The sequence below is a fragment of the Spea bombifrons genome, chromosome 1, assembly GCF_027358695.1.
Source record: "Spea bombifrons isolate aSpeBom1 chromosome 1, aSpeBom1.2.pri, whole genome shotgun sequence".
Classification (NCBI taxonomy): domain Eukaryota; kingdom Metazoa; phylum Chordata; class Amphibia; order Anura; family Pelobatidae; genus Spea; species Spea bombifrons.
In genome coordinates, this window is record NC_071087.1 from 85,442,406 (window position 1) to 85,586,584 (window position 144,179).

The window sequence follows — 144,179 nt, forward strand, 5'->3', positions numbered from 1 at the left end:
TTAAATAAGGCTTTGACAGAACTGGATTCAGACAGAAATACATTTGCAACCTGGTAGAGATGGTATGGTTAATTTGATTGTATAGGAATGTGATGCCAAGAGGTTATACAACATGAATTCCTATTTTAAAATTCCACTAGGGCTGCAATTTATGATTGTTTCCATAATCTATTAGTTGGCCGATTATTTTTTTCGATTAATTGGATAAAAAAACCAATATGCAAATGCTTTGTTTATGCAAACACATTTAATGACCAAACTGGGTGTTAAAACAAACAGCAGAATAAAAAAACTTTACATTAACGTGTCATTGTACAAAACACTTTTATCCCTTTATCACAGTGGCATTTCTCTAATCACCTTGTTGTTTTACTGACATAATAATAAAAGGTACAAGAACCCAAACACAATATTCCTCAAACTAGGTTTTATTATAAGACGACCCCCCAAAATCAAAATATTAATTTAGGAAAAAAAACAAAAAGCCTGAATATAAGACTACCCTATAGGAAAAAAGTTTTACTAGTAAATATTAATTCATGTAAACTAATTTTCATATTTAATAAAAGCTATGATTGAGAAAAATGTATTTTTTATTTCCTTTTATTTGCCCCCCAGAAATGCCTTATACCCCCCTATTTGCCCCCCTATTTGCCACTCTGCCCCATGATGTGCCTTTTAACCCTCTATATGCCACTCTGCCTCCAGAAATGTCTTATACCCTCCTATATGCCACTGTGCCCCATGATATGCCTTTTAACCCCCTATATGCCCCTCTGCCCCATGATATGCCTTATCCCCCTATATGCCACTCTGGCACATCATGGCGCTGAGTGGCATATAGGGGGTTAAAATGCATTTCTGGAGATATATATATCTATATATACTGCTAACAGCAATCACACTCCTATCAAGCCAAGGCAGCCAGTACATGCTGGAACCTGGGGGTGTTAGAAGTGTGATTACAGATTACAGCCTCCCTATGCCATGCTACCACCCCCACCCCTCTTACACATCCATGCTATCATACACAAACTCATTCACAAACATTTAAATACTCATTCATTCCATTAATCACACATACACACACGCTCAAACCCCCCACCCCCTTACCTGAACTGCAGATCTCCCACTCGCAGACTTCTGCAGGGGCCCGGCTGTGCGAGCAACTTCTCTGGCCCCGCCCCCAGAAGAAGGAGGGGGGAGGTAGAGTTATGTGAGGACTTTGCTACCTTCCTGTTCTCCTGCTGCTAATAGCAGAGACGCTGCTCGCGATCAAAGCCCGGTAGGGAGCACGGCCCCAGCAGAATGAGGTCTGATTAGAAGACGACCTCGATTATAAGACGAGGGGTATTTTTCAGGAAAAAACCTCGTCTTATAATCGAGCAAATGCGGTCTTAATTAATGTGTAAACAATTTTTTTGTATTTAATAAACTATGATTGAGAAAAATGTATTTCTTGTTTTTATTTCCAACCTGACCCCCCAGTTATGCACATCTAACCCCAGGTTTGCCGCTCTGCCCCCCAATATGCCACTCTGCCCCCCTGATATGCCTTATACTCTCCTATATGCCATTGTGCCCGCCTGGTATGCCTTATACCCCCTACATGCTACTCTGCCCCCTGATATGCCTTATACCCCACTCTGTACCCCCCTCCCCCAGACTTGCCCCTGTGCTCCGGACTGCGTGATGCGCACAGACAATCTCCGCTGCTGGCCGGTGCTTCTATGGTGGAGCACTGGGAAGGTCACGTCATGCTGGTGCTCCATCATAGAAGCCCCGGCGGAAGTGGAGGACAGTAGCGGAGGATGTCTGCGCGCATCGGCTGCACGCCGGCTGTCAGAGAGGTGGGTCCCGTTCCCCTGCAGCGCTGCGGGGAATCTGGATCTTAGTGTTCTAGTCCGACCTCTATTTGAGGTCTGATTATAAGACAAGGGTTATTTTTCATTGCATTTGCTCTGAAAAAACCCTCATCTTATATTCAATAAAATCGATTCAACGAATCGATAATGAAATTGGTTGGCAACGATTTTCATTATCGATTATTACCGATTAGTTGTTGCAGTCCTAGTTGGGACTCCAACCAGGGCCCTCTGCATGGTGTGATACGTTACAGATGTGTTGCCTCTAGCTTCCATGTCAACAGGCTGAGGAATCTACCATACGCCTGGATCCCCTCAAACCTAGTGGATTCTTTTGATATGCAATGCATACATTAACAATAACCCGCCGATTAATAACCAAGCCTTCTGTTGGACGTACAACGGATTTAAAGCTATATGTGGTTTTAATGAATTAGTTTAGTGACCCAATTAACTTAATGGCGTTATGCTAAAACTGACAAATTCTCTTTAATGTTTGGCTAAGGCAGATAACACAGAAATGTGTTAAATCCCTGAATCAAACAATGACATTTTCATATGGAGCCTTGTGAATAAAAGAAACTGTTGAATGAGCTCATTAGCACATCAAAGTGATGCTGTACTTTTTTCCGCCTGTTACAGGGTTGTCACATAGTAATAGAATACTTAATAGAATTTAAGTCTTTTGAGTCTTCAAGGGGAATCTACCATATTTTTGTATCCGTATGCTTTTGTTATTGTCCTATGGCTGTGCAGAATATGTATTTAATACCGTATTTGCTTGATTATAAGACAACCCCCTCAAATTTGAATATTCATTTAGAAAAAAAGAAAAGCCTGAATATAAGATGATCCTAGAATAAAAAAATGTTATTGGTATTTTTTTCATATTTAATAAAAACTATGATTGAGAAAAATGCATTTTTTTGTTTTTATTTCATTTTATTTGCCAACCTGCCCCCAGTTATGCACATCTGACCCCACGGCTACTCTGCCCCCCCCGATATGCCTTATACCCCATTGAATGCCACTCTGCCCTCAGATATGCCTTATACCCCCTATATGACACTTTGCCCCCCTTATATACCTTATACCCTCCTATATGCCACTCTGCCTACCTGATATGCCACTCTGTCCTCCATGATATGCCTTATACCCCCTAAATACCACTTTGCCCCCAGATATGCCTTATACCCCCCTATTTACCACCTTTGTATTTATTTTATTAGTTATTGGGAAAGGAAGAAACCATGACAATGAGGATGAAATAGTATGTAACAGTCCTAAGGGTTATTAGCACCACCATGGTCATTTCCTGGCCGGAAGCCAGAAGAAAAAAAAAAATATATATATATATATATATATATATATATATATTGTTAAGAATATTAAAAAATAAAATTTTATCAGTGGCAAGTAAAAAATTTGAAAATTTGGATTTTTAAGCATTTTTTATTTTAACATATTACTCTTACTAAATAATGTACTATACATAAGAAGATTGTAAAGTCCTATCTGGTCATCCTGTCCTATCTTGGATGGGAATATCTTTGGTCAAAAAAGGATTAAGTTGCATGGGGTACAAAATGAAAGAGAACTCCAAATAATATCATAACATTCTATACCCAAAATAAGAATGCAAAAAAAAACAATGTTGCAGAATCTTGTAATACCTTTTTTATTGGACTAACAGTATTTAAAATAATAGACGAGCTTTCAGGAGTCCTCCCTTTATCAAGTCAAAAGCTCATCTATTATTTTAAATACTGTTAGTCAAATAAAAAAGGTATTACGAGATTCTGCAACATTGTTTTTACTAATACGGCTACCCAAAACTACAATACCCAAAATAGGATTTGCGACAACAATGTTGATATCTCACTGATATCTATGCCCTTATTGTTTATTCTGTGGCAATTTAAATGTCATAAAAATAGATACTTCTTCACACTTCTTCTGTCCTCCCTTATCTCTCAATGAACTCCCAGACGTCTGACACCTTATTTTCTAATCTGTGACCTTAAACTTTCCATATCAGTTTAAATCTTTTCAGCCAATTCATCTGTCAGGATTTCTTTATGTTCAATGATATATAACATGTAAAACAATACTAGATGTATTTATATTCTTCCCTTAATCCCTTATGAAACAACACGAGTAAGGAATTTGTCTTTAAACCGTATTTATACATTTAAAATTACAGGAAAAACAAAAACACTTTATATGTTTTGTATATTTTTTACTTTTTTTTTTAGAGGTAACTGGAGAGTCTTGTAGGGCAGTGGAAAATGGAAATGTAATATCTCTTATACGGAATGTATGGCAGGGGATTTATTTTACCTACACACATATATATTTTATGATACACACATACACATGTTCTATATACAACTTTTGTCTACCTTTTTTGCTTTTTATTTGCATTTATTTTACTTTTTTTATACTGTTCTCTATCAGATAGCAGTGCAAAATGTATAGAGGTCCACTTTGGGGTCTTTTATGATCTCTTTTAGTACAGTGGAATCCCTATGATGTCACTAGTTGGGGGCCTCTGTACTGCAGAAGGTTCCCCTGTATAGAAATAAAGGAAATCCTATGGAGAGCCCTCTTCTGACAACTCTGAGCATACTGCTCAGCTCCTGTGATCGGTGAGTGAGAGACTGTTGGAGATGACCTGATGGGCATCTCTACGGACACCACAAGTCCTTGCTGCATCAATGATTATTCCCCAGTGAGGTTCTGATCAGGTACCTGTAATGGACAAGTAGAGTCAGGTTGACATCTTTATTAGTTGAGTAAGCTTTCAAGACCACTCACGTCTCTTTTGTAGGCATATTATACAAAATAAATGCATACTTCACATTAGGGAGCAGATTACATCAGTTCAGTCCAGGCCTAAATTCTTTGATCAGTCGATGGTGGTATAATTTAGATTACAGTCTTCCTCTGGAGGTGTCGGAAGGTGTTCACACTTCTAGTGGGGCCAGGTTGTCTGGAGCCCTGGTTTGCAGGCTGGTCTACAATGTAGAAAGAAGTTCCCTGATGTAAGCTTTTAAATTGGAGCATTAATTTAATTAGCTTAACTGCTATTTCCAAAATATAGGGATAGTGGCCTTAGCAGGTTTAAGATGCTTATATGTCGGATGGGGGGAGGGGTGTGATGGAGTAGAGCAGCTGAGGGAATAGCCTGCAACTTTAGGTCTCACATTGCTTTAATTATGTTGATTATTTTGTCACAAAAAAGGTCGAATACATAGGCATGACCACCAGATCAAGCCTTTATTGTGTTATCAGGAAGATTGTGTCCCAATCCCCATAAAAAGTATAAAGTAGGGTTGAGAATCACATTGGGTGAATATAAATTGTGTGTCTAGAAGTGATAAGAGGTATTTTTAGCTGAGGAATTCCCTCTGCAGATCAACTATGAAATGCTTAAGCTGGTAATAGAGGGAGAGGACCTGAAATGTCTGGGTAGTTTATCGTCATGCCTGACAATGGTTTCATTGTTGGTCCTTGATAAACATGATGGATGGGGTAAAAACTTCTATGGCCCCCTGTAGGTGCCTGTAATGAAATCTGGGTTATGTGCTAGATGTTCTTTGGAAAGTTGTTTTTTTCCAGACACGAAGGGTGAGGATTACACTTGGGTGGCATTAGCAGAATACCGCAGAGCCATGCAACAGTTGGCGAGGGGCCCGCTAAGTAACTTTCTTTGAGTTCGATCCAGTGTTTGCTAACAGAGGCAGACCATTCCACTATTAATCTCAGGTAGGAATTTATACGATAATGCTCTACATCAGGAACCCACAACTGTTGCGGGGTCTAATGAGGAGTATGAATCATAATATAGGGTGGCTACCACTCCAAATGTAATGAGTGATAAGTCCTCCGCATCAAGGAAATACCGTATTTGCTCGATTATAAGACGAGGTTTTTTCCAGAGCAAATGCTCTGAAAAATACCCCTCGTCTTATAATCGGGGTCGTCTTCTAATCAGACCCCAAAAAAATGCTGGCGCCATGCTGCTTACCGGTCGCGAGCAGCGTCTCTTCTGTTAGAAGCAGGGCAGGAAGCTTGCAGCGTCCTCACAGAACTCTATCTCCCCCCTCCCTCCTCTGAGGGCGGGGCCAGAGAAGTTGCTACAGCCGGTCCCCTGCAGAAGTCTGCGAGTGGGAGATCTGCAGTTCAGGTGAGGGGGTGGGGGAGGGTTTTTGAGTATGTGTGAAGTGTGTGTGATTAAGGGAATGAATGAGTATTTAAATGTTTGTGAATGAGTGTGAGTGTGTGTGTGATAGCATGGATGTGTAAGGGGGGTGGGGGTTGTAGCATGGCATATGGAGGCTGTAATCCCACTGCTATCATCCCCAGGTTCCAGCATGTACTGGCTGCCTTGGCTTGATAGGAGTGTGATTGCTGTTAGCAGTTTGATATATATATATATATCAAACTGCTAACAGCAATCACACTCCTATCAAGCCAAGGCAGCCAGTACATGCTGGGTTAAAAGGCATATCATGGGGCTGAGTGGCATATAGGGGGTTAAAATGCATTTCTGGACCTCCAGAAATGCATTTTAACCCCCTATATGCCACTCAGCCCCATGATATGCCTATATACCTCCAGAAATGCTTTATACCCCCCTATATGCCACTCAGCCCCATGATATGCCTTTTAACCCCCTATATGCCAGAGTGGCATACAGGGGTATAAGGCATATCATGGGGCAGAGTGGCAAATAGGGGGGTATAAAGCATTTCTGGGGGCAGAGTGGCATAACTGGGGGGGGCAGGTTGGAAAATAAAAGGAAATTTAAAAAATATATTTTTCTCAATCATAGCTTTTATTTAACATGAAAATAATTTACATTAATTAATATTTACTGGTAAAACTTTTTCCCTATAGGGTAGTCTTATATTCAGGCTTTTTGTTTTTTTCCTAAATTAATATTTTGATTTTGGGGGGTCGTCTTATAATCGGGGTCGTCTTATAATCGAGCAAATACGGTACATTGAGGGCAAGATATTCATTTTTACCACACTGATTCTACCGAACCATGTGATATGTCACAATATATATTGTGAGGCTGTAAACCCCAGAGAGATGATTAGCATGGCCTTTTGCACATGTGCTATGAAGATCATACATATGGGTCCCTGAGGTGGAGCAATTGGAGAGCAGGGAGGGCCAATGCTCCATCTCCCGTTCAGTGAAAAATCATTGCCAGCTTGTCAAAGAGTTTAGAGGTCTGCAGGATCCGGTCCAAGATTACTATGGGACCTGCATCAGGCCCAGGTGATGGGCATTAAAACCTCCTGGAGCCTGAGCTAAGAGAGACTGTTAGGGGAAGAGTACGTTTCCCTGTGCTCCCAGGCGAGGAGAGGCCCTGAAGAAGACCATCCCTGAGCCAAGTGAGGCAATACCTGCCTGGACATTTGTGTGCTGTTTGAGGGAGGTTTTCCAGAGCCTGGCTTAGCTGGGTCTGGCTGGGAGGTCAAGTTAGTGGGTGATTAGGCTGGTCAGTCTGGCCCAGTATAATTTAGTTAGAGAGGGCTCCAATTGGGAGCTAGGTTTTTCTCTTTATGATTTGGTTTTGGGGTTTGAGCAATTAAAAATAAAGCACTGTTTTTGCTGGTGTTCCTGACTCTGATTGCCCTAGAGGACTGTGCTTAAGACCACTAACTGTGGCATTTATGACCCTCCTGCTACAGGTTATATATACACACAGTATATAATGTGTATGTGTGTATATATATATATATATATATATATATATATGTTACTGTGAAAGACCGAAATTGGTGAATGTCGACTTTCACCGGTGAATGTCAACACATACCAAATACGTTGGTGAAAGATCGAATATTTCATTTCATGATATTATATTCGGACACTCACCGGTGAATGTCGACAATCACAGATATGCTCTGGTGGAGGTCGAAAAGAGTACATTCGGACCCTCACCGGTGTATGTCGGAGACAAATAGGCGACTGGCTGTCTCCCGCTGCTGTCAGTCCGTATGCCAAATCCTTTGTTCTGCTGTCAGTCCGTATGCAACTCCCGCCAAATCCTTTGCTCTGCTGTCAGTCCGTATGCCAAATCCTTTGTTCTGCTGTCAGTCCGTATGCAACTCCCGCCAAATCCTTTGTTCTGCTGTCAGTCCGTATGCCAAATCCTTTGTTCTGCTGTCAGTCCGTATGCAACGTTTGATGGTGCGAGTAACGTTTTCTACATTTTTTACGACACCCTTATTTATAATCAATGGATACCGCAGTGAATCGTGATCTTTTTATTGAAAAGTTAAATGCATTAATTGCGGAAAAACGAGAAGACAATTGTTTTTATTTTTCTCAAGAAAAGTACTCTAAAATACTTTCTGAAGTGGTTTCTGCTAAAACTAAGTGCAATACACCTTTGGATTACAGACGATTAAAACGTTTTGATGTTTTAAAAATTAATGATGAAGAGAAGTTAATTGTACCATTAAAACAAGGAGACACGAATATCCAGTATTATGTTACCAATGAGGAATTGTTCAGTATACTATATGAAACTCACACCAGAATAGGCCACGGAGGAAGAACACGTATGCTGAAAGAATTGCAAGTTAAATACAAAAATATTACGTATGAAGTTGTCATGTTGTATTTAAATTTATGCAAACAGTGTCAAATGAAACACAGTGCACCTAAGAAAGGTATTGTTGTGAAACCAATGGTCAGTTCTGAGTTAAACTCAAGATGTCAAGTTGATCTGATAGATCTACAGTCAAACAGCGATGGCGAATATAAATTCATAATGGTTTACCAAGATCATTTAACTAAGTTTGTCCAGCTACGACCTTTGAAAACTAAGAGAGCTGAAGAAGTAGCGCATCACGTTCTTTCAATATTTTTAACATTTGGTGCTCCAGCAATATTGCAATCAGATAATGGTAGAGAATTCAGTAATCAAGTCATATCCGAACTATGCGCTATGTGGAAAGATGTTAAGATAGTCCATGGAAAGCCTCGTCACAGTCAAACACAAGGCTCAGTTGAAAGGGCCAATCAAGATATACAGAATATGCTATCCGCATGGATGAACGATAACGATACAAATAAATGGTCAGATGGTTTACCCTTTGTACAATTTGCCAAGAACACTACATACCACGAAGGAATACGCCAAAGTCCTTATGAAGCCATGTTTGGCGTTAAGGCTAAAAGAGGCATAGCATCGTCTTTTTTGCCTAGCGAACTAATCGCAAATATTGAAACCGAAGAACAACTCAAAGAAATTGCCAATACTTGTGAAACCGAAAAACAGCATGAAGAAACTGTTGATACTTCTGAAAAAAATTTGTGCGGTGGTCTTTCGGAAAACCATATTTCAAGGAAAAATATTGAAGAGGACCTGCATTCTACTACGTTTCCACATCAAGCTCTAACTGGAAAACACGAGTTAATTTCAATAAAAAGAGCGGCCGCGAAAGAGAATCTTGTACTGCAAGCAAACAAAATGTTACGCACCTCACAAAAACAATTTCCTCCTGCTCAAATTGGCGATAGTGTACGAATACAAGTGCCTGATGTCGACCGTGGTCGTACAGATAGCCGAAATGTGTTAGCGGTTGTTGTTGGGATAGAAGACTCCGACTTCTATAAACTGGCAAATAAAAATGGTACCCTCAAGCAGCTTTACACACGTAACCAGTTCGTAATTTGTAAAGAAAAGTTACTTTCCATAAATGAGATTTCGGCTCAAGAAATTTCGCTGAGAGAAGCAGCTGCAGCTAATTCGAGAAGCGGCGGGCAAGGCTATACACGCTGTCATTGCAAAAGGAAGTGTTCCACAAATAAATGCAGTTGCAAAAGCAAGGGACTTCTGTGTAATTCAAGATGTCATAATAGTTTCAGTTGTTGCAATAAATAAGTTAATGTAGTTGCAAAAGCAAGGGACTTCTGTGTAATTCAAAATGTCATAATAGTTTCAGTTGTTGCAATAAATAAGTTTCTAATCACATAATTGAATCCTTTTATTATCACCCTTGTGATATTTTATCGCCGCTGAAATACGGAGAAGAAAATAGAAATCTCCGACATTCACCATTAGTACTTGGTGAATGTCGACATTGGCCGGTGTAAGTAAGAAATAAGGGTATTTAGCAATTATTTTGGACATACACCAAGCGACTATGTGAATGTTGTGACTTGATTACTGGACATACTGGACATACTGGACATACTGGACATACTGGACATACTGGATTACTGGACATACACCAAGCGACTATGTGAATGTTGTGACTTGATTACTGAATTAGATCTATCAGATCAACTTGACATCTTGAGTTTAACTCAGAACTGACCATTGGTTTCACAACAATACCTTTCTTAGGTGCACTGTGTTTCATTTGACACTGTTTGCATAAATTTAAATACAACATGACAACTTCATACGTAATATTTTTGTATTTAACTTGCAATTCTTTCAGCATACGTGTTCTTCCTCCGTGGCCTATTCTGGTGTGAGTTTCATATAGTATACTGAACAATTCCTCATTGGTAACATAATACTGGATATTCGTGTCTCCTTGTTTTAATGGTACAATTAACTTCTCTTCATCATTAATTTTTAAAACATCAAAACGTTTTAATCGTCTGTAATCCAAAGGTGTATTGCACTTAGTTTTAGCAGAAACCACTTCAGAAAGTATTTTAGAGTACTTTTCTTGAGAAAAATAAAAACAATTGTCTTCTCGTTTTTCCGCAATTAATGCATTTAACTTTTCAATAAAAAGATCACGATTCACTGCGGTATCCATTGATTATAAATAAGGGTGTCGTAAAAAATGTAGAAAACGTTACTCGCACCATCAAACGTTGCATACGGACTGACAGCAGAACAAAGGATTTGGCATACGGACTGACAGCAGAACAAAGGATTTGGCGGGAGTTGCATACGGACTGACAGCAGAACAAAGGATTTGGCATACGGACTGACAGCAGAGCAAAGGATTTGGCGGGAGTTGCATACGGACTGACAGCAGAACAAAGGATTTGGCATACGGACTGACAGCAGCGGGAGACAGCCAGTCGCCTATTTGTCTCCGACATACACCGGTGAGGGTCCGAATGTACTCTTTTCGACCTCCACCAGAGCATATCTGTGATTGTCGACATTCACCGGTGAGTGTCCGAATATAATATCATGAAATGAAATATTCGATCTTTCACCAACGTATTTGGTATGTGTTGACATTCACCGGTGAAAGTCGACATTCACCAATTTCGGTCTTTCACAGTAACATATATATATATATATATACATATAGCAAGTGTATTAATGTTGGGATTCTAGTATTATATGTGTTGTTTTATATCTGACATGCTTTAGTAAAGTTTGTCTTGCATTGTGGAGCCTTGGATATCCTGTTGTTGTTTTCAATATATATTTCACCTCACTCTGGGTGTTGAAAACCTAATATTAGCTACAGAACAAGTGTGTTAATTAATAAAGCCAGGAGATATTTTCCTTGTTGCTGAGTAGTGTTAAGTTGATTAAGACAGTTGCCCATTTATGCTATCAACCAAGACCAGTAAAACAACCTTGTTGGAAACTAAGTATTGTCTTGTTGGGAAACTAGATTATGGGCCTTCTAGCTGGGCTTACCCCCATCACAGAAGGGTGCCAACCCTCTCCTGACTTTACATGCTCCGCACATATCATTAGATTTACATGCCATGGATTTCAAAACATTTTATTGCATGAACGAGGCACCATCACAAATCTGTCTTTGAGTGCAAAGCTGGAGCACTGGAGGTTATGCTAAATACCAGCTTTATCAGTCGTCATTTCAGAAGGATCACCATTCTTGAAAAACGTACAACTTAATTTTTATGTGAAAGAGGCTGTGCCCAGATGTAAAAGGGTAAGGCTATGACTCATGAATGCAGATTTATCAAGGAGATATTGCTGGACAAACACATACACCCAATCTTTCAAGCAATATTGTTTGATAAGAATGTTTGTTTTTCCTTTGAATAGTGATGGAAGTTTGTATCGATGTGGCAAGGACCTCTTTTAGTCATGTCTTATATCTGCTGTGCCCCGATCAAAATGTCAAAAGTATTTCTTTAATGTTACCGTCAGTCTAGTAAAAAGTAACTTCACTTTATTTGATAAATATATTACTTAAAAGGAGAACTATTTCAGACTCTCTTCTACATACTCCAACTTTAAACACTAGAAACCCACCCATTTAGAGAAGCATACAACATACCACTTCCCTCAACCTGCATCCTGAAGATATTATCCATTCTACTCACCTTCAGAGGAATGTGATGATGCTATATGAGTCAATACATAAAACTTACTAATAAAAGCAGACAATAAGATGTGCTAAGATGAAACACCATGACCATTAAAAAAAAAAAAGAGTACAGGCCCAAATATAAAATTGTAGACCACAACCCTAGACTTTTAACAAATTTCGACTTAAAAAAATGTGCCTTTATGTTTTGATTTTAAGCTATATACTAGTAAGATTGAGAAAGTTGGACAAAAAAGAACATTTTATTCAAGCCAGTATAGTAAATCAAAGTAAATGTAGCTTACAGTTTGCTTATTACGTTATTTATGCTTTATAGCTTCAATAATTTAAGGGACAGTTGTGATCTAGAAACCGGAGCTTGTAGCCTAATTTGTAGCATAAAATGCTCAGTATAAAATGTTGTGAATAAACAAATACTGCTAGCACAGCATGACTTTTTTTTAAGCAATCAAATGGCAGCATTGGCTTATAACCACAGACTGTTCTATGGCAGAGACAGCTGAGCTCAGCTATTAAATGACAATGAACCATATGACAACAGATGCCACTAGCAAGGAAACAAGAACATGCGGAGAGATGTTGGATTATTGTTTTATGCGAACCTGCAGTCAAATCACATACTGGTGAGATTTATTCCTATTAATGCTTAAGGTCTTAATACACCCCCAAAAAAGAGCTGTTCTCATAAAACTGATTAAAAAAAGAGAAAAAAATCTGATTTATTTTGACCAGGAAACTTACTAGGGAAAATCTGATAAAAGTTACTATTTCATATACAAAAAAACCCACAAAACTAAAAGAGTGGCAATCTTAATATCAGTAGTAAGAGGGTACATATGTTGTCAAACTTAATTTGATGGTTGCCCCGCCCCTTTGTGGGCGGGATTACCATACCTCCTTTTTGGCCACGCCCCCAGGGAAATACTCGAGTAAGAGGGTATATATGTTGCCAAACTTAATTTGCCGGGTGCCATGCCATGCCCCTCTGTGGGCGGAGTTACCATGACTCCTTTTTGGCCACGCCCCCAGGGAAATACTCGAGTAAGAGGGTATATATGTTAACAAACTTAATTTGATGGGTGCCACGCCCTCTGTGGGCGGAGTTACCACACCACCTTTTTGGTTACGCCCCCAGAGAAATATCTCATCAAACTTGATTTGACAGGTATCCGTGTACACAAAAAGTGTGTAAAAGCTGTCTTTTATATCGGCGTACATGCGTCCTTTTATGTTGGTGTCGGTGCGATTATAATCAATACCAAGAATGCGCGTCAATCGATCACTGGCTATAAAGGTGTCTGTACCCTTAACTGACACTGTTCTTTCTAATTCATTGTAGTATACCTTCAAGTCCAGGGGTTGTTGTTTGTTGTTAGCAATTGCTTCATTAATATTTTTCAACAAACTTTTAACATCGTTATAATATCGGGATTTTATCTTGAGTTGTTTGAGGGGCCCTCCTGGACAACACCCTCGTGAGGTTCAAAAGTATTCCATTTCTCCTTTTAAGAACACCGGCTTGGAAAGTTTTGTTGTATAATTGGAAATCTCATTTTGAGGATACATTAAATAAGAGGCGTTACTTGGTAGAGTGATGTAAAATGCATTTTCTTCCATCGCTAGATATTTTAGATACTAGTTAGTTGATTTTTATCGATCCAGCTATTAAATGATGCTGGATATCCTAACCATTTAACGTAGTAGAATTTTTTTCCTCTTTCCGTCTTCTGCCTTAGAATTTTTTCAATTCTGTAAACACAATTAGCAGGGGAGGGCTGGCAGCCTAAGGCCTGGGGGGCAAGCCTAGTCAAGTGGCCCATTGCCCCACCAACGGCTGCGAGCGACATTGAAAGCGGCCGTCGTGCGGCAGTCACTCCACCGGCACCTAATGAAATTAAAGCGGCCGGCGTGCACGCACCACGTCGCCCAATTGCCTTGCCTCAGCTCTTCACCCCACCCCTTTTAGGACGTGGGACGAAGAGCTGAGGCATGGCCATTGGGCCTGACTGCCGCACGACGCAGGGGCGTACCTAGAGTATTTGGCACCTGTGGCAGATCCTGTATGTGGCACCCCCCCCACACACACACTTTAAAACTGCATAGTTTCTATGGTTAGGCAAACATTGACAGGGGTACAGCATAATTGTTATCATTATATACTGAGACACAGATTGACGGTGGTACAGCATTACTGCTATCAATATATACTTAGGGATTACACTGTACCACCGTCAATGTGTGCCTATACATTGAGCCAGACACTGACAATACTGCACTACAACCCCTATCACTATATACTAAGCCAAATGTGGTGTAGGCCTACCACGTTAGTGACTGGCTTAGTATGTAGTAGGGATGCGCCAAAATGAAAATTCTGGACCGAAACTGAAAATTCAGCATTCACTTGGCCAAAACCAAAGAAAAAAAAAAATAATAAAAAAAGCAACTTTAAAATACTTTCTTAAAAGTAACACACTAAAATTAGACAAAAAAAAATCAATAACACTATTAATATATATATATTTATATGATTGCAAACAGCAATCACACTCCTATCATGCTATATATGAATGAAATCAAGCGCGTATAAAAAAGGGCGTGGTTATTCGCCAAAAACGCATAGGGCGTGTCGAAAAAAGGAATGGTGGGTATCCCCGCCCCCAAGAGGGGTGTGACACATGTCAAATCAAGTTCGACACAATATTTCCCCGGGCGTGGCCAAAAAGGAGGTTCGTAACTCCGCCCATAAAGGGGCGTGGTACATGTCAGATTAAGTTTGACAACATATATCCCCTTTCTTCTACTAATATCAAAGAACATTATGTTAGAAATTATGCGTTAAATATGCGATTCAGAGGCCAGATTTATAATATTAATGTTAAGATTCTGAAATATACAGGTTAGTTAACATGTACGTCCCCAATACTTCCCCGGTGAGCCCCTGGATGAAATTTTAGCCAAAGTGAATACGGATACAAAGTGGCAAAGTGAATAAGAATATCAGCAAAATGATATTTTTTAAAAAAGTGAAATTATATGACAGCTGGAATATATTTCACCCTCAAGATGTAAATTTTAATATGAGGTCCCCCACTTTTGCAGCTGTAACAGCTTTCACACTTTTGGGAAGGCTTTCCACAAGATTATGGAGTGTTTCTGTGGGAATTTTTGCTCATTCATCAAGTAGGGTCAGGAGGTTCATCAAGTAAGGTGAGGAGCATTTGTAAGGTCAGGCACTGATGTTGGATGAGAAGGCCTGGCTCACAGTCTGCATTCCAAAGGTGTTCAGCAGGGTCGAGGTCAGGGCTCTGTGTGTGCCAGTCAAGTCTTCAACATCTTTATGGACCTTGCATTATATATAGGTATCTCTCAGAGGAACTATCGGAAGGACAAATTAATTCTCTAAGTATTTTTAAAAACCAGTTGAAACGAATGATCCAATGGTATTTGGCACCCACAAAGTAAATACTGGCAAGGAAAGAGGTGATAACATCATTTGACCAAGCACCTAGGTGAGCGTTAGCCTTGCTGAGGGTGACTGTTTTCTGCACTAAGTGTTTTTCTGTCATGCTTTATATGGATGTTTTTAAGGAGTCCATGGACCATGAATAAAGGTTTTTTGTATTTTTTCTAATTTTGATCTATTGCAATTTGTGAGTGCCGGCTGTAAACCTCATTTTTCTGCTATTTTCACATCATGTAATATATCGCTACAGAAAATAAAGGGAAACTATGAGTGGGATTTCTCCCCCTTTCCAACATAGAACCCCCTCTATTTGAAATGTAATTGCATTTAGGTATAGAATTAAAAATAGGGATAGCCCTACCATATAGGCTGGTAGGTCCACCATTAGCATAACTCAGGTCCAGTATCAACTGATAGCTTAGACTCCCACCCTGTCACAGCTCATGATATTAATGCCACATGGTGCTCCACCTCTCACCCCAGATTTCACAATGCTTAAAACGCTGTCTTTCCCCATGGTTTGATTAGGGAAAATCACCCACATATCTCATGACTGACAACAATGTCTACAGGTTTGCCAATAAGGAAGTTTATTGGAACAAAATGAAACAAAACCAAGTTTTCTTTGATGCTAAATTACATCACTGTATACAAAAAATACTTATTTTTCCATGGGGCTCGTTCTTTTAACAAAGCATTAGAATATTGCACAATTGTGTACACAATGCATGAATCCATGAACTAATGACTTTGTTTTTTAAAAAGTTTATGTCATGTAAATACACACCTTTCAAAGCCTTTCTCATATGGCAGCCTAGGTGTTCCAGTATTCAGGGAAGTGGTTCTTAAGTTAGTTTTCAATGACCACTCGTTGTCCATATATAATTAATATTCCTATGTTAACACATTGGAGTAGTCACTAATTCTTGGACCATTCATAATCCTTAAGAATTTAACTAACCATGCATGACTTAGTTATGAACCAATTCAGCTCAGCTTGGCACCTGAGTCTTTCATTAAAAGCTTCCATGAGTAGGAGAGGTCTAAAAGAACTTCTGGTTACACTGCACCAAGTCCAGGGTTCAGTTGACTTGAGTTTCTATTCATTTTGATGTGAAAATGTTGTTATATAAGAGGACTTTTTGAACTATTGATCTCTTTGCAGAGCTCCAGAGTTTAATCATAAAATAATGTTCTTCCTTCTTTTATTTCCACACATTTTATATCAATTGGTCCTTCCTGGTTGTTTCTCATATCAGCTTCCAACACCGAAGCATGGATAAGTCTGATTTGACTCACTATGTTCTTTGTGTCTTCATCACCCTGTTCTTTGACTTTCCTCTGTATAATCAGTCTAGGATTTTTCAGAAGTGTATAGTATAGCAGCCATCTTGTCCTGGCTCTAGTTGGTCTACGTGGCCCTGGAGAAAGAAAATGATAAACATGTAGAAAAATCATGACAATGGATAATCCCATTGAGACGTTTTATAACAGATACAAAGTACACACCTGTTGGGTTGGAAAAACTGTAGTAATCCTGGGATTCTCTGAGTCTTTTCTCTGCACTGTTTGTCAAGAGGATGTTGCAAAAACACAGCAGGGAAGGATTAGTGTGATAGTGATCCACATATATCATTCCAATCCAGGTGTTGTAACCTTAAACACAAATGTATTGCATTATAATGTATCTACATGGAAACATAATTATTACTTTTAGACTTGTGCATTTGTTTTGGCATGAACTTTATTTTTCATGTTTCATGCGTTCATACGAATCAATAAAAACAAATTTCGATCTCTGACAAAACTAACGTAAACAAATTGCAACAGTGACGAAAATTCATTTGGATTTGTTAATTTGTTGCCATGTGTAGCTGCTGCCATTACAAGCCACTGGATGAGGTAAAGTGGGATGGACTGTGTTTTGGAATGGATTGGAGAAGCTGTAGTGACTACTGTAGTGTATTACAGGGACTGCAGCATAAGTTTTTTCCCCTGTTCCTCTGTAGAGTTTAGTTGATTAACACAGTTGGTCATTTATGTTACTAGCCAAACTTGTAGTTTGTGGGCAAGTCAATTTCTTCATCATATCATCTCTTATTCTTCATTGATAAATAAATATTGGTGACAGAACCATGCATTATAATATATAATATTGGGTGAATTTGGTCCTGCTCCATGGGGCTGCATGTGCCTATGATGTGGCAGTGTCTGCCTGCCCAAGCCCAGGGAACCTTTATTTTTAAATATGTATAATGAAAGGTGAGTCCAGAGGGTTTCAGGGACCTCACACTTTTGGGAACACCCCCGGAATGTTGTTCCAATTCAAAAAAGACCTCTGAATTTGGTACAAAATGAACAGCCACAAAACTAAATTCGTTGCCCAAAAACAGGCGGGATTCAGTAGAAATTCATCTCACTGTCTCTGTAGGCAAAGTCGACAGTACATGTGCTAGCAGTGTCCATAAATATTTAATCACCTATAATAGTGATTGTGAACTCACTTTTAAAACAAGCAAGGATTGCTTACTTGTTTCCTTTTCATGTCTAGACTTTTCCCACCCTAGTTTTTTTGCCATTTTTATTTTGTCTTATCATGATCCCCCTTTTAGTTTTCCCCACAAATCATATAATTTCCCTACAGATCATATAAATTCTTTATATACTTATATAGAGAGAGTCCATCATTTAGTATGATTAATATGTTAAAAGATTTTTGCAATTTTACTTCAGATTTCTTCCACAGGTTAGGTGTCACTAATGAAAAATCCTGACTTATGTTCAGCAACACTCATACTCATTACTCAGTTTAATTTGTCTTTTTATCTCACTGCCACCTATTTGTGATCATGGTTTCCTGCTTTATTATTTTTCTTCTCATTTTCTTTTCATTTTCTTACCTCTTTCCTACTTCCTCTCATATCAAGCCCTTAGCAATCCACATGTTCTCCTATCAGCATGCCTCATACGAATTCCTCTACCTTCTTACAACCTTCTATACTACTAATCAAACTGATTTAAGGTAGTAGATCCCTGAAAATCCCACTTCCATCTCTTATCTATCTGCATCTATTTCCTTCTATGTTTGGGGGTCATTGAACCCAATCCCAGTCACCCTATTCCCACCTGCTAAGGTCATTGCACCATTTTAAGAACCCAATCAACCACAATGCCATCAACTTCATACGGGTGCATTGCAAAGAATACTCACTGCCCCCTTCTCCTTTGCCCTTTGGAAAGCATGCTTTCATATTGTCCTTTATCTGCTTTCCATTCACTGGTTCCCCATACCTTCACAAAATAAAATTCCTGATCTTTACCTACACAGCCCTTAACAACACTGTGCCCCCATATTTAGCTGTTCTGCCCTTTAAATTTATGATGAGGCCCTAGTCAAAATAAGCATATGTTGCATTATATCTGACACATAAAATACTGTACCCAGTGCTATGTTTTGGAACATATGGTGTAAAAGCTTACCCATGTCAGCTGATTCGTATCCTCTTTGCAGTATTGTTCTATCAATTCTTCCAATCAGCCAGCTTCCCAAAATCAAGCTACAGAATAGTCGCATTAAGCAGGCACTCAAACCCAGGATCACATTGTAGAAGAAGAAGAAATAGTTAAAGTTGTGGAATGCTTTTCTGGAATGACAAAAGGTATTCAGAAGTTTCAACAGGTGGCCACATGGAGTAGTAAACCCTTGAATTTAATATGGACTTTTTTTTATGTTTTATGCAACATTTTTTTTTTTATTCTGATTATAAACTTGAGAGCCTTGGTCTTCACAGAAAGTAATCAGTATACTTTATAATTAATCTCTATGTGAAATAAACCAGTATAATAAGAGCTGTGGTAAATGGAGAATTCTTAAAATTAAGGCGCGGTACCATTGAGTTCTTGGGTTAATTTATCAATGTCTTAGCAATACACTATGAAAGCCATCAATTTTGCAGATTCAAGTTACCGGTATATAAAGTAACACAATCCATACATACAGTACTGTTAAAACGTTTTAGGCAGGGGTGAAGAAATAATGTAAAATGTTTTCAAAAATAGACTTGTTAATAGATTATTTTTATGCAAAGTGAGTGAACAGAAGAACAATCTAAATGTCATCAATATTTGGTGTGACCACCCTTTGCCTTCAAAACAGCATCAATTCTTCTAGGTACACTTGCACACAGTTTTTTTAGGGAACTCAGCAGGTGCCTCACCATCACTTCCAGGACTCCTTTTTCTTTTCTACACTGTAGTTTTTAATGACTTTGGCTTCTGTTCACTCACTTTGCATTTTGTTAAATGATAAAAATGATAAAAATTAAAAAAAACGTCTGTTTTTTTTTTAATCATTCTTACTTTATAGCATTGTTGAAGCCTGCCTAAAACTTACTGCACATTACTGTATAAATATATCTCTCTAGTTGGTGCTATGACATGTAAAACAGACATTTTAATGAATATGCTTTTGTAGCAAGAATGGATATACAAATCTAAAAAAAATGTAATATAAATGCAGGTATATTGTACAAGAAAAAGCAACATTACATTTCTGGATTATTTTACAACTGACAAGCCCTACCACATATGGAAAGTAGGCACCAGGGATGAGGGTACAGCATCCTCCCAATATACTGTACAAACGCATAAAAATACACCCTTCAGTTAAGTTTTTTTTTATATATACCGAATAAAACATTTCTGGTCCCACTCACAGGTGCGTATTTCTCAGCACAGAAATAGGGAGATGGTGGTCTAGTGGATGTCTTTATCTTTGTTGGCTCTGACCTGCACACACCTTTCTCCCTGGCACTGCCCTCACCATATCCCTGTGTTCTTCCCTTTATTACTTCATGGGGCAGTTTGGTCCTGCTGCTTGCTTTGTAATAGCCCTGGATCACAAGGCACAAATTCTAGGTGGCTGTCTAGGATAAGCTTGTAGTGGACTCCATCATGAGGTTCCTTCCAATACATCCACGGGGAGAGCTATAGAAGGCTAAACCTGCCTAACAGAGTAGTGGAATTTCTTGAGTTCATGGAGTTTAAAACACGGTTTAACTGTTTGATGACTATTCTGGTTATAAAGTTGAGATCTACGGTAGATATGCCATACAACCCACTAGTTCCTGTTCAGATGTCAATGAAACAACAACAATCATAATGTTAACACACCTATTGTTCAGAGCCAATGGTTTCCCTTTATCTTCAGGATAAATCTTTTTCTGCAGGAAGAATGTTGTAGCCAAAATAACTTGTAGAACCATTAAGGCAATGACGATTGCAATTGTAAGACTAAAAACAAAAATATCTGATTATAAACAAAATAACAATGAAGACGAATAGCCTAGCATATTTTAAAATAAAAAAGGTCAAATAACAAGGCTTAGTATTTTCCATGTAAGGATTACATTAAATATCTCACTTTAAAATAGGACATACTTACATGGATAATCCCAAACCCTGCAACATCGCAATTCCTTTCCCATGTTTTACTGGGAAAACTAATGCATACACAAAAGCCAGTCCTAGAAATGTTTGCACTATATGCATTATCAGGTACCCTGTATGAAGAAAACACAAGCATATATATCAAAAAACACATCTTCATGCCCTTAAATCCATCAAAGATAAAAATAGAAACTTACCCCATAAAATATAAGCAACTTGCCAGCCAGAATATCTTGCAATTGCAGCCTGTGTTCATCAGAGAAAGACGAAACCAATTTACCAATTTTATCAATGCTATGATTTAGGGGCAGTCTGTAGACAACAGGAAGCCTTCCAGCAGACATTAAACTATAACTCATATAATTCTCTGTTTTGCCTTTGCCCGGTAGAATAGTGAACGAGGAAGACTATTTTAAACCATGTAGAACGTTACCTGTTAATTACCACTGTCCAAGATGGAGAACCATTATCAGCACTAACATCAAGTATATGTTAAATCTTACAATCACATCTCTCTGGCAGATGTTCCTTTTTGTTGATGATATTATATCCTGGTGCTCCTCAATGAGGATGGTAGCCATGGACGTGGCAGGTGGGGCAGCTGTCTCTGTCGGTAGGTCACAATGTCCCACAAAAAGTTACTAAAGCCCTTCTACCTTGACACAAAGGTAAATCAAAGGTGTATCTTCAGCCTTGTCAAACGTTAGAAGATATGATTTGTGACCTAATTTGGCTGTCAACATCACTAATATGTCAAGCATTATGCATTTGTATCACAACAGCCTTCGTGCGCAATAGCAGGGTATTTTATGTTATTGGAATAGGTAGGAGAAAAACACTGCACATACCACACTTTGTGAGGCTGAAGGTTTGTGATACTTTGCAGGTAGAAAGCTTTTTTCTCCAACCCAAAGGCGCTTCATGTGCTTTCTAAAGGAATAGAAGAGTGAGATAATCTATACTTGTATTGTATATTGATTTACAAAACACGTGTAAGGTGCAGTCATTTCTGTGCTGTAGTCAGGGGCAATGACCTCTTAATGACCTGGAAACCTGCATTTCTACCATTGGGTACAGACTTATATAGGCTAATTAGTCGAATATTTATACAATGAGATTAGATCAGGTGAGTGAGAGAACGTCAAAGTTTATTGATGACATTTTGGCATAAAACTGGAAAAAAGCCACACGTTGTCACTCCATTTAGAATACAGTAAGACAAACAACTTTGTCATGCAACAAAATAATGAATCCAAGTAATTGCGTGTTTTAAGACCTTGCTTTTAATAATACTGTATTAAATGTTAGTTTTGCATACAGGGACGCCATCAGAATTTTTGGGGGCCCTTACCGTACAAATCGTCAGGGTCCCCCTCCCCAGAAGACCCCCCCTACACACCACCAGTGTCTTCTACTCATGTTTTTGTGGCAAAGATGGAGCATTCAAGCTGTTTGGGCACAAAGATGGCGCAGGCAAGCCGTTTGAGTGCACAGACAAGCCATTTCGGTGCAAAGATGGCGCAGACAAGCCTTTTAAGTGCACTGTAATATATATTTATAATTCAAATAAAATTGTTCTTACCTGTAGCAGACCAATATGTGAAATATATATGACACAGTAATAAAGCCCGCCAAAAATGTTGTGAAAAACCAAACACCTACAAAGAAAATAGAGTCATTCAGTTCCATCTCATTAAATCTTGTCAAGTCAAATCTAGTAAAAAAAAATCCTAGGCATATTTATAAAAAAAAACAATTTTACTGCAAAGTTTTACAACTGCTAACCGTGGCGTTCTATTGGTTGCTACACAGGTGAGACCACTTTTTAAATATTTTGCCCTTTATAACTATTTGCTGGGTCATGTGTGATTTATATGTACTAAATCAAGTGTTCACTACAGTTGAGTGTTGTCTTTCCTAGCCAGACTTTGGACAACAAAGCACAGTAGTGAACTAACATCAAAAGTATCATAAATAAAGTCACAGATTTGCCTCAAATACAGGTGCATCTTTGCCATTTTTGAGGCAATACATGGCTAGTGTAAGGATGTTTGGTGCCATTCAGGTCTTTGGGACACAAATATTTGCATGATTATGTCCCACCCTGTGTCACATGTTTGATGTTTAGAAGGTTTAGAAAATGCTAGTTTCTCAAATAGCAGAGAATTACAGGTAGGAGAGTACTCATGTGACATGGTATGGTATACAACCATAGGACAATAACAAAGGAAAAGTATGGTGGGAGTTCGCCTTTAAAGAAGGGATAGTCACACAAGCATTGAAAAACAAAAACAGTGAAAGCGTTCTTCTCATTTAAGTGTACTTCCCTATTAAAAAAAACTTGATTTCATGGTTCTGGATGGAGTGATTTGTCTGATGCGATGAACGACAAGACACAGTTTATTTGATTTTGTTACGTTTAGCAATTCTGTGTAAATTTACCATTGGTTGGAATTTGCCTACAAAACACCCTGATTCACTCTGTGTCATTTGTATCATGTACAACATTTTCAGATATGGATGAGTAGGAATAGTTTGTGATATATATATATATCTAGTATTGTGTTGTGCAGATTTATTAACACACTTTACAACAAGGTGTGTTGCCTGGCCAGGGTTCACAACATAATAAAGTGATTTTTCGAAAAGATAATAAAATTATTACTTAATAGAGATGTTCTTACCCTCTAATGCTCCATTGAATTCTTTCATGGAGGCAACAGTTTGGTTATATCCTGACCATGTGACATCAGGTTCCAGCTGAGCCATATTCGCTTCTAAACTATTCAATGCTTGTACAACAAGGTGAAATGCACCAAATTCCAAGGTGATAAACTATGAACAAAAAGCACAAAAAAGGTAGGTCTTTTATATAAAATAGGTCGTTTTTTGTGTGTGTAGATTTGAGCTAAAACATTGACTTCCCTGCTCCAGTATAATATAAATCCCTTCATAAAGAAGGGATTTGTGTACTTCTGAGGAGTACCATTAGCTCTAACCTACAATCCGCAAATGGAAGTCCTACGCAGGATCTCGAGGAAACTACAAGCATTTTTTCACGCGGATCTGCACACATCCACTGCGCAGATAAAATCAATTCCAGGCTTACACTTGCACCACAAAGTCAATGGCTGCTTTTCGTGTAAATCATCCAGTGTCGTTAACTGACTTACTTCTGCTAACATTTGACACCTTCATGGATCTGGCATGTGTCAAACTTTATGACCCTTGTAACCAGGGAGTAGACTGATCAAAGATGCTCTGAAGGAACTGTATCTATTAGATCTCTGGATGCCTGGCTATTTTACTGCTGAGAAAATTCTCCAGAACCTCTGTGTTTATTTTCCTTTTTTTCTGAAGCTCTGCTTTTGTATTTAGGGAATTCAGTTTTAGCCTCACTGATGCCTGAGGAAGGAACCTACCAACTTGAAAGCTCGCGATCAAACTCTCAGTTGGCCAATAAGTGGCATTATTTTAACTTCACTCTTCTCATGTTTTTAGATCAAAAAACTCCAAAATCCTAAAAGCTGTGAGCATGTGAGCATATCACAAAATTGTTTTGCTTCTATATAACAGTACCAAATCAGCCGGATGATGAGCTGCTAAAGCCCTACCTATATGTCTCTGCATCTTTATACATTTATGATTGTTGTGGTTGATCTGTGGCACTACTGAGGGGATATAAAAGAAGGATGTGGCACAAAATATTTCCACATCGCTGCCAGATGCCATTACATCTTCATGGATCTTTATAAAAATTGTTAGGTGCTCTTTGACCATACCTTCAACTGTTAAGATAGCTTTGTGTATGGTACCCTCAGTGCGTGTTCAAACTTAAAAGTGTACAGCTAGTCGGATAAGGTGTTATTATGCATCTATAGCTGAGAATTAAAAAATAGAAGATACAGCATATGCACCGCATACAAAAGTTAAAAGAATAACCTAATTTGTTATATTCAACAATGAGCAGTCCAACATTTGATCCTATCCAATATTCCAGTAAGTGCTGAAATCCAAGGCTTTAGTCTGCCTGAGCCAGTGATCAAAGAAAAGCTTTGGTGACAGGATTCCTGGTGTAATGAGTGTGTGTCTTGGGAGGGGTAAATTTAGTCTCCAGTGGGGTTCAGCATTTATACCTTCTCTGCGCTTACAGTATAATTGTCTATACATTAATATATTGAATTAGACGCTCACTGAAATTCTAAAAACATAATATTTGTTGATTTTTTTTTGTATTTTGTTAATAAATTGTGTATTCTACTCAAGAGGTGCCTTATCACAACCCCCTGGTCCAGTTAACATGTGATTTATATATATATATATATATATATATATATATACTCAAAGTTTCACTGAATTTGACTTACAACGTAGAGACAGAACAAGGATAGGACAGTTGTGCCAATCATCCTACTTGGGAATTTAAAACATGGATCCGAGTCATAGATTTTTCTTTCAAACCAGGTTTTCTGCACCCTAAAATAACAAAAAAAAATATGCATGAATTGTGAAATTAAACAATTATAAGCAAACATATGTAACCTGGAACAAGAGGCTAATGCAAATATGTTACCAGGTATTTCCCAGGCAGAAAACCACTAGAAACACAGTTGAAACATGCATTAAAGGGACACCTATGCCTCATTTTCTTTTCAGAAATCATTTTATTCACTAAAGAGGGACTTGGCTGGTAGGTTTGCAGGAGGACTTCACTATACATTATGAAGGATCAACCCCAGTGAGCTTCTTTTCTGCAAAAGAAACATTTGGATGGCTGTGTATCCCTCTAGATTGTAAGCTCAGTTGAGCAGGTCCATCCTCACCTGTTGTTTCTGTACATCAAATCATTATGTCTTTTACTACTTGTTATGTCCCGTCTACCTATTGTACAGCGCTACAGAATATGACTGCTATCAGTCAGGCAGCAGCACCAGGTACATGTGCACATACATACATCAGCTGCATGGTACATGGAAGGAGGGAGTACTAAGGATTAGGGAAACTTGATGCTTTGCTAAGAAAAGGCTTCAATATTTTAATACTGTAATAGAAAATTGCAATAACAAAACATTAGGCTTGACTAGTCTTTCACAGTCCATATTGCTAAGGAGATAGAAATCGAGACAACTCATCGGGACTAATGAAATGAACGCATAAAATCACAACTATCGCAGACAACCTACAGAGACAGCGTCCAGGACACAATGGTAAGATAGTTAAGAATATGACGCAAGCTAGACAGTTAAACATCTTCAGAAGACAAAGAACCTCATTAAAAACACCAAAGAAATGTACGTAGAGTTTAGTTTAACACAGAAATATAAAGGAGCCATATTTAATAGAAGTAATTGATTATTTACAATAGAATTAGGCTTTTGTTACACATAGACTGACAAACAGCTTTCTTACTGTACAGGCTTTCTGAAGAGCCTTTTGACGTGTTCAGCTTGGTGTATTGGTAGAAATCGCTTTTCCTCCTTTATGTTTAAACAAAATATAATACAGTTATTCCCATTCGTAGTTCCTTCTTAAGAGACAACAATGAGATAAAACAGCGTTCTGGCACACCACACAGGGGGCTTACAAAGGGAGGTGTGATAATGAATGTATTTATCATAGGCATGAAATCTGTTATATAGCACTTACACAGGCGATATCTGCTCCCATCATGATTCTAATGGATTTTATAAATACATGGACAAATCTCCCCAACAGGAAACTGAGACACAGCAGGCATGGCCAATTAAAAATCACCTTGTCATAATCTCCTATCTTCTGCAGAAACAAAACAAGAACAAAAAATGTGTCACTTCAGGCAATACAATTGTTGAATTACGCTACATGTTAATATTTATTAGAGGTATCAATTACAAAATGATTTTATAGTAAACTACAAAAGAGGGGCCTGGATATCATTGAACTTTTGAGGTGGTAAATGTAATAATTAACAAGTCTGGCTTTCCGTAAAGTGCATGTGACCAAAAGTTGTCTATGTTTGTCAGTGAATGACTCTTGGAGCTGCCTGATAAGGCGACTCCACGGCCATTGTCCTATGCGCTGCCTATTAAGATCACCCAGTGACTGAGAACATCATGCTATGGAAGCTATGCTGACTAGGCACAGTCCTACATCCATAGTTTAAATGGGCTGGTTGTGGAGAGCAGAGATCTCTTTCAGGTTTTTTTTTGCCAAATAAAATTGAGTGAGCTGAGTATATTCTTATCATAGCCCTGGTTACTGCTCATAACCAAATGTCACCAGGAGCACAGATTTTAACCAGGCGACCACTTTCTGTTTTTATAGAGGAGGGTTCCAGTATTGCAAATAAATGTGCTGCTCAGAGGCATAACTAGAAACCACCGGGCCCTGGTGCGAAAAATTGCCCCGGACCCCCCAACTTTAACACCTAGTCTGTGCCATCATTGCGGTGCGGAAGGGCCCTTTCTAAACAGTTTTATACGAGGAGACAGGAACAGGAAGAAGGGGTCGCAGGGGTTTCACCGGGAAATTCAAGTGGAGCAAAATCCAGATTCTGTCAAATTATTGTATAAATATGCATCTTCAGTTTGGCATACTTACATCTCCATGAGGGCATGTCACAATGTCTACGAGTGTGACTATAAGCCTATAAAAGAAAGAGGAATCTCAAATAAATATATTCAGAATGATAAGAAAGGGGGAATACAACTTGGATGTATAGAAAAAAAATTCCATTTTCATTTTTTATTGTTATATTGAAATAATAATGCTTAAATTGATACAGACATTTTAATTCATTAAATTATATTCAAACTCACCAAGTAAGACTGTACAAAAATCCTGTAACCGATCCAATAATTTTATTATCTGTAGTGAGACATGCGAAAATTGGGTAGAAGGCCAGACCAACTTCTATGGCTCCGAGCAAAAGGCCGAGTGCTGCAAAGAACAATTAAAACAATTTCATTTAAATAAATCTATCTATCTATGATTACACAATAATGAAACGTGTGTTTAACCCACAGTAATGAAATGGTTAAACATAAGAGGTACAAATTATGTTTTTACATATTTTACAAGGGTTGATTAAAATAAGCCATAGTTTTCCGTTAATGACAGCACTTACTTTTATTTTACTTTTTTGAATGCAATCCTGATCTTTTCAGTTTTTATAGTTTTAAATTGTTTCACAATGAATTATAGGAAATGTACACAATTGCAGTGTTGTGTGGTGTATATATCACCTTTTTAAAATTGCTCAAAAAAGGTTCAATTTAGATTTGTCTGGTACAGTTATTTCCACCCACTGTATGGAGTAGTGATTTATTTTCTATGGGAATTTCCAGTTTTGAAGATTATATATATATATATATATATATATATATATATATATGTGTGTGTGTGTGTGTGTGTGTGTGTGTGTGTGATAGATAATGTATCTACGGCAACTGTTCTTTATTACAACATAACAGATCCTCTCCAAAAGCCAGAGATGCTCTAGTCATAATACCCTAAAATTACATGTGTAAATATTAACTCCAGTAAGAAGAAAAACATAAAAGTAAATCAAAATAACTAAAATGACACACACACCTCTTGCCCATGTAGGGACACCTGCAGGCAAATATTCCTCGGAAAAGAGGGACATCACCTTATTGGCTATAGCTCCAAAGGCAAAACCATAGGTCCATCTGTTATTAAATGTACCTATAAGATCTAGGGGTCTGATAATAAAATTCAATCAATTAGATGACCTTAGAATTATAACATATAATTTCAGAAATACATCACAATTTATAAATAACAGGCACATGATATTTGATTATATTACTTCATATTACCTTATTAAGTAATAATTAGTAAGTATATTCTATATCGGCGCTGTGACAGACCTTTGAAAGTGTTCTTTTTTTTCTTTATTATTTTATACATATAATAATTATTTCTGTAAAATATAAAAAGAGCTGTAATATATATATATTAAAAATGAAATAGAACAACTTTAATTGGACGAATGAAGACAAAACATTAGCTAATTCCTAAAAAAAATGAATAAAATATAATCTAGTAGTAGTTTAGAGAAGGTGTACAAAAAACCACAAAATTAAAAAATATGTAAAAATAACAATAATGTGAACACACATAGGGCATGCTGGCACAGATGATAAAGATGGTCTCGCCCTTCTAGGTTTACAATCTATTAGGTATTTGATGGGGGGATGAAACAAAGGTGAGGGACTATTTAGGTGAGTATGCCTTAATTGTGGTGAGGTCAATGGTGTGGAGAACTCAAAAGTTGGGCGGCAACCTCATTTATATATATGGTATGGCCTACATTGAACTAAAGTATGTTTAATATAAAGAAATTATTATTATTATGTCTTATTTATATAGCGCCAACAATTTACGCAGCGCCTCTTACAATACATATATTCAAGGGATATGACAAGACTAGAACTGACAGACTAAGACAAACCGATACATTAGGTGGTGAGAGCCCAGCTCGCGAGCTTACAATTTTGCATTCTCACAAAAAAATACATCTTTACAAAATATTATTAAAGTAAAAATAAATGATGAATCAGTTGGTGATAATTCACGATTATCTCAGTCACTCACATGACAAATCCAAATCGTCTGTCAAGGAGCTGTATTTTATCATCTATTGAGGTCTTCCTAGTGCGTTTTTCAAGAAAGGACAATGCTAAAATGATAAGAACCTAAAAAAACAGAAAATAATGTTTCATTGCATGTTATGGCACTATTTTAAAAGAAAAGATGGTTATCTACATCTGATATGCACATACCATTATTTGCTTAACAACAGCGGGCCCAACTGCACAAACTTGCTAATGAGACCTAAAAAATCTGTAGATGGCTTTCTACCAGTCTAATGGTCTGGGTGCATTCCCAAATCCTCTTTAGGAATGTTATAGGAACGTTATGTGCATGCACATTCGTTTTGGGATTATTTTAGTGTTACACATCACAAGCTAACCTTACTTTTCTTCTATACACATACCTGGGACCTTTCCATAATTTACCCAAGATCCAGAGCTGATCACAGGCCTCCTGGTCGGTAAATTGAATGCCTTGGTAGGGGAGTAAAATTTAGCCATCCAAGGACCCTCCCCCTTAAAGACATCATGCATGCTCAAAAACGAGCTTAGATATTCAGTGGAGAAGATGTTTTTCTCCTACCATTCTGTTCTATATGGACTTTCTCCAGGAACTTACACAATGGCGCCATTGATAAAGCCTGAAGCCTAATGTGTTGTGTTAAGGATGGTTTGTGGCCTCTTGGAACTGATTCTGATTAGGGGACAAGAATCTTACAGGCTAATCATCAACTTGCTTAAAACCCAAATTTGATCATTAATATGCTTGAGGAAGACTAATCCCTACACCCCCTCTCTCCTGGCCCCCTGAACTCTTGGACTATTGTGATATTCCTTTCGACCGATGCCCCCCCCCATCCCCAGGTGTCATTCTTGCCGTTATACCACTTTAATTGCCCATGGAACTATTTGTCATGATTGCTGCTGCTTTTACGAACTATGTTTCCCATCAGTGGATCAGAGTACATCAGAGTACATTTGCTTACGAATGCATCTCCATCTAAAATGTAGTGTGTTTAATACAATTTAATGTACACAGGTGATATGCCTGTATATACTTAGTGAAGCTGTCAATTTTTGTGTTCTGTGCTGTGTCACAGCCTGTCTTGTATATGATCCGTATGTTCTGCCTTAAAATTAACATAATCTTGCCACCTCTTCTTATCGACCTTTTATCTTAGATCATGCGAGTTCTTGTGAAAGGGGAAAGCTTGATCCTCAGGGCCTGAGAATGCAAAGTACCCTAAGATGTCTTTTTGGAGCCCCCAGGTTAGGTCCACAGCGGCGCTCATCACTGGGGTATACCTGAGCACTCACAGTTGGGTCGGCAAGCTCAATAAAAAGCGCTCAGAACTTTTCTTGTACCTTTTTCATGTTCAAGGTTATAATTCTTTGCCAGTCCACTCCTAAATCAAAATTCTCCAGATTTCAACTCATCAAAACATTGCTTATTGCTGAGGTTAGTGGTTAATCCATGGACGGGTAGAATAGTGTTTGTATCACATCCACTCTTTGCCCAGGTTCTGCCCACTCAATCTTTTAAGTTTGTTAGGGTTAGCCCCACGCCTTAATGCAGCAACGTCCCCCTCCCTGCCTCATAATAAAGAGTGGAAGCGATCCATAGGGGCAGCCTTGGGAAGACCCTGGGTATGCCAACCAGTTATTCTGAGCTTCCAAGTGTCTCTACTTACTGAAGGAACAAGTGAACAATGGAGAAACAAATCCATATCAATGGAGTCTTTGCAAGTGCCATTATCCTTTGTTGCTCTGGAAAAAAAAAAGTTTACAAAAAGAAAAATGTAATGTAAATTCAAACTGTAATGAACATTCGCCATAATATAGCAATTGCAGACACATTTCTAATGCATTCTAATGCAAAGTTCATGTTAATTATTACATTGGTTGCCAAATGGTTGCTTATGGTGTTTGCCCAACTTTTCAAACTTTGCCCAAAAATCACATACATGTTTTTAGGGTTTTACTTAGAACATGGTTCAGTGATATAGAATATTGTTTTAGATTCTATGCTACTTTGAGCATAGCAAGTCCTAGTGGTAGTGTTTATTTGCATGTTTAGGGTTTACCTATGTTTTACCTATGTTTTAATGTATGTTTGTAAGACTGTTTTGACAGTTTCAGTAGTTTTGTGTGCAAAAGCAATTGCTATTTTCAGTATATATCTTAATGCCGTTGTTCATTTTCTATTGTAATAGCACCATGCAATCTGTTGGCATTCTTAAAAAAACAAAACTAATGTAATGCCAAAGGAAAAAAAACAGCCTTTCTACATAAGACATAACACATAACTCAATAGCTAGTGAGTTCTGTGTTCCTTTGATTGCGTTTACTATTCATAACAAAGGGCATAACTATCTCCTTAATATTGTTTTAATACCGCTTTTCGCTGCAACTCTGCTATAACTCACTGTTAAGCATAACGCAAGCAAAAAATAATGATCAATTACCTTCTTTTCTTTGTTGACCACTGCTAGCATTTTTCACTGTACTGCTTATTATGAGGCCTTATCAACAAATTAAAATTTTTTATGCCCAGGAATATGTAGTTTTGACAGATTTGTGTATTGTTGCAGTTAACAATGCTCTTATTGTTTTTTTTGTTATGTTGTGTTTCTTATATTCCTCAATGTGTTTATCATTTTGCCCTCAACACGTTGTATTATTAACTACTTCGGGGAATTACCAGTACTATTTTTAATTACTGATATGTCATGTGACAATGAAGCTGATAACAAAAGAAACCATGCATTCTTATCTGATAAACAAATAAGCTGAGCAAAGGTGACATCACTTTTTTTCTCCCGTACAGTGTTGTAGTTATTATTATTATTATTATCTTTTATTTATATAGCGCCAACAGTTTACGCATCGCTTAATACAATACATAAATTCAAGGGATATGACAAGACGAGAACTGACAGACTAAGACAAACCGATACATTTGGTGGAGAGAGCCCTGCTCGCAAGCTTACAATCTAGTTGACAGTTCATTGAAATAGAACATACACAGAAAATATCAGAGCATAAATAAACTTTGACGGGATGCCCATGAGACACAAGATTGTTTATACTTCTGTTAGTTGATGAAATGAAGCCGGCTAAAACATCATAGAGGAAAGGATAAAAAAAACCCAAAGAAAATGTAAATCAAATAGGCATTCTTTCCCTGACAGCAAAGCGATCAATAAGGCAAAGTGTCATTCTACCAGGTATGAAGGGGGAAACTGGACTGATGGTCAAAAGATTAGCCAATCACATGTATCCTAGCATATCATTAATGTTCATCTTGTGTAAATAGCTGAAGCCACTCTCACCACTGGACTAAAGTGGGAGTACTGCAGAACTGTACTTAACTTCTTGGTATCAGTAGATCCTACCTGACACAGAAGCAGTCTTTTCTACCACCAACAAATAAAAATGTGTGCAATAAAATGAATGCAGTAAAATGATTCAGAGACTATGCACAAGACACTACAATATGCAGCATTAACTTTGAGGACTGGACTGCCCCTTAGTATAGGGAAGTTCTTTAAACCACTCCACACTTGAAACCTCATATGCTGACTGATCCTCAGAGACTATTATTATTATTATTATCTTTTATTTATATAGCGCCAACAATTTATACAGCGCTTAATACAATATATATATATATTCAAGGGGTATGACAAGACTAGAATTGACAGACAAACCGATACATTAGGAGGAGAGAGCCCTGCTCACAAGCTTACAATCTTGAGGACATAGGGTGACAAACATAACGAACAGACAAAGGCGAGATTTAAGTGAATATCCATTTTAATGGTTATTGAATACCAATTACATGGGACACAATACAACAGATGTTAATTAAACCACCTAGGCGTTTAGTAGACCTACATACTGTATTTTATTCTATGTCATGATTGTCCTGTCATGTTCCCTTTTGTGCCCTGTATTATGGATGTCTTGTCTGGTTATGTTTCTTTCTTGGTCTCTCTGTTCCTTGCTATGTCCTCCTTGCTCTCTCTGTATCTTGCTCGCTCTGTCCCCCTTGCTTGCTATGTTTCTGCTATATCCTTTGCTTAGCTTCCACGCTCCCAGCCTGCAGCATCCTGCCCATTTCTAAGTTATGTTATGTCTCATACCTGCTCCAGGGTGCCTGCAGGTTATTACTTTGTTTTGAACTGGATAACATCCGCTGATATGTCAGGGCGCTGGTATGTGGCTGCACAACCCTAGGTGCTCGACACCCTGGAGAGTGCGGTCGCCCTGCATCAGGCCCTGTCCAACTCCGCTACTGCGCAATAACTCCTAAACTCCATCTTTGGGCGCTCTGGGTCGTGCTAGCCATCTGATCATGGACCCGGGTCCTTACAGTGTGGTGGTTTTATCAGTGGCAAGGAAGTTCTAGCAGCTAAGATGGTATTCTTCTCTTAAGAAGTGAGTTTTGAGATGTTTCTTAAATGTTTGGAGGGAGGATGAAGGTTCGGTGGAAGTAGATTCCAGAGATATGGTGCACCCCGAGTGAAATCTTGTAGACGGGAAAGGAAGAGGTGATAAGTGAGGAGGAGAGCCTTAGCCCATGGGAAGAACATAAGGATCAAGTAAGAGAGAATTTGCTTATGAAGGAAGAGATGTATGGAGGAGCAGTGTTATGGAGGGCCTTATATGTTAGTACCAGGATTTTAAACTTAAGTCTAAAGGTAATAGGGAGCAAGTGGAGGATTTCAGTGAGTACGTAAGTACTTATCATCCACATATAGATGATACTGGAGGCCAAATGAGATGTATATATATATCTCAAACATCCTCAAAACATGATGATGCATCTTTGTGTGCATTACAAATTGAGTGTTCACTATAACAAGGTCTGCTATGCACTCATTTCAGATAGAAACAATGCTGGGTAATGTGATCTCTAAGTTCTGATGACGGGCAATGTGTATACTGTGTCCAGTACTGCCACTCTCTGCAGCACTTTGTAGCCAATCTTCCAGGGGCGTAACTAGAAGCCTCAGGGCTCCGGTGCGAGAATCTGTTAAGGGCTCGTGGTTACCACTGTGCATGCAGTAAACTCACGACCAGCCAGCATCCCCTAATCTAATCATGTTCTATAGGTATAGACATGTTTAGGGTGAGGCTGGAAGGGCCACCACAAAGCGCCATACTCGAGGGAGCTGAAAACCGCTCTGTGATTTCAGGCAGGGATGCTGTTGCAAATAGCTTTCAACAATGAGATGTCAACAGAGTCCAGATCTAGATGTCCAGCTCTCCACTGCCATGTCTGTCAAAAGTAATAACTACCAAATGTAGATATGTCAATTTTACCAAAGAAACTAAATGATGCTTATGTGGCTGCACCTTTGTGGAAGAAATAAAACACATGATGTTCTCCACTGGGCCAGATTTCACACTCTGCCAACATGTGAAGTAACATTGGCACAGTTACTTATATGTATCGGATCTATGTGTGTGCATTGTGTGCAGTGACCGAATGTAAACATTTGTACATATATACCTAATGATTCAATAAAAACTTAAAATTCTGCATTTTGTTTCTGATTTGCTTGTTAAGTTTTTTTTTATTTCTGAGCTAGAGATGTGTACTAAAAACATCTAAGCAATAGTTAGAAATGCATTTATAAGTCATCATATGGTATTTGCAAGGTAAAATATGGTAAGCATCTGGGGCTCTACTATAACAGGAATAAGAGAAGAAAGTCGAGGGAAGGGGTAGAAAATCGAGAAGGGACCAGGAGAATACCAGCCACTGTCTCAAACAGTGTGTGTATGCACGTGTGTGTGCGTGCTTCCGCGTGCGTGTCTGACCAACTGACACATGCTTGATAAACCACTATTTTAACCACTGTAGATAGACTAAAGAGGAAAGAAAATTCTTTAATAGGCTGAGGAAAGGGGTAAGGGGTATTTGCTTGAGGGGCCACTCATCTATCATACTCATTAAAATGCAGTGCAATTGTTTCCTTTTAAATCTTTTATTTATGTTCTGCTCCTGTGAGATCATTTTTCAAATTTAATATGAAACATCTAATAATAAAATCAGTAATAAGATTAAAATCTAAAATGGATATAGTTGAAAACTCCACCCAGCATAAGCCCAGAGACAGCAAGCATCTTGTTTACTGCATCATTACCAGACACATGCTTTGTGATGACATCAGCTTTGTGGTGTCTTTAGCTTTGTGACAAAAGGTAGGGTGTGAATTCCAGCTGAAGCGCACTGGCTAATAATTGCTCAGAGGAGGAGGCAGGAGCAAAGATGTGGGATATAGCGTCTGATACGGGACTGCTGTATCTATGCGGTTTTTTAAACATTGCGATTATAATTATACTTTGTATCAAATCCTTGTCTGGATTATCAAAATCAAGTAAAGGTCAGAGAGAACATGATGTTCACCTTGCCGGTCTTTCTGAGAATATCATGAGCTATGTTTTAAACATTCAGAAGACCTTACTGCAGATTGACATTGACCAAAAGTGTGCACTGTCACGTGCGGAAGAGAGAATATTGGCTCTTGAAAATAAAATAAAATCCAGATGTGGACTCAAAAAGTACCATTCCAGGGATGACCCCAGGAAGGACACCTTCTCTCAGGATGAAGAGATCAGAAGACTCCAGGCAGTGATTTTCGATTTGACAGAGGAGATGGAGTTGTTAGAATGTTGCCTGGACGAGAAGACTGAGAGATTGTCCCATCTGGAGGAGAGTATGGACATGAAAGAGAACGCCATCCAAACACTGACAGATAAACTTTTTAGAATGGAAGAGGTTTCTGATGGGCTGAAAAAGAAGGTGAGCGACCTGAACATGAAGATCTCTAATTCTGCAAGGGAAAGGGACTTCTGGGCTGAAGGGAACTCAGAACTAAATTCCCTGTTAAGAACAAACCAACTGGAGAACATGAGTCTAACCAAGAAACTGGAAGAGTATCATGAGGCCTTTGCAACCATGGAGATTGAATATGGAAAATCAACTACTGAGTCTGATGGACACCTCACGTGGGAGGCTACAGCTAAAATACCTGCGCTAAAGATCCCCACAACAGAGATCAGACACCAGGAGAGGAATTCCCAGAGTCCAATGACCGAAGGGTGCGATGTGGCTTCTGATTGAGGAAGTTGTTGGTCTAAGGCATCAGCTCACCAGTCTGAATGAACTTAAACATCAGCTGCTGTCTTTCTAAAGAGCTAGCCTAAAAACTTTAGCTTTTTGATTAATTAACTGTATGAATTATCTGCAAATAAAGATTTGAAATCAAGTTTGTCTTTTTGTCTTTAATAAAATGTCAAGCAAGGGGGATTTGCATACTTCATGCTAGCAATGAATAATTATTTTGTAATTACGGACGTCTTTTTGGTTGTTTCCTGTTTGTCTTTTGTTTCTGATATTTACTCTCCCATTGGATTCTCGTGTGTCTGTGGCCAATTTAAAATGTGATTCAATGTAAAGCAAAGCATACATATTGAAGTTTTGCACTACTTTTGACCGCATCAAAGGGGGCACAAGGTCCCATTACAGCCCCTGAAGCTGGGGGTCAGTGGCAGAATATTAGTCCCTCACACTTCAACATGTATGTGTGCCAAAGCTAGAGCTGGGTGATAGTAAGTACCTTGCATTTCTAGGCAAGAGATGAATTTATCTCTTGCCAAGTAGCCGGGGGACAGGGAATCATTTAAAATGTATAGACAGGGCTCTGAGAAATCACTCCAAGTATCTCTTTTTAACGTTTAGCCATCATATGCATTAAAGTGTATGTGAGGGATATGAGGGATTGAGCATACCTTGAATGGGCAGGATGGATGATCAGCGTGATGAAGATATTGTTCTTCAAAATTAGTTTGGCAATAATACCGTATATTCCGGTGTATAAGACGACTGGGCGTATAAGACGACCCCCAACTTTTCCAGTTCAAATATAGAGTTTGGGCTATACTCGCCGTATAAGACTAACCCTCTACCCAGCGTACAACAACCAGCCAATCACGGCAAGCGATGTACCTTACCGGTGATTGGCTGGTTGTTATACAGACTTATACTGCCCGTATATATATCTATCTATCTACACATACGCCTGTCCATACATACACAGTTATACACTGCCCACACCACACACCCCTGCCTTTACACACACACACACATATATATGTATACACATGTGTGTATATATATATATATATATATATATATATATATATATACACAAGTGTATATCTATATATACACACACATGTATATATATGTGTATACACATGTGTATACACATACACGTGTGTGTATATATGTGTGTATACACATACACATGTGTGTGTATATATATGTGTGTATACACATACACATGTATGTATATACACACATATATATAAACACCAGCTTACAAACACACAAATACACTGACCATCTCACACCAACATACATACACTGCACTCACACCCCTTTCTCCCCATCTCGTACCTTATCTTCTATCTTCTTTCTTCCATCCAGTTGTGGGAGCGCGAGGTCTGGCACTTCAGACCTCTGCTTTACTGCTCCCTCATCACTACGCGCCGGCAATTAATGCCGAGCGCCGGGACATGACGTCATCCCCGTGCTCGGCATCAATAGCCGGCGTGTAGTGATTAGGGAGCAGGGAAGCCGAGGTCTGAAGTGCCAGACCTCGAGCTCCCTAATGTTGGTTTAGTTAGAGGGAGGTCGTGATCTCCCCAACCAGCCCTGCTGATCAGGGCTAATTGGGGAGATCACCATCTTGCACCTACCTCGGCGCGGCCCTGAAGACCGGCCCAGGGGAGGCGGCTTCTTCACTCGCCCCTCCCCTAGAGATTGGTGGCTTCGTGGGAACCTCCGACTCGGTAAGTACCCGGTACTCGGTTAGTACCCGGCGTATAAGACGACCCCCGACTTTTGAGAAGATTTTCTGGGGTTAAAAAGTCGTCTTATACGCAGGAATATACGGTATTTTATGTTACACATCACGATGGGGAATCTATATTACAATTAACAAAAACTGGTATAGTCAAGTGATAACGCTTCTTTGAAAAACTGGCTTGAAGCAGCCCTGCCCTTTCTCAGATTCTTATCTGGCTGGTGTTTTAAACATAAACAGCATCAACCTGAGAATCACCCCTGAGAATTTTATTATATCATCATATAAAAGCTTTTGAAAGTCACATGATATCCTGTAGCCTAAGACAAGGAAGTGAAGACACCATAAAACTCTTAGCAAAAAATACTTAAAGACAAAACCTGCTGGAAGAAAAAGCCAAGAACAGCCTCATAGTGTGTATGGACTGCAATGAGGGGTTATAAGACCTTGGAATGTCTAACCGCATTACCATATTATATCCCTAATCATATTAAAAAACATCAGGTTGGGATTGCAGAATATATGACCATTTTCACATGTAATTGCATTTAGATACCTAAAATTACTTTTGCTATGCTAATAATGTTAATTTCCCTTGTATGTCTTTTTTGTCTTCTCAGAATTTTAAAACATGCAGGTTCTCGTATATTATTCTTGCTGGCATAAAAGGTGCAGTTACAGATTAAACTGTGAACAAAGTAAACTATACATAATTCTTGCCAGGTCTGACCCTTAAAAATGGATAATAAACTGAGTCCTATAGACATTCTGTGTAATTAACAATCCCTACTTGCAAAAGAATTAAGACTTTCACTTTTAAAAAATGATATACAATGACATTGCGTCCTTTCAAAAGATCCTTATTCCAGCTTGTCTGTTATTTGCTGTGATTATAATTAAAGCAGATCTGTCACTTTTCTTTAATCAAGCATTTTATAGTCCTAGACAGGGACGTAACTAGAAGCCTCAGGGCCCTGGTGCGAGAATCTGGTAAGATTCCCCCCTCTCACACTATCTACCCCCTCTCCCTCCCTTCTATCTACCCTCGCCCTACCCCCTTCTCACTATCTACCCTCTCACTACCCCCCTTCTCACTATCTACCCTCTCCCTACCCCCCTTCTCACTATCTACCCTCCACCTCTTTGTAGTTTACTTACAGTGTTGAAGTCCTGTGGTGGGAGTGCGAGACCTCTGTCTTGCTTCTCTGCCGCAGTGCGCGCGGCTTAACTTCTGAGCGCCGGCATATGATGTCATATGCCGGCGCTCAGCTTGAAGCCCGGCACCTGAGACAGACGCCTCCCTGCTGCCCACCACTGCAGTCGGGTGGCAGCAGGGAGCAGAGAAGACAGAAGGATGCCGAGCGGTTGCTGAAAACGACCGCTCAGCCCCTTGGGCCCCCCTGACTGGCAGAACCCCAGGGCCCGGTCACAGTCGCGACCCCTGTGGTTCCACCACTGCAATCTTCCATTCTTTCTTTATCCTTTCATACCTATGATCTATTACAGGGGCGTCCAACATGCGGCCCGCGGGCCAAATGCGGCCCGCGAGACCTCGAGGTGCGGCCCGCGTAAGATCGGCAGCCAGGGCAACCGATCTTACGGGAGCCGCACCTCAAGCCCTGCTACTTACTTGTGGGAGGGTCTTCTGGACTGCACACAGAGGAAGCGGAGTTCACGTGACATCCTACTTCCTCTGTGCTTTAGCAGAGAAGGCAGAGGGAGGCCGCGCCCCCTGCTGATGTCTGTAAGCGGCATCGAGGAGCTGCAGATCAGGTAAGGGGGTGGGGAGGGTGTTTGAATGAGTGTGTGTGATTGAGGGAATGAATCTGTGAATGAATGATTATATGAATAAATGAGTGTGTGTCTGTGTGATAGCATGGATGTGTAAGTGCTGGAACCTAGGCATGATGGGACTGTGATTGCTGTTAGCAATCACACTCCTATCATGCCAAGTCAGCCAGTACATGCTAAAAACCTGGCCAGCTGCCCTCCTTCTGTATTGATGCTGCCAGAAGTATGGGGTCTGCACTTACAGCCACCCTGTACCAGCATGTACTGGCTGACTTGGCATGATAGGAGTGTGATTGCTAACAGCAATCACAGTCCCATAATGCCTAGGTTCCAGCATTTACTGGATGGATGTGTAAGTGCTGGAACCTAGGCATGATGGGACTGTGATTGCTGTTAGCAATCACACTCCTATCATGCCAAGTCAGCCAGTACATGCTGAAACCTGGCTAGCTGCCCCCCTTGTGTATTGATGCTGCCAGCGGTATGGGGTCTGCACATCACTTACAGCCACCCTGTACCAGCGTGTATTGGCTGACTTGGCATGATAGGAGTGTGATTGCTAACAGCAATCACAGTCCCATCATGCCTAGGTTCCAGCATTGACTGGATGGATGTGTAAGTGCTGGAACCTAGGCATGATGGGACTGACTTCTGTTAGCAATCACACTCCTATCATGCCAAGTCAGCCAGTACATGCTGAAACCTAGCTAGCTGCCCCCCTTGTGTAGTGATGCTGCCAGCAGTATGGGGTCTGCACATCACTTACAGCCACCCTGTACCAGCATGTACTGGCTGACTTGGCATCATAGGAGTGTGATTGCTAACAGCAATCACAGCGAGCACAGTCCCATCATGCCTAGGTACCAGCATTTACTGGTTGCCTGGGTTGCCAGCATTTACTGGTTGCCAAGTCATATTGCTAATCTTGTCCAGTTGTGTGTTACCTACTTTTATTAAAAATGTGAGTTTTTATTATTATTTTTAAAGGTGGGGGCCATTTTCGGTTTTGGCTAAGTGAACCCTGAATGTTTTGGTCCAGAATTTTCATTGTAGTTCATCCCTAGAATAAATCTAGGGAATCCTGAATTTGTAGTCGCAAAACTTTCTAGGCCCAGAAATCAGTGAGAGGAAGAGTAAAGGTTTTGTGTCATTTTACTTTATTTAAATCTGCATATTTTATTAAAGGCCATATTTTTTGTCACAGTGAAAAATGAGTGCGGCCCGCGCACGTATACAATTCTGATGAAGTGGCCCACTGCAGAAAAAACTTGGACACCCCTGATCTATTAGGTCAGTATGTGGAATCCCATGAATTATTGCTAGGTGCTGTATTTATTGGTCATTATTCTTACAGAAACCCAGGAATCTGAATGTGTGTGTTTTAGGTTGTGTGCTCCCCTTTTTGTGTATTTTTTTGTGCTGTGCATATTTGCAGGTTCTGACCAAACCTTAGGGTTGACCAGCCCCACCTGCCACACAGGAGCCTCATAAATGGTGTCTAGAGAAGGGTTTCAATTGCTTGAGTGTCTCTTTTGGGTTAAAAATGCAAAGCATTCCTACTGATTCAGCTCCATGGTAGGCAATATCCATGGAAAATTAGATAAGACTCCCCAAACCTGAGGTACTTTGACATAGTGGCGGCTAAACAATATGTGGCCATATAGTATGTCAGAATCCCAAATATTATTCACTGGGTGTGCGCTGAATTCTTGCTTTGTTTTAAGTGCCTGTGCTTTTTTTTATTTTTTAGACTTTTTTTTAAACTAGAGCTTGTGTTAAGTGTTTGTTCTACTAAACCAAATGTTAAAGGGGCCCGAAATCTGTAAATCATGAAAACGGAAACTAATTTGTTCCACCTTTGGGCCCTGTTGCTTCCCCAAAATATCACTAGTATGTACATGTGTTTTATTGCTTTACTCAGGGGTTATTGGTGAACACCAGTTAGGCTTTTGTTTAGCAATTTCACATATCCTATGCAAAAATACATAACAACAATCTAAGGAATGCGTGAAAAGAGCAAAATTTTTGACTCCAATTGTGTATTTTGCATTAAAATAGACAAAATAATCCTTGTCTTCTTTTCAGAAACCTATTTTTGTAAGGTGGTTTTGGTTTCCGTGCCTACTATTGAAGTTACTGTGGTAGCATAACAAACTTTAGAGCTTCAAAAATAACAACATGATGTGTTACATAGTTATACATTGATATAGTGTCATCATATTCTGCATGTGAAAATTGTCGTATTTAAATAAGAATTTGGACTTAGAATGTAAAAACATATCAATGTAGCAATATAGGTATGTGTACAGTAGATTAACAGGCAAATTGACTTAGAACAAGCAAAAATTGTAGAAACTTTAGTCTTTTAGGATTCAATAAGACGTGACGGGAAGATTTGAAAGACCCAAACATGCAGGTTTGTGAATTCACCTCTGTGCAATTTTAAGTCGGCTTAGGCAGGCTGACCATTGCAGGAGGTGTTGTATACAACAGCTGGAGTTTAAAAGGTTATGATTATTTTTGGGTTGGAATTATCTGACTGAAACAATTACTAACATAACCACAAAGTTGTATATCATTTATATCTGTATTTGCAGCTGGCTGAGAGAATCAGTCACCTCAGAGTAGTAGTTATACTGAAAAAGTATTCATGAAGTGTTCTTTCAATTGCGAATTACAGAAATATCGCCATCCTGCTACTCTGCCTTGGACAAAATAATGCAATTAAAAATTTAAAGATTTGACATCGTAAAATCGAAAAAACAAAACTCACCTTTCACTTTGAAAATACATTTTCACAGGATATAAAGATTCCTTATATTCAAACTGTGATGGGCTATGGTTCAGGAGTCTGTGATATGAAGTACACAGCTAAATGTAAGATGTGCTATTGACACTTGATTGTAAACATTACAAGTTAGTCATTTTTGTATAACTCATACATCCGTGGAGCATGGTAGCTGTGTCTCCAAACACCAAAGTCTGTTCTCTTGCGTTTGCTGGACTAACGATCTCCGAAAGGAAAAGTAAACACATAGTTAAATATTAACCATATTGCTACACTGACGACATTTTCTTCCGTTTTTACTTGCTGGTATCTTTAGCATATTGTACTTTACTATACCTGACGCTGAACGTAAGAAATTGTGTTATCTAAATTATTAAGGAGACATCTCTTTCTGTGATCATACCTTTATGGAAGAAACTTGTACATATATTCTCGTCAAAAATAATTATCCCCTTTTCTTAAGAATATATATTTTTTAAAATCTTTTTTCTACTTTCTTGTAGACAGCAACAAGTGTAAAATTGTGTTCCTTTTGTGTACGCTTGTACACACAAATGATGCATATCCCATCTGTGAACTGTGATGGTTGGGCCCAAACATACATATATATATATATATATATATATACCAGGGCTTGACAAATTTGTTGTGAATCTAGGCGCCAGGTAAAAAAGTTAGGAGCCAGGATTTTTTTAAACTAACAGTTGGTCAGGAGTGATCTGATCATCATCAGCCCACTTACTAAACTCACAGCGTTTGACCTGGAAGCACCCTGGACTTTCAGGTCAGTGCTGTTTTTTTATTTATTTATTTTTGGTTTTTTTAACTCTTTCGATGCTGATGTTCCATTGGAGCACAGCATTGACTGATATTTAGTCCCCACAAGGTTGTGGGGACAAATGTTAACCCCTGCAATGCCACGAATGTGTCATACACAATTGTGGCATTGAAGGGGTTAATGCTGCACTGTCGCTCTCATGGAGCGATCAGGCAGCAGGGGGTGTTGGGGCTGGTCTCTACACTCATGTGGAGACCAAAGAACCCTCTCCCCTGTCCCTGAAGCTGCCTCTGGCAGCTGGGACTCAATTGCTGGTCTATAGACCAGCCACTGCAGGGAGGGGAGTCTTTGATGACTGCTGTAGGCTTCCATCCCTACAGGAATCATCAAAGGGCTTATGGAGGCTCGTTTTTCCTGTTGCTGGTCTGCCTGGGCTTCCAGGCAGACCAGCAGCAGCAGAGCCCCGTGCAAAACGGGAATTAACCCCTAAATGCCGCGATCGCGGCATTGAAGGGGTTAACGCTGCACTGTCGCTCTCATGGAGTGATCAGGCAGCTGGGGGGTGTTGGGTCAGGTCCCCACACTTGTGTGGGGACCCAATCAACACACAACCCCCTTCCCTGAAGCTGCCTGTGGCAGCTGAAAACACGATTGCTGGTTTTGCAGCAACCGCGTTTCCAGCCTACAGAATCACTCCGTGGGAGTGATCTCAGGCTCGGGGGCGGGCTCTGAGTGGCTGTGCTGTCTGCCCAGACTCCTGGGCAGACAGCTGCAGCAGCGCCCCCGTGTGGTGACTCAGCCTCTTACATCCACAATTTTTTCTGGATGTAAGAGGCTGACAAAACCTAGGCGCCAGGACAAAATTCTCTGTCGCCATGGCGACCTGGCGCCTGGGATTTGTCGAGCCCTGATATATACTATTATACTATTAAATACAGAGAATAGCTGATAATATATGTAAATATTTATTGGAATAATACAGCGTAATGCGTGGTGGATTCTCCATTGTCTATTTTATTTTCTCATTTATTAAACAAAACATGGTGAATGTTATATAAATACCTATATACAAAAAAAAAATCTTGTACAAGATTTGTTTATAACAAGCAGACCTTTAACCCCTTCAATCCCTTAGAGACGTACCGGGACGTCCAAAAAACGCCCATTAAGAAACCCCTATGGACATAGCGGTACGTCTAGCCCTTCGTGCAGCGTCAGGGACACATCCCCGTCGCTGCACGGGAGATCAGGCTGTTGTTTGACAGCTTGGACTCCCCCCTGACAGCAGAAGCCAGCGTTGCTGGCTTTCTGCTGCCCGATCTCCTGTAACAGCCTCCGGCGCGAAGCCGGAAAACTGTTACAGATAGAAATGCCCGATCGCGCGTTCACGGGAGGATCGGGTATCCCTGCAGGGTCTGTCTAGACCCTGCTGGGCTACCCTTTCACTCCGATGAGGTACCTGTAGCAGTTACCGGCATGAATGCTGGTAAACTGTTACAGTTGGAAATGCCCGATTGCGCGATCGGGCTTTCCCTTCCAGGACACGTCACTACTGACGTGACCTGGAAGTTCACAGGAGGACAGGGTATCCCTGCAGGGTCTGTCCAGACCCTGCTGTGCTACCCTTCACTCCGATGAGGTACCTGTAGCAGTTACTGGCATGAATGCCGGTAAACTGTTACAGTTGGAAATGCCCGATCGCGCGATTGGGCTTTCCCTTCCTGGTGACATCACTACTGACGTCACCCGGAAGTTCTCAGGAGTGCAGGGTATCACCTGCAGGGTCTGTCTAGACCCTGCTGGGCTACCCGATCGCTCCCATGAGGGAGCTATAACAGTTACCGTCACGAATGCGGTAACCTGTTACAGATCTATGCCCGATTGTTCAATCGGGCATTCCCTCCGGTATGTCATTAGCCTTGGGGGACTGCCCCAGTGCCACACATCCGACAGTAACGTCACACGATCGCTGTGAAGACCAATCACAGCGATCGTGTGACCGTTACTGCAGATGCTCTGCCTCTCTCCTCCATCTGAGAGAGAGACAGAGCATCGTGCAGAGCTGCAGTAAAAAAAAAATAAAAAAAATCAGTACATAACCACCCAAATACCGGTCTTACCCTAAATTAACCCTTTCCTCCCCACAATCTTCAAAAAAAAAAAAAAAAAAAAATTAAAAAAAAACATTTCTTTTTTTTTAAATTTGGGTATAGTTTGGTGGGTGCCCTGTAAAGTCCAGAAAACCACAAAAAAACTAGGCATGTGGGATATTTCCGTAATCAGGAGAGGCGGCTGAGCACTTTAGGCTGGATTTCTCTGCCGTAACACATACCCTGTGCCAAAAATCCTCAGCAACGCAGAAGTGTTGGTGAAAAAAGTGCACGAAATTAGAGCAACGGCTGACTTTGGCAGTGATTGGCGGGCAAATGGTTGTATGAAAATTGTCCAAATGCTCTTGATGAGATACTCTGGGTTGTCTGCTTTACAGAAATATATACTTTTATGGGGGTATTTATAATTAGGGGGGGTGCTAAACAGCCCCAAATGAAACATATGTCTATTAAAGCAAAATGTGAAAATTTCACGTTTGGAATCTATAACGCGGATGGTCCAGTTTGTGCCCTGTAATCAGGGCCGGCCCTACAATGGAGCCCACTGGGGCAATTGCCCCAGGCGGCACTTTAGAAGGGGCGGCACTTTCCCGCCCCAAGCGTTTTTTTTGGTTGTTTGTTTTGAAGCGGAGGAGAGAGAGAGGGGCGCCGAGTGGTTTTCGCTTACCCGCTCGGCGCCCCTCTCTCTCTCCTCTGCGGCGAGTCTCCCTGTTCAGTCTCGGTGCCGGCTTGTAATGATGAGCGCCGGAAGTGGCGTCAATTTCCGGCGCTCAGCATTACAAACCAGCACCGTGGCAGAGCAGGGAGACTCGCCGGCAGGACTCTTTAAAGGTAAGTACCGGGGGGGGGGATAATGTCGTCAGCGAAGTTTAAAATGCCGCCCCCCCCCGCATTTTAAACTTCGCCCCAGGCGGCGTTAAGTCTTCGGCCGGCCCTGCCTGTTATGTCCAGAAAACCACAAAAAACTAGGCATGTGGGGTATTTCCGTAATCAGGAGAGGCGGCTGAACAAATTAGGATAGATTTCACTGCCGTAACACATTCCCTGTACAAAAAATCCTAAGGATACTACAAAATACTAAGACGCGTTGGTGAAAAAAGTGCGGGAACTAATTTCTTTGGCCACCTTTGATTGGTGGCCAAATATCTGCATGTAGAATGCCCAAATACCCCTGATAAGATAGCCTGGATTGTCTGCTTTACAGAAATATATACCTTTGTGGGTGTTTTTGTTTAAAATTAGAGTCCCATCATAGCTAATGTAAAAATTTAACAGCTTTGTATAAAGTAATGTACACCTTATAGTATGTTGCCTATATGTGCTGGGAAAATATGGAAAATCTATATAAATTAGGTATTTCTGAAATCAGGACACCTGAATTGATAAATCTGTCACTTTACCTAATTTTGTGAGGATTCAGAGGGAAAATTAAAAAAAAAATTAGGTGTTTTTTTCTAATTTTTGTTAGTTTTTACTAAATTTCTAATTCTAAATTTTCAGCTAATCATCCAACTATGGTATCAAAAGAAAGCTCTATCTCTCCTTGAAAAAACAATATATAGTTTACATGGGTACACTATTCACAGGAACAGAGAATCATCGCTGAACCGATACACGGGAAATTCTCAGGTATAATCTATACTATTGTGTCATTAGCCAAAATATATGTTTCAACGTTTCTTTCTTCCACTTGATGTTTCCTGTGATTTCTAAGTCTTGGGTTTCTCAAAAGGGTATAGAACAGAAACCATCTTGTCCTGGCTTGTTTATGTTCTAGAATAAAAAAGAAAAAATGTTAACCTCCCCTTCTCACTGTAGGGGATGAGAAGCAATAGTTGGCTCCTATGGCCCCCAAAGATTAATATTAATTCTTGACCCTCATCTCACTGTATATGGAATACGATTGTGGGGTATAGGTAAGCTCAATGGCCTCCAAATGGTTAATTATTGGCCGTCCATATGGATGTCCACTTCTAAAATGGTAATTATTTTGTTTTCTTCATTTTAACATTTAATATTAATAATATTTGTTATAATAAAAATATTGTTGTAAACAGAGTTATAGTCATACATACCATTTACTCTGGTAACAAGAACACATTCATTTAGATCTTTTTCCTGAACTGTTGTCAGAAGAATGTAGCAAAAACTTTTGAGAACAGGATTATTGTGGTACAGATCCACGTACAGCATTCCTATCCATGTTTTGTGGCCTGAGAAAATAAAATGTAAATAAGCATTTAGCAGAAATTACTATAATACATTACAAATCAGTGTGCATAAATCTAATCTATTTCTATACAAATCTATATTCATACGGATCCCACAGGCATCTTGTGAGATGTAGATTTGGCCACATATTATTGCATTTCTTGAAGAAATACTTTTTAGAGATACAGAGGACAAGGGGACTTTATAGCAAAATATCTCAAAAATAAATCTTAAGTGAATGCAAATTGATCCTTAATAGACATTTTCCTAACCTTTTTGGTTGTCCTTGACTCCATGAAATTAATTTGCTGTTAAGTGTTTTCATTCCTCCTAAATTTGTTAAATTATAAATTCTCATTTATTTGATGCATGATGATGTTTGAAACATGGTTCTATTTTTTGTAGCTGTGGAGTATGTATGACATAATGCAGGGATGTCCACTGGCCGGTCCTGCTAACTCACGCGGTGGTCTGCCCTCGAAGGAGCAAGAGACGCTAATGAGCAACACAGAGGGAAGCGGCAGGGCCCCTGCGGATGATTATTTTCGGGTTTTATTTTTGTTTCGGTATTTTCCCGATAATGCTATTTTCGGCCGATACGTTTCGGCCACCGATATATTGGTGCATCCCTACCTTGGTGTGTGTCTGGGTGTTGGTCTGGCAGAGCCTGTCCTGGTGTGTGTGGGTGTTTGGGTGTCGGTGTGGCAGAGCCTGTCCTAGTGTGTGTGTTTGGTTGTTGGCAGAGCCTGTCCTGGTGTGTGTGTTTGGGTGTCGGTGTGGCAGAACCTGTCCTGGTGTGTATTTGGTCATCTGTTTCCTGGCACTTTACTTACTGTAGGAATAAATTTTAATATTTATTCAGAGATAAAACACCCTCCTGAAGTGGACATATAAAGGTTGCTCAAAAAACTGTTAGTCCACTGCTTTTTCCATTGTCGCTAAATTAACCCTGTATAAATATGCATTATAAAGCTAAAGAGCCATATTTTCTCTCACTGAAAAATAAGTGTGGCCCAAGCACACATACATTTCTGATGAAGTGGCCCACTGCAGAAAAGACACCCCTGACATAATGTAATCTTGAAGCAAAATAATTTACTGAAAGTGATAAAAATCTTAAATAGAACAACCAAAAGGAATGCCATAAGTAAAATTCCCCATTTAATGTATTTTCAGGCAAAATAGTCAGTCAATGATGCAGTAAAGTTGAACATGTGGTTTCTTTAAACAGCATGGGTCAGATGATATTCTTGCCTGGGATCCTTTTGGTCTTGGGCAGGCAAAAAATAATAGTCAGAGTCCTTACTTGTTGAAGTAAGGAATGGCATCAAAAATACCCGCAGCCTACCCGCAAGCTTGCCTCATGGTTTCTGTTTGTTAGGCAACACCCACTTCCTGTTATAACCCAGCTAGCCTCTCCTCTTCCTTCAGGCTGTGGCTATAATTGCTGAGCTGATTCAGTTGCTCATTGTCCTTTTGTAGTAGCACACCCAATCAGCAGACTTCCTGTTTTTTGTATTGATTCCTGTGTATGACATGACTGATGTTCCTGATTCATGTAAACTGACTCCTGCCTGTTCCCGACTACGAGTACCTCTCCATTCCTGATCTTGGCGTGTGTGACTACCTGTTCCGGTTCCTGACCTTGGCTTGTCTTACTTTTATGCTTTTGAATTCTGATTTGGCATATTATTAGCTTGCCTTATATTTATTTACCAATGAAAGTGTGTTAACTAATATTCCTCTCTTGGTTCTGATTCTTGGTACTCAGCCTGAAAAAAAATTGGGTTTGTGAACACAGCAAGATATAGCTCCACCGGCACAGAGCAAAAAACAGACAGGTTTATAATTCCATTAGAGGTGCTAAGCTTAGAGATGCGTCTAATGCACAGAAAAAACAGTTGTCCACCTCTTCTGTAAACGACCAACAGGAAACATTTAATTCAAAATAATGCTGAAAGGTGCAAAAATGCAAAGTTAAAAGTAATCAAACATGTCCGCATCCTTTATGAACCTCTGTGGTATCTAGGTACATAACATTAGGATCTGTGATAATTTCTAAAGCCACCTAAAGTTAAAGTTGACAAGTCACCTTACTTACCAGTGTCCATTGTTTCAAATCCTCTAGGCAGTAATGTTCTATCTATTCTTCCAATCAACAAGCTTCCAAACACCAAACTATGTACCAGTCGTTTTATGGAAGACCCAAAACCAACAATCACATTGTAGAAAAAGAGGAAATAACTGAAGTTTTGAAATGCTTTCCTAAAGTGACAAAAGAACAAGGTTTGGATGAATAGGAAAATATGTATGTGATTAATTGGGGGTATACATGTGCTTTTGCTATGACTTTATTCAATTCTGATTGCCCATTAACTTATTTAGTGCACCCACACACATATACACACCACATATGCCTTGGCACTTAGAGGGTTAAATATGAATGACGTGCATCACTGTTTCTAAACAAGATTTTTTAAAGATGTGGTATGCTGGGAGTTGCACCCCAATAGTGTCCAGAAAAAGAAAAACTGCTAACCAAAAGTATATATTTTTTTGACAGTTGACATCCAATGTTATTTTACTAGGGGCATCATAATGCTTTTGATTTAACCATTTTAGTGCCAGTCTGTCCTAAACATTGCAGTAATTTTTTTTTTCATTTTTAGGAAACCCATTCTATCCAAACACAGTATTTCAGTATTTTGTTTCCCTGAGTACATGAAATTCCTGAAACAACTTGTGAATTGTATTCAGAAACCCCCCCGGGTACAGGAATACCCCATATGCATGGGTAGGGTATGTCTCTTTGGCACTGCCGGTTCAAAATTGGAACATGCGCATTACAGTTTTCAGACATGGAATTTTGATGGATCAGTTTGCAGTTTCACCATGTTTATTGTTTTGAGTGGATGTGTGAAAGAACTTGTGATTTGTGTTCAGTAACACCCCCCGAGTACAGCAATACCCCATATGCATAGATAAGTCATGTTTCTCAGACATAGTGTGAGTCAAAACTGGAACATGCACATTTCAATTTTCAGTGATCAGGTAATAATCATGTGTTTTTTATTAATATTTTTATTATTTTCATAATCGATTAGTTGGCCAATAATTTTTTCGATTAATCGGATAAAAAAAGAAATGTACATTTTTCGTTTATTTAAAATAATTTAATAGCAAACTGTATGTTAAAAACAAACAGCAGAATAAAAAAACTTTGAAAAAAATGCATTTCTTGTTTTTCTTTCCCAGGCATTGCCACTCTGCCTCTAGATATGCCTTATACCCCTGTATGACTCATACCCCCAGATATGCCACTCGGCCCTCCCCAGATATGCCTTATACCCCCTGATATGCCACTCTGCCCCCAGATATGCCTTATACCCCGATAAGCAGCCCTACAATCAACACACAACTCCCTTCCCTAAAGCTGCCTGTGGGAACTAAAAATGTGATCGCTGGTTTACTGGCAATTGCGTGTTGAACCTGCAGGATCACTCCCGTGGGAGTAATCAAAGGCTTGATGGGAGGGGGCTTGGGACAGCTGTGCTGGTCTGCCCAGATCACCACCATTGTGGCGACAAGGGGGCATTTTTTTGCATGATGTACCTGGTACGTCACCAGATGCAAAGAGGTTAAATATGTAATTCCGTTTTAGTCACGAGATTAAAACACAACATACAATTTCAAACACTACAGGGTCCTATTTGCCTTGTCCTGCATTGTCAACACCAAACGTGGCAGCAATACCAATTTTTTTTTAGTTTGTTATCTCCCTATAGTCATATAGGCAAAAGAGTTAGACATTTAGAAATGGAATGTTTCGAGGCATGTTTTGTGCTGTCTCATACTCATTAAAGGCTGTGATACACTCATACCGAGCAAACATTGGTGATCACATAATACCAAAGAATAAATATACCTTTTAAAGTGACATGTGCTTGAAATTAAAGTAACATACAGCAGTGAACAATAATGTTATAAAAATCACATAGAAATAGGCAATATTATAAGTGGGTACAAAGTGGGTACATATATCCACAAGTGCATTCAAGCCCATTTACTTTATACTAGCCAATGATTGGGAGTGAGTGTTACTGAGTGAGGTGTTTTGTGTGATAGGTGTGATGAGAGTGATGTGTGTGATATGTGTGATATGTGTGATGGCAGTGAGGGCCTTTTAAACCAGAAAACGCCCCTTCAATTTACCCATCAAACTATATTTTTTGGAAAACTAAACACCCCAGGGTATTTCAAGTGGTAGTACTTCAACTCTTTACATGCACTAATTCTACCACCAGCCTTTGTTTAAGTTTGTGGTGGTCATTGATTGTTGATCGCCTCCTAAGCGCTTTTAAGTCAGGCATCCCCTGCCATACAGTGTGTGCCACATGAGGCCCCTGCAGTAAATTTTGGTTTTGCTCAACATCGAGGCATTACAGCAACACCGTATAAGTGAAGAATGCCATGTCAGTGGTCGTTAACTGACTGTTTAAAGTATTAACAATGTTGCAAATAGCTTTTAGTTCTTGTATTTTTTTCTCTTTCTTTACATAGATTAGTTCCTGGTTTATACTCAAAAGACTCCTCCTATACACAAAGAGTGACCATTGACTAAATAACACGTGCCCTTATTCTTAATTTCTATTGGCTCATTTAATGAGACTAATTTTTAAGTTTGTATTAGATTAGTTTCACCTAATGTTGCATGATTGATTTGCTCTTGAAGAAGCTGAGCTAAAGACCAGACAAAATGCTAGAGGTTTTCCTCATCTGACACTGGCGATTTGTTATGTGAAGGAGAGCACATCTTTACTTACTAGTTGATTTCAATGATATAACCAGAGACAAAGCGAGTGGTGGGAACACAATCTCTTATGCATTTGTGTGTTTTTAGCTTGTAATAAATATTTTTGTATTCTTTTGCACCATGGATGATGTTTTGATACATGTTTTTTTGAAATTGAAATCTATTGGAAACCAAATAGTACCAAAGAAATCCCAGAAGTAGACTGTTAGCAATAACTAATCACAGAGCATGTGCGGTTAGTTAGGAAGGACTCATCTAGGCTGTGTCCCCATATTTTAACGCATTCTTGGTAATTAGACATACAGTATATTGGCACCAACTGGTAATGTTAACATAATTATAAATGACATACCTGTTGTTTAGAGCTAAAGGTTTATCATTATCATTGGGGAAAATCTTGTCCTGCAGGAAGAATTTTTCAGCTAATCGAATTTGCAGAGTCGATATTACAAAGACAATTAAAAATGGAACAAGCCTATAAAGGAGAAATGGATTTGTATTAATAGAAAGATGATTAATTTTCAACCCATGTAACACAATTTAAGCTATGCTTAAACTTCAGCTTACATTCCATCTTCCACTTAATGCTTCTAAAAAAATTGTAGCAAAAGCCTAACTACCGTATTTATCGGCGTATAACACGCACTTTTATATCTAAAAAAATAAGTTTAAACCCTACCTGCGTGTTATACGCCGATAGCTTTCTGTGCTGCACGATCTGCAGCCGCGTCTCACGCACTTCCGGTTCCGGCGAGGGTGCGTGTTATACGCCGGTGCGTGTAATACGCCGGTAAGTACGGTATATCTTGGAACTTCCTGAATAAGCAGTCTATGACACTATTAAAATATTACCCATTTAAAGAATCCATTACGAAGATCTTATTGCAGTTAATCATTATGTTTCTCATAAACCATGAACTTGTCAGAAGATATTTTGAATTTTATCTGTGGCATTGTTTGAAATGTGTATCTTTCATTTTTTAAATAATTATTTCATTTTATTTTCTTTTGTTTAAAGAGGCAGAAATGCTTATTCTTTCTCTGATCTACTTGTTCATTAAACTAGGGTTTGAAGAAGGGAATTAAAATTTGTGAAATGGAGATAGAGTTAATATTATTACTACCGAAGCAGAAAAAAAATCGTACTTTTCATCAGCCAAAAGTTTTCATTTTTACACAGAGCTTTTCCCTATATTTTCATTGTACCATTTATATTGTTATTGTTATATATACCTGCTATGGTATCAGGGCCGTAGGAAGGGTGAGGTGAGGCACTCGCCTCGGGCGCAGCTGCGAGGGGGCGCACAATCACTATCCCCCTCTTACCAGACCAACATTAGGGAGTGCGAGGTCTGTCACACAGACCTCTACCGGCTGCCACCACTACACACCAAGGAATCTGAAGCACGGAGGGGCAAGTCTAGGGAAGCACTGGTAAGTTGGGGGAGGGTAAGAGTGGCATATGGAGGGTATAAGGGCTTTCTTGAGGCAGAGTGGCATATAGGGGGTTAAAAAGAATATCAGGGAGGCAAAGTGGCATTTAGGGGCTTAAAAGGAATATCAGGGAGGCAGTGGCATATAGGGGGTTAAAAGGAATATCAGTGAGGCAGAGTGGCATATAGGCGGTTAAAAGGAATATCAGTGAGGCAGAGTGGCATATAGGGGGTATAAGGCATATCTGGGGCAGAGTTGCATAACTGGGGGCAGGTTGGCAAATAAAAGGAAATAAAAACAAAAAATGCATTTTTCTCAGTCATAGTTTTTATTAAATATGAAAAAATAGTTTACATTTGAATTCATATTTACTATTTTCTTATAGGGTAGTCTTATATTCAGCCCCCCCCTAAATTAATATTCAAAATTTGGGGGGTCGTCTTATAATCAATCAATTATGGTGTATATATGTATTGTTATTGTTAACAGCAATCACAATCCTATCATGCCCAGACATACCCAGATTCCAGCATGTACTAGCTGACTTAGCATGATAGGAGTGTGATTGCTAACAGCATGTACTAGCATGTACTGGTTGTCTGGGCTGTCACTTTTCCCGCTACAGCTCCTTTTCCTCCCCCTCTTCGTTCTTCCTCTTGGCTCTTCTTCTTCTGTCTCCTTCTGGTGCAGTGAGCACGGAAGGCGGTGGGCGCTGCTTCAGTGTTGTGGGCCGGGATATCAAATCCCGACGCGCACTGCAACGGAGCAGGATCGGAGGTCTGCATTAACAGACCTCCCACTCCCTTGATTGTCTTTAAGACGGTTAGAGGGAGATCCGTCTCTGTCCGTCTCTGGAGGGGTGCCGGCGTGGTGGCACCCCCCTTATGAGCGGCACGCGGGGTGGACCGCCCCAACCCCCCGTTAGGTACGCTACTACTGGGGGGCGCAATTTTCCATTCTTGCCTCGGTTGCAAAAGGAGCTAGCTATGGCTCTGTAATGTATAGTTTGCACAACAACATTTGTGATGAATTTACTGAGGATTATTTCACATCTTTTGATATAGAATATAATACTAAGATTAGATTTTAGTGACTTAGATACAATGCCACCAAACAGACCAAATGTGTGTTCACAGTAGTACTAATTATGAATTATATGTACCAGCTGCTTGGCAGGAATAGCCATTGTATAAAAACAGCTTTCTAGATTAAATGTTAGTTAAAAAGTACACAATCCAAAATATAAAATGTCATACTTACATTAAAATTAATAAATCCTTCAGTAAATCCCAAAAAATTCCATATTTTATAGGAAGTACAATGAAAAAAAAGAAAAGCATTCCAACACAAATTTGCACTAAATGCATTATCATATAGCCTAAAAAGAAAAACAAAAAAAAAACAATTAATAACCAATTAACCAATGAAAAATTGCACACATGTTCAGATTCACTATAAATTAAAATGAAAACATACCCCATAAAATATATGCAACTTGCAAGCCAGAATATTTAGCTATTGAAGCCTGTGTATAGCAGAGAAAAAAAAAAGAAGAAACAACATATCAAAGAGAGATAATTCGGATCTCAGTCATCTATAGCAAACTATTGTGCTTTCTGCACTGTGTATTACAAGGCTATATTATACACTGCCACTCGTGTCGAGAACACATTTGTTTTGGTAATACACTAAGTCACAATTTATTATAAATTGTAAGATTTGCCACAAATATCAAGAGTATGGAGTAGGAGAAGAGGCAAGTGCCTCTCACGTTTATACAGTATGTTCAGAATCTACTCGAATACATTCTTAGAAGGTAATTCCTTGCCATAGTGCAGGGCGTCCAACATGCAGCCCGTGGGCCGAGACCTGGAGGTGCGGCCCGCGTGAGATCGGCAGCCAGGGCAACAGGGATCACAAGAGCCCTGCTGCTTACTTGTGGGAGGGTCTTTTGTACCGCACAGAGGAGGCGGAACCCAGCAGAGTCACGTGAATGTACGTGATATTACATGACTCTGCTCCAGTCCTGTTTCGTCTGTGCAGTACAAGAGAACGCAGAGAGGCCGCACCCCCTGCTGAGGTCTGTGAGTGGCATCGAGAGAGCTGCAGTGCAGGTAAGGGGGAGGGTGTTTGAATGAGTATGCAAGATTGAGGGGATTCAGCTGTGAATGAATGAGTATATGAATGAATGTGTGTGTGATAGTATGGATGTGTAAGTGCTGGAACCTAGGCATGATGGGACTGTGATTGCTGTTAACAATCACACTCCTATCATACCAAGTCAGCCAGTACATGCTAAAACCTGGCTAGCTGCCCCCTTGTGTATTGATGCTGCCAGCAGTATGGGGTCTGCACATCACTTACAGCCACCCTGTACCAGCATGTACTGGCTGACTTGGCATGATAGGAGTGCTAACAGCAACCACAGTCCCATCATGCCTAGGTTCCAGCATTTACAGGTTGCCTGGGTATGATAGGAGTGTGATTGCTATACTTTTATTAAAAGTGTGGGATTTTTTAAATAATTTTTAAAGGTGGGGCGTCATTTTCAGTTTCGGCTAAGTGAACCCTGACTTTTCGGTTTCAGTCCAGAATTTTTATTTTGGTGCATCCCTAGAATAAATAGAACTATTTCATTTTTACTTATCCTGAATCCTGAATTTGTAATCCCAATACTTTCTAGGCCCAGAAATCAGTGAGAGGAAACGTAAAGGTTTTGTGTCATTTACTGTATTTTAATCTGCATATCTTATTAAAGGCCATATTTTCTCACAGTGAAAAATGAGTGCGGCCCTCGCATGTATACAATTATGATGAAGTGGCCCACTGCAGAAAAAACTTGGGACACCCCTGTCATAGTGCTTTAACAATGATATATTACAGTTAGGTTCCATGAGCATTTAGCATCTTATACTTGAATTGTAGAGTAATTGTATTTTAGAGTAAGAAACTATTTGAAAATGTTCTAGTACTTTTGACAGATACTGTTATAAATTGAGGCAATTCTATCAAGACATGTAAGAGGTGTAATTAGTAATTTGAGGCAAATCATTTGTGTCAAACTTTGACTCTTCCCTTGTAATAATAAAAGGTAATGCATAAACGGGTGTCCAGACTAATATATAAACTCACTGGCCACTTTATTAGGTACACTTTGCTAGTACCGGATTGGACCCCCTTTTGCCTATAGAACTGCCTTCATTCTTCATGGCATACTTTCTACAAGGTGCTGGAAACATTCCTCAGAGATTTTGGTCCATATGGACATGATGGCATCACACAGTTGCTGCAGATTTGTAGTCTTGACCACCTTGCAGCCATGTGATTGGCTAATCAGCTATTTGTGTTAACAAGCAATTGAACAGGTGTACCTAATAACGTGGCCAATGAGTGTGTGTGTGTATATATATATATATATATATTTATATATTATATACATACACATGAAAGGAAGCTTTACATGTTAGATAATTTTTAAATAAATCTTCAAGTAAACAACCACAAAATCTACTCAATGCTGAATTAAGGGGGAAATGTACAGAGTATTTGGAGCCAAACACCAGCTAAAAATACACAAAATACAGCAGCACACACTTATTAATGTCAGTTGAGACACAAACCACAGAAAACACGAAGATCTTACCACGTTCTGAGCAGGTGAAGGCTTAAGAAACTGGGCAGGAAGAAAGCTTTTATCTCCTACCCAAAGCAGCTTTATGTGTCGCCTACAGGACAAGAAGAGAAAAAAGCATATATATATTTACCCTTGATTAGGGTTGCCACACTGGCCACTAAGACCCAGGTACAAGTGCTGCAGGCAGAATGGAAAATGTATACTTTGAATCAACTTACTGTATCACAATGTGAACTCTACATCTTGTTTGAGAGCAATGGTCAAAAACTGGCCTATTGTATGCAGGGTTCTATTTTAATATTAGCAGTCTGGTAACCCATCCTTTTAAGGTTTACACATTCTATTAAAGGTTTTATTATTTCTTTACTGTATATTCACATTCAATGTACTTTTCTTTATATATGGTGAGTTTACTTAAAGTGGTACTGCTGCTATTACACTGGTTGGTGAACTACAAGCTATGGTGAAACTATTTTGGAGGGATTTCGTTTAACATTTCAATTCATGGAAGTGGAGCTCTGTTTCGGTTTCACTGCAGGGTCACATGACCCAATATGTTCCTGTCTCCCCATGCCGGTGCAAAATAGTTTAGAAAGGGCCCTTCTGACTTGGATCGGTGTGGCCCAGGTTAGAAAGTGTCCTTTCTAAACAATTTTATACCTGTGTGAGGAGACTAGTTACACCAGTGAAACTGTAAGTTGGTTTCATTTTCTCTCTTGCATCAAAGAACAGCAAACTTGTCACACAATAGATCATAACAGTATAGTCAATGAATATTCGCTCAGTGCTTATATAGTTCTGCACAATTAAAGATTCATACAACTGCTTTCTATTCAGATAGTTCACTAGTCCTGTCTAATGTATTTCATTTCCAGAGAGTAACACATAGAGATAGTAATCATATGACACACAATGGGTCATCACAATATGTCACTTGAACAAAGTCTATCTCCTCTGAGAACAGGGAGAACCCCATTTACAAGGGCTGGACTAGGAATGAAAAGCATCCCATATATCTTATTGTGTAGCTGAGCTCATGTACCCACATGCCACATGAGGGGCGTAACTAGAGAATCACACGGCCCTATGTGAAAATTGCACCGGGGCACCCCAGATTTACAAGCAACATGTCTCACAGTGCCACCTTTGCACTTCTCCCTGGTATCATTGACCAGACTTTCACACAGCACTTCCTCAAAAGGGCAGAGCCTCCACGCACACCCACTCCCCAATTGGAGAAGTGGTGGAGGGGCTGTCCATGTGGTGCACGCCGTTTCAGTAGAGAGATACAAAGACACTTCTCTTTCTCTGTGAATCCACCTGCAATATTCTAGCTTCTTGGGGTACTTTTGCAAAAAACCTGGTCAACAGAGCTGATACTGGGGAGAATTGGCTAAAGCACAGTTATAGAAAAGCAGACAGGGGCACAGAAGAGGTCAGCAAAGTAAGAGACATTTGTGAGAGTGCATGGTTGCACTTGCAGGATGTTTGAGTGAGCTTGCATGAAAATATGTTTTTCCGACCAACTTATTTCCATGAGCTGCGCATTACATGTGAAAGAGCCACGTGCAACTTGCAAGCCAAGGATTGTGAACACTGGTCTAGTAAATATTTTGTTCTCCTCTGAAAAACTGTGGAAACTGTGCAAGTGAAATCATCATATGCTCCTTTATTAAAGTGCTCCACCATGCCTAGAGGGACAATCTCCTCTCAGCTGTTTTAGAGCACCTACAGAAGCAAATGCCATTTTAGTGCATCTATCTAAAAAAGAGGTTGCCTAAGAGGACAGCAGAGGATGAAGCAAAATGGGAAACAGATCTAGAAACACTCCTCAAGAGGAAGAAACAGCTGTCACAATAGCAAAAAGGTACTTGATGCAAGCTACAGTGAAGCTACCATATAAGTGAGGTGGCATCAGAGAATCCAACTAAGAGAACCATTGACTACATTGCCAACCAAAGAAACAGTTACTGATTCTCATCTGAGGATAAGGAAGAAATCAATGCTCTGCGGGAAAGTGGCAGAGGAAAGGACTTTCCAAAAACAAGCAAGGACTTTCTAAAGGCTAGGTTCCAACACGGTCACTTCCACCAAGACCAGTGAAAGCATATGCTTTGTCTGGATTAAATAGATTGGCAAATACATGCCATACTGCAACCCTCATTTATTATTAGTAAAAAATAGGAAGGTAAAAGCGCTAAGAACAATAAAACAATAAAACAAAACTAAAATAAAATAAATAGTCCTATAAATAGCAGCAGCCCACTCGCCAAGGTTTCCTCTTCTTGGTTTGATAAATAACTTGGAGGTCACAGGAGATAGTGGTTACGCATAGAGGAGAAGAAAGTCTCCTTTGTGGCTGGCACCGTGTGGTAAAGAGTTAAGGAATGGGTACTCACATTTTTTGGGGACTTAAGCAATTAGTCCCACAAAACTTGCATGGGCGATACAATCCTCGCCTGGGGATATCTTTAGCAGCAGTCCTGTGTAGTTCTTTTTTTTTGGTTCTCAGGATAAGGTGCAGATAAAAAGTTAAACAGAAATAGGCATAGTGCTTTCTGTATATGTAAAATGAATAAAACAAATAAAAACAGTTCATTATATACTCACAATATGGTGAGCAATAAATGGCGTAGGTGGAATGATCCCCACCAAGGATATAAACTTGCGTGTTTAAAACATTAAAAGGATACCAGGAGCAGAAAAGAATGGTTTTTTAAAAAACGTATTTATTTTCAGCTTTCTGGTTAAAAACCATTAAAAGGTCAATAAAAATAGCACATACGCGTTTCACCTACTAAATAGGCTTCCTCAGAGTGTATATTGTGAGTATATAGTGAACTGTTTTTATTTGTTTTATTCATTTTACATATACAGAAAGCACTATGCCTATTTCTGTTTAACTTTTTATGTGTACCTTGAACATGGCGGCGGCAAAACGTAAACGAAGACACACAACACGAAGAATCTTCGTGTTCGTCTTCGTCTACTAATCTCCCTGGTCCCTTCCCCATCTAGCCTACCTTATGTACGGGTTACTTGGCTTGTCTCCCCGCTCCAAGTTTAACTCCTGACGGCAAGGAGTTAAAAAGGCTGTGTGAGTGAGCCTATTGGTCACCTGCAGGGGCCTCCTCCTCCACTTGGAGTGGGGAGACAGGCCAAGTTCCCCGTCAGGAGTTAAAGGGCTGTGCAAGCAACTCTATTGGTCGCCTGCAGGGGCCTCCTCTGGCATGAACCCAAGTCTAGTAAATACTCTGTTGCACTAAATATGCATTTAGTTTAACATGATGCATTAGGCCCCTAGTTGTTTATGGATTCCCTAAAAGCTGCTTAAAATTGTTCTGCTACCACCTGTACAGACTCTGGAAAGCCTCTTTCACCTTATATGATCTTAGCCAGATTTACAGTCATATGGTGAATGGGTTAGTTAGCACAATTATTATACTGTAGATTTATCACTTAACTGCATTAAGAAGGGATTTTTTGAACATTCCTTCTAGACCACATGAAATATCTCACACAAAAACTACCCTTTTTAGAAATTAAAGCGATAATGACTATTAAGGAAATGTGGGATCTACGAAACAGCAGGCTATGCAAGTTTGGCACATTCCTCCAAAGGGAAAATAGGCTGGTTGGGAGGATGAAAGATAACTCAAAAGGACGATTTGTCCCTGGTTTGGTGGCATTGGGGCTGCCCCCGCCAGCATGCCACACATATGTGGACATATGCCAGAATACGTTGATGTTCTTACTAACAATTCATTTTCACCTAAAATATGCAGCCAGTACTATATTTAAATCATATCAACTTGTTCTTACCTGTAGCAAACTAATATGTGAACAACATAGAAAACAGACACTAAGGATGAAAAAACTGTTGTGAAAAACCAAACGCCTGAAATGCAAAAAAAACATTGGGTTATTATGTTGTACAAACAGCAGTGTATATAATTGTACATAATGCTGTGTGTCAGTGCAAATGTAAGGACATTCATGCACCCTGCTTTGACAATCATTATTAACAACAAGATGCAGCCAAGGATGTAATGTATGCGATTTGCCAACAGGCAGAGCCCTTACCTCCCCACACTGTGTAGTACAATGCTCAAAAAAGAATAGTTAAACGATTTCAGCCTATTGCCAACCTCCTTATGATGTGGGCATTTGGGTTGTCATGCTTAAAATAAAAATATATTGTACAGTAAGCCTGAGCACACGGAAAATAAGAATCTTGTTCTTTTAATATTAAAGTTGTTTCTTGTATTTGACCCTACCTTTTTTACTACCATTACAGAAGTCTTCATATGAAGACCACACAAGAGTCTGTTTAAAGAGACCCCAGTACTACACGGATAGTGGGGGACGCGTTTATATATGGGCATATTGATGCCCTGTTCACTGTAAGAGTGATTCACAGTAATGACAATAATAATAATAATAAATCATACGTATTACACTATTTATTATTCCTTTGTGTTTCCTTTTTATGAGCTTGTGGAATACCTATTGCGTATAGTCTCTCCAGATGGGCATTTAGATGTAATTTTCCATTATTTTATCTTTATTATTATCATTATATTGGGTGTGCAGACACAATTTTTTTGGTATTTTAATGTTATTGCTGTCTACCCATTGTACAGCGCTACGGAATTTGATGTCGCTACATAAACAATAAATAATAATAAGGTGTTGGTCAATATTGGTTATAATATATTGCGCTTCACTTATTGTGTTTTTTGTATTGATGTATGGAGACTTTTGACCCAATGGAATTCTCACATAACATTAAAGCCAAGATAATTCTATCTTTAAACAGCTGTTTTAAAATTACGTCTGATGTGAACAGAGTTGATGCCTTATGAAATGTATGGTAACGTTAAATGTGTTTAGCCTACGTGTATGTAAACTTTCGGCCTTATCTGTAAATATTGTATATTTTAATGTGTAAATAATAACATGGGTTTATTTAATGTATAAAAGTTGTTAGTATTTGGAAAATGTGACCAATATACCTGAGTAAGTTTACAGCACCACCTTGTGGATACTGTACTGGCAGGCACATAAAAGTATAACTTTAATCCGCTCAAAAACACGTACAAGTAATTCTAAGGTAGTTTTATATTCAGAAAAGGTAGAAAGTCATAAAAGTAACCAAGACCTTGGCTTTCCATCTTAGAAGAAAATAAGAAAAACCGTGCATTGTTTTCTTTAGTACAGGTTTTTGAAAATGTAATTTATTGGCTCTTAAGTTGAGAAAATAATTGATTCTATTCACTAAGTGGTCTGTCAGTTTAAGGGTTAATTCTACTGACCACACTCAACTCCCTTGCATACAGACATTAGAAAAATTTCCAGATCCACTAACCTGCACTATATATATAATGGCCACTTTAATTGGTACACCTGTCCAATTGCTTGTTAACACAAATAGCTAATAAGTCAATCACATGGCAGCTACTCAATTAATTTAGGCATGTAGACGTGGTCAAGACAACTTGCTGAAGTTCAAACCGTGCATCAGAATGGGGTAAAAACGGGATTTAAGTGACTTTGAAAGTGGCATGGTTGTTGGTATTTCAGAAAATGCTGATCTCTACGGTTTACAGAGAATGGTCTAAAAAAGAGAAAATATCCAGTGAGCAGCATTTGTGGTCCAAAAGGTGGTCCAACCTGGTACAAGCAAGGTGTACCTAATAAAGTGGCCAGTATATACACCAAAACTATGTGGACAACCCTCCTTATTACTAAGTTTAGGTGTTTCAGGTCATAGGCTGCTATCTCTATAGGCAAACATTGGCAGTGGAATGGTTCATACTGAAGAACTCAGTTACTTTATTCATAGGATTCCACTTTTGCTACAAGTTGGTTTGTGAAATTTCTCCAACAAGCTCATGTTAGGATGACCACATTTTATTTCTGCCATTGGGGGACACACTATGAAGTGGATGACATTACACACACAGAAATTTTGGTCATATAGTGTATGTACTGCATATTTATCTCCCCACTGTGGGTTTGAAAACCAACGTGGAGTTGTCCCATCCATGGCATCAGCACAGCGGCCAGCTTGACAGGCTGGGTTGGCAGTAGCATCTGAGAGGCAGGGCTTAGTTGCCATTAAGTATTGTCCACATAGATTTAGATTCATATATGTGATTAAACACACACATTTTTTTATATTGACTATACTTAATGTGTAGAGGAAAAAGAAAATCATACCCTCCAGTCCGTCAGCAAACTCCTTCAAAAGTTGTAGCAATGGAGGTAAATCATTTGTTATTGTGAGTAACTCTTCAAATGACCTCAATAATTTCATAATTTGTTTATAACCATTCCACTCCGAGGTTATAAACTATAAGTAAAAAACATAGATATAACGGTCAAAACACAATTGCAGTTAAGAGCTTACCAGCAATGAGTACTCTTTGGTACTCGCTCACCCTTTGCAGCTTCTTTAACAAAAACCTATGGTCTGCAACACCTGGCTGTGTAATGTTGGAATAAGGTACAATTTGGGTTAAATAACATGGGTTTATTTAATATATAAAAGTTGGTAGTATTTGAAAAATGTGACCAACATACCTGAGTAAGTTTACAGCACCACCTTGTAGATACTGTACTGGCAGGCACATAAAAGTATGTACATTTTATAGGATGTTTATAGATGGGTGGCTGGGCCTTTACCATGAACTTTTATTTGACTTCATGCCATACTGTCATTCTGTTTATGCCATACTGTCTGTCATACTGTTTATGCCATATAGCTATTCGCGCGAGTAAAGCATTTGGAAGAAATGTTAACACAAATTCAGTTATATTGGGGAAAATGTTATTATCTTATAATGTTAATAATCTTATTATCATTATAAAGGGAGAAACCAGCAAGCTCCTCCTACCATGACTACTGAGCTGACACTGTTTAATGAATGGTTAAATTATTGAGGTTTCTTGAAATCCCTTTTACTGTTTTAAAGATGCATTTTCAGGGTTAGCATTGTTATTCTTGCAGAAGATTACTGAGGTTGGTCCTTCCTAATAAACAGCGGTGACAGGGAGTAACTCAAAGTTTGTAAGACTTTTAGGAGGGCTTATAAGCTTACTGAAATTAAGCATTTTTGAGAGCACAAGAATGCTGGGGTTTCTCACATCGTTTTCTTTTACTCTTGCCTTGCATGCTCGCTAAATGACCATATACTTTCCCCCAACAAATTAATATTCATTACTCCATTAAAAGAACAGTCTAGGCCTCAAAAATGTATTTTTATTTTTGAAAGCATGTTGGAGTCGATTTGTTATGGTATGCTTTAGTTATTGTAATTTAAACCCCAAGACTTCTGTCTCCTCTCCCCTTGCTGCCTCAACTGAAACAGGAAAACGTCTTGCACATGCTTAGTAGCACTTCCTGTGAGGTCACTTAAGCCAGCAGCCAATTGAATTTATTAAGTAAAATATACCTGTTCAGATAGCATAAATGAGATTGGCTGCTGCGACTCTCGTTGATTTCTACAAAGAGAGTTCTACTGACCACATGCAAGAAGCATATTGCTTTATGCATCTGCTTTCAGTATAGGCAGCTAAAGACAAAAGGCAGAAACCATGCAAAACAGACCCCAGTATATACATACATTTAACACGAAAATAAGTCTGGGGATAACATTTCATAAATAAATGGAATGACTTAACTCAGCAGGTGATCACTTAATATAATCCTGCAGTAAATACAAAGACATAGAGTAACTTTCACATAATTACCTCCAATAACTTACAATGTACAAGCAGAACAAGGTGAGGACTGTAGTGCCTAATATCCTGTTAGGAAACTTGAAATATGGATCCCAAGAAAAGATTTTTCTTTTAAACCAGGATTGATGTTCTCTATGAAATAAAAAACACAATTCAGCAACAAATAAAATCAAATGTTGTTGCTATGAGAATTTAAAAAAGTATTTAAAAATGTTAAACCCATAGCCAATATTTACATGCACACTATCCCGATTTGGTCTGGATAGTCCTGCCACCTGTGAACCTGTGTGCTGCTGGCCACCTGAACTGCATTTCCTTTTCAGTATATGCCCTTTCCTTTTAAGAAGCACTGCTTCCAAAGGGACTGTGAGCGAAAATTCGGACTGTCACACAGAAAACAGGGCAGATGGGAGGTATGCCACAAAGGCTATACTATAAGCGTAAAACAAAAGGATGATTTTTTCCTGGATACTAGGTTTTGTCTATTCATCTGTTGAAATGAAAAGCAGCACACTTACTCTACAGGCTTTCTGAGAAGCCTCTTGACATATTTTTCTTGGTGTTCTGGTAGAAGGCAGTCTTCTTCCTTTTTATTGGAAAAAGAAGCAGATAAATGACTACTTACTTAATATTAGTATATTTTATCAAATATTACAGACGCAGTGTATATGGAAATACTTCCAGTCCAATGCTTTATACTATACTGCTACGGGTGTTATAAAAGAGATACGGGATTCATTACAAATTAGTGTATAGATGCTTACTTCAAAATGACATGAATGCTTTTCTAGTCAAAGAGTATTTAGAGATACCACAATTACAATTGTACAGATAGAGCCAGGCTAAAGGGTAAAAAGTGGCTTTGGCACTTTAGACCAGAGGCTCTGTGCAGCATGTGGCTGCATGTATCCAGCCTGGATGTACACATTCAAGAACCAGAATCACTGTGTGACTGGCACTATCCCACCGGTTTACCGGAGTAGAAATGCAATTAGTGGGATTTTTGATTTTTTTTTGGGGGGGGTGGTGGTACAAAAGATCTAACATGACACATTTTCTCTTGTTGCCTGAAAGGCCACGCGTTCAACACAACATGTCAATTTAAGCCTTTTTCTAAATACCTATTAACCATCACAAAAGATTAAATTTACTTGTAAGTTGTCGGTCAAAAGCTTTAACTGACTGACAACTGGACAAAGCTTACATGCACTTCCATGCTAGAACTCTAGAAGCAACACGAATATTCATTAATATTTGAGTAGCTCTAGAGATGTATGATCGCTGTTGCAGGCGAGTTCATGTTAGTTAACAATGTTCAAACTCTACACAGCAGTCAACATATGAGTTGCTGTCATGTATGGCAGCAATTATCTGCAAGTTGGTCCTTTTTCCCTCTGATTACTGCAAATTAAACTTGATTATACTTAACATTTAGTGATCCAATCCAAAATATTCTAACGTGGCTTGGAAAAACATTCCGAAGTATGCAACATGTCCTTGTTAGACGAAGAACAAAAGCAAATTAAATACCCTGATATCATTAATCAGTATATAATATAACTGTATGACTACCCTGAAAGCCAATTTTCCTTGAGACCACAAGTCTGCAGTGAAATGCTTGTTCCTGGGTTGAGAGAATCCTATATTATATTAAAATCAGGATATAGAATATAAAGACACTGTGTACATGTGGAAAATAAAATGAAAAGGCTTACTCCATACTGCAGATATTGCATGCTTTTTAATGCATTAATGGACAGCTAAGTGTCCCTTTCAATTTATTGTTTTCTCCTTCTTGCAAATTCATGGCGGTATCCTGCAAAGATACCTCACCACAGATTTGTTAGCATCTCCTCAGCATATGTTTTTTTTTTCTATGGGTTAAAGAGTGCATATTTATGTACTTAAAAAGTACTAGTAGGGGTATATGGGGCACTAGTAACTGCATGAACTACAAATTAGATGTATTTCCCATTAAAAAGTCACACTTCAATCACCTTACCTAGAAAGCACTTCTACTTACATGAAGAGGTCTGGTCAAAATAATATTTTGTGAAAGACTTTTCATCGTGGAAACATGATATCACATAAAACATTATTATACGTAATTCTAATGTTAGAAAATGTATAATTCTATACCTTTTTGACACCCATTTTCAGTCTTAAAATAAAAATTACGAGAAATCGGCCCAAAAGAAACATAAAAGACAGCAGTGACGGCCATGTTGAAATTATTTTTTCATATTCATTATATATCTACAAAGGAAGAAAAAAATAATTAAAATCCAAAACACATTAGAATATTTACAAACTCGGCAAGACCAAGGTTGTTAGTGATTCTCCATTTAGTTATTATTAATTAACTAAAGCTCCAGCCAACACCAGCTTCTCAAACTATAGGTTATGTCACCTATACTAATACACCTCATTTCAAAGTATTCCAAAGTATATTTTTGTCTCTTAATATCATATACCCAAATAAGAAATGACTAACATTTTTTTTGTATAGAATATATCAATTTGACATGCATGTCTTATGGTCTAAGTAATGTTATTTAAACAGAAATATTGCAGTACTTACGGTTTCATGAGGGCATACTACAAGGTCTAACAGGGTGATCATTAACCTAAAAAAAAAAGTAATAGTAAAAAATGATAATAATAATAATAATGCTCAATCATTCTGTTAAATGGGTAGTGTTTCAGCTGCACATGTAAAATCATATGCACCAAGAGAGGGACAGGTGCAATCATACTTTCCAAATACAATGTTCAGTACTGAAATAGAGAGGGAAATTGGTGTATTTCACTTTAAAGCCAGTGTTCAGTATATCACATTTACAATGTGTGGCTGCACACTGAAGATAGGTTAGAGGTACTGTCAACTGCCAGATGTACCTGGTCTCTAGTCTGAGCCTGACATCCACAGCCACTGGATTCAGGAATACCTGAGAAGCTGAACCGCCTAGATCATTAAAGTAGGAGGGCACAGAGAATTTTAAGATTGTCCATAGGAATATTGAGCATGGGGGAAGAGGGGGTTGGGGACATCAATGTTTATGTAAAAGAATAACTCATCTCCCAAAAATTGAAATGAATAAATATAAAGCATATAAAGAATAGTTTCTTCAATGAAACCCACCAAAACAAACTGTATAAAAATCCTACAATGGATCCAAATATTCTATTGTCCGTGGTGAGACAGGCAAAAATTGGGTAGAACACCAGTCCGACTTCTAACGCTCCCGCTAAAAGTCCAAGCCCTGTAAAAAAAAAAAACATGTAGTCAACAAGTGATTTGCAGAAGACATACCATACTATGAATGGAATAGTAGCTTTGCTTTTATTGTAGCCCCACAGCTGAGGAAGAATTTTCTTGGGTGTTGGAAGAACATTGATTGAAGGTGCCCTGGTTCCTAGATCACTGGTAGAAGTTGATTTCAACATCTGATGGTTCAAAAAGCAGATTCTGTGTGTACCCCTTGGTGCCACCTCCAGAAACCTCCTTCACAAGAAGTTTTTCTCTTTATCTATGTTTTCATTGTATGTAATGTATTTGTCAAACATATTAAGCCCCATGAATACTTGTGCATTTTTTTTTAAAAATTACATATTGAGTGTGAGGACTTAATATTCTGTTTCCAATAGTGTCTGCTTTCAGTTTTGGTCAGCATCAGATCTTCTCTATTTTTTTGTCATCATCCTTGTCACATTCTTGTGATTCTCCTTGGACAGCATATGTATAGATTTTATGATAGGTTTTACTTTAGTACTTTGATTTTGAGTGTTGCAGCTAAAGTCCTGTGGTCATGGTACCTGTAAGCTTGTGATGGTTATAGGCAGAAAATCCACATTCACATAGTATCCCTAGTCATTTTGGATGAAGTCTTCCTGTAGGTGCTGCGAGTTATACCTACTATATATGTGTCACTATTATAGATTCTTGACAACCTTGGCTCCAGACTACAACATCAGAAGCACCTTCTTTCTGCTCACTCTCTTCAGCTAAAATAAATGGACTTATTGAGGTACTGTTTAGCTTGTCTCCCTTCAAGTTGTTGCACAGTCCTCTGCCTCTACTCCTGTCATGGCTGCAGAAATAGAGACATCAGTCTTTCCAAGATAACCCTTGCTTGAGGAGTACTTTGGGTACCCCAATGTCAGGAACCACTTTTTGCTGCCTGAACCATGGCTTTTTCATACCTGTGCCATTTACATCTGCCACCACTAGTGGCCACCCTCCGCCCTCTGGAGCACTCAGAACTCAGGTGTGCCTTGTTACCTGGGTTGAGCCCTAGTGAATACATCCAGCTGGGCCTTGTTACCTGGATTGCCCTGCCTTTATGAACCTGCCCTGCCCTTCACTCAGGGCCTTTGTATTGAAGTCTATGGACATTCCTGCTGTGGCTCTGCACCTGTACTGTTCCTGGTTCCCTGCTTTTGTGTCCTGATCAAGTGGACTCCCTGCTATTGTGTCCTTCCAAGTGGACTCCCTGCTATTGTGTCCTTCCAAGTGGACTCCCTGCTATTGTGGACTCCCTGCTATTGTGTCCTTCCAAGTGGACTCCCTGCTATTGTGTCCTTCCAAGTGGACTCCCTGCTATTGTGTCCTTCCAAGTGGACTCCCTGCTATTGTGTCCTTCCAAGTGGACTCCCTGCTATTGTACCCTTCCAAGCGGGCTGTGTGCCTTTCGTACCCTTCCAAGCGGGCTGTGTGCCTTTCGTACCCTTCCAAGCGGGCTGTGTGCCTTTCGTACCCTTCCAAGCGGGCTGTGTGCCTTTCGTACCCTTCCAAGCGGGCTGTGTGCCTTTCGTACCCTTCCAAGCGGGCTGTGTGCCTTTCGTACCCTTCCAAGCGGGCTGTGTGCCTTTCGTACCCTTCCAAGCGGGCTGTGTGCCTTTTGTGCCCTTCCAAGCGGGCTCTCTGTCTGTCGTGCCCTTCCAAGCGGGCTCCCTGCCCAAAGACTTATTACCTGTATTTTATTTTGCCATACGTCCGGTTACTTGCTTAGACTATATTACCCTTATTTGCTGGTTCTGTTATATACATAAAATACACTGCATTACCTGGATTTCTGTTGGTGGTGTCTTTGTTTGCATAATCATGCACTCTGGGTTACATGCTGAACCCCAAGTATCCCCTGCGCATGGGCTCCTACCCGACCTGATCACCCGAGTCCTGACAGAATACAAAGGCCATTACAAGGAGTCAGCGGGGTTACTTTCAGTAATCAAAGTGATAGGAGAATGCTTGCTTGAACTGTGCAAATCATTAATGCATATCTGGGACTCCAACTCCAATCACTCTCATGAAGACCATTCACCTACACCTGCTACAGCACCTGAGAAATCCAAGAAGCCTGTTACCAGAATTAAAAAGGAATCTTCTAGGAAACGTGAACCCCTTACCGCAACCGAATTGCAACAAAGGCGTGATGAGGAATCTTGCTTTTACTGTGGCAAAAAGGGACACTGGATCACTCAATGTCCTCTGAAACCAGCTAAACCCTCTGCAACCCACACCAACAAACCCCAGGCCCAGGAACCTGCATGTGACAACAGCAACGCATCAAAGCTGGAGCACACCCTATCTCTTCCCCAACCTGGTGATCCTGGGGTTAACCAATCCACAGTACCTGGAACTTCTGCACCATCTGTAGCCATGTCGGATGACCTCCAGACCATCTCTGATGAAACCGACTGGTCTGATATGGACAGTGTGTCTTCAGATGTTTCTGTTGCTGATACAACGGACACACCCGCAATTGATCACCCCACGGCTGTTTGTGCAGTTGGGACCATCACTCCCAGGAATAAGAATCGTAGACCCCAAACAGCAAAACACTCCTTAGGGGCTCCTGGTTACATCCTAGCATCTGACGGGACAATTGTGCATCGTAAAGAACTTAACCGTTACGAGCAACAGCTGCGTGAACAGAAGTCTGTTAAGCCTGCCACTCCAGCCTTGAACCAGTGCGGTTCGGTTACTACCCTCCGGCCCCCAGAGGTGCCTTGGGTACAGGGCAGCTTCGTGACCCCTGGTGCATGGACAGCCAAGAAAGAGGGAGTACGGAACCGTGCCATCATGTCTATGTATCCAGCAGCCAATACCACTATGTCTTACAACTGCACTGCAGATGACCTTTCCTCAGACTGTGTCATTGCCTCTAACGGAACTGTAGTAAGAAAGGAGGACCTGCACGTATTTGAAAAAGCTCTACGTTCTAGGACTAAGTGTTCTTACCGCAGGTTTTGATACTGCCTCTCTACAGTCCCAGGAGCACCCGGAGGCCGCTCCTTGGGGAGGGGGTACTGTCAGGAACCACTTTTTGCTGCCTGAACCATGGCTTTTTCATACCTGTGCCATTTACATCTGCCACCACTAGTGGCCACCCTCCGCCCTCTGGAGCACTCAGAACTCAGGTGTGCCTTGTTACCTGGGTTGAGCCCTAGTGAATACATCCAGCTGGGCCTTGTTACCTGGATTGCCCTGCCTTTATGAACCTGCCCTGCCCTTCACTCAGGGCCTTTGTATTGAAGTCTATGGACATTCCTGCTGTGGCTCTGCACCTGTACTGTTCCTGGTTCCCTGCTTTTGTGTCCTGATCAAGTGGACTCCCTGCTATTGTGTCCTTCCAAGTGGACTCCCTGCTATTGTGTCCTTCCAAGTGGACTCCCTGCTATTGTGTCCTTCCAAGTGGACTCCCTGCTATTGTGGACTCCCTGCTATTGTGTCCTTCCAAGTGGACTCCCTGCTATTGTGTCCTTCCAAGTGGACTCCCTGCTATTGTGTCCTTCCAAGTGGACTCCCTGCTATTGTGTCCTTCCAAGTGGACTCCCTGCTATTGTACCCTTCCAAGCGGGCTGTGTGCCTTTCGTACCCTTCCAAGCGGGCTGTGTGCCTTTCGTACCCTTCCAAGCGGGCTGTGTGCCTTTCGTACCCTTCCAAGCGGGCTGTGTGCCTTTCGTACCCTTCCAAGCGGGCTGTGTGCCTTTCGTACCCTTCCAAGCGGGCTGTGTGCCTTTTGTGCCCTTCCAAGCGGGCTCTCTGTCTGTCGTGCCCTTCCAAGCGGGCTCCCTGCCCAAAGACTTATTACCTGTATTTTATTTTGCCATACGTCCGGTTACTTGCTTAGACTATATTACCCTTATTTGCTGGTTCTGTTATATACATAAAATACACTGCATTACCTGGATTTCTGTTGGTGGTGTCTTTGTTTGCATAATCATGCACTCTGGGTTACATGCTGAACCCCAAGTATCCCCTGCGCATGGGCTCCTACCCGACCTGATCACCCGAGTCCTGACACCCAATGAGTGTCAGGGGTTCCTAAATGTGTGCATGTTACACTTACCTAACCATCTTCATTTATATTATGTGCTTTCTTACCAGGGAATCTCTAGCCCCTACCTACCCTTTGGTGCAACAAAATTCATCTCTATCTCATATCTACATTTGTGAGGGGTTTTAAGTCAGTATATGGCATTCCTGGCTGTAGGAGGTCAGCTAAAGCAACTCAGACCAACATATGGCAGGGCAATAGGTCTGTAGGTCAATACCCTTGGTCTCTGCTTATACTGTGGGCAGAATAGACAGCTTTTTGGCCACCTCTGGAGGCAGGAGGGGTGTAGTATCAGCACCAAATTCCAGTTTGAGTACACAATATGAAAGATAAAACTGACAAAATGCCAGCCTATTTATATAACATGGTCTTTGCTCAGGCGTAAGGGTTATATCAGCCAGAATAATTACATTTTTGAAATGCATCTAGTTATTACTTGGCTATAAGCCGCATTATCTAACTGCAAATGTTCTGAAAAGTTAATCAGTAAAAACTGAAATCTTATATCATACAAACAAACCTTTTGCCCAAGGTGGGACTCCATCTGGCAGATATCCTTCTTGAAACAGAACAATAATTTTATTGGCTATCGCACCAAATGCAAAACCATATGTCCATCTGTTTTCATAGGCCTCGGTAAGATCTAAAGGACTAGAACGAGAGGAACGGTGTATTATAAAAGTAAAAAACTATACATTTGCATATGTTAACCAAACAGTCCAATGCTTTTACTCTACTCTTGGGTTGTCACTGTGAGTGGGCAAATTCTCAAGATCTGGACATTTTTATGTTCTGTTATTTGAACAATACATGAAAACAGTAGGGCGAAGGTGGTGGGAGGACATGTCCATGTATATAACTCCTAATACAGCCCCGTCCTAATAGTTTACACACAGTATATATCATGAAACAGAGAAAGGTGGGAGAGTCTGTGCATCTGCTGTGGGAGCACATGACTTGAGATCCTGCTTCACCATCAATCGCAAAGAGGGCTTTGGATCGTCTGCCTCCCACAAATGCTCACCAATTGCAAAACCGCAAGCTTTCAGCCTTATTGGCCATAACTGTTGAATGACCAATGGGAGTGATCATGGCAATGCTTGATTGATCTATTCTGTCCTTGTCAATCAGGAGAACTGGCCGTTCCTGAATTTATATGACCTCGTTACCAAATGTCTGGTGAACATTTCAGGAGCCTTATTAGCTGTTACTTTGGGTGTGCTCATTATTTCTAACTTCAATACCTTGTATATGGCTTTCTCTTTGTTTCTCGTTCTCCTGTCTATGTTTTGCCATAAACTATGAGTTTTTCCTAAGTGTTACTCTGATATCTACCTTCCTGTCTGAGGATGAGCTGACTACCCTTCGCTGCAAAATCAGGTATAGCAAAAAGATGAACTTCAGTAGTGTGATGTATTTATTACACCATCTCAGGCCTTAAGCAGGATCACCTTTTTATCAAGACCCCTTCTTACTGGACCCCTTCTTACAACTATGTTTATGGCTTCAAATGTCTTGTATGCCACGTTGTATATTCTACAAAAATCTGCATTTTTAGTGACATTTTATACGCCTTCATAACATTTCTTTTGATTTGTTCATCATCGCAATACATAAAATATAAGATTATTTACATACACAACAAATCCAAACCGTCTCTGACAAAACTTCACTTTAATCTTTTCATCAATTTTGGTGTTCTTGGTGCGTATTTGGAAGAATGACAACATCAGGATGATAAGAACCTAAAGGAATATAAATAAAATTATATCTCATAACAAAGGCATTCATTATCAATATTTTTTTTGGGTCACAACATGAAGGTCATTTATCTATATAAAATTATGTTATTATGCAAACAGAACCCACAATACATGCATTGCTAAGTGAAAAAGGTAGTGCTTGACTTTAAGTACATGTTCGTTTAATATACATGCTTAAGACCTCATTGTGTACATTAATGTGTGGTATGCCTATATAAGCTTTGGGTAATAAATGCCTCCTCCTCTTTCTGCTGCTTCCAATAAAGGTGTTATTCATTAATACAGTGTATTTGAATACATATTTTACATTATCACATTATTTAAATTCGTTATTTACATTTTCCCACCATATTGTAGGGCACTACAGAATATGAGATCTCTACATAAATCAATATAATAAATATAAATCAATAATGAGTGATACAAGTACGTTACAGGTTCATTTTTGTAGGGTATTGGACCTTTTAATATATAATACAGTGTATGATTTATTCTACCCACATGCATATGCTATTGCGTAGAGCAGGGAGGGCCTACTTCAACCCCATGAGTACTCTGTGAGTGATCCTTGGATAGCCTTGTTGCCAGACATCAGCTGAGTGAAACCAGGGACTCCCTTTGACAGTTTTATTCCCATCAGAGATATCCCAGCAGTTTTTCCCGTCAGCAGTTCTGGTATTTGTGTTGGCTGTGTTACCACACATTATATCCTTTCATTGTTTCACTACAGTGATACTTTGTTTTTTTTGTGGTTTACATGTTTTTTAGTTACATTGTTCTAAATATTTTTTTCTGCTCTACTATTCTCCTTTGCATTAAATTTGTTAGCTACCCTATATCATTTGTATATTGATATTTAAGAAGATATTACAGAGTCGGATGGGGCTGACGAAACCAATGTTTATCAACTGATGTTGAGTCAGATGTTGAGTCAGATGACCTTACTGATCCACACACTAATTTACTTTATATGATCAAACTAAACCAACGTGTGGCCCAGTGGTTTCCTAAACACCCTAAATCCTCAATAGACCGTGTAGTGAAGTGTATAGCATTTTGGGTCAGAAAGCCCATAGATAAAAGAAATTCCCAGCAATATATTCCTTGTTGAAAATAAAAATGCTGTGACTGTGTGCAGTTATCGATCTTTGAAAGTTGGGTTCAATATCATCATTTGAAGATGGAAGGGATACAGCAAAATATGTTTTCATCCAGACTGCAACACAAAATAGAAATCAAGATATATATTTTGCAGTCCAATATTTCCCTTACATCACTTAAATTTGTCCTTTTGTGACTCCTAGTCACAACTCCTTAGTTCTAATGCAGATATTTTTTCTCCTCCTTGCTGTTCTGTTCTTTCTTATCTTTCTCCTTGCTTTTCTTTCTTAGCACATGGCCGTAGTGTAACAGGCATAGTATTTGTCACGCCTACCATTGACTGGAGCACTCACTGCAGAAGTTTTTCTTCCAATACAACAGTACCAGGGGAAAAAACCCTAGCAAAGCTCACCAGGTTTTCGATGATCCCAACAGTGAGGAGGCTCTAGAATAGGTAGATAACAGATAGTCCTTCAGTATGGAAGGTAAGGACCGAAAAATCTGAGAGATTCACACAATAAATGAGAAAGACAGGTAGTCAGACGAAAAGTGGGTCGAATTCCAGAGCGGGTAGTCAGACGGACCGGGTCATACACCGGTTAAAAGTAAAAAAGCCAAATGAAAGAGCAAAAGGAAGGTCAGGAACGCCAGGGGTCAGATACATGCTGAACAACTTGGCAATGAAGCAAAGACCACACCAGGGTACCAAAACTGGAACTTCCAGATTAGATCCGGCACCAGCTGAAGCCACCTTCTTCAGCACACTTTACACGTGCATCTTCTCTGCTGGACACATGCGAACGATCCCTTACTCTCCGCTTTCCCCTTACCCGATTTAAGGTACGTGTAGTGGGGACCCGGGGACCTTGGGTGTGGGTATTTGCATGGTGTCTGCACACAGCGCTTGTTGCATCGTGGACCACTGTCCATTCAGAATACCCAGTTCTGAGAGTAATAAAGACCTGTTGCACACTTATTAATTCTAAGTGCAGCATAGGTGTAAAGTAAATGTTATTTAAACAACATCCAAATTATGTCACACATTGTGGAGACCTTACAAACTCACACAAAATTAGACCATGAAACATGGGCTTCCTGGTAAATTGGAAGAAATCCCTAAAGGTTCTAAAGGTTTATGGAAAACCTTAAAAAGGTTAATGAAAAGTCTCTATAACTACATTGTGAACTTTACGATGTAACAAGCTGAAAACCGCCTGTTCAACCCTACTCAAGGAACACATACCTCTACAACACATGGCAAGGACAGAGAAATTATTCTTGGTATCCATTCAGGGCATCTTCTCATGAAGGTGCGTTAAAAAAAAATTATACAGATGAAAGTCTCAACATATTTACAAATAATTAAATTATATAGACAATGTATTAATACAAATTATCTATGGTCTACTTTCTCAATGGTGGTGGGAAGGAGGTCATTTGGTGGTTGAAGCACAGAACAGAATGGTGAATTTTTGTCCAATCATAGACCAGTCATAAAATCGGGGTCCAAGCTTGTTAAGTGGGGGCATACAGTGGAGAACAAAAGACAGGAGGACAAACATGGAGTCACAAGTGGAACAGAGGTAAAAATGAATACTCTCAGTGTGTATCTATGCCCCTGTGCATCCCATCCACTGCTCACTGGAATATGTAAAAACCCTTTCTCCCCCTCCATCCCTGGTTTGTTACACATGAAAAAAAAACAAATCATGAATCCAACCACTTGGGGCCACTGGTGCAGGGGGGGTATATATACCCGCTTCCACGATTTTAGAAACAATTAAATTAATTATCTGCTTTTCTTTCTCGGAACTAAATTCCAACTATGATTTTTAACTTGCTTTTTTGTTTGCTGCTGCGGCTGTTTGTAGCATATGACCCTCCTGTCTCCTGTTTAAAATTGTAGGATTTTGCTACCATTGTGATGGAAAAGGAAATAATAAAAATACTTATTTCCTCTTTTTCCATGATGCCAATTACTCACAATCCTTATAGCTGATGTTATTTTTGCAATCTGCTGTCCACTGGATCAAACCTAAGTCATATGATAAGATATCCCTACACCCATCTGTTTTTGTTTATTCTCCAGTGCTTCTCTATAGTATCTAAACTCTAAACCACTGGTGCCTCAGAATTCTCTGTTACATTATTAATGTATTTTAGTAAATATACTTAATCCATTAACAATAATTACACATTATAAAGCCATAATAAAAAATTAAATGAATAACACAGCAAATGAAAAAAACATAATTTTCTAAAATATTAATATGCACTTATTAAAAGATACTTGATTTTTCCAAGTAACAATTTAAAACTTCTTTTACTGGAGCTTTAATAGTACGCTCATGCTGCTTCACACAGTGGCTCTTTGTTTGCTGGCAGCCTTCTATATATACTAATAGCAGTAATGTACCTCAGGATACAGGTACATCTCCTGCTAAGAGAAGGTATCTCTGGGTATTTTTGCATGCTATGACTCGCCTTCACCTGCATCCTGGCCACCCCCTTGAGTCTTCTACAAGCTTATGTTTGTATCTGTCATCCCTTATGTCACGCGCGCCGCTGTACCTACCTCTGACGCCAGGGCTGCCTCGCCTGGTCCCGACTCCTCCGTCGCTGCGGTTCCCGCCGTGCGCACACGGCGGTGTCGCGGTCCCGCATCTTCTACCTCTGCTGGGACCGCGTCTGCTCGCCGTGGGCGCGTCAGTGCGTCTCCCTCGCGTACCGAAGGGGACGCGGGTATGACGCGGCGCAGGTCCGCATCGGGCGTACCGCTGCGTACACTGCGTACGCGGCGTACGCAATCTACGCAGCGTACGCAATCTACGCAGCGTATGCAATCTATGCAGCGTACTCAGCCTGTGCAGCGTACGCGACGTACGCAACGTACGTAGCGTGCGCTACACAGCTGTTTGCAATTACTCTCCTATTTAAACGCCACTTTTCTCTCCTGTCTTCACCCGTTCAAAGTGTAATACTTTTTGGGTGTGCTGATTGCGTTATATTATCTTGAATTCCTTGTGTACCGACCTTTGCCTGTTTTTTGACTACGATTCTCGCTACCTGCCTACGACCTCGGATCTGTTTACCCGTTTTGCTCCTATTCTGCCTGCCTCGACCTCGGAAACGTTTGACCTCGCTGCCTGCCTTTGCCCTTTTGATTACGGACTGTATACTGGACTTCTCTACAGTGCTTATCTGCATAGTAGGATCCTTCCTCTCTCCCTGACCCCGTGACAGTTTTGAACGGGTCATAACATGGATCCCGCGGATATGGCGCGGTTGCAAGCCCGCCAAGACCTACAGGACCAGCGTCTGGCGGCGCAAGCCACCCAGCTACAGTCCCTGGAACAGAAGGTGGATGCCATGACGGACTTGTTGCGTTCTTTGACGTCTCTCCCAACTGTGGGAACACCCCATCACAGAGACGCTCATCACGAGGACACAGGTGCTGTTGCCAGGCTCCCTCTGCCAGACAAATATTCTGGAGATCCGAAGGAATGCCGTGGCTTCCTTAATCAATGCATGCTCCACTTCCGAAATCACCCCCAGGCGTTCCAGACATCCTCCAAGAGGGTCTCATTCATCATTTCGCTGCTCAAAGGTGATGCCTTACTGTGGGCTTCTCCCCTCGTGGAGCAAGATTCCTATCTCCTCGAGGACTGCCCCGCTTTCATGGAAGCCGTACGGACTGTTTTCGATGCGCCAGGTCGTAAAGAAACAGCGGAGTCTTCACTGCTTGACATCCAACAAGGCCGCAAAACCTTGGCTCAGTATACGGTGGAATTCCGCACCCTGGCCCATGAAACCAACTGGGAAGAGGGCGCTCTCAAAGCAGCCTTCCGACGAGGCCTCAATGAGAAGATCAAAGACGCCCTCGTCTTCCATGATACCCCTGCGGATCTTGAGGATCTCATAGCCCTTTGTCTCAGAGTGGATAAACGTATCCAAGAAAGGGCGAACGAACACTCCCGTGGGAAAAGACCAGTACCGCTCGCCTCCGGCTACACAAGGCCTTCGGCTGCCACATCTTCCTCCTTCGTGGTCGACGAACCCATGGAAATAGGGACAGTGCGCCACCTCACTGAGGCCGAAAAGAAACACAGACGGACACAGGGGCTCTGTCTATACTGCGGCCGAGCTGATCACCTGTTGTCCTCCTGTCCCAGCAAACCAGTAAAAGACAACGCTTAGGTTGCACCGGAGAAGGCAACCTAAGCACACGTCCTTTTTCTTCTCCTCCCACTACACGCCTGACGGTGCCCGTCTCCATCCGTTGGGAGGAACACGTTGTAGCCACCCGCGCATTCATAGATTCCGGGGCTGCGGGCATATTCATGGATCACCAGTGGGCGAAGGAGCAGCACATACCGCTTCGTACCAAGACAGCTCCCTCACTGGTCGCTTCCGTTGATGGCTCACTTCTGGGATCAGGACTCGTGACACAGGAAACCGTACCTCTGACCCTACTGGTAGGGGTAACCCACCAGGAACAGCTCACGTTTGAGATAATCAAGTCTCCTCATGCCCCTCTAATCTTGGGACATCCCTGGCTGCGACAGCACAACCCACACATCGATTGGGTAAAAGGAGACATACTAGCGTGGAGCAATTACTGTCAAGAGTCTTGTGTCATGCCTTGTCGACGACTCAATCTCGTCCTCGAGATCACACCCACAGATCCCAAAACCATAGTACCTAGACACTACTGGGATTATCTGGATGTATTCTCCAAAAAAGATGCGGAGAGGCTACCACCACACCGTTCCTACGATTGTGCTATCGATCTGTTGCCTGGAACCGATCCGCCACGGGGACGTACTTATCCCCTCTCCGAACCGGAGAACAAAGCTCTGGAACGTTATATCCAAGAAAGCCTGGAGAAAGGCTTCATCCGCCCATCCTCTTCTCCTGCTGGAGCTGGATTTTTCTTCGTGGCCAAGAAAGAGGGTTCCCTACGGCCATGCATCGATTATAGGGGGTTAAACCGTATCACCATAAAAAACCGGTACCCCCTTCCTCTCATCACAGAGATTTACGACCTCCTGAAAGGAGCCAAATACTTCACAAAGCTAGACCTCAGGGGTGCTTACAATCTGATCCGTATCAAGTCCGGGCATGAATGGAAAACGGCCTTCAACACCCGCTTCGGGCACTATGAATATAAAGTCATGCCCTTCGGGTTATGCAACGCTCCTGCAGTATTTCAGTCCTTCATAAATGACGTCTTCAGGGACATGCTCTTATCTCATGTCATCGTGTATTTGGACGATATTCTCGTTTATTCTCCAACACTCGAAAAACATCGACACCACCTACGAGCTGTTCTACAAAGGCTAAGGGAGAACGGGTTGTATGCCAAGGCTGAAAAATGCTTATTCGAGAAGACACGTCTACCCTTCCTTGGCTATATCGTCTCCTCCGAAGGACTTCACATGGATCCTGCCAAACTCGAGGCCATCACAGCCTGGCCCCTCCCTAGAACACTCAAAGCCGTCCAAAGGTTCCTGGGCTTTGCTAATTATTACAGGCGATTCATCAGAAACTACGCTACCATAGCAGCCCCTATTACCGCCTTGACGAAAAAAGGAGCCGATCCGTCTCAGTGGTCCACACACGCCCGACAGGCGTTCGAACGGCTAAAACAAGCTTTTGTCTCAGCTCCCCTGTTACGTCGGCCGGATCCTACCAAACAGTTTCTCCTGGAAGTAGATGCATCCGAAACCGGAGCAGGGGCTGTCCTATCACAACGCCATGATCAAACCACAAAATATCATCCATGTGCCTTCTTTTCTAAGGGTTTCTCCGCAGCCGAACGGAATTACGACGTCGGTAACCGTGAACTCCTAGCCATCAAAATGGCACTTGAGGAGTGGCGCCATCTTCTAGAGGGTACAGAACAACCCGTGATCATCCTAACAGACCACAAGAACCTGCTGTATATCGAGAACGCCAAGAGATTAAGCCCTCGACAAGCACGGTGGTCGCTATTTTTCAACCGGTTCAATTACTATATCACCTACAGACCAGGCTCCAAAAACATCAAAGCTGATGCCCTCTCTAGACAACACGATAACCACAGGGATCAGCACATCAACGAACCCATCATTCCATCCACACGTCTTGTTGCCAGTCTGTCCATACGCACGATGAGCAGGATCCGTATGTCCCAAAGGGCCATCCCGCCTTCTGAACGTCCTCCTCCGGGACGCCTCTACGTTCCTCCCGGTCTTCGTACGGATGTTCTTCACTGGGGACATAAATCCTTCCTCGCTGGTCATTCTGGGTTCCGGAAGACAGAATACCGCATCCGCAGGTCACTCTGGTGGCCATCACTCACCAGAGACGTCCGAACATATCTGGCCGCCTGTCACACCTGTGCATGCCAGAAGACCTCTCGGAGTCGACCTCAAGGTCTCCTGCATCCTCTTCCCGTTCCCACGGCTCCCTGGACACACGTGTCGATGGACTTTATCGTGGATCTCCCCAAATCACAGGGTAACACGACTGTCTTGGTGGTCGTCGACCGTTTTTCCAAGCAAGCTCATTTCGTCGCCTTACCACGCCTGCCATCCTCTTCACAACTTGCCGATGTTTTTATCAATCACATCGTCCGTCTTCACGGTCTTCCGCTCCACATGGTGTCCGATCGCGGTACACAATTCATATCCCGCTATTGGAGACACCTCTGCCAGAGACTCGGAATACAACTCCACTTATCGACTGCTTATCATCCGCAGACCAATGGACAAACCGAAAAGACTAACCAAACACTCAAACAATACTTGCGAATGTTCAGCAACGATAGCCAGGACAATTGGTCGTCTCTCCTGCCGCTCGCAGAGATGACCTATAATGGCTCTCTGCATGAGTCCATTGGATGTACCCCATTTTTTGCTGCCCTGGGCTATCACCCTGTCATACTGCCTCCTCCGTCTTCTCGTTCCTCGTCCATGGTACCCGCGGTAGACAAGCGTGTATCTGACATGGACGCTCACTGGAAGAAACTCCGGGAGGTTCTCCTGAAAGCCCAACTTCGCTATAAACGCTTTGCTGATGCCAAGAGGACTCCACCTCCGGACTATCAAGTGGGCGACCGTGTCTGGTTATCTACGCGAAACATCCGTTTGCGGCAACCTTCCCGGACCCTGGGGCCTCGTTTTATTGGGCCTTTCCGCGTTCGTGCCAAGCTCAACGACGTGACGGTGTCCCTTGCCTTGCCACCTACCATGCGGATTCCGCGGTCCTTCCATGTCTCCCTGCTGAAACCCTATGTATCCAATCAGTTTACCGTTCCTTTCAAGCCTCCAGCCCCGCTTGCCGTCCATGGTCATGAGGAATACGTCGTCGACAGAATCCTTGATTCACGTAGGGTTCGTAACGGCCTTCAGTATCTCGTGGCTTGGAAGGGGTACGGTCCTGAGGAACGGACGTGGGTGCCCGCTCGCTTCGTTCATGCTCCCCTTCGCGTCGCTCGGTTTCATGCGCTCCACCCTCTTCGTCCGGCTCCGTCTCGCTCGGGACGCGCTCCTGGAGGGGGGGGTACTGTCACGCGCGCCGCTGTACCTACCTCTGACGCCAGGGCTGCCTCGCCTGGTCCCGACTCCTCCGTCGCTGCGGTTCCCGCCGTGCGCACACGGCGGTGTCGCGGTCCCGCATCTTCTACCTCTGCTGGGACCGCGTCTGCTCGCCGTGGGCGCGTCAGTGCGTCTCCCTCGCGTACCGAAGGGGACGCGGGTATGACGCGGCGCAGGTCCGCATCGGGCGTACCGCTGCGTACACTGCGTACGCGGCGTACGCAATCTACGCAGCGTACGCAATCTACGCAGCGTATGCAATCTATGCAGCGTACTCAGCCTGTGCAGCGTACGCGACGTACGCAACGTACGTAGCGTGCGCTACACAGCTGTTTGCAATTACTCTCCTATTTAAACGCCACTTTTCTCTCCTGTCTTCACCCGTTCAAAGTGTAATACTTTTTGGGTGTGCTGATTGCGTTATATTATCTTGAATTCCTTGTGTACCGACCTTTGCCTGTTTTTTGACTACGATTCTCGCTACCTGCCTACGACCTCGGATCTGTTTACCCGTTTTGCTCCTATTCTGCCTGCCTCGACCTCGGAAACGTTTGACCTCGCTGCCTGCCTTTGCCCTTTTGATTACGGACTGTATACTGGACTTCTCTACAGTGCTTATCTGCATAGTAGGATCCTTCCTCTCTCCCTGACCCCGTGACACCTTATAGTATCATTTCACGTTGGTCGTTGATTTGCATTAAGATGTCTCAGACGTGAATGGCGTTTTGCACCTTGGCTTTTTTAATGCAGGTGCCCACTGCGCATGGTTGCCCATATGGTACCTTTTTGGTGGTCAATGGGGGCACTTTGCGGTTTTTGACATCGGCTTTGCTCTTGACTTTGCTGGTTTGCTGTCCATCCTGACCCTTTGGCATGTTCTTTTACTCCATGGTAGATTTGCCCTAATGCTCTTTATACTTGAGAGAAGCAGCTACTTCCTGGAGGTCACAGCGCCCACATAGTCAAAAGAAGGGGAACATGATTGTTATAGGCAGAAAGCCCTCTCTCCTAGGCTTTCCCTAGTCATATCTGACCAAGGATCCTACCAGGATGCAGTATAGTTACAGTAGCCTAGTTATGAAACATGTCAAAAGACTCAATGAGCACCGCGCAGTTGTGTCTAAATTACATCTACAGAAATGGGATTTTACAGAGAAGCTAAAGGAGCAGGACATTCTCACCCACCTTTACAAAGGCTGCCTAAACCTCAACAACAATCAGCATCTTAACATCAAGTGTGAGTTAACATACTAGGAAGGAATAATCATCATAAAGTGTTTTAATACATATATACGGTATATAGTTTATTTTAATCTTATATTCATTTTATATAGGTTTACTACTGCAGATTGTATGATTTGATAAATGAGGCCGATCTTTCCTGCTATGTTTGACATAATTTCTGTTTGCTTTCCAAGCTTATTTACAGGCCCCACAGCCGAATGAAGTTTCAGTTTCCTCCTTAATTATTAAAGAATTGTTTGCTCTTTAAGTAGACTGAGTGAAATCACACTTTCAATGGAATAGTGGGATTTGCTGTCAAGTGTAAACCTAACAGTGGATTAGACATACCTAAGTGCTTCTTAAGGACCTTTGAGATCTGGGAACAAATCATTACTGTAATTAGTAATAAAAGCACATTAAATACATGAGTGTTTCTTTGCTTTCTATGCTGTAATGCATTTTCTTATATTTGATATATCTTCTGATCAAATTTCAGATTTCTTTAAAACGTAATCTCAAAACATTTTTCATAGGGAATATAATTACAACAAACAACAGCAATGGTATTGCCCATAGGAGAGAAATTGCACTACAGCTACACAGTAAAATTGATCCATTGACGTTAAATATGTTTAAGATTCTTTAATACCTTTATTAATACACAATGCAAAATCAAGAAAGATATTACTACTATAGACTCAAAACTTATAATTGAGGTTACTATAATTTATAAAATTCTGTAATCTCATTATCATACTATAATCTATATTATAGCATACATAACCCATAGGACCAGATATTTTCCAAATATGTCCTTGGTCAAGACTCCTAGCTACCCATAAATATGTGGGGAGAGACTGGCACAAACCAATTTCCTGCTTACATTCTGCTAATGTTGAGCCTCTAGGTACTTGGTGGGGAGAGGTTCTAGGGGAGACAAAATGGTAACAGGTAGTCCTCTGGGTCAAGTGGTAGGGTGAAACGTAGGCAGCATATTACTCAAAGCTAAAGCTGGGGTCAAGCATCAAAGTAGGAGAAAACAAAACCACAAACAGCCTAAAGTCAAATTTGAAGAAAAACTGCAGACAAATAGGGCACCCAGCGATACAGCGGAACTAACTCCTAGACTGAACGCCAAGCCTATTAAAATAGGTGTATTTAATGGGTCTCCATATCAGATGGTTATACAGAGACCCAATGACAGTCAAGAACAAAAGAACCAAACAGGAACAGCTAAAGTCACCCAGGTTGACCAGCTTAAAGGAATGTATTGATCAAGAGTGTTACTGGTCCTCTACCAGTGCAAATTTGAATTCCTGAAAAGTTTCCACTTCATCTATTCATGTTCTGTAGTCGGTTATAAGCAGATGGCAAAAGCTTCAGCATCCACCTAGAAAAGGGCAGCACCAGACCATGTAAACTTTAAACAATTACCCCAAAAAATAACAAATGTGATGCTCCATAAAATAAGTGCCTCTCATTTTGTAAAATACCACTATAGTGCTGTAACATTTTACCAGCTTACCAGAATCTCTGTGCTCTATATACCGTGGACTTATATCAGCTGTTATCCAACAAACATCGTCTTACCCAGAAACGTACATCTCGGCAAGGCACTGAGCTTGACCAAGGGCAGTATCCCAGCTGCCCCCTACCACTCACCTCCACGGACGCCGTCTACCATGCTGTGTGCCGGGATATGATATCATATCCTGGCATACTGGATGTGTGGCACGGAGTAAGGTCATTATGGAGGCTGTGCCAGTTAGGGGCAGTGCTCCCTAGCAATTATGGGCCCGTTAAAAGGGAGATCTCACCAACCGGCCCAAGTACAGATGGACTGCCACTTTTTTACATCCTTTAGGTATGGGGTTATCAAAAGAAATAAATGAACAGGTTAATGAAAGTAAGAAAATTAAATGGGATTAATTAGACATGTGCAAATGGGCTAAACATGATTTAGACAAATTTTTCTGCATGTTTTTGTTCCAATTGTTTTTTGGGGGGGCCTTTTTTAATTTGGGAACAAAATTTGTTGCCTGGTGCCCAAATTCACTCGCATTCACTGTCACAATCTCAGTCTTGTTCACTCGCTTTCTCACAAATTTGCAATTTGTACAAATTCCTCAAGATTGTAAGCTTGCGAGCAGGGCCCTCTCCACATAATGTTTGATTATATGTATTGCAGTAAGCGCTGTGTAAATTGTCAGCGCTATATATATAAAAGATAATAATAACGATAATAAATACGAATGTACAAGTGTAGTACTCATGCAGATCAGGAGAAGGGAAAGTTAAGATGGCTGCTGTAATCACATACACCAAACATGGATTTTCCACCTGAAATGGGAAGGGAAAGAAGGGTTATGCATTCCGGAACAGGGAGTATCTGGGTGTGTATAAACATTGTTTTGTGTTCTGGATCCTGACTGGGAATGTAGTCTATGTGATCCAGTTTACTCTTTAGTTTTCTTTAGGAATAACTCTTTATGTTAATATTTTTTTTTTCTGTTCTTAGAACGGTGAAATATTTGCATTTAAAAACTTGTTGTAAAAATTACAAAAGCAAATAGAAAATGGGATATGTTTTACTGCGTTAAGTCAGTTTGCTAAATAACTGGATATGTGAACCATATTTTCTAAGCACACAGAAGTACATTTGAGTAATTATATATATATATATATATATATATATATATATATATATATATATATATACACAAACCCTGTAGCATAAATGTCACAGTTAGGGATCTTCAGCACAGTTCTCTAGTGCAATAAGGCTCATGAATACAGACTTGTATTGGATTGGAGCCCTCTCTAGCTATACTATGCTGGCCCAGACTGACCAGTCTAAACACTCACTAACTGCAACTCAACACAGCTGCAGTAAACAGTCACTAACTGCAACTCAACACAGCTACACCCATCTGCCTCCAGCCGAGTTCAAAGCAAGATCCTGTCCCTGCACAAGGACTCCAACCTGACCCGGCACTCGGACCCTTGATAGTTAGCATTGGGGCATTGCATAGGCAGAATTTGGTGTGATTCTCAGGGAATTTTCAGGGTGGTAAATACGCTACTGTAGAAGCCCATGTCTGGTTGAAGTGTCTGCCTGCTGGGCCCAAGCCCCCCAGCAGGCATGCATGGTTTTGTTCCAGCAGCCATCCTATGTACTTTTTCTGTTGGATGTTCACATTAATAAATGGCAAATAATGCTGTGATCAACATCCTTAACCCACATACTTGTGTTTTGTGTCATTATTGGGTATGGCTCTTGGCCAGTATAGGTTGTGGATGTTGTTTGGCTCAGGGCCTTAGCAGACACATTCACAGATCCAAACAAATATCACTCTTGACTGTAACTGGGTTACCGTATTTCCCCATGTATAAGACGCACCTTTTTTAGAAAAATTTGGGGTCTAAAAATTGGGTACGTCTTATACAGTGGTGGTAGATTTTTTAAAAAACAAAATTTACTAAAAAGGGGACCTGCTGCGTACCTGTGTTGCTCAGCAGCGTGTCTTGATCCGTCGCAGTGACACAGGAACCCAGTGGAGTCACGTGAATGTACATCACATGACTCCACTCACTTCCTGTTCCTGCTCGAGCAAAGCAGGGGGAAACAGCGGCCCCCACGGAAGTCTGCGAGACGCAGCAGAAGATCTGCAGTTCAGGTAAGGTGGGGGAGTAAATGAATGTGTGTCTGTGTGTTAGCATGGATCCGTGTGTAGGGGCACAGGGAGGCTGAAAGTGATGTGCATGTACTGGCTGCCTGAGCATGATAGGAGTGCGATTGCTAACAATTGCTAGCTGCTAACATCAATCACACGCGTATCATGCCCAGGCAGCCAGTACAGTACAATAACTTTATGTAATATTTTTTTTCATTTTGGCCGCCAAAGTTAAGGTGCGTCTTATATACAAGGGAGCGTCTTATACTTGGGGAAATACAGTACTTAGTACCAAAAACAAAACAGTAGGTACATGCTGAGTTTAAACAGTAATAGCTGGCCATCAAATGCAGCTATGTTCTAAAACTGTTATCAGAAGAGAGCCCCTTAGCCTGCCTTCTTTTATGAATGTGTTACCTGCTGTAAATATAACCAGGCTAAACATTCTAGAAGGTACATGGCATTGCTTTTGATGTCCTTTTATGTAAGTTTATGTGCCACAAGCAAAGAGGATATTGATGTCATGGTGTAAAGTGGACTTGTGCAAATGGAACAATTCAGCCAAATTTTAGTTTTGTGCCCTTTCCGTTCAGGCAAAATTCAGAGGGCTTTTTCCATTCTGAAATGAAATTCATGTAACTCACACTCACTCACACGCTTTCACACCCTCTCTCAATGTCTCCCTACTTTCTCCTCCTACCACTTCTGAGTCCCCGTCTTCTTTTCCGCAGCTCTGCTTCTTGTCTTGCCCCTTCTTGTTTCTCAGTCATCTTTGTTCTGTCTTTGCCCACTTCTCCCACTCCTCCGGTCTCAGCTCCATTAACCTGACATCTCGGAGAACTTCCGCAAAAGAGCGGAGCCTTCACGCACACCTTCTTTCCCCCCATTGGAGGAAGAGGGAGAACCTGTCCCATAGGCTTCACCTTTTGCAGAAGCACGTCAAGAAGCAAGAATAATGCATACTGATCAGCGAAAAAAGGAAAAGTGTTTCTGCACCTTCCATTCTCTCAGAATCTGTCTGCATTAGTCAAGTGTAATTCCCAATACTTATGCCTTATATAAGTGCTTTTAAAAAGTATTTACTAAATGTACGCTGATCTCTGTGTATGGTCATTTCAGCAGCACCCGTGTCTATTCCCTGTCTGTATTTTTAAGTGTTCAGGTGGTGTCTAACATGCCAGTGCGCTGAAAACTCTCCTATTAATTTAGTAAAGCATCTCTAAAGGTAAATGATTGATTTAATCTCTTTTTAAAACCTTTATTCATACGTTGTTGATGGTCCTGCCTGGGATAACAGATTGTCCCTTTAACTAAGTTACCGCAAATCAGTCAGTTTTAGCTATCTTAGCATATATCCATATATATTGTCTTTTAAAATGCGAGGTTTATACCAAGTAAGACAAATACATTTCTGTCATGAAGCAAGTATCTGCAATGATATTTTCATTTTGAAGTGCAGAAATTCTGATAATGTATTTTAATGTCAGTCTCCTTTTTCTGTAGCATTCAAGTGCTTAATTCCATGAGATGGATTAGAAACATTTTTTATGCTGGGTGATGGTACTCACCGCAGGGCCAACAGAAAGATGAACAATCAAATTAAGGTCAATTTCATCTTCACAAATGACATCTTCACCTGTGCTGTTAAATAAATATACAATTCAATAAAATTACTTATTTTTAACATATTATTATTTATTGTTTTATATAGCCATCAAATTCCGTAGCGCTTAGAGCCAATCTTATGTTAATATGTAATGTAATATATTTACTAGAGATATGCTGGGATTTAATGCATGGGTAAAGTTCAAGGAGCCTAGAACCCACACCTAGAACCCACACCTGCTTGCTGCTCCTCTAAAGCTAAATTGTCCCTTGCAATAGCAAGTCTGGGGTACAATGGAAAGTCCTGGGGGTGCAGGGGCAAGTTCTGTGGGTCCAATGGCAATTCCTGCAGTTTGTGAATATAATCTGCACCTTAATAACTGAGAGGAGCTAAATTATGCTAATTATGTGGGTTATGTAGAATTGAGTGGAGCTTTGAGGCATTGGGTGAGGTAAATTTTCAAGTAATATTCTTTTTTTGCCTCTATAAAACAAAAGTTGTGTGGACATTGACAGGGTGGTGCTGATTACAGTATTAAACTGGAGAAAACACTTCACATATTGGCTATTGTTTAAATGTGTGTATAAGCGTGTATGCCTGAATGGGACTTATTACTTACAAATGAATATGTAATAGGCTAGCGGGAGTCTGGCCTTGCTCTACACTGGTACTCTACACTGGGACTGGTACTGTTTACAATGATCCATGTTACATATCCTGCCTTACAGAAAAAATAATAGTTCACAAACAGAATTATGGAGAAAATCAACAACACTTACCTGTTATTGTCATCAAAAAAATCTAGTATTCCGAAACTGGACGTATGGTCCTCATAAGCTGTTTCATTATCCATAATTCAACACTCATGGGTCGGTAAAGGATAGGACTTTAATTGCTTTGCTAGAAAAAGAGAACAGTAAGTTGTTCACCTTCATATACCGTAGTTTTGACAGCACAATATCTAAATGTCTAAAGCCCAGCTTTGTTGAGTTCTAGCTGCCTAGTGGTCTTTAATAAACAAACACCTTTTTTATGAGAAGACTAATGCATAAGGAAGGTTAAAACTCTGCTTGTACAGTAGATCTTAGGCACACAACATGTTTAAAGGATTTGGATTATCAACCAGCTAGTTTTTTGTTGTCAGTAGTATTTTATAGGAATGACTCACCGTTTTTTGTGAACCCTTTTCAATGGACTATTTTATTTCTTTAATTAAACATAAGCACAATCGTCTTATTTATTCACAGGTCAGCAGAGCTTAAATGTCTTCACCTTGAATGATGTCTAATTTGCTTTGATTGCAACACAGTGCAAACAAACAGAAAAGTCAATAGTAGCAGAACAAAAGAGGAGAATTTATGGGAAACAATGTAATTGCACTTCATGACGATGTTAGGGGTAACTGGAGAGTTACTTTTGAAAGAGGTAAGTTTGTAAGGAGACTCTGCAGCTGAAGGGTGAGGGAATTAACAGATGGGAGAAAGCGAGTCTTAAAGCCTTGGGTGGAAAGTGGTTATTAGGAGAGAAGAGAAAAGTAGATTGGTGGGTGCGTGCGTGTGAAATAACCACCACCAGCTATCTCCAGGGAGCCCAACAAGATCAATTGCTTTGTACAGAAAGTGTTCAATTTGATTTCAATAGGTGTCTTTACCTGCCACTGATTATTATTATGTCTTACCTTTTGGTGCCATCCTGTTTAGCTTGATTATAATTGTTAAAGGATATGTGTGAGAAGTCTGCTGCCTATATGTAATCTACTGACCTGGTCAGTCTTCACTAGTGGACAGATAGTGTTAGTGTTAAACCTAAGGGAAACTACCCCACAGCTGGGCGTAACTGGGTACTATGTTTAACCTATCACACTCGTTATCATGGTTTCCAACTTTGTTACTTGGTTATCTCTAATCATTTCTTTCTTCTATAATGTCATCCTATTCCTACCTGTTCTCATCCATGCACTTTCCCACAGAAACCAATTAACTGCAATGCTTCCAACCTCCCCCATTTCCACTACCCCATTCTCCTTTGTCCTCTGGAATACACTCTCTGTCTTCGCTATTCACTGATGTTTATGGCCTCTATTTCTAACTGCCTCAAAGTCTTTGGTATTTCTTCTTCTCTGACATTACCACTAGAACTACTTTATCACATGACGGCCTAAACATCATTGGTGCTTGGAAGGGGTCAACCATGCCCACATACACAAGTCTCATATTTTTGAGCATATGCGGCTCGCAACAAGTAAAAAGCAGACACTCAGAGCTGCAGATTCATGCAGCCAATTAGGGACAGGAAAGTATGCCCACTGAAATCAATGGTGGTACTTTACACATGTGCACTGAGGTCTGAATAGACCCCTTCATGTAGTGTTCACCAGAGCTTAGAGCTGGAGCTGACTGGAGGTCAGTACATCAGGTACATGGAGATGTATTTGGCCAAACGCATCTCATGCACAGCATTTAGGTAGGGGCTGGGAACAGATGCATTAAGGAGGGGTATTTTGCAACATGCGTTCACAAAACAAACCACATTAAAGTGCATTTGGTGGCTGGAGTGTCCCTTTAAATGTATTTCTCATAACATAAACTAACCTCTCTTTGTCATAAACAAGTCTACTGCTTTTTTTAAGAGGTGCTGTTATGTTCTGCTGCCCATGTTCATAAACCAAGAGATTGTGTGTCCTGCCCTCACATTCAGTGCACCTGTCACTGTACTTTTTGAGAACCAGCTGAACATCATGCTATTTAAGGACACTATTGGCTGCAGAACTCTTGCTCATCAAGGGCTAACAAGGCCACTGCCCCCCTTGATGATTTTGGCTTACTGGCAGAAGTGCTTATATTTAGCCATTTGTATGTCATGTTGAATATTGTCTAAATACTGAATGATTCACAATCAACTCAAAATTATTGACAGCAAACTATTCTTTGAAAATCTCCAGGCAGCATTAACAGTTATATATATATATATATATATTCACACTCATAACACATGATAGGATTACTGCTAATGCTGTTGACCACGAGCCAAAATTAGCTGTTTTGCTATTTCTTGGATTATAAATTAAAAACTCTCGGTTTGTGGTTTTGTCTTTTTTTTTTTTTTTTTTTACATTGGACACTTTGTGGACTGTTATGTGCACTTTATACTTCTTCAGGCTAAGACTATTTACACCAGAGATGCATTTTCATGTTTTTTCTGTGTTTCTTAAAATCTCCCCTCTTTCTCAGTTAGTGTGCTCACATTAAATTGATGCTTTGTTGTTGCTTTTTTTTGGGGGGGTAAGGGTTTCTTTTAAAACTATATTAATTTATGTAAGACTTTATTTTTTATGAATACAATTAAAAATAGGGTTTATAAAAAATCCATAAACAATTATTGAGTTATATAAATTATACAAAATTATCGCAAATATGAAAAAATACCAAAATATATATTTGTTAACTTGCTCTGATTTAAAAACTATCCCTAGTATACGCCTAGTATTTTTTTTTAAGGTTACTTATTTTTGTAACAAATTCCCCACTAACTACCCAGAGTTTGCATAAGAACTATTACTAGAGAGTTTTGTGTAGTTTTTTGAAGAATTTTTTAACTGCTGCCACTTCTAGGTCAAGTATGAAAGCATATTAAAGTATTCACAGAGTATTCTCAACACCCTATTTTTTTTTCTTTAGAAGGGGGGATCGAGCTTTAATATACATAATGCCCTGTCCATATATCTCCCTTTTCCAGGTTGTGTAATCATCAAATTGTTAATTTCATTCATATGCACATCTGTAGACTGACATGTTTATGCATTTCAATGCAGTAGTATTAGAGCAATGTGTTTTAGATTAACCGGTTCTTCCTTCAAAATCTACCCCACAGGGGCAAGCAGGATAAATGGCAGATAAAATCTGTTTCATTATTTTTCAGAAAGATGGGGACATACTAAAACGAATGACAAAATGGAATGCCCATAGACTTTAATGGGGAGGAATGCCCATAGACTATAATGGGGAGGAATGCCCATAGACTATAATAGAAGGGAAAAGAATAATTGATTTTGAAATAAAAGCTTAAGAAATAGCATTTAGATCTTTGGCACACATACTCCCCTAGCACACACATGTGATCTAAAACTCAGATTACGTTGGATTATAGCTGTTTTCTATGGAATGACAGGTGAATGACAGTTTTGAGGGAATGCCCATAGGATATAATGGGAGAAAAATCAAACCTGTTTTTCAGACAAAACCCTCTGAAATATCATATAGATCTTTGGCACACATACTCCTCTAGTACAGATACATGATCTAAAACTCATATTAAGTGGGATTATAGCTGTTTTCTATGGAATGACAGGTGAATGACAGTATTGAGGGAATGCCCATAGGATATAATGGGAGAAAAATCAAACCTTTTTTCAGACAAAACCCTCTGACATATCATATAGATCTTTGTCATGTATACTCCCCTAGTACAGTTATAGGTTCCAAACCTCATATTATGTGGGATTACAGCTGTTTTCTATGGAATGACAGGTGAATGACAGTTTTGAGTGAATGCCCATAGGATATAATGGGAGAAAAATCAAACTTGTTATTTAGAGAAAACCCTCTGACATATCATATAGATCTTTGGCACATATACTCCCCTAGTACAGAGACAGGATCTAAAACTCATATTATGTGGGATTATAGCTGTTTTCTATGGAATGACAGGTGAATGACAGTTTTGAGGGAATGCCCATAGGATATAATGGGAGAAAAATGAAACTTGTTTTTTAGAGAAAACCCTCTGACATATCATATAGATCTTTGTCATGTATACTCCCCTAGTACAGTTATAGGTTCTAAACCTCATATTAAGTGGAATTATAGCTGTTTTCTATGGAATGACAGGTGAATGGCAGTATTGATGGAATGCCCATAGGATATAATGGGAGAAAAATCAAACCTGTTTTTCAGACAAAACCCTCTGAAATATCATATAGATCTTAGGCACACATACTCCTCTAGTACAGAGACAGGATCTAAAACTCATAATATGTGGGATTACAGCTGTTTTCTATGGAATGACAGGTGAATGACAGTATTGATGGAATGCCCATAGGATATAATGGGCGAAAAATCAAACCTGTTTTTCAGACAAAACCCTCAGACATATCATATAGATCTTTGTCATGTATACTCCCCTAGTACAGTTATAGGTTCTAAACCTCATATTAAGTGGGATTATAGCTGTGTTCTATGGAATGACAGGTGAATGACAGTATTGATGGAATGCCCATAGGATATAATGGGAGAAACATCAAACCTGTTTTTCAGACAAAACCCTCTGAAATATCATATCGATTTTTGGCACACATACTCCTCTAGTACAGGTATAGGTTCTAAACTTCATATTAAGTGGAATTATAGCTGTGTTCTATGGAATGACAGGTGAATGAGAGTATTGATGGAATGCCCATAGGATATAATGGGAGAAAAATCAAACTTGTTTTTTAGAGAAAACCCTCTGACATATCATATAGATCTTTGTCATGTATACTCCCCTAGTACAGAGACATGATCTAAAACTCATATTAAGTGGAATTATAGCTGTGTTCTATGGAATGACAGGTGAATGACAGTTTTGAGTGAATGCCCATAGGATATAATGGGAGAAAAATGTAACTTGTTTTTTTAGAGAAAACCCTCTGACATATCATATAGATCTTTGTCATGTATACTCCCCTAGTACAGTTATAGGTTCCAAACCTCATATTAAGTGGAATTATAGCTGTTTTCTATGGAATGACAGGTGAATGGCAGTATTGATGGAATGCCCATAGGATATAATGGGAGAAAAATCAAACCTGTTTTTCTGACAAAACCCTCTGAAATATCATATAGATATTTGGCACATATACTCCCCTAGTACAGAGACATGATCTAAAACTCATATTAAGTGGAATTATAGCTGTGTTCTATGGAATGACAGGTGAATGACAGTTTTGAGTGAATGCCCATAGGATATAATGGGAGAAAAATGTAACTTGTTTTTTTAGAGAAAACCCTCTGACATATCATATAGATCTTTGTCATGTATACTCCCCTAGTGCAGTTATAGGTTCCAAACCTCATATTAAATGGAATTATAGCTGTTTTCTATGGAATGACAGGTGAATGACAGTATTGATGGAATGTCCATAGGATATAATAGGAGAAAAATCAAACCTGTTTTTCAGACAAAACCCTCTGAAATATCATATAGATCTTTGGCACATATACTCCCCTAGTACAGAGACAGGATCTAAAACTCATATTATGTGGGATTACAGCTGTTTTCTATGGAATGACAGGTGAATGACAGTTTTGAGGGAATGCCCATAGGATATAATGGGAGAAAAATCAAACTTGTTTTTTAGAGAAAACCCTCTGACATATCATATAGATCTTTGTCATGTATACTCCCCTAGTACAGTTATAGGTTCTAAAACTCATATTAAGTGGAATTATAGCTGTGTTCTATGGAATGACAGGTGAATGAGAGTATTGATGGAATGCCCATAGGATATAATGGGAGAAAAATCAAACCTGTTTTTTCAGACAAAACCCTCTGAAATATCATATAGATCTTTGGCACACATACTCCTCTAGTACAGAGACAGGATCTAAAACTCATATTAAGTGGAATTATAGCTTTTTTCTATGGAATGACAGGTGAATGACAGTTTTGAGTGAATGCCCATAGGATATAATGGGAGAAAAATCAAACCTGTTTTTCAGACAAAACCCTCAGACATATCATATAGATCTTTGTCATGTATACTCCCCTAGTACAGCTATAGGTTCCAAACCTCATATTAAGTGGAATTATAGCTGTTTTCTATGGAATGACAGGTGAATGACAGTATTGATGGAATGCCCATAGGATATAATGGGAGAAAAATCAAACCTGTTTTTCAGACAAAACCCTCAGACATATCATATAGATCTTTGTCATGTATACTCCCCTAGTACAGAGACAGGATCTAAAACTCATATTATGTGGGATTATAGCTGTTTTCTATGGAATGACAAGTGAATGACAGTTTTGAGGGAATGCCCATAGGATATAATGGGAGAAAAATCAAACCTCTTTTTCAGACAAAACCCTCTGAAATATCATATAGATCTTTGGCACACATACTCCTCTAGTACAGAGACAGGATCTAAAACTCATATTAAGTGGAATTATATCTGTTTTCTATGGAATGACAGGTGAATGACAGTTTTGAGTGAATGCCCATAGGATATAATGGGAGAAAAATCAAACTTGTTTTTTAGAGAAAACTCTCTGAGATATCATATAGATATTTGACATTTATACTCCTCTAGTACAGTTATAGGTTCCAAACCTCATATTAAGTGGAATTATAGCTGTTTTCTATGGAATGACAGGTGAATGACAGTATTGATGGAATGCCCATAGGATATAATGGGAGAAAAATCAAACCTGTTTTTCAGACAAAACCCTCTGAAATATCATATAGATCTTTGTCATGTATACTCCCCTAGTACAGTTATAGGTTCCAAACCTCATATTAAGTGGAATTATAGCTGTTTTCTATGGAATGACAGGTGAATGACAGTATTGATGGAATGCCCATAGGATATAATGGGAGAAAAATCAAACCTGTTTTTCAGACAAAACCCTCAGACATATCATATAGATCTTTGTCATGTATACTCCACTAGTACAGAGACAGGATCTAAAACTCATATTATGTGGGATTATAGCTGTTTTCTATGAAATGACAGGTGAATGACAGTTTTGAGTGAATGCCCATAGGATATAATGGGAGAAAAATCAAACCTGTTTTTCAGACAAAACCCTCAGACATATCATATCGATCTTTGGCACATATACTCTCCTAGTACAGATATATGATCTAAAACTCATATTAAGTGGGTTTATAGCTGTTTTCTATGGAATGACAGGTGAATGACAGTTTTGAGTGAATGCCCATAGGATATAATGGGATAAAAATTAAACTTGTTTTTTAGAGAAAACCCTCTGACATATCATATAGATATTTGTCGTGTATACTCCTCTAGTACAGTTATAGGTTCCAAACCTCATATTAAGTGGAATTATAGCTGTTTTCTATTGAATGACAGGTGAATGACGGTATTGATGGAATGCCCATAGGATATCATGGGAGAAAAATCAAACCTGTTTTTCAGACAAAACACTCTGAAATATCATATAGAGCATTGGCACATATACTCCCCTAGTACAGAGACAGGATCTAAAACTCATATTATGTGGGATTATAGCTGTTTTCTATGGAATGACAGGAGAATGACAGTTTTGAGGGAATGCCCATAGGATATAATGGGAGAAAAATCAAACCTGTTTTTCAGACAAAACCCTCTGAAATATCATATATATATATGACACATATACTCCACTAGTACAGAGACAGGATCTAAAACTCATATCATATGGGATTATAGCTGTTTTCTATGGAATGACAGGTGAATGACAGTTTTGACGGAATGCCCATAGGATATAATGGGAGAAAAATGAAACTTGTTTTTTAGAGAAAACCCTCTGACATATCATATAGATCTTTGTCATGTATACTCCCCTAGTACAGTTATAGGTTCCAAACCTCATATTAAGTGGAATTATATCTGTTTTCTATGGAATGACAGGTGAATGACGGTATTGATGGAATGCCCATAGGATATAATGGGAGGAAAATCAAACTTGTTTTTCAGAGAAATCCATCTGACATATCATATAGATTTTTGTCATTTTGAACACTGGTGACACTTGTAATATGTTGGTCACCAGAATGAGGAATCTGCACACACACCAAAGGAACTCTGGTGCTTAACTGCGCCAGGAAGGGCCAGCTCCCCAGTAGATCAAAATAAATAAAGGCTCCAGGCACTCAAGGGTTCCAGCTCAGGCAGATTTATTAAAGGAAGGCAGCAACAACGTTTCAACCTTACAATGAGGTCTTTATCAAGTTGATAAAACTGTTATTTTGTTGAATTGAGTCCTCACACAAGTATGCCTTCCACTCTTCTCTGATAAAACATAAGTTTGCCAGTTGGTAACAAGCAGCTGCAATAGACAATAATATGTCACAATTTTCTTTTGCTCTTTCTTTTTCCTCACGGAATCTATGACTATCACCTCCCTGGTATTAAAAAGGACTACACCAAGGCACCAGTGCTGTCCGGAGCCCCAGGAATCCGTGTTAAAAGGAACCAACAAAATGTCTTTGTTTAAGGCGACATTTTCCCCCAAGAAGCTGTAGAAAATGTCTAGGCCGAATAAGCCTAGTTTGGTCCAGTTTAACACATGTCTAAATCAGCATATTGAAATATCCAGCTCTATTCAGAGGCTTAAATTAATCTATCTCAGCTCATTGAATACCATAGACGGAAATACAACCTATTTAGTCAAAAAAACAATAACTGATTTATCTCACATAATTGGATAGAACCCACTATCTGAGTTTATTTTTATTAATAAATATCACTTTAAGCCTCATTATAACATTTAAACCATTTATCTAATTTACTAGGGCAATGTTTACTTTATTCGAAGTTGCTTCCTATTGCCTGTAAGTATGAGATGGTTTACTTTAGTTAGTGGTGAGAAATGCAGAATTTGCTTTTGCAGCTCAGTTATACTGGCCACATAGTCATATAGCCATAATTGAGTTTGATATTTCCATCAAATCCTTGGGCCAACTGCCTAAACACTCAACGCCAAAGAAGGATGGGCATGAAATGAATGAACTTGTTGCATGGGATGACTTAACCCCCTGGAACCTGCCACCAACAGATTCAGATAACAAATTGCTAGAAACAGTAAAAGAACCGATTTTGAAAACACTGGATCCCGGACAGTGGCTTTGTGATGAAGCTATTGAAGAAGCCATAAGCAACTTCATCTGCCAGAGAAATCTTACAGATATGATTTTGATGTGCCCCACCTACATTTACCAAAGTTTGGTGTGAGGAAGAGCAGACATTTTCTACAGCTTCTTGGGGGAAAATGTCGCCTTAAAAAAGACATTTTGTTGGTTCCTTTTAACACGGATTCCTGGGGCTCCGGACAGCACTGGTGCCTTGGTGTAGTCCTTTTTAATACCAGGGAGGTGATAGTCATAGATTCCGTGAGGAAAAAGAAAGAACAAAAGAAAATTGTGATATATTATTGTCTATTGCAGCTGCTTGTTACCAACTGGCAAACTTATGTTTTATCAGAGAAGAGTGGAAGGCATACTTGTGTGAGGACTCAATTCAACAAAATAACAGTTTTATCAACTTGATAAAGACCTCATTGTAAGGTTGAAACGTTGTTGCTGTCTTCCTTTAATAAATCTGCCTGAGCTGGAACCCTTGAGTGCCTGGAGCCTTTATTTATTTTGATCTACTGGGGAGCTGGCCCTTCCTGGCGCAGTTAAGCACCAGAGTTCCTTTGGTGTGTGTGCAGATTCCTCATTCTGGTGACCAACATATTACAAGTGTCACCAGTGTTCAAAATGACAAAAATCTATATGATATGTCAGATGGATTTCTCTGAAAAACAAGTTTGATTTTCCTCCCATTATATCCTATGGGCATTCCATCAATACCGTCATTCACCTGTCATTCCATAGAAAACAGATATAATTCCACTTAATATGAGGTTTGGAACCTATAACTGTACTAGGGGAGTATACATGACAAAGATCTATATGATATGTCAGAGGGTTTTCTCTAAAAAACAAGTTTCACTTTTCTCCCATTATATCCTATGGGCATTCCGTCAAAACTGTCATTCACCTGTCATTCCATAGAAAACAGCTATAATCCCATATGATATGAGTTTTAGATCCTGTCTCTGTACTAGTGGAGTATATGTGTCATATATATATATGATATTTCAGAGGGTTTTGTCTGAAAAACAGGTTTGATTTTTCTCCCATTATATCCTATGGGCATTCCATCAATACTGTCATTCACCTGTCATTCCATAGAAAACAGCTATAATTCCACTTAATATGAGGTTTGGAACCTATAACTGTACTAGAGGAGTATAAATGTCAAATATCTATATGATATCTCAGAGAGTTTTCTCTAAAAAACAAGTTTGATTTTTCTCCCATTATATCCTATGGGCATTCACTCAAAACTGTCATTCACCTGTCATTCCATAGAAAACAGATATAATTCCACTTAATATGAGTTTTAGATACTGTCTCTGTACTAGAGGAGTATACATGACAAAGATCTATATGATATTTCAGAGGGTTTTGTCTGAAAAAGAGGTTTGATTTTTCTCCCATTATATCCTATGGGCATTCCGTCAATACTGTTATTCACCTGTCCTTCCATAGAAAACAGCTATAATCCCACATAATATGAGTTTTAGAACCTATACCTGTACTAGGAGAGTATATGTGCTAGAGATCTATATGATAGTTCAGAGGGTTTTGTCTGAAAAACAGGTTTGATTTTTCTCCCATTATATCCTATGGGCATTCCATCAATACTGTCATTCACCTGTCATTCCATAGAAAACAGCTATAATCCCACTTAATATGAGTTTTAGATCATGTATCTGTACTAGGAGAGTATATGTGCCAAAGATCTATATGATATTTCAGAGGGTTTTGTCTGAAAAACAGGTTTGATTTTACTCCCATTATATCCTATGGGCATTCCATCAATACTGTCATTCACCTGTCATTCCATAGAAAACAGCTATAAACCCACTTAATATGAGTTTTAGATCATGTATCTGTACTAGGAGAGTATATGTGCTAGAGATCTATATGATAGTTCAGAGGGTTTTGTCTGAAAAACAGGTTTGATTTTTCTCCCATTATATCCTATGGGCATTCCATCAATACTGTCATTCACCTGTCATTCCATAGAAAACAGCTATAATCCCACTTAATATGAGTTTTAGATCATGTATCTGTACTAGGAGAGTATATGTGCCAAAGATCTACATGATATTTCAGAGGGTTTTGTCTGAAAAACAGGTTTGATTTTACTCCCATTATATCCTATGGGCATTCCGTCAATACTGTCATTCACCTGTCATTCCATAGAAAACAGCTATAATTCCACATAATATGAGTTTTAGATCCTGTCTCTGTCCTAGAGGATTATGTGTGCCAGAGATCTATATGATATTTCAGAGGGTTTTGTCTGAAAAACAGGTTTGATTTTTCTCCCATTATATCCTATGGGCATTCACTCAAAACTGTCATTCACCTGTCATTCCATAGAAAACAGCTATAAACCCACTTAATATGAGTTTTAGATCATATATCTGTACTAGGAGAGTATATGTGCCAAAGATTGATCTGATATTTCAGAGGGTTTTGTCTGAAAAACAGGTTTGATTTTTCTCCCATTATATCCTATGGGCATTCCGTCAATACTGTCATTCACCTGTCATTCCATAGAAAACAGCTATAATCCCACATAATATGAGTTTTAGAACCTATACCTGTACTAGGAGAGTATATGTGCTAGAGATCTATATGATATTTCAGAGGGTTTTGTCTGAAAAACAGGTTTGATTTTTCTCCCATTATATCCTATGGGCATTCCATCAATACTGTCATTCACCTGTCATTCCATAGAAAACAGCTATAAACCCACTTAATATGAGTTTTAGATCATATATCTGTACTAGGAGAGTATATGTGCCAAAGATTGATATGATATTTCAGAGGGTTTTGTCTGAAAAACAGGTTTGATTTTTCTCCCATTATATCCTATGGACATTCCATCAATACTGTCATTCACCTGTCATTCCATAGAACACAGCTATAATTCCACTTAATATGAGGTTTAGAACCTATAACTGTACTAGGGGAGTATACATGACAAAGATCTATATGATATGTCAGAGGGTTTTCTCTAAAAAACAAGTTTCATTTTTCTCCCATTATAGCCTATGGGCATTCCCTCAAAACTGTCATTCACCTGTCATTCCATAGAAAACAGCTATAATCCCACATAATATGAATTTTAGATCCTGTCTCTGTACTAGGGGAGTATATGTGCCAATGCTCTATATGATATTTCAGAGTGTTTTGTCTGAGAAACAGGTTTGATTTTTCTCCCATTATATCCTATGGGCATTCCATCAATACTGTCATTCACCTGTCATTCCATAGAAAACAGCTATAATTCCACTTAATATGAGGTTTGGAATTTATAACTGTACTAGGGGAGTATACATGACAAAGATCTATATGATATGTCAGAGGGTTTTCTCTAAAAAACAAGTTTGATTTTTCTCCCATTATATCCTATGGGCATTCACTCAAAACTGTCATTCACCTGTCATTCCATAGAAAACAGCTAAAATTCCACTTAATATGAGTTTTAGATCCTGTCTCTGTACTAGAGGAGTATATGTGCCAAAGATCTATATGATTTTTCAGGGGGTTGTGTCTGAAAAAAAGGTTTGATTTTTCTCCCATTATATCCTATGGGCATTCCCTCAAAACTGTCATTCACCTGTCATTCCATAGAAAACAGCTATAATCCAACGTAATCTGAGTTTTAGATCACATGTGTGTGCTAGGGGAGTATGTGTGCCAAAGATCTAAATGCTATTTCTTAAGCTTTTAATTCAAAATCAATTATTCTTTTCCCTTCCATTATAGTCTATGGGCATTCCTCCCCATTATAGTCTATGGGCATTCCTCCCCATTAAAGTCTATGGGCATTCCATTTTGTCATTCGTTTTAGTATGTCCCGAAAGATGGCTGTCGTAGTGGATTTATATTAGATTATCTGACTGAGGCCTTACACCCTATTTTAAGGACACTCTTCAATTTGACAGAAAATCGAAAATTCTAATGTTTCACTGTGGGGCTACATGAGAGACACACCCTGACTCCAGACCTGCAGAGTATACAACATGCTGCTTTAGAGGCCTTTCCTGAACAAAGGCATAACTTCCCTCTAGGATATTTTCATAACTGATGGGGCCCCAGAGGGATACAAAACATGGAGGCATGAAAATATGTGAAAACCATGGTTAATACATGTTTTCAACATATGACAAAAATTTAAATATGGAAGGACAGAGGTTAAAAAAAAGCAATGTGAAAAACAACAAAACATGACAGAAAGAGAAAGGTAAACAAATTACTAAAATCTGGTGAACGGAAAAAAATGATCATGGAGATAAGAGGATGAAATGCAAGAGGGAAGGAGGAAACAGATTCCACAAAGACAAAACATATCTGGAAAAAATGAAAACAAGGAGATACAGCAAATGGAGAAAGGGCATTAAGATATCATCAGTCAACAAATAACATAATTATGTCAAATATAATTTATTGCAGAAAATAGATCTGCCGGTGCCAGTAATTTTGGTGTATTTCTGATCTGTCTCAGAGACTTCATAAGAATAGAAATTTCTTCCTGTGGGCACTAGCTGTGCATTTTGTGTGTACTGTCTGCTTGCGGTGTGTAAATCTGCTGATAGCATGGCACGACAGTTCTCTTTTTCTGCCCTGATGCTCCTCTTCCCTAGAACTTCCGAATATTTGCTGGCTATAGATAATCACAGCATTCTACAGCCGTAAAAGGCTAGCTATAAAGGAAACTATGTAAATTATTTTTTATTCTCTTGATCAGTTACAGAAATAGCTATTCTTCATGTGTCGCCACATGCCCTATGTTTATTTGTCTTTGCTCAAAAAACTTTCAGGTAAGACATACCGTAGATAGTAAGATTATACTGTTAGCTCAGGTGCTTTAGTTTTCTGTAGCACTACAAACAATATTTTTTGAATTGTTCCTTTAGAGTCCCATTGGACAGATCAACAATGCATTATGAAAACCCAACTTGTTCCTTCTCCCAGGAGAAGCTGGCTGTTGTCTCTTATAATACAGTCATATGAAATGTTACAAAAAAACAGACATTAGTAAATAATCCCATAAACACAGAAACAAATGTTTCAAAACAAAAGTACTGTGTCTGGGCCATCACTTATGAGTAGACCCAGGCTCTCCACTACTTCATTGATGTTCCATGTAAACATAGATGCTTGAAACCAACTATTGCATGTTGAAGAGAACTCCTAAATCTGCAGCTTGGTTGCAACCTTTGCCAGGCTGTCCACATAATAAGCACTTGTTGTCATGCTGAAGATCGGTACTGCTTACTCTTAGATAAGCCCTCCACTGCTGATGTGATACATACACAGTGCTGTACTAGATACAAATGTCGCCCCCTCCCCCTCATCATGATTTTAAAACGTCTGCTTTTGTAAAAAGAAAAAGAAAGTCGCTTGGAGTTAACCTATGACGTCCCCCAGAACATAGTGATCACTCAGGAAGTTTTTCTCTGCAAAACTAAGCAAATCGTTAAAAAAAAAACTGCAGAAAGTAAAATGATCATATTGCTAAATAACATCCCTGCCTATCTATTCTCTGTACCTTAATAGAGGGAGCTTATCTGAATAATAATGCATTCCTGTCCTGTTCTTGGATTGTCCCAGTTTGCTCCTTACCTCTGACTTGGAAGAAGTGTTGTTGATGGTGGTTGTGAGTGTCTCTGGGTGTGCTCTGCCCACTGATCTCTCTGAGTTTTGTGTGAGGAGGCGGGCTGATCCAGGAGAAGTCGCTACACCCATCTGGCCGTAGCTTGCCTTCTGTAGCGCTGTGCGCTGTGGTCCTTGGCTGCCCGCCATTTCTTTCCCTCCTGGTAAATATATTAGGAATGGGCTTTTCTCTCAGATCTGTCTTCACACCTTTAATTCCAGTGCAGTGTTTTTTCAATCTATTCCTCTCCCTCCCATAGTATGTAATGTTGTTAGAATTCCTGGCTCATGTTAGCTCCCAAATGTAAAGTTTTTCCACACCCTTTTTGTATTCCTCTTGTTATCTGAGCTGTTGACTTGGATCTTTGCCAGCCTTCTCTGAATGTAAGCCATACGGTGGAGGCTGGTTTCCCAGATAAATTGGAGCTCTGGAGAATAAGAGGTGTCTACTTGGTGAATGTTCAACTTGGCCAACCTAAGCTTAGGAAAATGTGTGGTAGTTCCACCTCCAAACTATTGTCATGTTTACATTTTTGGTGATCTTGTAGTTGTTGGGCTTATTGGTTTTCTAGGAGGGATTGTGGTCTGGGGCAACCATGCGAAAATATATATACTGCTGCGCTCTGTAGGTTGTTGGCACATAAGGGGCTCTACCACCAACCGTTTCAAATTTTGCTACCTGATTCTTACGCACATTGCCGGGCTGGGGATGACTGGCACTTTAAGGCCAAGGGCCGACATCGACAGTTGCTGACGGATAAATGCGTGTTATGTTTTTTATACTTATGCACTGTGCAGCACCAACTTTAACTCCTTAAGGACCAGGCTGTTTTTTTACTTTTTGTATCCAAGGCTGTTTTAACACTTTTGCGTTGCTTGTGTTTAGATGTCATTTTCTCCTCACTCATTTACTGTACCCACACAACTTATATGTTGTTTTTCTTCAGATGCCATTTTTTTTTTATCATATTATCTCATTTCCTATAAAAAAATAATAAAACACTTTTTTACTTTTATTTGAAAAATCTTTTACTCATCCAAAAAAGCTAATGAAAAAACTGCTAAATAGATTCTACTATTTGTCCTGAATTTAGAAATACCCAATGTTTTTATGGGTTTTTTTTGCTTTTTTCTGCAAGTTATTGGGCAATAAGTACAAGTAGTGTTTTGCTATTTCAAAACCATTTTTTCCAAATCTGGTCATTCTGTCTCATGTGCTATTTTGGGTATCTTTGAAGCTGGCCAATGTAATTTACCCCATCAAACCATATATTTTTGAAAAATAGACACCTCAAGGTATTTCAAATGCTGGTATTTTAACCCTTTACATGCACTGATTCTACTACCACCCTTTGTCAAACTTTGTGGTAGTACCGTATTTGCTCGATTATAAGACGACCCCCCAAATCTGAATATTAATTTAGGAAAAAAAGAAAAAGCCTGAATATAAGACGACCCTATAGGAAAAAAGTTTTACCAGTAAATGTTAATTCATTTAAACTACTTTTTTTAATAAAAGCTATGATTGAGAAAAATATTTTGGTTTTATTTCCTTCTATTTTCCAACCTGCCCCCAGTTATGCACATCTGCCCCAGAATGTGCCTTATACCCCCTATATGCCACTGTGCCCCATGATATCCCTTTTATCCCTCTAAATGCCACTGTGCCCCATGATATGCCTTTTAACCCTATATGCCACTGTGCCCCATGATATGCCTTTTGACCCCCTATGTGCCACTCTGCCTCCAGAAATGCCTTATACCCCTATATGCCACTCTGGCATTTAGAGGGTTAAAAGGCATATTATGGGGAAGAGTGGCATATAAGGAGGTTTAAGGCATTCAGGAGGCAGAGCGGCGTATAAATGGTTAAAAAGGCATTTCTGGAGGCAGAGTGGCATTAAGGGGGTTAAAGGGCATTTCACAGAGCACTCTGCCTCCAGAAATGCATTATGCCCCCCATTTAACACTCCCCCGCCCCCCCACAAACCTACCGGTGCTTCTGACTCCCCCGTCATGTAGCTGGGGCAGCTTGTGCATCCCACGCACTTACAGTGCAGCCGGAAGGAGGCGTGGCTAGCAGCGGGGGTTGTCTGCGTCCATCGCGCAGACCTTCCCCAACTGTCAGAGATCAGAGTTCCCCGCACCGGCACCGGTGCGGGGAACTCTGATCTCTGACAGCCGGGGAAGGTCTGCGCGATGGACGCAGACAACCCCCGCTGCTAGCCACATCTCCCTCCTGCTGCAACGGAAGTTGTCTACGCGAATCGCGTAGACATCTGGGGGCGGTAGGGAGAGAGTAGCTAGTGAGAAGGGGGCGATAGGGAGAGGGTAGCTAGTGAGAAGGGAGGGTAGGGAGAGGGTAGCTAGTGAGAAGGGGGTAGGGAGAGGGTAGATAGTGTGAGAAGGGAGGGTACGGAGGGGGTAGATAGTGTGAGAAGGGAGGGTAGGAAGAGGGTAGATAGTAAGAAAGTGTGAGAGGGGGGAAGATAGTGTGAGAAGGGGGAGAGGGGGTAGATAGTGTGAGAGATGGGAAGAAAGTGGGGATCTGATGAGGGAAAATGCTGTCCCCCCCAGATTTTTAGGGGTTCCTACGCCCATGGTCAGGGGATTTTATTTAGTAGATTGCACCAGAACACGTACATATGGCTAATATGCAGCTGCCTATAATACATACAATATAAATACAGTATATTATGCACAAAGTAGGACTGTTTTTTTAACAAAAAAAAATCCGACCCAGGTACTAAAAATAAGAAACAAACTTGGCAGAGAGACACCATGGGCAGAATCAAATGTTTTTTCACTGTCTAAGTAACGTAGCTCCATATGCAAACTTGCATAAGCAAATGTTTATTTGAAAAATGTAAAAAAGCAAATGAACTCGATTTAAAAAATAGCTGATGCTTTTTGAGTGGTGGATATTCTGTAGCGGTATTTAGATTGCATATAAGTCATATTTTAGGCTATCTCAGTTAAGACAGACCACAATTTCACATCAACAGAAACACTCCAAAATCTTGTGGAAAGCCTTCCCAGAAGAGTACAAGCTGTTATAGCTGCAAAAAGGGCGACCAACTACATATTAACCCCTTAAGGACAATAGGCTGTCCCTAAACCCTTTGAAAACAATGCATTTTGAGTCTGTACATGTACGGGCTTTGTCATTAAGGGAATGTCTATGTATTCAGAATGCAATAAAAGTACCTGTTGGTGTAATGGTCAAGTGTCCCAATACTTTTGTCCATATTGTGTGTGTGTGTATATATATATATATATATATATATATATATAGTGAAGGAAAAATGATTTGATCCCCTGCTGATTTTGTACTTTTGCCCACTGACAAAGACATGATCAGTCTTAAATTTTATTTGAACAGTGAGAGACAGAATAACAACAAAAATCCAAAATAATGCATTTCAAATAAGTTATAAATAGGTTCAAATAAATTATAAATTTGCATAGATTTGCATTTTACAGGAAAATAAATATTTGCAAAACACGACTTAGTACTTGGTGGCAAAACACTTGCTGGCAATCACAGAGGTCAGACGTTTCTTGTAGTTGGACACCAGGTTTGCACACATCTCAGGAGGGATTTTGTCCCACTCCTCTTTGCAGATCCTCTCCAAGTCATTAAGGTTTTGAGGCTGACGTTTGGCAAGTCGAACCTTCAGCTACATCCACAGATTTTCTATGGGATTAAGGTCTGGAGACTGGCTAGGCCACTCAGGACCTTAATGTGCTTCTTCTAGAGGCACTCCTTTGTTGCCTTGGCCATGTGTTTTGGGTTGTTGTCATGCTGGAATACCCATCCACGACTTATTTTCAATGCCCTGGCTGAGGGAAAGAGGTTCTCACCAAAGATTTGATGGTACATGGTCCCATCCATTGTCACTTTGAGGCGGTAAAGTTGTCCTGTACCCTAAGCAGAAAAACACCCCAAATCATAATGTTTCCACCTCCATGTTTGACAGTGGGGATGGTGTTCTTGGGGTCATAGGCAGCATTCCTCCTCCTTCAAACACGGCGAGTTGAGTCGATGCCAAATAGCTCGATTTTGGTCTCATCTGACCACAACACTTTCACCCAGTTTTCCTCTGAATTATTCAGATGTTCATTGGCAAACTTGAGATGGGCCTGTACATGTGCTTTCTTAAGAAGGGGACCTTGCGGGAGCTGCAGGATTACAGTCCTTGAGATTATTGACAAAATCCTCCCGTGTAGTTCTAGACTGAAAAAATAAAATACAAAAAATAAAATAAAAAATGAAAAATATATAAAAAAAAAGAAAAGAAAAAAACCCTTACATCCCCTTGCCCTAACACAACATCTTTACATAGTTACATAGTTACATAGTTACATAGGCTGAAAAAAGACATGCGTCCATCAAGTCCAGCCTTTCCTATATCTGTTAATTTGTTGCTGTTGATCCAAAAGAAGGCAAAAAAACTCCCGGCTTCACTCTTTCCAATTTTGCACTAACCAGGGAAAAAAAAATCCTTCTTGACCCCAAAATGGCAGTCAGATTTCTCCTTGGATCAATAAGCTGTTTCCCCATAATTAAAGATTATATCCCCGAATATTATGTTTTTCCAGGTATCCATCCAGTCGCAGTTTAAATGTCTGTACAGACTCTGATAAAACTACCTCTGCAGGCAGAGAATTCCACATCCTTATTGTCCTTACTGTAAAAAACCCTTTCCTCTGCTTTAGTCTAAATCTCCTTTCTTCCAGTCTAAACGCATGACCACGTGTCCTATGCATAGTCCTGTTTATGAACAGATTTCCACACAATGGTTTGTATTGGCCCCGAATATATTTATATAACGTTATCATATCCCCTCTGAGGCGACGTTTTTCTAAACTAAACAGATTTAAATTAGTTAACCTTTCTTCATAACTATAGTGCTCCATTCCTTTTATTAATTTTGTAGCCCGCCTCTGCACCCTTTCTAGTGCTATGATATCCTTCTTTAGAAAAGGTGCCCAAAATTGCACAGCATATTCAAGGTGCGGCCTTACCATTGATTTATACAGAGGCAACATTATATCTTTATCCCGCGACTTGATGCCCCTTTTTATACACGACAATACCTTACTGGCCTTAGCAACCGCAGACTGACACTGCACATTGTTGCCGAGTTTGTTGTCTATAACAATTCCCAAATCCTTCTCATTTGTCATTACCCCTAATTCACTACCGTTTAGGGTGTAGGTTGCTTGTGCATTTGCTACCCCGAAGTGCATAACTTTACATTTATCTACATTGAATTTCATCTGCCATTTGAGTGCCCAGTCCCCCAGTCTATCTAGATCCCTCTGCAGCACAGTAATATCCTGCTTGCCCTGTATAACTTTACCTAGTTTTGTGTCATCTGCAAACACAGAAACATGACTTTCAATGCCTATTGCCAGGTCATTTATAAATATGTTGAATAAAATTGGTCCCAGAACAGAACCCTGAGGGACACCACTTACCACTTTTGACCAGCTTGAAAATGTACCATTTATAACAACTCTCTGTTCTCTACCTCTAAGCCAATGTTCTACCCAAGAACAAGAATTTGCATCTAGGCCAATTTCTTTCAGTTTGAATACTAACCTATTGTGTGGAACCGTGTCAAACGCCTTGGCAAAATCCAAGTAGATTACATCCACTGCAACACCCTGATCGACACTTCTACTTACTTCTTCGTAGAATGCAATTAAATTAGTTTGACAGGACCTATGTTTCATAAAACCATGCTGATTTATGCTAATAATACTATTCTTCCCAAGGAATTCTTGAATATTATCCCTAAACAGCCCTTCAAATACTTTCCCAGCAACGGAAGTTAGGCTCACAGGTCTATAATTTCCGGGCACAGAGTTGGAACCCTTTTTGAAAATAGGAACCACATCTGCCTTCCTCCAATCCTCTGGTACAATTCCTGAAAGAAAAGAATCCCGAAAGATTAGTGTCATGAAATAAACACTCCAGTAGATCTTCTGTTAACTGCTTTATTCATGAAACATCTAGCATAACTCACAGGCAGTGTCTGTCATGGCTGCTGTCAGTTACCCTCCCTCTGGAGTCAGTTACCAATGTGACTCCTCCCACTCATTGTAACTTTATTAGCAGGCCTGCTCCCATGACATCTTCCTCCTTAAAGAAATAAGAACAAACACCAGCAATACATAACAATATAAAAGGTACCATCAGCAGGGAGGTAGGTAATATGCATATATTTTAAACTAAACAACAACATATTCCTGACTTGGGCATCGGGGTAGACTACCCTAGCCCCCAGTAACATAGGGATTATTCTGCCCATTCTTCATGTTACTGTACTAACTAAACATTATACAGTTTGTGTCCCTGTAACGGATTGGAGGTTTCACCACTCTGCCGCTGGAAGTTGTCTTGAAGTTATTGGAGGCAGCAGAGACCTGGGAACCTCCTGGAACAACTGTATTACGCTCTGGTTGCGAAACTGGGCATGGTCCACTATCTGCCAGTGGAGTATCAGTGCAGTGTTCCCCAGGTTGTTCTCCGCAGTCTAAATCTGGAATAGCTTGGAGATGCCTGCGGTTCCTGCGCACAGCACCTGTGTTGGTCTGTACTACATAGGAACGTGGGTCTTGAGAGTGACATATAACAGTAGCAGGGGTCTTCCAGCTTGTCTCCTGGTCTAGCTTCACCCTAACACTCTGGCCAGGGGACAATTTAGACAGAGGGCGTGCTGAATGTCTTCTGTTGTAGAAGAATTGATAAGACGTCTTCATCTTTTCGTCTCTCTCCTTCACTGCCCATGGAAGGTCATCACTTGCCGGTACACTGAGATTCCACTGAGGGACAGTGGTACGCATGTGGCGGCCCAACATGAGGTGAGCTGGACTTGTACCGGTTGCCTGCAGCGGTGTGGCCCTATAAGCCATGAGGGCTAGGTACGGATCCTGCTGTTTCAGAATATGCTTAGCAGTCTGGACGGCCCTCTCAGCAGCCCCATTGGACTGCGGGTAGTGTGGGCTAGACGTGGTGTGCCGAAAATCATATTCCTCACTGAACTTTTTGAACTCATCAGAGGCAAACTGCATGCCATTATCACTCACAAACTCCAGTGGAATGCCCCATCTAGCAAACATGCTTTTGAGATGGGAGATGACACTTCGGCTAGTCATTGCAGTGAGAGGTGCTATTTCAATGTATCTTGAGTAGTAGTCTACCACAATCAGGTATCTCCTACCCCTCATCTCACATAGGTCAGCAGCAATCCTTTGCCAGGGGCCCCCAGGCAGTGGGGATGTTACCAGGGGCTCCTTCCTCTGAGTAGGCCGATTATCACGACAGAAAGCACACCTTAAGATCAGTTCTGCTATATCCACATTGATGCCAGGCCACCAAACTGATAGCGCAGCCCTTTCTCTGCACTTTGTGATGCCCTGGTGGCCATGGTGTAGCTGTTGTAGCACCTCGCGCCTTAAGCTTGTTGGGATGACAATCCTATCCTGGAAAAGAATAAGGCCATCCACCTCAGAGAGGTGAGCCCTCTCAGTATAATACCTGCTTAGGGACACACAGGCGGATCGGCAGCTTGGCCAACCCTCCCGAATGAACCGGATAACATCCTGGAGATCAGCATCCTGCAAGGTTTCTTGTTTGATTTTTTCTAGTCTTGCTTCTGAAACTGGACGTGAAGACATAACAGAGTCCACAAACATTTGGACCTCATAGTCAGAGTCAGAGAAGTCACTGTCTTCTAAGGGAAGTCTTGACAGAGTATCAGCTACCACCATCCTCTTCCCAGGAACATGTATGGCTTTGACATTGAACCTCAGAAGGCGCATTAGTAGCCGTTGGCAGCGAATTGGGGCCTTATCCAGATCAAATGAGTTAATCAGAGGCACCAGGGGCTTATGATCTGTTTCCAGGCTGAAGAAATCCAGGCCCACTAGATATCGTTGAAATCTCTCGCAGGCCCACACACCCGCCAGACACTCTTTCTCAATTTGGGCATACCGCTTTTCAGTATCTGTTAGGGTCCGTGAACAGAAGGCCACTGGACACAATTCCCCATCATGTTCCTGTAGCAGTGCGGCGCCAAGCCCATAACAACTTGCATCTGCACTCACCACTGTTGTCCTGGTAGACTCATAGAATTTTAATACTGGTGCTGACACCAACATCTTCTTCACCTGAGCCAAAGCCTTCTCTTGGGGCTCACCCCAGTACCAGGCAACATCATTTTTTAACAGTTCGGTCACCGGGTGCAAAACTGTTGATAGATCTGGCAAGAATTTGCCCAGAAAATTAATAAGACCCAGAATCTGCCTAAGTTCTTGCACTGTCGCAGGGCTTTTCATTTCTGTGACGGCATGTACTTTGCTTTCATCGGGCCTTATGCCCTGACTGCTTACAAGATGTCCAAAATAGCGCAATTCAGATTGTTTAAAGCAACATTTATCTTTGTTCAGCTTAAGTCCAGACTGTCTGATAGTCTGTAGCACTTTTTCCAAACGGTGATCATGTTCCTCTGCTGTAGAGCCATAGACCAGAATATCATCCATGACAACTACTGCGCCTTCATGGTCCCTCAAGAGAGCACTCATCTCTCGCTGGAAGATCTCTGGAGCCGAGGAGATGCCAAAAGGGAGGCGGCGGAAGCAGAACCGCCCGACAGGGGTGATAAAAGTAGTTAATTTCTGGCTACCTGGATCTAAGGGGATCTGCCAAAATCCACTAGAGGCATCTAGTGTGGAAAAGAATCGTGCCCCCGCCAGCTTAGGTGCAATATCCTCAAGTGTAGGCAAGACATACCGTTCTCTTTTTACTGCCGCATTCAGACGTTTTAAATCCACGCAAATTCTGATTTTTCCATTTTTCTTTGTTACCGGCACCATGGGTGCACACCAGTCGGTTGCTTCCGTCACCACCTCAATTATCCCTAGAGCCTGCATACGCTTCAGTTCAGCCTCTACCTTGGGCAAAATAGGAAATGGTATCCTGCGAGGAGTAGACAAACTGTAAGGAACAGCATCGGGTCTCAGTTGAATCCGTACCGGTTCACAGTTTAATAGTCCTATGTCTCCAAACATGTCACTCTGTATTTCATTAATTCTAGAGACAAGGCCTAATCTACAAGCCACTGTGCGGCTAAGGAGGTTGTTACCACACCGACCTCTTATGACATAGATCCAGAAGGTGAAGTGCCTTGATTTATACACACTGCGTGCGAGGAATCTGCCCACACAGTCTACACGCCCTCCTGGGCTGCGGACACATGCTCTGCTAGCTTCCAAGATGGGGCATTGTGGTAATGATTTAAAGCTTTTCTCAGACATAACAGAGATATCTGCCCCTGTGTCAATCTTGAATTTGATGCATGCCCCCATCACAGGGAGTTCCACACTCCAACAGTCATCGGTGTCCAGCCACTGTGATACTGATCCAAGGAATAGTTCATCTGTACATTCAGATTCACATCCAACTTCAATTTCCTTTACCATCTCTGTTTTACATGTAACTTCAAAATGACCCATGCGATTGCATTTTCTACATCTCTTATTCTTAGCAGGGCAGGGGGTTTTCGGTCCATGAATGCGGTTACAGCGAGAGCAGCGTGATTTCAGCCCTTCTGCAGTCTGCAGCCTACTGCCCGTACTATGCTTCTCTCTAATAGAACGTGTGGTAGTCTGCATTTCATTCACCATGCATTCAGACCTCATGGTCACATTCTGTGCTTTTACCATCTCGCTTTGGCGTGCCATTCTGATAGCCACATCTAGTGTCAGTTCAGGCTCCAGCTGCAACTTCTGCGACACATCAGCATCAGCTACACCAATAACAATTCGGTCACGGATGTGTTCCTCCTTAGCAGGACCAAATTCACAGTACTCTGCCATTTCAAATAAACTGCGTACAAAGGACTCCACAGACTCTCCTGCTAGCTGACTGCGTTTATAGAAACAGGCCCTTTCATGGATTACATTTCTCCGTGGGACAAAATGGGCACTCAGTTTGTCCATGACAATATCAAAGTTATATTCTTCCCCTTCCTGGAAAATGAATGCATTATATATGGGCTCTACATCCTTCCCCATGGCATACAAGAGTGAGTTAACCTGTACCTCTCCACTCTCCTTATCCAATTTTGAAGCGATGCGAAACCGGGAGAACCTCTGACGCCATGCTGGCCATGCTGCAGGCTGAGAGAAATCAAAGGGTTCAGGAGGCTGAAACTTGGACATGTTGGCAAACTTGCAGACTGTTAATGTAGGGTAAACAGCACTTCTGACACCATGTCATGAAATAAACACTCCAGTAGATCTTCTGTTAACTGCTTTATTCATGAAACATCTAGCATAACTCACAGGCAGTGTCTGTCATGGCTGCTGTCAGTTACCCTCCCTCTGGAGTCAGTTACCAATGTGACTCCTCCCACTCATTGTAACTTTATTAGCAGGCCTGCTCCCATGACAATTAGAAACAGAGGTTCACTTATTTCCTGACACAGCTCCTTAAGTACTCGTGGGTGAATACCGTCAGGCCCTGGAGCCTTGTTAACATTAATTTTCTTTAGTTGCTGCAGCACCTTGTCCTGGGCCATCCACTCACAGTTTGACTGAAAATTTTTCTCAGTGGTCCTATGTATATCCATTGCCATAGGTTCCTCCATAACATATACTGAGGAAAAATAGTTATTTAAAGTTTCTGCTTTTTCCTGGTCCTCCTTAACCAAGACTCCCCTCTCTGTTTTTAATGAACCTACGTTTTCATTCTTTTTTTTTTTTTCATCTAAAAGGTATAATCCCCCTGTCTCTGCTCACAACCCCCAAACCCGTTAAGCCGTAAGTATAAAAAATACTATCCTATAGGGTACTATATGTAAGGGATGGATATGGCCCTATAGAAAGAAACAATACTAAGCATGTGGGGTATTTCCGTAATCAGGAGATGCAGCTAAACCATTTTGGCTGGGTTTCTCTGCCTTAACACATACCCAGTGCAAAAAACTCTAAGCAACACAGAAGTGTTGGTGAAAAAACGCGCAGGAAATAATTTCTGCGGCCACCTTTGACAGTCATTGGTGGCCAAATATCTGCATGAAGAGTGCCCAAATACCCCTGATACATATTGTCTGGGTTGTCTGCTTTACAGAAATATATACCCATGTGGGTATTTTTGGTTTATTTGTTTGAAATCAGAGTTGCAATCCCATCATACCTAATGTAAAAATTCTACAGCTTTGTAAAGAATAATGTACACCTTATAGCATGTTCCCTAAAAGTGCTGGGAAAGTATGGAAATTCTATATAAATTAAGTGTTTCTGAAATCAGGACACCTGAATTGCTAAACTTGGAGTGGGTTTTTTGTCACTTTACCTTATTTTGTGAGGATTCAGAGGGGAAAATATATATATAAAAATAAGGTTTTTTTCAAATTTTCGCTTGTTTTTACTTCATTTCTAATTCTAAATTTTCAGCTAATTATCTAACTATGGTATCAAACGAAAGACCTCTATATAGTTGAAAAAACAATATAAATTTTACATGGGTACACTATTCGCAGGGAACGGGAATAATTGCTGAACCAACATACCGCATAAATGGCAAAATTGCTGAACCGACATACCGTAAAAATGGCAAAATTGCTGTGGTACCAAAAACCCCTAGGACTGAAGGGGTTAATATATATAATAATAATAATAATGTTCCAATCATTTCAGGTGTCCAAATCGGGACACATGCTGGGGGTGTGGCAAAGGGGGATAGCATGTGTGGGGATGGAGGCATGGCTCCATGAGAGCTATTACAGAGGTCTGTGCTACAACATAACAACTATTGCTTTTTTTCCTCCCTGGGCCAGTCAGGTGAGACCAGAGGATCTCCCCAACCAACATATGCCCCCCCCCTTACTGTTCACAAAAGTAGGACAGTGGGGCAGCTACCCAGGACAATGCCTGAAAATTAGAACTGCCTCTTGGAAAATCAGGATTGTTGAAAGGTATACTGAATCTGAGACGAGATCAAGGACTGATCAAGATTTAAGGCTCTGCAGCAGAAAATAGGAGAGACTAGATGGGCCAATGTTTCTATTGTTGTTAATCCCTCTTTTTCATCCATTGATCCACCTCTTTCCTATTATCACAAAATGTTTGGTGGCTGTGAGTGGGCTACAGCCCTAGAAGTTAGAATAATGTACAGTATATAGAAACATCACAAAATTTAGATAGAAACAGCAGAAAAATGTGCTTAGACAATTAAATTGTACAAATAAAAGACATAATTTGTCTCGTAAATGTTTTACTGGGTTACATAAGCAACTATCTAGAGGTCACAAAATCACATAAAAAGGCTTGGCTTACCACCCTGGTGCCTGCACGCTGTGTGATGAAACTTTATTTTGCTGACCAAGCAAGAACCTGGATGGGAAAAGAGTTTCCTTGTACAGTGTGCAAACTCCACAATGGTATGCTCTGGGCCTGTGTTTGGGGGCCATCAGGCCTCATAGGCTTCTGCACAGGCCCAGTGCAGCTCAGCCTCCCGATTTGTGGTTAGACTAGTTTGGCCCTGGATGCACACCTGATACCGGCTTGGTGAACTGCCCCTTGTCCCCCCAGGTACGCTACCAGTCATGCCCCTAACCACATCCCCAAAAATAATGGTGGAATAATTTGGTTGTAATGTTGGGGAGTATGAAAAAACTATTTTTTATACAATACATTACTAACGTATTTTCTGCCATTCATCAGAAATGTAGAACACCTTGAAGACTCATCAAGACATCAGGTGAGGAAAGTAGGGCAGGGGATTTGGTTGTGATGGAATGCGTTTCTGCTAAATTACAGCTAACCTTAAACTAAGGTTTAGCGTTAGCTTTATCAATTTGTCTTTCCAGTGCCGATGGCTGAAATTTTTAGTTTTCATTTCTATAAATTACAGTTTCTCAATTTCATATAATTAGAGAAGCCTCATATCTATTAGTTTTCCCATGTGGTTGTATGTATTTGTTCTCTCAAACCACACAAAGCATTGGTTTTTAGGACTCATTTTTCAAACAATCTATTTCATGCTCCCCTGAGTACTTATCTGTGGTTCATCACACAATTACTAATCACTATGTCATGAATAATTCACACGCTTCACGCTTTATGGGCAGCCTATAAAACAGTAGTTCAAGAATAAATTATAAGTCTAAGATCTTGCCTTAACAATACAAATATCTTCAGGTGGAAGAACAATTGGCCAAACTTGAACAATATCGTAAAGTGATCACCTACAATACTACTACAGGTGTGGTAAGAAATTAAGGTGAAATAGAGCCCTTAAGCTCACACAAAATTTTGAAAAGACTTGACTACCTGCCATTTTTATTCGCTAAAATATATACAATGGGTTCATGTGAGCCACACCTTGTCACTTGTTCACAGTGTGACAGAAAGCAGGGAATGATAATGGAAGGAGTGTATATTTCGTCTTATATTTTGCAGGGTGGTTACCCTCAATAGTTTACTAGCCCCAGGGAGATGTATTGCTACAAATGTAATTATTAATGTTTGTTGTTATTTTGTGTGTTTTGGGTCCCTGGGGTGGAGCATTTGGAGAGTAGGGCGGGCCAGTGCTCCACTCCACAGTTTATGAGCAGCCGAAGACCAGCAGGTGGGAATCCAGTCCGGAGATTATCGGATACTCTCCTAGTACTCACCTGGTTCCACTAATTAATGGGAGAGGCAGTTAAGTAGCCTCCTGGTCTCAGTGCAAGAGAGATCATTTGGCTCCCTGAGAGCGAGAGGGAGAGAGCTGCCAACAATACTGACTGCTGCAATTATTGCATACAACTTGTTATTTTGTTTGTTGGGAACGGATAAGCCGTCCAACTGTAGTTAGGTTGGAGAACCCTGTATTAGTTAGTGCTCACAAGAGCAAGGTTTTTGTTTTGATTTGTTTATTTTTTCCTTTTATACCTGTGACGAAAAATAAAAACAGGCCCAGCCTTTTATTTTACCCTCCTCGTGTCTGAGCCGTCTCTGCAGCCTGAAAGACTGTGTGTAAGTAAAGATTCCCAGACAGAGTACCAAAGTGAAGGGGTATTGTGTCACATATGCGTTATGCAGCTGCATATTTGAATGATGTAGTCATACATAGTGAAGACTGGGAATCTCACCTTCCAAAAGTGCAAGCCGTATTAAATTCAATTAGAGATGCTGGGTTAACAGCTAACCCTGGTAAATGTACAGTTGGCCTAGAGGAAGCCAAATACTTAGGGTATTCAATTGGAAGGGAGTTAGTGAAACCTCAGCAGGCAAAAATAGAAGGCATACGAAATTGGCCACAACCGACCACTAAGAAACAGGTGAGAACGTTCCTAGGTCTAATTGGATATTACAGGAGGTTTATCTCTGAATTCGCTACAATTGCAAGTCCTTTAATTGACCTTACAAAAGCAAAAGCCCCTGTGTTGGTAAAATGGTCACTAGAAACTGAGAATGCATTCAAAAAGTTGAAAGAAATCATCTGTACCTAACCCGTGTTAGTAACCCCTGACTTCTCCAAAGAATTCATTTTACAGACAGATGCATCTGATGTTGGACTGGGGGCAGTCCTTTCTCAGGAAAGCCGAGGGGAAGAGCACCCAATCTTGTACATAAGCAGGAAGCTTAACCCACATGAAAGGAATTACTCTATTGTAGAGAAAGAATGCCTTGCTATAAAGTGGGCGGTAGACCATCTTAAATATTACCTGTAACGACTTACCTGCCTCTCCGGTCCCGCGCCGTGGCTGGTCCCGCGACGCTGCCTCCTCAGCCGGCTTCCCGGGCAGCTAGTACCACCGCTACCCGGTCGGCGTCTTCACCGCGTGGCCGACCACGCGGCAAACAGGTAGCACAGCGCCACCGTGTGGCCAAAAAGTAATATTACACGTTACATACATAACGTGTTCTTATAGCCTCGGGTGACCTCCTTAATGCAGGACACACCTCCACCTGTCCCTATTTAAACCTGGACTTCCTCTTCTGGTTCACCCTTGGTTGGTGTATTCTGTGGTTTTCCTGTACGAGTTGCTGTGACTATTTCTTCGTTTGACCCGGCTTGCTGACTTCGTTCCTGTCTCCTGATTTGGCTCCTGATTCCTGTTCGTCTGGTATTTGATTCGGCTTGTTTGACCTCGTCTCTGGATTCTGATTTGGCTTATCCTGATTACCTGTCTGACCCGGTTGGTTCTCTGACTTTCTGGTTCCTGTTTGGCCTGGCTAACTCTGCCATCTGGGGTCCTACCTCACCATAATCGTTACAGTACCAAGGGTCACCATGGATCCCGCGGAGATTGGCCAGAAGATGTCTACCTGTGAAGCCCGTATTGAAAGTCTGGATCATCGCATGGACCAGTTTATGCAGGCTTTGCAAACACTCCTGGCGAGGACCGATCCAGCACGTGGTCCTCCTCCTGTGCCTGCTGCTGCACCTGTTGCTGTTCCACCGCCTGCTGATCCAGGTCTTCATACCCTCCGTTTACCACCTCCTCCCAGATATGGAGGAGATCCTGCTACCTGTCGTGGATTCCTCAATCAGTGCTCCATTAACTTTGAGATGTCTCCCTACTTGTTTCCTTCCGACAGAGCTCGTGTGGGGTATGTCATCTCCCTACTCACTGACAGGGCTCTGGCCTGGGCAACTCCTCTTTGGGAACGCAATTCTCCAGTGGTCAACGATTATACTGACTTTGTAACCACTTTCCGTCAAGTGTTTGATAGGCCGGGTCGCGGCCATATTGCCTCGTCAAGTCTTTTTTCACTGCGTCAGGGTACACGCAGTTTATCTGACTATGCCATTGAGTTCCGTACCCTGGCTGCAGAAGTGGCATGGAACAACGATGCCTTGGTTGCTGCCTTCACTAATGGCCTATCTGACCGCCTAAAAGATGAGGTGGCTGCCCGGGACCTGCCCACGGATTTGGAAGAACTCATCGCCTACATTGGCCACATTGATCTGCGCCTCCGGGAACGCCAGGTACAGCGAGATCGCCAAAGGAGGGCTCCAGTACGTTTTGTTCCACGTCCGGCTTCTTCTGACTCTGCTTCTCTTCCGCCTGAGGAGCCCATGCAGATCGGCTCCACACGTCTCTCTGAGGAGGAGAGATTCCTGCGGCGGCAACAGAACCTCTGTATGTACTGTGGCAAACAAGGACATTATGTGCGTTCCTGCCCTGTGAAGCAGGGAAACTACAAGGCCTAAGGAGGGTTGGGGTACCTCCTCTAGGCCTTTCTGCTGCCTTTCCCCATGACCGGGCGCCTCGTATGTTTGTGCCTACATCTCTCACTATTCAGGAAAGCACCATTCTGGCTCCAGCCCTTATAGACTCTGGAGCTGCAGGAAACTTTATTGACCATGACTTCTGCAGGCTCCACAATATACCCTTGCAGGAGAAAACCTCCCCGATCTTCGTGGAGGCCATTGACGGTCGACCTCTTCAACCTGCAGCGGTGACCCACGAAACTATCCCGCTTCGTCTCAGAGTTGGGGTTCTCCATACAGAGACTATAACGCTCCATGTGATAACTACTCCAGCTGCCCCCATTGTCTTGGGCTACCCTTGGCTGCAGCTGCATAACCCTGACATCGATTGGTCTACCCGTGAGATCACTTCCTGGCGGTGCTCCTCCTGCATGTTCCCTCAACCATGCTTAGTGAAAATCGCCTCTTTGGATACCACCACCCTGCCTCCGCAATACCAGGGATATGCTGACGTGTTTGATAAGAAAGAGGCTGACTCCTTGCCTCCTCACCGTCCCTATGATTGCCCTATTGACCTGCTTCCTGGCACCGTACCCCCAAGGGGCAGAGTGTATCCGTTATCCCCGGCCGAGACTGAGGCCATGGAGGCCTACGTCCAAGAAAACCTCCAAAAGGGCTTTATCCGCCGCTCCGCTTCTCCCGCCGGTGCAGGCTTCTTTTTTGTGTCTAAAAAAGATGGCGGTCTACGCCCGTGCATAGACTATCGGGGCCTCAATCGAATCACCATTAAAAACACATACCCCTTGCCACTCATTACCGAGTTGTTCGACCGCCTGAAGGGATCAAAGGTGTTCACTAAATTGGACTTACGTGGTGCTTACAACCTCATTCGTATCCGTCAGAACGATGAGTGGAAGACAGCTTTTAATACCCGCTCTGGCCATTACGAGTATACAGTAATGCCATTTGGGCTCTGTAACGCCCCAGCAGTATTTCAGGAATTCGTTAATGACTGTTTCCGGGACTATCTTCACCAATTCGTTGTCATCTACCTTGATGACATACTTATCCACTCGCCGGACCCTATTTCACATCGGATACACGTTAAAAAGGTCCTGGCACGCCTTCGTGAAAACCGTTTATACGCTAAATTGGAGAAATGCGTATTTGAAGTTTCCCGCGTACCCTTCCTTGGTTATGTCATTAGCGATACAGGGTTCGAAATGGATCCTGACAAGCTGCATGCCATTCTGCAATGGCCTCAACCACAAGGACTGAAAGCCCTCCAGAGGTTCCTCGGCTTTGCTAACTATTATAGACGATTTATCCGAGACTTTTCTAAGGTTGTGGCTCCCATGACTGCGCTCACTAAAAAGGGGTCTGACTGTCATAATTGGCCTGCCTCCGCTGTTCAGGCCTTCCAGAAATTGAAGAATCTGTTTGTGTCTGCTCCGGTCCTCGTTCACCCTGATGTCTCTCAACCCTTCGTTATAGAAGTAGACGCTTCAGAAATCGGCGCTGGAGCGGTCTTATCTCAGCGGAAAACATATGAAGGGCCGCTACATCCTTGTGGGTTCTTTTCCAAACGCTTTTCTCATGCGGAGAGGAACTATGACATCGGCAACCGGGAACTACTGGCAGTCATCCTCGCCCTTACTGAGTGGCGTCATCTCCTGGAGGGTTCCCGCATACCTGTTACTATTCTCACAGACCACAAGAACCTCCAGTATATTGCTGATGCCAAACGTTTAACCCCCAGGCAAGCACGATGGACTCTCTTCTTATCCCGTTTTAATTATGTTATTTCCTATCGCCCGGGGTCTAAAAATACCAAGGCCGACGCTTTATCCCGTATGTTCTGCACAGCCACAGAGGAGAAACCAGACCCGGAACCCATCGTCCCAGCTAACCGTATTATCTCCGCTGTATCTCTAGCCGTTGCTTCTCCCCTCCTGCAACGCATTCAAGCCAGCCAACCATCTGCTCCAGCCCATACCCCACCTGGCAAACTGTTTGTGCCTCCTGTGTACCGTGAAAGGATACTTCAGTTACACCATTCCACAAAGTTTTCTGGCCACCTTGGTCTTCGACGCACCTGCCAGGCCCTAGGCCTCCGTTTTTGGTGGCCCTCCTGGAGACAAGACGTGGCTGATTACCTCAGATCCTGCCGCATATGTGCCACTACCAAGACCCCCAGGACTCCTCCAGCTGGTCACCTACGGCCCCTTCCAGTGCCTTGTCGTCCCTGGACCCATATTGCCATGGACTTCATAGTGGAACTTCCTCTATCCCGCCGCTACACCACCATACTCACCATCGTGGACCGCTTTTCCAGGATGGTTCATTTTGTTCCGCTAGTTAAACTTCCCTCAGCCAGAGAACTCGCGGACATCTTCATGAGAGAAGTTGTTAGACTCCACGGAATTCCCCAGGACATCGTATCTGACCGTGGAGTCCAGTTCATCTCCCGGTTCTGGAGGTCCTTCTGTAAAGCCATAGGTATCACCCTGTCCTTTTCCACGGCTTATCACCCCCAAACCAACGGGGCAGCGGAACGTTCTAATCAGCGCCTTGAACAATATCTACGAGCTTTTGTTAACGACAACCAGAACGACTGGGCTGAACTCCTCCCGCTTGCGGAGTTCGCCCTCAATAACTCCGTGCAAGGCTCCACCCAACACACTCCCTTTTATTGTGTCTACGGTTTCCACCCGGTTGTTTTGCCTACAGACACCCCAGAGGTAGGGGTACCTGCTTTGGACGCACACCTAAAACACCTGTCTTCTGTTTGGTCCTCTGTCCGCTCTGCGTCCATAGCTGCTTCTCAGACACAAAAGAGGTATTATGACCGTAAAAGGTTACCTGCCCCTTCCTATATGCCTGGAGACAAGGTGTGGCTCTCTACCCGTCACATACGCCTTCGCTGTCCTTCGCAAAAACTAGCACCGTGCTTTATTGGACCATACTCCATCCTCCGCCGTATCAACCCTGTCACATATGAACTGAACCTGCCACGTAACCTTCGTATTCCTCGCACGTTTCATGTCTCCCTCCTGAAGCCAGTGTTGTTCTCCCGTTTTACTCGTCCTCTGGCCAGCCCTGGTCCCGTTTCTGTCACTTCCTCGGAGAACTACGAGATCCGTTCCATCCTCGATTCCCGCATCTTCCGGGGTGCTCTGCAATATCTGGTTCACTGGAAGGGTTATGGACCTGAAGAAAGATCTTGGGTGCCCGCCTCCGAAGTCCGCGCGCCTCGGCTGGTTCGCCTCTTCCATTCCAAATACCCCGGGAGGCCTGGCAGGGGTCCTGGTCGCCCTTCGGGCGGTTCTCGAGGGGGGGGTACTGTAAGGACTTACCTGCCTCTCCGGTCCCGCGCCGTGGCTGGTCCCGCGACGCTGCCTCCTCAGCCGGCTTCCCGGGCAGCTAGTACCACCGCTACCCGGTCGGCGTCTTCACCGCGTGGCCGACCACGCGGCAAACAGGTAGCACAGCGCCACCGTGTGGCCAAAAAGTAATATTACACGTTACATACATAACGTGTTCTTATAGCCTCGGGTGACCTCCTTAATGCAGGACACACCTCCACCTGTCCCTATTTAAACCTGGACTTCCTCTTCTGGTTCACCCTTGGTTGGTGTATTCTGTGGTTTTCCTGTACGAGTTGCTGTGACTATTTCTTCGTTTGACCCGGCTTGCTGACTTCGTTCCTGTCTCCTGATTTGGCTCCTGATTCCTGTTCATCTGGTATTTGATTCGGCTTGTTTGACCTCGTCTCTGGATTCTGATTTGGCTTATCCTGATTACCTGTCTGACCCGGTTGGTTCTCTGACTTTCTGGTTCCTGTTTGGCCTGGCTAACTCTGCCATCTGGGGTCCTACCTCACCATAATCGTTACATTACCTACTAGGGAGGAAGTTTAGACTAGTAACTGACCACGCACCACTTACATGGATGTGCCAGAACAAAGAAAAAAACAGTAGAGTAACACGCTGGTTTCTGAGTTTGCAACCCTATCACTTTTCCGTAGAACACAGGGCTGGATGCAAACAGGGGAATGCTGATGGGCTCTCAAGAATGCACTCGCTGATGTCTATGGTCGCTCACTCCATCAGGTCTGAGCTGGGGGGGAGGATATGTGACAGAAAGCAGGGAATGATAATGGAAGGAGTGTATATTTCGCCTTATATTTTGCAGGGTGGTTACCCTCAATAGTTTACTAGCCCCAGGGAGATGTATTGCTACAAATGTAATTATTAATGTTTGTTGTTATTTTGTGTGTTTTGGGTCCCTGGGGTGGAGCATTTGGAGAGTAGGGCGGGCCAGTGCTCCACTCCACAGTTTATGAGCAGCCGAAGACCAGCAGGTGGGAATCCAGTCCGGAGATTATCGGATACTCTCCTAGTACTCACCTGGTTCCACTAATTAATGGGAGAGGCAGTTAAGTAGCCTCCTGGTCTCAGTGCAAGAGAGATCATTTGGCTCCCTGAGAGCGAGAGGGAGAGAGCTGCCAACAATACTGACTGCTGCAATTATTGCATACAACTTTTATTTTGTTTGTTGGGAACGGATAAGCCGTCCAACTGTAGTTAGGTTGGAGATCCGTGTATTAGTAAGTGCTCACAAGAGCAAGGTTTTTGTTTTGATTTGTTTATTTTTTCCTGTTATGCCTGTGACGAAAAATAAAAACAGGCCCAGCCTTTTATTTTACCCTCCTCGTGTCTGAGCCGTCTCTGCAGCCTGAAAGACTGTGTGTAAGTAAAGATTCCCGGACAGAGTACCAAAGTGAAGGGGTATTGTGTCACAACAGCTACAAAAATTGTAAATGTCTTTGTTGACAGTTAGATAGATGGAGCGCTGGCGTGACGTGACGTTCCGGTGCTCCATCATAGAACCCTGGCGGTAGTGCCGGCAGCAACGGAGGTTGGCTGTGCGATATGCGCAGTACATGCTGGAACCTGGGCATGATTGCAGTCATATATATTTAATACAGCAATCACACTCCTATCATGCAGAAGTATCCAATACATGCACATCACTTACAGCCTCCGTGTCCCATGCCCCCCCATTTACACATCCACGCTATCACACACACTCATTCATTTACTCATTCACAAACATTCATTTACTCATTCATATACTCATTCATTCACAGATACTAATCATACTCATACATCTCAGATACTCATTTATTCCCTCAATCACACATACACGTTCATACTATGCTATAGGAAAATAACAGAGTGTAACAATCATGGTTGCAGGGGTCAAAACTGCAACTGGGCCTGCAACTCTGGGGGGCCCCTTTAAAAGCCTCTAGCTGCAGGTAACACCTGCAATCAGCATCGTGGAGATTGTAGAGATAATCTGACCCGATGATCTCATATATTCTCTTCTTGGATGCTGTCTGATCCAGCAAGCAGAAAGTCACACCGCATCCATTTCCTGCATTCTGGGCCTGTCTGAACAGCGGTAGAGAGACACAGGCAAGCTAACATGGAGGCTAAGATGGCACAGGAAGGCAGTTTGGGGATAAGATGACACAGGCAAGCTGTTTGGGGGTTATGATGGCACAGGGAAACTTGAGACAAACATTGTTCAGACAAGCTGTTTGGGGCTAAGATGGCACATACACGTTGCATGTATCCGTGCATGTAATTGGCTGTAGCAGGGATCACACACATGGAAGAGCAGAAGATCTGCTGTAGAGTTATTGTTCTAGTCACGCAGTAGTTATCTATGGTTGTGCCCCAACTATCAGCTTGATGGCTGCAACATCATTGGCCCTCTAAGGCCATCTTTTTATGACATTCCTGGTGTCCCCTTTGCCAATGCAGAGTCCCTCCATAAGAATGTGCCTCTTTGCCCACTCCTGAGCTATTCTCTGTAACACATCTCCTGGCTGTGTTAACAATTATATATATATATATATATATATATATATATATATATATATATATATAGTTATTTAATTTTTCTGTCCAATTTTGGAGTGTTACTTACTTTTAAAAGTGTGGTTAAAACATACCACAATTGGACAAAAAAAACCAATAACAATATTATATATATATGATTGCTAACAGCAATCACACTCCTATCACGCCCAGGCAGCCAGTACATGCTGGATCCTGGGAAACTGGGCTTGGTAGAAGTAAGATTACAGCCTCCCTATGCCATGCTACCCCCCAACTTACACATCCATGCTATCTCACACACACATTCACAAACATTCACTGTCACTCTCACTAAATGTTTTCCTACTCCTCTTCATTCTTCCTCTTCGCTCTTCTTCTGTGTCCTTCCGGTGCAGTGAGCGCGGAAGGCGGTGGGCGTGGCTTCAGTGTTGTGAGCCGGCACACTGTTAAAGCCTAAATAAAGTCATTTAAAATGGACACTGTGCCTTTATTGATCTATAACACCCCCAAATGATGTAACAAGATTTGGAAAAATTATTTTATGTTTTGGGGGTTCTAGGAACCCCCTCTTTTTAATCTCCCTTGCTGTCATGTATGATCCATACTCTTCAAATGCAAATAGAAATCCCCGAACACAAAAAATATTTTATAGCATTTGATATTTGATTTTTATAGCAGATCAATGGGGATAGTGAGTTCTGACACTTACTAATGGGGGTGTTGGTTCTGAATTTTAAAAGGCAGTCGCCATGAATGATGTAAATGATATGGTTGTAAGGTTTGCAGCTAAGCTACTAGAACCATTTTTGTTTTTGGAAGCCCGAGGTGTCGTGCTTCTCGTGAGGTGCTTCTGTGTGGTCCGTGAGGAAGCCGTAGCAGAGGACTGATCCTTTGTAAATTCTTTGACTTGGCACTCCCCAAAGGGATATGCCAAGCCTTCCTTCCCTCCTCGGCCAAAAGGCCTGCAGGAGGGCAAGATCTTCTTGGTCCTCCGCTGAAGAGGAGGACCACTGTAAGGAAGAGGTAGGGAGCCATAAGGCATCCACTATCTCTCCTAACAAAGAAGTAGAATCCACCATCACTGCAGTGCTCAAAACGTCAAACTGAAATCCGTGTCCAAAAAAATCAGTGCCCGTGTTCTCACGGTATTCAAATAAAACTGTGAAATCAGGACAAATAAATTGTCACACGTGCAAATCGTGAGTATAATAAATAAGTATTTAATAAACTTTTATACCAGTACCTGTATTGAAATGACTATATACCATATTTGCTCGATTATAAGACGACCCCCCAAAATCTGAATATTAATTTATGAAAAAAAGAAAAAGCCTGAATATAAGACGACCCTATAGGAAAAAAGTGTTACCAGAAAAGGTTAATTCATGTAAACTAATAAAAGCTATGATTGAGAAAAATATTTTCTTTTTATTTCCTTTTTTTTTCAACCTGCCCCCCCCAGTTATGCACATCTGCCCCCTGGCTTGCCACTCTGCCCCAGAAATGCCTTATACCCCCTATATGCCACTGTGCCCCATGATATGCCTTTTAACCCTCTAAATGCCACTGTGCCCCATGAAATGCCTTTTGACCCCCTATGTGCCACTCTGCCTCCAGAATTGCCTTATACCCCTATATGCCACTCTGGCATTTAGGGGGTTAAAAGGCATATTATGGGGCAGAGTGGCATATAGGGAGGTATAAGCAGCGGGGGTTGTCTGCGTCCATCGCGCAGACCTTCCCCGGCTGTCAGAGATCACCTTCCCCAGCTGTCAGAGACCCCGCAGCGAGGAGGTACGGTTATCTGGATCTGGATCTTAGTCTCATAGTCAGACCTAGTTGAGGTCTGATTATAAGACGACCCCGATTATAAGACAAGGGGTATAAAACCTCGTCTTATAATCAAGCAAATACAGTTTATATTCAGTAGTAGCAGGAAGTCTTCCTCTAACAAAGTCCGATACATGGCTGTTTTAAAACTTAGTTTTATTAGAGGTCGCATAGTTTTTATATTAAGGTAGTGTCCAAACACTGGACTGGACTGGAATAAGTTATTAATGCCAAGAGTAATCTTTTAAAGCCACGTTATTTTAACACTGACAGAATTAAAGTACAAAATATCTCTCTCACCTGGGAGTTATTACTTAGGCGTGCATAAATTTGGAAGCCCTGCCCCACCCACTATAAATATATTTATAAGCTGAGGTATTTCATTACAGTTATATTATAATGTTGGATAACAGTATTCTTATATTGAAATATAAAACATCATACTTATGCCCTGAAATGCATATAAGAGGCATACAATGACTTATACGACCAGACTTTTTATAAAAATCTTTTTATTACACATTACGGCACCACAATACACCTTTTTTTTTGTTTACATACCGTATTTGCTCGATTATAAGACGAGGTTTTTTTCAGAGCAAATGCTCTGAAAAAAAGGTCTGACTATGAGACGACTAAGATCCAGATCCCCCGCAGCTGCAGGGGACCTGGATCCTCCTGTCTACCCCGCCCCACTTACCGGTACTTCTGAGTCCCCGGTGTGTAGCTGGGGCAGCGTGTAGATGTCTACGCGATTCGCGCAGACCTTACCCGGCTGTCAGAGATCAGAGTTCCTCCCACCGGTGCCGATGCGGGGAACTCTGATCTCTGACAGTAAGGGAAGGTCTGAGCGATGGACACGGACAACCTCCGCTGCTAGCCAGCCTCCTTCCGGCTGCAGCGTAAGTGCGTGGGATCTACACGCTTCCCCGGCTACAAGTCAGAAGCACCGGTAAGTTGGGGGGGGCGGGGGAGGCATTTCTGGAGGCAGAGTGCTTTGTGAAATGCCTTTTAACCCCCTTAATGCCACTCTGCCTCCAGAAATGCCTTTTTAACCCTCTATACGCCACTTTGCCTCCTGAATGCCTTAAACCTCCCTATATGCCACTCTTCCCCATAATATGCCTTTAACCCTCTAAATGCCAGAGTGGCATATAGGGGTATAAGGCATTTCTGGAGGCAGAGTGGCACATAGGGGGTCAAAAGGCATATCATGGGGCACAGTGGCATTTAGAGGGTTAAAAGGCATATCATGGGGCACAGTGGCTTATAGGGGGTATAAGGCATTTCTGGGGCAGATGTGCATAACTGGGGGGCAGGTTGGAAAATAGAAGGAAATAAAACCAAAATATTTTTCTCAATCATAGCTTTTATTTAAAAAAAATAGTTTAGATGAATTAACATTTACTGGTAAAACTTTTTTCCTATAGGGTCGTCTTATATTCAGGCTTTTTCTTTTTTTCCTAAATTAATATTCAGATTTGGGGGGTCGTCTTATAATCAGGGTTGTCTTATAATCGAGCAAATACAGTATTTTGCACAATTGTATTATATTGCTTTTTAACTATGTGTTTTAATAAAGGTTACATTTTAATCAGGAGGGAATATTAACTTTTTCTCTGATTTTCTATGTAATCTTGGGTTAACCCATTTTATATTCCTTTATCTTTAAGCTCTATAGTTATTTATATATAAATCAACATACTGGATTTAAAAAGAAAGATCCACAACAGAAACTAGTTTCCTGTGCAAGAACTCAGCTGAGGCCAGGACAGTGGAAGGAATTTTGATTTTCACTTATTTTTTGTTTAAAGTTATTCTACTTTGATAGCATAATGCTTTCCCATAGCTTCATAGCACTATAGTTTCTTTATAGCCAAACATGTTTGAGGGTCTTCAGTATAAAGTGATCGCCTTTTGAAATTCCATATGAACCCGATATCTGATATTTCCATTTTTATGCAAGTTACATTAACAAAATTAATCTTCTCACATTTAAATATAGAAGACTTCCATTGTGATGTTAATTGCTCTTTTTCTTATATAACAATTTAGAAAGCAATTTCACAACATAAAAGGTCAATTTAGCATTGAATACTTCCAAGACATTATAAACAATTTGTTAAAAAGTTTTGAAAAATGTAGGAACTATCATTATATATGCGTTTTTAGGAAAGTTATTTTCCTGGAATTTCACATAATGCTGTCTATGCAATCTATTGGGAAATGTAGTTCGGGCAGGCCCAGAGCAGCCTCAAGCCTAGCTACTAACAGATTCAATAGAAAGGGAACAGTTTACATAATTTACACATACTGCGTGTTACAGTTTGATTCACTGAAAGCAGATTTCGACCCCTAGTGTTCAATTCAATGATCCTTCTAAACACGAAACCTTTTACAACAGAGCGAATTGCACACTAACTGCCATACACACACACACTTCTCATAAGAACATATGTTTGTTCACTACAAGAAACTACATTTTAATACATCATAATGATAAAAAATGACATATTACAATTTATATAGCATAGAATATTTTAAATGTGCAAGTGAGCATACAGCATAACAAACTCTGTTCTAAAACTGTACAGAAACCTGAAGAGTTTTGCCAATAAGGCCTCTTCAAAGGTGAGCAGTGGTAGGCACACATAAACCTAAAAAGGAAGGAGAAAAGGAAGAATAAGAAGAAGATACAAGAGGAGAGACCTACAAATATACAAATGATTAGAGGAGGACGTCAGTGAAAGTGTCACAATTTTAGCAGAAGTTCACCTTAAGGCAAACTCGCTATACTTTTGGTGATGTTCTCTCTCCCGGTCCTCCAATTGGAAGATATCACCAGAAGCAATTTCACACCAGGTATATATACAATTAGGGAAAATGAGCTAAGCTAGTCCCAAGCTCAAATAATACAAATGTGTAAAATGAAGCCTACCAAATTGGCTGTACAATGTATACAAAAAACAAAAACTGTCTGCGCTTCTTACCCTAATAAAGTTGGCAACAAATATATAATCATAATATAAATGAGAGGTTTTGGTTATATGAATTGGCCAAAGCACAATTAAGCTCACCCGCCACGTCAAGGCACACTCTCAATAGGGTGAGAACCTACTCTCACCTCCTACGTAGTGGACACACAAAACAGTTTATACTGCTACCGAAACCTTATTAATATGTTGGGGGAGGTACAAGTAAACCCAATTAATCCTCCCAATTAATCCATGGACAGCAAGCTTCAACCAGACAAATTAGGAGCCAACAATCTCAAATATGGGAAAAGGAAAAGGAAAATACAGGGAAAAGGAAAATGCTGGCGCGCTAAACTTGTCCAAAGCTCAAATAATACAAATGTGTATCCTGTCCTTCTTTCTTCCCTTTCTTACTCTCTTTTTTCTCTCTGTACTGAAGAGCTAAATAATGCACTAAAGTTTAGAATTGAAAGTGGGGACAATGTTTTCTTTGTTACTTTTGAATCCACAAAGTTTTTCAGATGTGGTGTATATTAAAAAGCATTACCCACTTTTGAAAACCAAACTGAAGAAAAAAGCAGCTTCTTCAAGCTTTCCTTTTAGAAACGAAACTCTAAACTGTAAATTGCCTTTATTAACTTTATTATGAGAATATTAACTTTTGTTATTTATTCTGTAGAAAGGAATAAATAATCATCTTTTACAAGAGCCAAACTTGGAATGTGCAATGTTTTACGTTTTTTTTTTTTTTTTTAAACTGAGAAGTAGGCTATCATCTTTCCCATCTCCACAGCAATAGAGATATGCTAGAAATGGGTTTTTTGCTTGATATTTCAATGATCTGTTGGAAATGAAAGCATGAGGGGCTTTTGTAAGAGCTTTCAAAGCCTTAAATATATTGATGCGCCATCAAAGTGTGTCTTTGGATTGGAGAAAAAGGTTGCAAGGCAGAGGTTTGCAAGCTGCTTGGTGATCCTTGATGGACAAGACTAGTGGATATTGCAGGTATTTGAAAATATACTGTTAGCTTTTATTTTTCACTGCATTTGGCAGAGATGCTCTAGACATTGCCACTGCACTTGGAGGATAAAGCCATGAAAATGCACCTAGGATTGATGGCCTGAAAATAGAAATAGTCAATTCTGGACCAGATTTACCTATGGTATTTGTAGACCGTGTTCAAAAAGAAGAACTATCATTGAGATGTCAGGAAGACAATTTTTTGGGGTTCAATTCTGGTCCAGTGTCTTTAGACAGATTTGATTGTGTTGGTTATACCTATTTATTTAGCAATTTAGACGTTTTTTGGTTTTGGTTCTAATCTTTAGGCTATATTCAGTTGTAATATTCAATTTTAATATTTTCAGAGTATAAAAAAAATTGTATTTTCCATTTTCCAACGCAGAAGGGCATTCTACAAGGTTGTCCTTTATCTGGCATGCTATTTTCCCCCAAATTTCAAATCTTTATTGTGTATATATCATCATTGGTGTTTTAACACCTGGAATTTAAATTCAACCTCTAAAAGTCTTGGCTTCATTGCTGATGATTTGTTAATTATTGTAGGCAATAAGCACAATGTAAATGCCTTAAGTGAGAATGAGAACAGTTTGAGACTTTCTACTACATGTTTTTAGAACAGCCAATGATAAATAATAAGATGTTAGATATTGATATTTTAAAAATCCCCAAAAATGTATTAGTTTAGACAAAATAGGCACTTTTATAGATTTTAAGGTTGGGGGGGTAATTTACAGGATGCAATAATTCCTGCTCGTTGGGGATTTGAATCAATTGAGAATAAATGAAAACAAGAAGTTTATCAATAAATTATTAATTGCCAAAGGTTGCCATATATTGTTTGCAGGGAAAGTTGTCAGTAATTCGCTTGACCTAATTTGGAGCATTAACCTTCTATTCCTAATGGTCACCAACAATACTCAGGTATGCTGTCACGTTTAAACGATGCTCAATTGGTACTAAGGGACCCAAAATGTGCCAAGAAAATATCCCCATCATTACACCACCACCACCAGCCTGAACCGTTAATACAAGGCAGGATGGATCCATGAATTCATGTTCTTCCATCAGGCAACGTTCATCCAGTCTTCCATTGTCCAATTTTGGTGAGCCTGTGCAAATTGTAGCCTCAGTTTCCTGTTCTTAGCTGACAGGAGTGGTACCCGGTGTGGTCTTCTGCTGTTGTAGCCCATCTGCTTCAAGGTTCAATGTGTTGTGCATTCAGAAATGGTATTCAGCATACCTTGGTTGTAACGAGTGGTTATTTAAGTTACTGTTGCCTTTCTGTCATCTCGAACCAGTCTGCCCATTCTCCTCTGACCTCTGACATTAACAAGGCATTTTCCTCTCTAATCCTTGACCTTGGCTTCATGTAACGACTACGTCTTCTGAACAGGGCCGGACTGGGAATGAAAAGCAGCCCTGGAAACATTTGGAGACCAGCCCCATACATTGTATCCCGTGGTCGAGCTCTTGTACCAACACACACCCCTTATACATACCCAAGTCACACTATTTGCCATACAAATAACTATTCTTTTTATCACATTATTTGTATTAAAATGCCAGAAAGCAAAAGTGTGAAAAGGCCCTAATAAATTAGACATAATGGAATCAAAACGTTTGCTACTGCAAAAATTGTTAGATGAAAAAGTTCCATTTTATTCAGTGGAACAAAACAGTGATCACATTATTCTTCACGATATTGTAAGAAACGTTTAGCTATTAATACCACCACAACTGTTCTAGCACTGCATCATCCAATGAATACCTCCTAGATACGGTATTTTTTTTTTTTTTTTAATTCATGGAGCAAAAGTTCATGGAGCAAAGTGGTCTGCCAGTATGTTTATGTAAAAGGTCCTCTCTTAAGGGGGAAGGACTGTGAAACTAACGGGAAAAACTAAATCAGTTCTTACAACTAAATTGGGTTTGACTCTGAAGATCCCAACCACCATTCAAGTTTCTGCGATTAATTCTTTGTGTTAAAATATGCAGATTGAAATAAGAGTAAATAACACAATACCTTTACTTTTCCTCTCACTGATTTCTGGGCCTAGAAAGTTTTGTCCTCTGAAGTGACTACAAATTCAGGATGGTGTTTTATCTCTGGATAAGTAAACATTAAATAAATCAATTTATTACTACAGTGCACAAACCGACACCCAGACACACACACCAGGACAGCCTTTGTCACACTGACACACACACCACAACAGGCTCTGACACCCAGACACACACACCAAGACAGGCTCTGCCACGCCAACGCCCAAACACACCCCAGGACAGGATCTGCCACACCAACACCCAAACACTCACAGGACAAGCTCTACTAAACAGACACCCAAACACACACACACACCACGACATGCTCTGTCAAACAGACACACCCAAGCACACACCAGGACAGGCTCTTCCACACCGACACCCAAACACACACACCAGGACAGGCTCTACCTCACAGACACCCAAACACACACACCAGGACAGGCTCTGTCACACAGACACACTCACACACACACCAGGAAAGGCTCTACCACACAGACACCAAAACACCCACAACAGGACAGGCTCTGCCACACCGACACCCAAACACACACGCCAGGACAGGCTCTACCACACCGACACACCCACACACACACCAGGACAGGCTCTGCCAGACCAACACATCCAAACACACACCCACCAGGACAGGCTCTACCACAGCGACACATCCAAACACACACCCACCAGGACAGGCTCTTCCACACCGACACCCAAACACACACACCAGGACAGGCTCTACCTCACAGACACCCAAACACACACACCAGGACAGGCTCTGTCACACAGACACACTCACACACACACCAGGAAAGGCTCTACCACACAGACACCAAAACACCCACAACAGGACAGACTCTTTCACACCGACACCCAAACACACACACCAGGACAGGCTCTACCACACAGACACCCAAACACACACACACACCAGGACAGGCTGTGTCACACAGACACACCCAGACACACACCAGGAAAGGCTCTACCACACAGACACCAAAACACCCACAACAGGACAGGCTCTGCCACACCGACACCCAAATACACACAGCAGGACAGGCTCTACCACACTGACACACACACCAGGACAGGCTCTGCCAGACCAACACATCCACACACCCACCAGGACAGGCTCTACCACAGCGACACATCCAAACACATACTAGGAAAGGCTCTGCCACACCGACACCCAGACACACACACCAGGACAGGCTCTACCACAGCGACACATCCAAACACATACCAGGAAAGGCTCTGCCACACTAACACCCAGACACACACACCAGGACAGGCTCTACCACACCGACACACCCAAATACACACACCAGGACAGGCTCTGCCACACCGACACACCCAGACACACACACCAGGAAAGGCTCTACCACACAGACACCAAAACACCCACAACAGGACAGGCTCTGCCACACTGACACCCAAACACACACACCAGGACAGGCTCTACCACACCGACACACCCAAACACACACCCACAAGGGCAGGCTCTACCACAGCGACACATCCAAACACATACCAGGAAAGGCTCTGCCACACTGACACCCAGACACACACACCAGGACAGGCTAAACCACACCAACACATCCAAACACACACCCACCAGGACAGGCTCTACCACAGCGACACATCCAAACACATAGCAGGAAAGGCTCTGCCACACCGACACCCAGACACACACACACCAGGACAGGCTCAACAACACCAACACCAAAACACACACCAGGACAGGCTCTACCACACAGACACCCAAATACATACCAGCAAAGGCTCTGTCACACTGACTCCCGGACACACACCAGGACAGGCTCTGCCATGCTTAAGCATAAAAAATGTATTTTCTACACTGCTTTGTCATTAACTCCCGCTATTGTATTTTTGTCCCCTTGTGTATTGATGTCCTAGCCAGGTCCCCCTTTTGTATTGATTACTGTCTTCCCCCCACAACACAACCTTGTGTATTGCCCCCTTTGTGCATTTATACTCCCACACCCTTGTGTATTTCCCCGCGCATTGATTTATGTGATGCCCCCACCATGCTGTCACGTTTAAACGATGCTCAATTGGTACTAAGGGACCCAAAATGTGCCAAGAAAATATCCCCATCATTACACCACCACCACCAGCCTGAACCGTTAATACAAGGCAGGATGGATCCATGAATTCATGTTCTTCCATCAGGCAACGTTCATCCAGTCTTCCATTGTCCAATTTTGGTGAGCCTGTGCAAATTGTAGCCTCAGTTTCCTGTTCTTAGCTGACAGGAGTGGTACCCGGTGTGGTCTTCTGCTGTTGTAGCCCATCTGCTTCAAGGTTCAATGTGTTGTGCATTCAGAAATGGTATTCAGCATACCTTGGTTGTAACGAGTGGTTATTTAAGTTACTGTTGCCTTTCTGTCATCTCGAACCAGTCTGCCCATTCTCCTCTGACCTCTGACATTAACAAGGCATTTTCCTCTCTAATCCTTGACCTTGGCTTCATGTAACGACTACGTCTTCTGAACAGGGCCGGACTGGGAATGAAAAGCAGCCCTGGAAACATTTGGAGACCAGCCCCATACATTGTATCCCGTGGTCGAGCTCTTGTACCAACACACACCCCTTATACATACCCAAGTCACACTATTTGCCATACAAATAACTATTCTTTTTATCACATTATTTGTATTAAAATGCCAGAAAGCAAAAGTGTGAAAAGGCCCTAATAAATTAGACATAATGGAATCAAAACGTTTGCTACTGCAAAAATTGTTAGATGAAAAAGTTCCATTTTATTCAGTGGAACAAAACAGTGATCACATTATTCTTCACGATATTGTAAGAAACGTTTAGCTATTAATACCACCACAACTGTTCTAGCACTGCATCATCCAATGAATACCTCCTAGATACGGTATTTTTTTTTTTTTTTTAATTCATGGAGCAAAAGTTCATGGAGCAAAGTGGTCTGCCAGTATGTTTATGTAAAAGGTCCTCTCTTAAGGGGGAAGGACTGTGAAACTAACGGGAAAAACTAAATCAGTTCTTACAACTAAATTGGGTTTGACTCTGAAGATCCCAACCACCATTCAAGTTTCTGCGATTAATTCTTTGTGTTAAAATATGCAGATTGAAATAAGAGTAAATAACACAATACCTTTACTTTTCCTCTCACTGATTTCTGGGCCTAGAAAGTTTTGTCCTCTGAAGTGACTACAAATTCAGGATGGTGTTTTATCTCTGGATAAGTAAACATTAAATAAATCAATTTATTACTACAGTGCACAAACCGACACCCAGACACACACACCAGGACAGCCTTTGTCACACTGACACACACACCACAACAGGCTCTGACACCCAGACACACACACCAAGACAGGCTCTGCCACGCCAACGCCCAAACACACCCCAGGACAGGATCTGCCACACCAACACCCAAACACTCACAGGACAAGCTCTACTAAACAGACACCCAAACACACACACACACCACGACATGCTCTGTCAAACAGACACACCCAAGCACACACCAGGACAGGCTCTTCCACACCGACACCCAAACACACACACCAGGACAGGCTCTACCTCACAGACACCCAAACACACACACCAGGACAGGCTCTGTCACACAGACACACTCACACACACACCAGGAAAGGCTCTACCACACAGACACCAAAACACCCACAACAGGACAGGCTCTGCCACACCGACACCCAAACACACACGCCAGGACAGGCTCTACCACACCGACACACCCACACACACACCAGGACAGGCTCTGCCAGACCAACACATCCAAACACACACCCACCAGGACAGGCTCTACCACAGCGACACATCCAAACACACACCCACCAGGACAGGCTCTTCCACACCGACACCCAAACACACACACCAGGACAGGCTCTACCTCACAGACACCCAAACACACACACCAGGACAGGCTCTGTCACACAGACACACTCACACACACACCAGGAAAGGCTCTACCACACAGACACCAAAACACCCACAACAGGACAGACTCTTTCACACCGACACCCAAACACACACACCAGGACAGGCTCTACCACACAGACACCCAAACACACACACACACCAGGACAGGCTGTGTCACACAGACACACCCAGACACACACCAGGAAAGGCTCTACCACACAGACACCAAAACACCCACAACAGGACAGGCTCTGCCACACCGACACCCAAATACACACAGCAGGACAGGCTCTACCACACTGACACACACACCAGGACAGGCTCTGCCAGACCAACACATCCACACACCCACCAGGACAGGCTCTACCACAGCGACACATCCAAACACATACTAGGAAAGGCTCTGCCACACCGACACCCAGACACACACACCAGGACAGGCTCTACCACAGCGACACATCCAAACACATACCAGGAAAGGCTCTGCCACACTAACACCCAGACACACACACCAGGACAGGCTCTACCACACCGACACACCCAAATACACACACCAGGACAGGCTCTGCCACACCGACACACCCAGACACACACACCAGGAAAGGCTCTACCACACAGACACCAAAACACCCACAACAGGACAGGCTCTGCCACACTGACACCCAAACACACACACCAGGACAGGCTCTACCACACCGACACACCCAAACACACACCCACAAGGGCAGGCTCTACCACAGCGACACATCCAAACACATACCAGGAAAGGCTCTGCCACACTGACACCCAGACACACACACCAGGACAGGCTAAACCACACCAACACATCCAAACACACACCCACCAGGACAGGCTCTACCACAGCGACACATCCAAACACATAGCAGGAAAGGCTCTGCCACACCGACACCCAGACACACACACACCAGGACAGGCTCAACAACACCAACACCAAAACACACACCAGGACAGGCTCTACCACACAGACACCCAAATACATACCAGCAAAGGCTCTGTCACACTGACTCCCGGACACACACCAGGACAGGCTCTGCCATGCTTAAGCATAAAAAATGTATTTTCTACACTGCTTTGTCATTAACTCCCGCTATTGTATTTTTGTCCCCTTGTGTATTGATGTCCTAGCCAGGTCCCCCTTTTGTATTGATTACTGTCTTCCCCCCACAACACAACCTTGTGTATTGCCCCCTTTGTGCATTTATACTCCCACACCCTTGTGTATTTCCCCGCGCATTGATTTATGTGATGCCCCCACCATTTTTGTATGGCTTAATGTGATGCCCAAGCACACTTTTGTCTATTGCTGACCCCCCCACACTGCCATGTGTATTGCCCCCAGCCACACACCCACTGTTTATATTGATTTTGTGATGCCACAATCCAGCCACCCCCCCTTTTATATTATTTATTTTTTTTTTATTTTTTTTTATGATTTAAAAAGTTTTTATTCGTCAGAGTCATGATACAAATGAGGGGGCACATGTCACAAAAGACAAATAACAGCCGTCACGCAGGACGGGAATATAAACACACGAGCAGCATGATGAGAATTGACAAAATGAAAAAGGAAAAAGTAACGAAAAAAAAGGGTGACCCTCCTCAGCAGATCAAAGCGTATATCAAAGACGAAACTGACGACAGATTTTATAGTTTTTCAAAACATATCTAGCAACAATAACGCAACTGGTGCGCGAACACTTGTAATACATCGTAGAATAGGCATCTTGAGTGGTATGGAGATGCGGAAAACAAATGTTCACGAAAACATAAAGAAATGTTACAAAAAGAAAAAAAAGTAACGAGAACAAATCGGTGATATGACATGCGGGTGAGAACGCAGGACCGTGATAGTAGCGAGCGTGTGAGACGTCCTGCAGACAGAGTGTATAGTGGAGCTCCTGCTCCGAGCGGAACAGAGGGCGATACATATGCAAGTGGCAAAATACCAATATGCCACGGTACTGGTCGGGTGTGGTCGCAGACATACAATCAAATATAGTTAGAAAGGACCTGACTAGAGAGCCAGGGGACCCAAATTTTCGTGTATAAGTGTGAGGTGCATGACGAGTCGTGAGACATTTTCTCCAAAACCCTGTGTCTTTCAACTGTGCCAACTATCTCGGCGAGGGCAGGGGGGAGAGGTTCCCTCCATCGTTTAGCAATACACAGTTTAGTGGCAATGAGAACGTGTATAAGGAGTTTACGAGTCGAGGGAGGGATAGGGTCGGGAAATAAATGAAGTAACGCAAATTCCGGGCGAAAATCAAAAGGGCAATGAAAAATGCGGCGTAACAGGGTGAATATTTCCGCCCAAAGCGGCTTCAGGACTGGACAGCTCCACCATATATGGAGCATAGACCCCGAGTGTCCACAACCTCTCCAGCAAAGTTTGGATTGGGTGGGCCACATGTGAGAGAGACGAACCGGGGTGAGATACCAGCGGCAGCTGAGCTTCTTTTGAAGCTCCAGGTGGTTGGTGCAGTGGGTGACCCCCCGCATCGCCTCCTCCGCCTCCATCCAGGACTCCAAAGGGAATTCCGTGCGCAGCTCCTTTTCCCAGGCAAGCATATGAGGCAATTTGCGGGCAGAGAAACGGGCTATTAACAGTGAATACCAGATGGAGATGGCCCCTTGAAACCTGGGAGCCGAGTCACGCAGAGAAGCCAATTGCTGGAGAAACGGGGTAGAGTGACACACGGGAGAAGGCAGAGAGCCCAGCTTATGACGGAGCTGAAGGTAACGGAAGAAGTCCCGCCGAGGGACACCGTGTATAGAAGTGAAGTGTGAGAAGGGGAGCAACACCCTGTCTGTGTAAAGGTCTCCCAACGTGGAAAGACCAGGGCGGACCCAGTGGGAGATTGTAAAATCAGGGATGAGCAGTTCTAGGGTCCGTAAAGGAGTGAGACGTGTGAGGCGGTGCAGAGTAGGAAAACGCTTGGCCACCCTGTCCCAGGTGTCAATGGTGTGCCTAGTTGTCGGGGGCAGAGGCAGAAGGCGCGGGCGCTTAGGGCGGGGTAGCCACAATAGTTGGTCAATAGTGAAAGGAGATACGGCACTATTTTCCTGTACAGTCCAAATGGGAGGGTGAGTGGATGAAAGAAAGGGAAGTGTTTGTGCAAGAATGCAAGCCTCGTGGTAAGATTCTATGTGTGGGACGCCAAGGCCACCTTGAAGGCGAGGCACATAACGGGTACGATTCGCAACTCTGGACCTACTCCGGACATACGTGAAAGAAACAAAAAACTTCTGAATAGAGTGTAAGAGCCCCCTTGGGGGTTTAACCGGAACCGTCCGAAGCACATAAAGTAGCTTCGGGAGGGCTGTCATTTTTAAGGCATTCACCCTGCCCAACCAAGAGAGCTCATAGCCACGCCACCTAATAATATCCCTCCTCACAGAGTCCCAGACCTTCACTAAATTGAGAGTGTTTATGTCGTGCAATGACTTAGGTAAGCGGATACCCAAGTAGGAAAGGTGGGAGGACCTCCACTCAAACTCGTAAGCGGCGGAGAGACGAGCCTTGCTACCCGGGTCCAGATGGAGACACATCGCCTGCGTCTTAGAAATGTTGATAGAGTGATAGGAGACTTTAGAGTAGTGAGAGAATTGAGAAAAAAGAGCGGGGAGGGAACGCTCCGGGGAAGTGACCGACGCCAGAATGTCATCCGCAAACAGTCCGAGTTTGCTAGTGTCGCCATTAGCTAACGGAAAACCAGAGATCAGGGGGTCCGAGCGAATGTTGGCCGCTAAGGGTTCGAGTGCGAGCGTATAAAGTAAGGGGGATAAGGGGCATCCCTGCCGGGTACCGTTCGTGATGGAAAACGGGGAGGAGAGGAAACCCATCATCGAAATGCAAGCGGTGGGAGACGTGTAGAGTGCTAGGACCGCTTGAATAAATGGAGGGGGAAGATTAAATTTGGATAGAACACGCGACAGAAATTGCCAATGAAGTCTATCGAACGCCTTTTCGGCGTCGAAAGAAATAAAAAGGCTGGGGCGTTTATGTGTGGCTGCATCCCAAAGGGAATTCAAAAACTTGCGGGTATTGTCGGAAGGCTGGCGACCCAAAACAAAACCGACCTGATCGGGGTGCAAGAGAGAGGGCAATAGGGGGGCCAGTCTATTCGCTAGAATTTTTGCGTAAATCTTGAGGTTGGTGTTGAGGAGTGAAATGGGACGGAAATTAGGGCAAACAGTGGGTGGCTTACCAGGTTTAGGCAACGTAACTACACGCGCCCTAAGGTTCTCAGAGGGGATAGTGCCAGACGACATAAAGGAGCGGAAAAGAGAAAGTAAATGAGGCCCTAAAGTAGGTAAGAAAGAACGGTAATACGAGGCAGTGAAGCCATCCGGACCCGGGGCTGAGCCCTTTTGAAGCTGGCACACAGCTCGCTCAATCTCCCTCAACTCTATAGGCATGGCGAGAGGCTCAGATATCTCAGGTGTGAGGGTAGGTAAGTGTGTAGATTCTAAATAAGCATTGATGTCCGCTAGTGAGGGCTGAGAGATGGTAG

At 41.2% G+C, this 144,179-nt stretch overlaps 2 protein-coding genes and 2 long non-coding RNA genes across 4 annotated transcripts; 1 reads left to right on the forward strand and 3 right to left on the reverse strand.

The window, feature by feature from the left end:
• Window positions 1-16,211: 16,211 nt before the first annotated feature.
• Window positions 16,212-43,272, reverse strand: LOC128494179 (stimulated by retinoic acid gene 6 protein-like). The gene is made up of 18 exons (XM_053465792.1): window positions 43,136-43,272; window positions 31,381-31,456; window positions 29,691-29,791; window positions 28,665-28,795; window positions 27,890-28,010; window positions 27,672-27,717; window positions 26,739-26,867; window positions 26,502-26,569; window positions 25,460-25,568; window positions 23,777-23,927; window positions 22,675-22,750; window positions 21,941-22,022; window positions 21,290-21,338; window positions 21,088-21,205; window positions 20,817-20,936; window positions 19,125-19,288; window positions 17,154-17,300; window positions 16,212-17,065 (listed from the first exon to the last, which is right to left on the reverse strand). Exons 1-18 carry the CDS (start codon window positions 43,153-43,155, stop codon window positions 16,821-16,823), a joined length of 1,953 nt encoding a protein of 650 aa, XP_053321767.1. The 5' UTR covers window positions 43,156-43,272; the 3' UTR covers window positions 16,212-16,820.
• LOC128494260 (uncharacterized) lies at window positions 35,284-35,595 on the reverse strand. Its single transcript, XR_008354213.1, has 2 exons — window positions 35,454-35,595; window positions 35,284-35,374 (listed from the first exon to the last, which is right to left on the reverse strand). It is a non-coding gene; the product is annotated as an uncharacterized LOC128494260 (long non-coding RNA).
• Window positions 43,273-47,468: 4,196 nt separating the features above from the next.
• Window positions 47,469-105,742, reverse strand: LOC128494196 (stimulated by retinoic acid gene 6 protein-like). The gene is made up of 19 exons (XM_053465793.1): window positions 105,606-105,742; window positions 90,948-91,068; window positions 90,131-90,203; window positions 74,859-74,965; window positions 73,741-73,871; window positions 69,020-69,140; window positions 68,459-68,504; window positions 68,017-68,133; window positions 66,396-66,463; window positions 65,901-66,009; window positions 64,354-64,486; window positions 61,954-62,029; window positions 58,141-58,222; window positions 55,974-56,022; window positions 55,758-55,875; window positions 53,416-53,538; window positions 50,352-50,515; window positions 48,115-48,252; window positions 47,469-47,812 (listed from the first exon to the last, which is right to left on the reverse strand). The coding sequence occupies exons 2-19, from the start codon at window positions 91,019-91,021 to the stop codon at window positions 47,676-47,678; spliced, it is 1,866 nt and encodes a 621-aa protein (XP_053321768.1). The 5' UTR covers window positions 91,022-91,068; window positions 105,606-105,742; the 3' UTR covers window positions 47,469-47,675.
• LOC128494271 (uncharacterized) lies at window positions 99,721-100,541 on the forward strand. The gene is made up of 2 exons (XR_008354214.1): window positions 99,721-99,760; window positions 100,373-100,541. It is a non-coding gene; the product is annotated as an uncharacterized LOC128494271 (long non-coding RNA).
• Window positions 105,743-144,179: the final 38,437 nt, after the last annotated feature.

Bases quoted from the DNA above. Each gene is read 5' to 3' on its own strand.
- LOC128494179 (XM_053465792.1), bottom strand. From the start codon at position 43,155: ATGTATTTTCAAAGTGAAAG. The intron at 23,928-25,459 runs GTAAGTCAAATT...TTTTGTTCATAG, and splicing joins CCTTGTTCTGTCTCTACGTT to TTTATCACCTTGGAATTTGG. The intron at 21,206-21,289 runs GTAAGTTTCTAT...TTCTTCATACAG, and splicing joins AGTTGCTTATATTTTATGGG to GGTACCTGATAATGCATATA.
- LOC128494196 (XM_053465793.1), bottom strand. From the start codon at position 91,021: ATGGATAATGAAACAGCTTATGAGGACCATACGTCCAGTTTCGGAATA. The intron at 74,966-90,130 runs GTGAGTACCATC...ATATTCCTTTAG, and splicing joins ATCTTTCTGTTGGCCCTGCG to GTTCTTATCATCCTGATGTT. The intron at 50,516-53,415 runs GTATGTCATTTA...TTGTCACTTTAG, and splicing joins CCTTTAGCTCTAAACAACAG to GAAAGCATTTCAAAACTTCA.